A 121,896-nucleotide genomic window follows, 5' to 3' on the forward strand; every position below is an offset into this window, starting at 1 on the left:
GACGCAGGACTCCGGAAGTTTCGGACAAAACGCCGGGTGGGGGGATCGTTTCAATCGTCTGGTGTCAAGTAGGGGCTGTTCCCTTCTGCTCCTTTCCGTTTCAATTTTTTCCACTTTTTTCGTTTTTTTTTTTTTTTCTTTTTGGTTTTTTCGGTTTTCACACGAAACATTATTTAAATGCCCGCCTAGAAGGACGCGCGTTAAGGATGCGAGCCAAATGAAACGCGTTAATTGATTTTTATGTCGTTATGTTTGTCGCGTTCAATGGCATCGGTATTGGGTTTCCTTTTTCCGAAAAAAAAACAGTTGGCTAATAGTCATTTAAGTGGCTAACAGTTGGTATAACTGGGTGGGATGGGTCGATCGTGGTTATGGCTGATTGGTCGTGAAGGAATGTGAGAAGCATTATAAAAATGGCAGATGTAAGAGGAAAATGGACGTGACTTCAAAAAAAAAAAAAAGATACAACAAAAGTTTGGATCAATATCTATTTATATACAAAATACTGAATTTGTTCACGCCAGAAGGGCGCAAACAGTTGAGCGGCAGTGTAAGCGGCCAATGCTTGTACTCGAAGCTCCTCGCAAGCACCGCTGCTCGCGCTCTCCTTCTCTTCTCTCGCTCTCCTCCCTTCCCGCAAGGTATTCACCACTCCGCGGTCCCGCGGTATTTCTACTGTTAGTGTTAAGGTAGTCTTAATTTACAAGTGCGCGAATAAAGTACGGAATTTTCGTGAAGTCGATCCCGAGTGTTTCATTTCAGGGAGACTCAGCAGCAGCCGCAGCAACTACAACCACGGCAATTTTCCGCCCACTCCATTTCATGGTCCTTCGAGCCGGATGAGCTCTGATCCTGCCAGCGCTCCTTGCGGAAAATTCAAGATAAGTACGGCTTTAAATCCTATTCCGTCCGTGGTCGCCATTTTCGTTTTTCCAACGGCGTTTATTCTTTCCGTCCATCCGTATCAAGTGAAAAGTGAAAATATAAAAGTACATGCGCCCAGCCACCGTGATTACTTTTTTTTAAGTGCATAAACAAGCACTTTGCCAATACCGGCCCCCTAATTCGTCTCACGGTGCTCCGCTGATATCCAAGCGCATGTACATATATATATATATACACTGTCCAAAATTCACTGTTATCGTCCGCTGCTAAACTGCTGTTTTTTTTGTGCCTCAATAAAATATACAACCCAATACAAATACAACAATACAATACCATATACAAATTTAATTAAATTAAATACATATAATCACATACATATACATACATATAATCACATATATTATATATACATATATTTAAATACATATAATCACCAAAAATTTCACATACACACAAATATACATAGCCATATATATACATTACGACATATCCATTGTCATACATAGATTCCAACGATATTCACATACACACAGTCGCGACTTACACAGACTTGCCAAGTGCAAGTTCTTTCGTCTCCTCTTTGTTCGTTATTGCCCTGACAAAAAACCAGCGCATAGCGACGAGAGAATACCCTATTGTCGAGACATAAAAATAAAATAAATAAGTCCGACGATAAAATTTAAAAATAAATAATTTAATAAAAAAAAAAAAAAGGGAAAGAAACGATTGTTTTAATTATTATTATTATTGATTATTATTTAATAATTAATTAACCCAAATAATAATTTTTTTTTTTTTACACGCTATTTCTGGCTCCCACTTCTGGTTCCTAAATTAAAATAATAAAATTGTGGTCCTAAATCCGGTAGCTATTTTTATAAATTTAAACTTGAATTTTCTAGCTATTTTCCATATATTAGCTATTGTTTTTCGGGATTTCCAGTCGGTAGCGATTTTTTATAAATCCTTGGCTATTATCCAGACTCCAGCTGGTAGCTATTTTTTATAAATTCAAGTTTATAGCTATTTTCTATATTAGCTATTCTTTTTCGGAATTTCCAGTCGATAGCGATTTTTTATAAATCCTTGGCTATTATCCAGACTCCAGCTGGTAGCTATTTTTTTAGCTATTTTTCCAGAAATTGCAATTTATAGCTTTTTTTTATAAATTTGAGCTACTGTTTTTTCTAGACTCCAATATAGCTATATCTTCTTGTGGACTTCACTCTAGCTGTTGCTTTTTGTGAATCCTCCTAGCTATTTTTTTTCACACTGAGTTTTAGCTATATGAAATCCGGTAGCTATTTTTTATAAATTCAAGTTTATAGCTATTTTCTATATTAGCTATTCTTTTTCGGAATTTCTAGTCGATAGCGATTTTTTATAAATCCTTGGCTATTATCCAGACTCCAGCTGGTAGCTATTTTTTTTTAGCTATTTTTCCAGAAATTGCAATTTATAGCTTTTTTTATAAATTTGAGCTACTGTTTTTTCTAGACTCCAATATAGCTATATCTTCTTGTGGACTTCACTCTAGCTGTTGCTTTTTGTGAATCCTCCTAGCTATTTTTTTCACACTGAGTTTTAGCCATATGAAATCCGGTAGCTATTTTTTATAAATTCAAGTTTATAGCTATTTTCTATATTAGCTATTCTTTTTCGGAATTTCCAGTCGGTAGCGATTTTTATAAATCCTTGGCTATTATCCAGACTCCAGCTGGTAGCTATTTTTTTAGCTATTTTTTCAGAAATTGCAATAAACTGAATTTTAGCTATATTGTACTTCATTTAAGCCTTTTTCCAGTTGATTTAAGATCTATTGGGGCCTTATTTCACAAAAATTGGGATTTTTTTTCCTTCGTGCTCCAATCTCCAGATCCCAATTGCAACTTTCTCCCGAATTCCGACGGGATCCTTTGTCCATCCAGATTTGGACGCCCTCTGGGTCTGGTTCCTTTTCAATTCCACATTTTTTGCGGCGTGCAGGCCTTCTTGACTTCCTTCTCTTAGGGCATAGCTGAGCATGCCCCTAGAGGGAGACAAGAAAAAGACCACCGCACCTGGAAAAGAACAAAAGTTCAACCCGCAATCTCCGCTATCCACTTGCGGTAAGCCAGCACCCAAGTCCGTTAGTCCTAGGGTCAAACCCGCGACTCCCACTCCGAAAGCAAAGCTTTTGCCATCGACCAGTTCGAAGACAACTCCTAGGTTGGTCATTTCCCGACCAGTGACGCGAGCGTCTAGTGAGTCTTCTCTATCGAAAAAATCCGAGAGTCCCTCCGCTGTCGGGACTGATTTCCTCCGCGTCACACGCTCTAACACAAAGAAAATGGCATCCTCTGAGCAGCCAACGCCCGCAAACGCAGCGTTGCATAAATTCATCGCCGTCAGCGATCGCGTAAGCCTTTTCGAAGCGAAGATCAACACTCCTGATCAAGCCTCTCCGTCCCTACACACGTTACAAGTCCGTCTGCAACAGGTGCGAGCCTTATGGGACAAAGTGGAAAGAGAGTACGAAACATGCTCTGACCTAATGGCCCAAGAAGGATCCCTCGACACAATGCCTATTCTCCAGGCCAAATATGACTACTGCTACTCAGTATACGAGTCATGTGCAGCACAAATCGGCGAAACAATCGACAGAGCAACGCCTCAAGTCGCGCAAGCACCCTCTCAGCCGCTAATTGCGTCCGGCTGCCGCTTACCTCCATGCGACACGGAAGTCTTCGATGGCGACTACCTCCGATGGCCCACTTTCCGGGACCTATTCACGGCAATTTACGTAAACAACCCCAGGTTGACTCCGGTCGAGAAGCTATTCCACCTCCTTACCAAAACAAGTGGCGAAGCAAAAGCCATCGTGGCGAAATCTCCTCTCACGAATGATGGTTTTGCTTCGGCTTGGGAGGCGCTTCGAGATCGGTTCCAAAATAAGCGACTTTTAGTCAACAGCCAGCTCAAGCTTCTTTTTAACTTGAGTTCAATTTCGCAAGAATCTGGTCATGCTTTAAAAGAGCTACAATCCACGATTCAGGGGTGTTTAACAGCACTGGCGCATTCCCAGGTATCCACAGAAAACTGGGATTGTCTCTTGGTTTTCCTTTGCGCGAGCAAACTGCCCAAGCAGACCCTGTCCTTATGGGAACAGTCGCTAACGGCCAAATCCGAAATCCCAGCTTGGGAAGAAATGAATGCCTTCCTGAGCGAAAGGTATCGGACATTGGAAGCCATCGAAGATATGAAACCGACTCAGGCGGTTCCAAAAAGGCTTCAATCCTTCGAGACAAAGGTCAGCACCAAACAGAAAGGGTGTGACTTATGTTCTAAGGAGAACCATCCGGTACGATTGTGCCCGCGTTTTCTTCAAATGTCTGTTGACTCGCGCTCCGGGTATATCAAAAAGAAGCAGCTATGTCTGAATTGTTTTGCCAGAGGTCATCAGCTACGTGACTGCACAAGCACGCACAGCTGCTTTACATGTAAGGGCAGGCACCATACGCTGCTGCATCGCAGCCCCCCAAATTCCGAAAATGCGAGTTCCTCAACCTCGCCCCCTACACAGCAACTTCCGAGACACTCTAGCAGAAATGCATCGGCAAGCACCTCAGCGGTGCAAACTTTCTTCGCGTCCGGCACTTCAGCCGTCCTACTGAGCACAGCGATGATTGACGTGTGCCATTTGGGGACGAACTACCGAGCCCGAGCCTTAATCGACTCGGGATCCGAGGCGACGTTCATTTCAGAACGCCTGTTCAACCTCATCAAGTTGCCATTCCGCAACACCCAGACCCAAGTCTCCGGGTTAAATCATTCGGTCTCCGCGAAATCCTCGAAGCTGTGTCACTTCGGGATTCGCGTTCCTACTAAGCCAGGTCTACAGTTAGACACTGAAGCGTACGTCCTTCCGGAGCTCTCAGGCAAACTGCCCTCCTATCCGATCCCTCGGAATTCTTTGAAGGACCTGCCCGCACTCCGCTGGGCAGATCCTACCTTTTTTGAGAGCTCTCAAATTGATGTACTGATCGGGGCTGACATTCTACCATCCATAATGATGGATGGCACCCGACAAAATATTTGCGGCTCGCTCCTGGGCCAAGAAACTATTTTCGGGTGGGTGCTAACGGGGCCGATTTCCAAGGGTAAGCCGAAACGGGTCGCATCCTTCACGACCCAGGTGCACCAAACAGGCGACCCTGATTCGCTCGACACGCTTCTCAGCAAGTTCTGGGAGGTGGAGGATCTACCAGTAAAGATGGTAAAAGAGTCGGACTCCTATTGTGAAAGGAACTTCCTCCAAACAACAACAAAAGACGCAAGCGGGAGGTACGTGGTGACGCTCCCGTTCCGGGATCCCGAGAATACCGGATCCGATTTAGGATATTCAAGGTCCATTGCGCTAGCTCAGTTTCTGAGAAACGAAAATCGTTTAAAAAGAGACTTTCCATTAAAAGAGCAATATGACAGCGTGATCCAGGAGTACCTGGATCTGGGTCATATGAAAGAAGTTCCGCCGACTCACAATTCTCCCTCGTATCATCTTCCTCATCACGCGGTAGTTAAGCCCGAAAGCACCACTACAAAGCTTCGCGTTGTATTCAACGCTTCAAGTCCGTCGGCAAATGGGACCAGCTTAAATGATATTCTTCATGCTGGTCCAGTCCTACAATCCGATCTAACGATCCAGGTCCTGAAATGGCGTTATTTTCAATACGTCTTCAGTGCAGACATTACGAAAATGTATCGTCAGATCTGGGTCGATCCAAAACATACCCCGTTTCAAAGAATTCTGTTCCGAAACAAGGAAGGAGATATCCGAGACTTCGAATTAAAAACAGTTACCTTCGGGGTCAACTGCGCCCCCTTCCTCGCCATTCGAGTCTTGCAACAGCTGGCAGAGGATATCCAAGTGCCATTTCCAAATGCCAGCCGCATCATCCAGCAGCACATGTACGTCGACGACGTTCTGGCAGGGGCGAATTCCGTAATCGAAGCCCAAAGTTCAATTCGAGAGTTGCAAGCAGCCCTAAGTGCCTCCGGGTTTCCGCTAAGAAAGTGGACCTCGAACAACAAAAGCGTCCTTAAAGACGTCCCGGCCGAACACCTCCTTCATAGCGAGTTCCTCGACATCGATGCCGAAAGCACGGCCAAGACGCTCGGTATTCGGTGGAGGGCAAAGTCCGACGAATTCTATTTCGTTCCTCCAGACATAGTTGTGGAACCCTCCTATACAAAGCGAGAAGTTTTGTCCCAAATCGCTAGGTTGTTCGATCCTGCCGGGTGGCTCGCGCCGTTCATAATCCGTTCAAAAATGTTCATGCAGGAGATTTGGTTGCAAAACTTAGGCTGGGACGATAAGCTTCCCACTGAAATGTGTCAGCGGTGGCAATCGTTTTTAGACGAGTACTCCGACCTCAACCAGATCCGCGTTCCGAGATGGATCTGGTACCAGCCTGAGGTAATCATAGAGCACCACGGGTTCTGTGACGCGTCTCAGAGAGCCTATGGAGCGGCTATATACATCCGCGTCGAGATGGGGCAAAAGATCCTGACTCGCCTGCTTACAGCCAAAACACGAGTGGCCCCGGTAAAAACCGTCTCCCTTCCTCGGCTAGAGCTCTGTGGTGCCGTGCTGTTAACCGAAATGGTGACCACAATTCTTCCGCACATGCCCTCCGCCAGTTCAGATATCCGCTGCTGGACAGATTCCACAATCGTCTTAGCCTGGCTACGAAAGCCTGCGTGCAACTGGACCACATTTGTGGCCAACAGAGTTGCCAAGATCACGCAGGCGACGCCAGTCGACTGTTGGGCACACGTTCGCTCAGAACAAAACTCCGCCGATCTAGCCAGTCGAGGCGTATCCCTACATGAATTGGCAGAAAACCATCTCTGGTGGCACGGACCAGAGTGGCTGCAAGGGCCACGAGAGCTATGGCCAGCACAAAGCGACACTCTTCCAGTGACAGAGCTAGAGCAGCGCGCGGTCAAAGTGCATTTTGTCAAGGGCCCGTCCATCGACTTTCTTGAACGTTTCTCCAAATTGGACAAGGCCCTGCGAGTTCTGGTCTATGTTCAACGCTTCCTTAAACGCTGCCGCAAAGGTTCGTTCTTGCCCAGTTCACGACCTACCAGTAAAGAGATCCGAGAGGCAGAACGAACTCTGACCTCCATTGCGCAGCGCAGAGCATATGGCCAAGAGCTTCAGCATCTGACCGAGAAAAGGCCTCTTCCAGTGTCAAGTCCTTTGGTGAATTTGTTCCCGTTCATTGACCAACACGGCCTTTTAAGGGCGTGCGGCCGTCTCACTGCATCCCAAACCCTGCAATATGATGAACGTCATCCGATTCTTCTCCCCTATGACTGTAGACTGTCGCGCCTCATCGTCCAATTTACTCACCAAATTACTCTTCATGGCGGTAGTCAATTGATCGTACGCCTGATCCGAACAAAGTATTGGATTCCTAAAATCAAGAATCTGGTGAAGGCTGTGGTCAATCCGTGTAAGATTTGCACGATTTACAAGAAGAGGCTCCAAACACAGCTGATGGGCGACTTCCCGACAGATAGAGTCTCCTTTTCAAGGGCGTTCACCTACACGGGTATCGACTATGCCGGCCCTTTCGAAATAAAAAATTATACAGGGAGAGCGTGTCTCATAACGAAGGGATATGTTTGTGTGTTTGTGTGCTTTTCCACGAAGGCTATCCATTTGGAACCCACTTCCGATCTAACAACCAAGAAATTTCTAGCGGCCTTTGCTCGTTTCGTAGCGAGGCGCGGTTGTCCTCAGCGGGTCCATTCGGATAATGGTAAAACCTTTGTGGGGGCGGCAACTTTGATTTCCAGGGACTTTCTCCAAGCTATCAAAGAGTCCGTGACTGATGCATATAGCCATCAGGGACTCGTATGGCGGTTCATCCCACCAGGGGCTCCACATATGGGGGGTTTGTGGGAAGCAGGGGTGAAAAGCTTCAAAACCCTGTTCCTTAAATCGACGTCAGTCCGCAAATATACATTTGAGGAGCTGGCGACGCTTCTCGCTAAGATTGAGGCTTGCCTCAACTCTAGACCCCTCTCCCCTATGTCCGAAGATCCCTCAGATTTACTGGCCCTCACACCAGGCCATTTCCTTATTGGAGGGCCGTTGCTTTCCACGGCGGAACCCGAGATAAAGGGCGAAGCTAAGTCGATAATAAATCGATGGCAACACCTCAAGGCACAACATCAGCAGTTTAGTGCACGGTGGAAAGAGGAGTATCTCAAAGAACTCCATAAACGAAGCAAATGGCAATTTCCGACCAGGAATCTACAAGCCGACGATATGGTAGTTGTCAAGGAGGACAATCTACCACCGAACGAATGGCGGCTCGGCAGAATTGTTTCTGCCTTTCCAGGAGCCGACGATCGCATTCGAGTCGTTGAGATCCGTACGTCTCGCGGCACCATAAAACGCCCTGTCCACAAAGTAATTCTGCTACCGATGGAGGACAAAGAGTCCTCCGTTCCTAGGGATTAGGGCACTTCCCCCATTCCGGGGCCCAAATAGTAGTCGGCTCTCACTAAGTTTTTTCATTTCTTTATTGGCAGACTTACTCACTTCCTCCAATAATGGCTCCTCGTCCTCGTGCCACCCCGTCGTTGGAGAGCAGACGTACTCGAGGTATTAAATCCTACCGCTGCCGAGTCTGCTCTGGAATCCATCCTCTTCGAAAGTGCACGAGGTTCCACAAACTGAGCGCTGAAAAGCGCCTTCGGGCAGTACTTATTAATAAGTACTGCTCGAACTGCCTCGCCCATCAGCACTCAGGAGGAGACTGTCGCAGCCAAGAGGGATGCAAGAAGTGTGGAGGAGACCACCACACCCTACTCCACATGCACGAGGTCCTCCCCGCTCCGAACCCGGCAGCGCTACCAGCTCCGACGCGCAGAGAGCGCCATCCCGCTGCACCTCGTCCGGTCCGGATTTCCCGCACTCCGCCACCAGTCGCCAACAATCGCCCGCGTCAGCAGCAGCAGAAGGCTGTCCCCATACTGCCTACAGCCATCGTCGTGCTGGACACGGCCTCGAAGACCTTCGAGACCGGGGCCATGATCGACCCATGCATGCCGGTGAGCAGCATCGACCGGTCGTTAGCGGCTGCGTTCCAGCTGCCCATCACTCGGCTGGGAGGCAACGAGGTCTGCTCGGTGACACTCCGGTCCCGAACAAGCACCTTCCGACTCAACGTCGTCCTGAAGATCGAACCCAGCCTAAGGATCCGGACACCCATCCGAGCTCTGAGCGACGCCGCCAGGGCCCAGTTTGACGGTGTTCGTCTCGCGGACGAGCGCTTCCACCGGCCGGCCTCCATCTCCCTCGTGTTGGGATCAGATGTATATGCCAATTTGATCCAACCGGGGTTCCTAAAAATTGATGATGGGTTGCCCGTCGCGCAGAACACGGTGTTCGGATGGACCGTTTCTGGAACGTGCACGAAATGAAGAGGCCGATCCTGCTGTCTAGCCGGACAGGGATACCTTTGCCTACGCAAGGGGGGGGAGAATGTTCACGCCAGAAGGGCGCAAACAGTTGAGCGGCAGTGTAAGCGGCCAATGCTTGTACTCGAAGCTCCTCGCAAGCACCGCTGCTCGCGCTCTCCTTCTCTTCTCTCGCTCTCCTCCCTTCCCGCAAGGTATTCACCACTCCGCGGTCCCGCGGTATTTCTACTGTTAGTGTTAAGGTAGTCTTAATTTACAAGTGCGCGAATAAAGTACGGAATTTTCGTGAAGTCGATCCCGAGTGTTTCATTTCAGGGAGACTCAGCAGCAGCCGCAGCAACTACAACCACGGCAATTTTCCGCCCACTCCATTTCAGAATTGATTTCATTTTTTTTAATAAATAAAATAAATGAAAATATTAAGTATTTACATTTTTTATCTTGATGCTAATCATTTTCCCAAAAAAAATTCTAGAGTGTTACCTAATTTATGTTCATTAAATCCATTGGTCACATATCATTCCTCACACTTCAGGCTTATCGCTTCGATTGGCAATCGAAATCTATCTAATATTAATCTACATCGTGTGGCCATGTACACACCGCTATCTACCCATTGAGACAACACATTTATCTTTCATTTCCCCACCTTAGCGCCCTGAATTTCCGCTCATTTCCTCTGCCCACAAAAGCGATTGGCAAATTTGCAGTAAGCCACATTCGTTGCCATAGGCCTACTTAACGCTGCAATGGCCCAAGGGCATTGCCAATCACTTGTGGCCCCCTGAATTTTCCTGTATTCCCCCTGCATTTTCCGCACTCCCTTCCTTCTCATCTGCTGCCTCTATGGCAAAGATTTTCCAACGGAAGCGGATGCATTCGAGGAGTCAAAGCCAAAAGCTGTAGCTGAAGCTGTTTGTGTTTTAAATTGGCAACGCGCTTTTGCATATCCGTTAGCGAGATGCATGATTAGATGGGGCTGCAAAGGGGGTTACAGTGGGTGAAAACATGAACTGAACAAAATTGTTTACTATATATTTATACATTTAAGATTTTTATATTTAGTAAGCAATTTCTCTACCTACTAGAGCAATTTGTATTTGTAATTTGGATAGAAGTGAGTTTTAAATTAGATAAAGACTTTATTTATCTACCGATTATCGATATCGATCGCTTTTTTTTCGAGTGTACGTGGAAATGTCGGCGGCAGCCAATAATTGATTATCCAACCATTTGGCTGCAGCATCAGCGATTGCTCAAAATGCGCAAGCGACAGCAGGTGAAGCGGTGCAATAGCGACCGTTACCTGCGTCCACCTGCCACCCAATACGTTCCAATGCCACCCAAACGCCCACCCCCCCTTTCCAGCCACTTTGCCCAGATGAGATTTTCAATTTGGCTAGGGCTCGGCCCGAAATGTTTGCGTATTAAATTTGCATGGAAATCTGTCTATATTGACCGAGAATGGCCAATGCTAATGTTTGCCGGCCAAATGAATGGCCAGTGAACACCCGTACAGTGGACACTGGCCGCACGGACGGCGGACAGCTGAGATCGGCTATTGCACCCGGTGCAAATGGTGAACCAACATTGGAACATCGGACATGGGGCATTGGCATTTGCCTTCGCCAATGCTCTTTGGGCATTTATAATACCCCGCTAGCGTTTGGCTTGCCGTTGTTTTTGCCAAATGTTATCAGTTCGGGCGGCGACATCATCATCCATACACAGTAAGAAATAATGTGAGATTAGAAATAAATATTTGGAAATTTATTGCAAGCCAAACATGTTTTAATGTGTATACTTTATAATAATAGCAATAATATATAATTCTAGCATCATATTTCAAGAACGTAAATCCTGAAGCTCTACATTTTTACAGCCATTAATATATTTTTTTCAAGTTTCTTTGCAATTTTATTCAGGTTAGTGTTTTTTTTCAGTGCCGTATATCATCATCATGCGCTTTGTCAGTCAGTCCAATGGCCTCACTTGTTATCGATGAGGCCTACGTCCGCTATCAGCTGTCAGGGTACAGTTGCGCCACTGGTCCCCCCTGCAACGGCACACCCCATAACCCCCCCTTTTATTGCAATTGGCCACCCATGTGTAGTGCCTATCCCCCTTTTTGCCACACCCACACCTCCCATTTCACTTAGAACGGAGCAAAAGCAAACATTTTACTTGAGTAACATTTGTTACTTTGTTTCATTGCATACCCTTGCATGGGACATTATATTTCATACAAAGTTGCGAAGCTGTAAAGTTAAGCCTACATCATAATACTAGCTAATAGAATATGCTTATTTGCAATGTAAAGTAATCAAATTTTAAGTGCTTGAATTAGCCAGCACCTAATTAGTGACACATTCTTTGCTACAAACGTTTGCTGACTATTGTATTTATAATATAATTATATATATCGTAAGAATACGATGTTTGCATAATATTTATTTAACTAGGGTATGTGATGCTTCGTTTCAATTAGCGAGCCTTCTTGTCTTGTTTTTTTGCTTTCAACTGTCTGCAAATAGTCGGAAAAAGTCGGGACTTGGTCTCTGCGTTGATATGTGGACACATGTGGACTACTGGATGGATGTCCAGTCCACATCATGTCATGTCATCAAGCGTCAGACTTTGCACAAACAGTTTCAAATTGATTATTTATTTTTTTTTTATTATTATTTGCCGCTGCAAATTAAAATTAAGTCATTAAGTCTGTCAAATGGACAAGCGGAGTAAAGAAAACGTAGAGGATGCGATGGATGCATCAGCATCGCAAGAGGAATTGGAATGTGTTAATTAACTTTGCAAGTGGATTGGGTTGGGCTGCTTTTATTTCGAGTTATATCGTGTTTTATACACTTGACCGTGAATTGCTTGCAACTCACGGGCACTAAAAGTACAGCTATCATTAAAATTCAAAATATAAGTGTTATAAAAAAAGCATTAAGCTGCAATCAATTTTAATTAAGCAAAAAATCATTTAGCTCATTGCCTTATGCGTTATCAAAATTATTGCGTTGCATTTGCATATGCAGCTGCTGCATCGTTAGATGAAACAATAGAATTCGATGGCTGACTTCCTCATTGACCCCGCTATTTGAACCCGAAACACGTGCTTATCAATTTCGCTCGATGCCGCAGCTAAATGACACATTTTGCACAATAATGGGGCTCACAAACTATGAGAAAAAAGAACACAAAATTCATTGGCAATTTGCAATATTTATTCATTATAATTTCCTATTTATTTTAATTGATGACTTAATGGCAAAAAGCCAAAGTGCTTATATTGTTGTCAACTGCAATTGAAATCATAATGACAAAGTCAACAATGAGGTTCTGCACCCCCTCCCCCTTCCACCAAGCCCCACCAACAATTGTCATAATGCTGATAAGCATTTTCCATAATTGAGCCAACTAAAAACTAGCCAACACAACCATAAATCAATGAGTACATTTTGTGTGCAAAATGGCGAAACTTTTAATTATTTAATCAATGACTTTTCCACCTGGCTTTCTTTGTTGTATTTTCACAAAAATAAATTTTAGTTTACTGCAATAATATTTAAAGCGCTTTGAAAACTAATTATTAACCCCCTTTCTGTCCGAAAAATACTCTATATTTAGCATTATAACCGCACAAATTCGCGATGAGCAATTAAATTCAGCGTGTTGCGTGTGCCTGATATTTATAAAACCCACAGTCCAACACTCCAGCTTCCTGAATTAAGCCGCAAATGAAGGTGGATCCATTTCCAGCTGGCTTGGGAAAACGGGGAAAACAAGGAAAACAGGACCAATGGATATGAGTGATGAGGGGATAACAGGGACAGTGCGGTCTGCCTACAATGGACGGGTAAAGGGGGCAAAGGGTGAAATTCAATTACATGTTTGTGGCATGCCGCAATGCTCAATAATGCAGTTAATATTGACAGCAGCAGTGGAGAGGAAAATGGTTGGTGGAGAAGTCAGGTTGTCTCTATGTTTTCCCCAGCAAACATACGGTCTGCTGCATCTAATTCAATTTTCAAAACCCGAAAATTCTGTTGACCCAACTGCGTTGAAGGGTTGATCATACGACCCCAACCATCCACAACTTACCCCAATGAGAAGTACCGCCCACAGAGTGTTTATAAGTTTTTGGCTATTTGACTGCCTGTTTGTTGCCTGTTTGTTGCCTGTTTGCTGTGTGTGTCTGTGTGTGTTTGGCTTTGGTCCGAAATGGAATTTTGTTAGCTAATTGAATTTCAGTTGCAACTCATTTGCCATGCACAGTCTGAAGGAGCGGGGTAGAAAAGGGGGGCTTACGGTTTGGCTTTTGGCCATTTAATTGCTGTTTTAATTTTGCAAAACAACACCGGCACCCGTTTTTGGCACAAAAAAGGCAACGAATCGCTTTTGGGACAAAGAGTTTTTGGTGCGTTGTTGCTTTTGCTATCGATCAAGTTGGAGACAACAAATTAAAGCAAATAAAGCAACTACAACACACACATTATGTTGATTAATGAAATAAAAACGCCCACAAGGCAAATAAAGAAATCGACAAAAACTCGAAAAATGTTAAATACAAGGAACAGGAAGCATGTTGATATAGTGTATCAACTTAAGATACAACTTGTAAATTTAAAAATATATATATAATTGAACTTCTATTGATCTTATATTTAAGTTCTTTATTTAAAGAAAGACGTTACAATTCTATAAATACTTTTAAATATTTGCTTCTGAGCTATTTATTTCACCAAATATGATATTTTTTAATAATTCAAGAAAGCACTTTTATTATTTTATTTAAAAGCTCATTTATTGCCTTATTAAGAGTTATTTATTTTAGACTTAAAATGAGTGTCCAAATCGTTGAAAGGCACGAATAAATTTAGGTGAGCCTGTAAATTCAAAAACTTACTGTAGTAAAAAAATTGATTTAAATACGCGTGACATGCGCCTGACTTTTGCACTCTGCGCGCGCCACCACAGAAAAAATACAACCAAAGTAGGCAAGAAGTAAAAAATAAAAATAAAATAAAATAGGTCCCAATAAAGCCAACAAAACCGCAACTGCCCCGCCCTCCGCCTACCGAACCCCTATATTATCCCACAGCTTCCCCTCCACTCCCCTCCCTCTTTATAAAACCCAGTTGCCTCCTTATCCTCACAGACTTTCAGTCAGCACAGAGCTTAGCACAGTTTGCGTTTTGGGCACACACAACTCACTCGCATCGTGTGATTATTTTGGATTTTAGATTTTATACATATTCGTGCACTGAGAGGAAAGAATTGGATTTAAATCGTTAATTTAAACTTATTTAAATGATATTTAAAATATATTGCTAGATTTAAATTATAATTTAATAGCCTTATTGGAGATATTGGAATTTTAGACAGAGTATTGAAATAAAGTAAATTTCCGTTTGTTAGTACTTTTGAATGTCCGTATTTCCTTATGTCCGTATGTCCATATGTCCGTATTTCCGTATGTCCGTATGTCCTTTGGCCCATATATTCGTCTTTATCCTGTAACACGTAGTTAAGAAAATCATCTAAAAATATAAAAATTCGAATATGATATTATTTTCTCAATTAGAATCTATCTTCTCATTAGAACTTTATTTTTTGCTGGCACCTTCTCTTTATAAAAATCTGTTATATTTTTTATGGCAATAAAGCTCATTTCTCCTTGTGCATTTTGTATATTTATGCAGTGCGATTTTTTTTTTATTTTTTCCTCAGCTGAGCCTGCGCGCATGATTCATGCTGTGATTTCCTGAAAAAAAGAAAAGTACAAAAAGCGAAAATCTTGCCGCAGCTTTAGACGCGAAGTCAGCCTCAGCTTTGGCCAACAACAAACAAAATTGACGTGACTATGACATGACGCGATGGTTGTTGTAGTTTTTCGTTGTTTTTTTGTTGTTGCTGTTGTTGGTGTTGTGGTTGTTGATTCAGTTGTTGTTGTTGCTGCCCGCCTGGGCATTATTATTTGCAATTGCCGTTTGCTGGCTTTGCCCGTTCTAGTTGCTATTGCTGATTGCCATTGTCTGCCGAAAAAGCAGTAAGCTCCAGCGGAAAAAAAAGAAGGAAAATAAATGTATAAAAAATAAAGAGCTGGCACAGCTTCGTCCAGCAGCAACACAAACAACAATCGCTCCGTCTACGTCGCTTTTTGATTGTGTTGCTCGGTTTGATTGAAGCCTTTCACTCCATGCTCCATGCAAGGCAATTGTCGTTGATGTTGTTGCTTTTCGTTTTGTAGTTTTATTATTAAAATTACCAGCAGCACCAGCAACAACAACAACAATAACAACACCAGCATCAACTCTTTAGCTACTAAACATAACTTAACGTCTATGAAACAATTAACGAAATGCTGCAGCAAGAACAGCCACTGAAATTTATGTCAATATAATGGCAAAATAATGGCATAGCTTCACTATATCTTTCCGACTGCTGCGGACTGGTGATTGGTGGTAGGAAAACACTTGACAAAAAAGTTAATAGTTAGAAGTAATAGTAGCTGATCTTACACTTTAATCAGGATAATATATAAGATGTAAAATGTAAGTTCCTGTCTATATACCGATACAGATTCTTGGCTTGTTCAAATATTTCAGAAATTAAATTATAGAATAATAGTATTTGTAAAATATTTTCAACCTGCAGTATTACTTTTTCCTCAGTGTACCGACTAGTATTGATGACGCTGATTGCTGACTTGGCCGACACGTTGCTGGTCTTTGACGTTTTCTAAAATGATTGCAACGAATTACACACAACAGCCGCAACCGAGTGCCGAGCAAAACCTTTCATAAAAACAATGCCAATGCTGACATCGAATCAATGTAACTACCAGGCTAAGTTAAGACTCCACTCCACTCCAATCCAATCGGCAATCCACTCCAATCGACGACTCCGACTCCAACTTGGCCAAAAGGAAGCAAAGACAGTGCAGCAAGAAAAAAATACAAACTAAATAAAACAAAACAAAACAGACGGCACATTAAACATGCATCCTGTCTGTGCCAAGGTTGCCGCATTTGCCGCTCTGCAACTCTGCAACAACTCGGCTGAAAAAGCCAACCTCAGAAAGATATACTTTGCCACCAACGCCGACGCGAAGAAGCAGGTGTTACCAACAATTACTTTGCACACGGCTGGCTGACTGGCTGGTTGGCTGGATGGCTGGCTGACTGGCTGCTCCCTCGCAGATGAAGACAAAACTACAAAAAAAAAAATACTTGAAAAAAACTCCAACTGCAACACCGGCAACAACAGCATGTTGCTGCTGCGCCAGTTGTTGTTTACAACTAGACAGGCTCTAAAGCTAGACTCCGAGTTTCTACCCTGGCGGATGCTGGCGCATATTAAGCGCAAACTATTAAAAATAAATCATGGCACAGTATCAAGATCGGGCAACGACGAAGACCCGCTCTTGGATGTTGCATGTGCTGCATGTTGCCGCTTGTATGTCGCTGCATGTTGCTGCTGTTGTGGCCAAGCGCCGTGCGGCGCTTTTGCATGCCACTGCAGACTACACTGAGAGCAAACTTAAATTCGTTTGGGTTGCGCTTGAAGATTTTTAAGATTGTGGATAATATTAAAAGGAAGCGGAATTTGCAATTAAAAGGATGTATTCACCGTATTTACTTTCCGAGTGTACTGACCGCTGTCCGCCTTCAGGACAGGAGAATGCTGGTTGGTAAAACTCCTATATTGGAGTTGCCAATAATGTCATTGTGCTGCAACTGCCATGCCAAAAGACAGCCAGCGATGCCCCGGGTGGACTATGTGGAGCAGTTGTTAAAGGACAAACAAAGGGACAAATGATTGTTGCTGCCGTTGCATCGGCATTCACATGTAGCAGATCGTACACTTGAAGAAATGCAAATGGGCCATCGGAGAGGGAACACTGAGATTAGCCACTGAATGAAGAGTTATTGGCGTTGGCAAGAGGATTTTATTGACATTAATTTTGTTTAAATTTGCATTTCAATCTTTCTGTTGTAGATAAACATGTTACTTTTTGCCAGCGTATTTACAGATTGCCGGGGGCAGTTAAGAACCAAGCTAGTTAAAGCTTATGTAGCTGGAGAACCTTAGGTTGCTGTAGTAAAGGGGCAGATATTGATACAGAATACAGACTGATAAGTGAATCATTGCAATGTTCGCTACAGCAAAAAGGGTCGCAACTAGATTCGCGTTGCTTTTTACCATGATAAATAAACACAGAGCACATGTTGCACATGCTGCTGCTGCAGTTGCTGCAATAGCAATAATGGTAACCAGCTATCCGGAGAGGAAGCGATCGAATCTCTAGTTGGGTACTTATTATAGATAGATACACCAACTGTTGCTGCTCATTATGACTAGCCCGGATATTAGTGTCACATGCAACAGATTTGGCTGCGAGCAACATGTTGCTGCTCCTGCTGCTGCTGCTGCTGCTGCCGTTGCATATCCGGCTGCCCACAACAATTGCGCGGCATTTAACTGCCAAATCAGCGTTACTTATTGCAAATACGTAGCATGCTGCCATCAGCCGCACCAGCAGCAGCAGCAGCAGCAACAACAACAATTGCTAATGGCTTGCAGCGGTCGTCCATTGGTGCTGCACGGCAGCAACATGCAACAAGAGTTGCTGCTACCGTGCCTTAGACATTTCGCTGGACAGAACAACAAAAAATTTATGGTTTCCCTATTACGGCTTTGACATGTATTGGTGGAATTATTTTTAGATTTATTGATTACGCGTTCGTCGTAGCTCGTCGCGTAGTTGTTGCTGCTGCCATTCTTGTTGTTGTTGACTGTAATCGCTTGGCTCTATTAAGAACAACAAAACGTTTATGCCCCTGCCTTTTGGCACGGATGTGTGGGCAAATTCAACGGCCAGTCAAGAGCGAACAAAGTAGCAACAACGATTGCTGCGGCTGCTGCTGCTGTTGCTGCCACTAATGTTGCTGCTGCGTGGTCGCTACTGTGGGCCACTTAGTTTGCTGTTGCATCCAGCCGATCGTCTGACAGTCGTTTAATATTGAAAACGTTGATCGGGAGGCGCCCTAATGGGGCGAAAAGATTGGATTGGCATGCCAGCGCGAAAAAAAGAAGCGGAAAGCAAGAAATATATATATATATGTACATATATATAAATAAAACAGAATTCTCTGTACCGGTTCCAACGGCCAAAACCAGTCAAATTTGTTATTGTCGCTCGCTGATAAGCAGCAAAAGATCTCACATTAGCCGGGCACACTAACTGTCCGGGGAAAAGCTTTACAAAATTTTACGATCTCAATTAAATGTCAAATGAAATGCCAGAAAATTGCTATTTATGCGACGAACCCGAGCCAGTGGACAATCACAAGACAGCAACACTGACTGCAGGTCTGTCTACGACCATTTCTAGGGAAATAAAATCAAATAGAAAATCCAAACAAAATGCAGTAGTGCACTTGAAAAAAAAAAGAGATTTGGAATTTAAAGAAAACTCAAAGAGATACTAATAGATTGATATGTTTGATGTTTTTTGAGAAATTCTATTTATTTTTTAATTATCTTAATTGCTATCTAATTTCTTTGACAAATACACATTCATCTAGACCTAGGCTAATAGTTTTCTAATTACAAATTTCTATTTATTTAAGTGTAAAGACCGCCACTTTGGCTTTGGCTATGCGGCAAGCCGCCACGTTTAATATCACATTTTGATCATGACAATTTCTTTGCCATGTTTATGCAACTGGCTGCGTTCAATTGACAATCTCTGGATGTCGGTACGGCCGCTGTGAAATTCGATATTTATGCAGCAGGTTTTGCATTTTATGCTTATCAAAATTGTTTGAGTCCGTATTAAGTTTCACGCACCACTTGCATGCGGGCCATGCGATTTGGCATCCGAATTCGAGTCCCAAATCCCCCAGAATTCAATCGAAAACAGCCAGAAGAAATGCACCAAATGCATGACAATTAAGCGAGTTCGCCGGCAAAGTGAGTAAGAAGCGCAGGGACAATCCTTAAAATGTTTGCCCCAGCACGATGCGGTGGCATCTCGCAGGTTTTCCTTGTGTTCCCTCGGTCTATGAAGACAAAAGGCCACGGCTGCGATGATGGGGTGTGTCCGAGACACACAATGTTTACTTTACAATTCAATTGAAAGTTATTCAACTCACGAACTACTTAAGACCCGAGTGCCAAGCAAAGGCAAAAGTACAACAACAACAGCAAAAAAAAAGAAGCGACAATGCGACGCTGGGAAAGCGATTGCAACTGCAACTGCAACGGCAGCGGCAACAAACTGCAACGGCAGTAACGGGCACATTGCACACGTACTGCGATTGCTGTTGCTGTTGTGCCGCAACTGTTGCTGTGACTACTGCTGTGCCGCTGCAGTGTTGCTGCTGCAGTACCAACAGTTGTCGCTTGTAAGGTTGAGGCGGCCCCCAGGCTCAGTAGTTCGGCTTAGTTCCGTATCTGTGTTGATCATTTGTAAGGCGCAATGCGACAGATTGCAGGATCAAAAGGAATGCGAAATGCTCTTTAAACTAGAAAAGATCAAATATATTATGGTATATACGAAATCTTAAAATAAAATATGTTGACTTTTAGGCCCTAAATATATTTGTAAGCTTCCTAAAATCTATAATTTTTAGCTCGATAAAGAAAAGTAACCTAAAAAAGATCTTTTCAACAGTTTTCCTAAGATTGTTTTCCCTAAGAAAAACTACATACATAAATGCTTAATATTAATATACTTTTTAATTCATTGTATATGTATTTTCCATGTATAACTACACAAAATGCTTTATAGCCAGCTGCAATATAATAGAAGAATGCCGCCTGCAACATGACAATCGATTTGTGGCCCGATCTGTGGGCGATTGTGGCGGCTACTTACGTGCCACAGCAATGGGTTCAAAAGGGCCAAATCGAAGGCACCCGAAATCCAAAATCTATCGACACACATATGGTTAAACTTATATATATGCCCATTTTATATGCTGAAAAACCGCTGATCTTTCGCTTTGGCCCCGTTTGTTACGTTACCAATGTTGTGTTTGCTGTCCATCAGATGCATACGAAATTTTAGTTGCTCTGCCGGGGGAGAGGAGATACTTAAAAGCAGTCAAAACGAAACCAACTAGGAAACGAGTCGAAAAGGAATTTAGTTGCTGCAGCTAACAGCAGCAACAAATGGCAGTCTGAAGTTTACAGTTTGCCGGAGGAAAATGTCATTGTATGATAATGAGCTAGTCCGAGTCAGATGCAGCTGAATGAATGATAAAATATACTTTAAATGGTCGTTTCGACTCTTGTCCGTCTAGTCAAATGCACTGCAAGAAACAGTCGCCTAAGATAAGAGAGAAAGGTGTGTGCTTCAAAAGGATTAACAGTATGAAATAGCGAAGATAGCAATGGATGTAAAATAAGCTAAGTTATATGCATTTGGTGTATATAAAATGTAAATTTGTATAGATATATTTTCATTCAACGTATCTTTACATACTATAGATATCTTATCTATAACTTATTTTTGAGTTAATTTTCCTCTCAGTGCACTTAGCTGTTTAGTTTGTGTTTCTGTTTTTTGTTGGCCTTTTTTTCCTATATCTATTTCGTTGAGCAGATCCACTTTAACTGGTTCACATCATTTCAGCCAAAGTAGCTCGCAGCTCGGCGACTTCTTGTCAGCTGCAGATGCAAGCGATCTCGACTCGATGTTGCTGCTGCATCTACTGCTGCTGCTGCATCTACTACTGCTGCTGTGGCTGCTGCAGAGTTGTCAAAGGTTTTTTTTCGGTTTTGGGGTCAAAGCAAAGTTCATTTGGGTCGTCTTTTGATGTGCCTCCCGTTTCGGATTTAAAGACTTGGCCGCGACGCGTGTTGCGCATGGCCAAGTGGCTTGAACTGTGGCCCCAGATACTTTATCTACGAGATTGCAGTTGCAGTTGCACCGGGGAAACCACATAATTTAGCGAATCTTTTTGAGCTACAGCCTTCGGGCTGATCATAAATTAATTATTCGGCTTTTAGGGCCTTTAATGGGTTTTTGGCTAACGGTACGGCCCAATAAATGGTACATCAAAGCCCAACTTGCCGGCAGCATTTAATTGCAGTTATCCCACTGCGGCGGCATAAATTAACGAAAAATATTCTAATTTGCAGACGGTCGATAATGTCGGACCTTAAATGAATTTGGTAAGGAAAAGCCTTAAACTTTACCATTTTCCCACTTATGCTGGGTTTGCTTTTTCATGTTTCGTTATTTTTCTGTTATTAACCCAATGCGCGTTTATGTCGGAAAGACGACTGGCTACCTGCAATATATGTGTATAGTTAAAAGGTATATGGGAGTGGAAATGAGAATGGGAATGGGACAGGGGTTCGTTTGTATGAAAATTGAATTCTAAACAGGTCTCGACCGCCAACGCCCCACCCCAAAATGTGCGCTGAAGCACGCACAGCAACAACTCTATACATTTGGCGTTATAAAGTAGCAGCGTGACCAAATCAGATAAGAAAGTTGACACATTTTCACCATATATTTTGACATTTGACATTCCGCATTAGACGCGGCCCGTTGGTCAGCGGCAACAGCGGCAACAGCAGCAACACCAAACGGCAACAAACCAGCCACATTGCTCCCTAGTTTTTGTGCGGGATTTCGCATGTTTCGGTTGAAGGCATGATGGGGGTTGGCTTCTACTTTGGCCATAACAACTACACGCTCGCACTATGCCAACTGACCGACCAGCGACCCTAGGTCGCTAAAAGGTTACTGAACCTGCAATTAAAACAGCGGCAAACGCCCACCACAAGAAGCTGCTCAAGAAAGCGAGTTGCCCCGAAAATACAATCAAGAAAAACAATGCGGGTCCGTTTGGAATCCCGGCTGACAAATGAATTACGAGTACAAATTGTTTTTCCATTTTCGTTGCTCTCGTGTTGTCTATTTTAAACTGTGGCATTTTATGAGCTATTAAAAAATTATTGTAATGTTCACCCGGCTTCCACGGCCAATGACAATGTGTAAAAATATTTTATTAAAGTGTTGAAAGCATTTTACAGCAGCCCGTCACAAGCGGCGGCTGAACTTGCCTGTTATCTGTTGGCAACTCAAAATGTATTTTTCGAGTGTGTCATCGTTAAAACGCTCGACTCTGTTTTTACGACTGAGAACTTTCCGTGTTTGCCGCAAACAAACAGGAAAATACTCTTTATCTGAATACCCAACATATTCAATGTGATGTCATCCTAAGGCGAGTGATTCAGGAGCCACATTTGAGTATGATACAAAAATGTACTTCAAAATAAGAAAATATCTTTAAAGATTAATTTTAAAAAAAGTGCTTGTGTTGAGATATTTTTTCACATTCTTTACTCTGATTTTATTATTTTTAATACGATTTTTTATTGAATTAAATTAGTGATAACAAGTAGTTTTGCTTTTCAGTGCCGAGATTGTAATATATTTTGAAATAATATTCGAAGTGCATCCAAATGACACTTAATTCCAAAACTACCGCTTTTATTACCGAAACCATTTGAGTGTATTAACAGAGCTGATCCCTTGAGATACATATACCCTAACCCCGCTTCGATAGGGGCTCTAAAAGGGGTCATATTATTGAACAGCCAGAGGGGGAGGAAAGGTCAACGACAAGCATTTGAGTGGGAGCCTAATTGTTGGACCCTCAACCCCACCAGAAAAACTATTGCCCCATGTGGCACTAATTTGTAAATTGCCGCTGTAATCGCAAACATGCTCGACTTCCAAGCCATTAAGACTTATTAATTTGTGAATGAGGGTGGACCCGAATTTCATTGGTAGCTGTTGCTTCAATTACTCCGATGATTTATGGTATTGGGAGCTCCGAAAATTATTGTGAAATATTAAGGAGAGATTTATGCCTAGGGAATTGTGACTCGAAAGATGGGGGTGTAGAATAGTTGGTTAACACTCAACATACGGGGCAGATATACTATGTGTGCCTAGCCACGCATAACCAAGCCAAATGCAATTTTGTGGAGGGGCTCAGAAATTATGGTATTGCAAAATATATATGATGTAGTAAGGGCGAGGCTTGGATTGGGAATGAAAATGGAAATGGGACTACAAACGGGGCTGGGCTTCTCATCATTCATTGTGGCGAGCGGAAGTGCGTAGCATGTTCATTAGAAATGCAAACGCACCTTCGCCGCAGCAGCGACTACACTCAGTCGAACTCCTATTGTTGCCGGTTTACATTCGTGTAGTTCGCTGGGAGAATTCACTATGAAAAATAGTTGATATCACATTAAAACTTTACATGCAGTTTAAGGCAGTATAAGTATAAGATTTCTTACTTAAATGATTTTTTTCGTATTTTAAAATCTAAACGAAAATACTTATTAGATTTCTTTTGTAACAAACTAAGCTCAATTTTCATACCTTAAATTATTTTTAGATGTAGAAATAGTTATAGGATATAAGCTCATAGATTTAACATTTTAAATATTTAAAATATATGAAAATGAAGATGTGGTTCTAAAAACTAGTTCAATGATTTTAGAAATAACTAAGCTTGACCTTAGTTAAACAGAAATATTAAAACACATAAAGACGCCCATTTTAAAAATGTTCTCATTTTTTTTCTATATCAAACTTTTGGTTAACAAAACAATGGCAATGTTAAAATTCATAAAGTAATTTCCTAAGAGTGCAGGAGGGCTCCGTCCGTTCGTTGATCCAATGGGGGGTTCAGTGTACGCCCCACAAATTATATGGCTAAATATTTGCCCGGCACTTTTGGTAACCGGCAATCAAAGAGTGGCTCGCTCGAATGCCAAATACCAAATCAGTAAAGTGGCAAAGTGGCAGCCTGATTGCAGCAGCAAGTATGCTGGATTCTCGTTGCTATTGCTGTTGCTTTTCTATCATTTCCATCGATACAAAAAAGCTGAGGAAAAGCGAGTCGAAAACAAAGGCTGCTGAGTTACTGCTAATTGCATATTTGTCTAGAGTCGATGACCAAAAAGGGGCAAAAGGGGCCAAGAAGGGGGGCACTTGTGGCTTGCAGAGGGGGTCAACTGTTGCACTGACACTAAGTAGCGACAGGCGGTGGAACGCGTGGAAATTGCAAAAACTAATTAGAGCCTTTGCTACTGTGCTGCCACTGCTAGAAATTGCTGGTTTGGTACGCAGCAGCAACTGCAGTGCAACAGCAGCGGCAAGTTAGCAGTTGCCGCAAAATGTTGCACGTTGAATAATTGCACTTCCGCTTGATAATGCATTGTTGGATTTTATAAATATTTGCCTTGGCCAGAGACTCAGAGGGGCGAAAAGAGACAGGCGGACGACAGATAGACAGGTGAAAACGAAGGCTGAGCTTGATTTATGTTGGCAACTTGGGAAATATTTTCACAGATTTATTGAAAACTTTCTGGAGGCTTGGAGGCAATTAAAATATTTCGTGTGTTAAAGCCAAGCAAGAAATAGTAAATGAAAGGCGATAAATGAAACTAACAATCATAACAATATAACGGTTGAATATTTAAAGACGAAATTCATTTTGGATTTAAGGACTCGTAACTTGACTATAAAAAATTAAAAATTATTTCTAGAGATTTATGTTATGCTTGTTTTCCAAGTAATAAACTTGATATTTAAAGATTTTTACTGCCCCGTGCAACCTGTCTAGCTGTATTTAGCACCTATACGTCTGCTGCTGGCTTATCCTTCTCGATTCTAACGAGGATGCAACCTGAACTGTTATTTTCCCATTTGCCACACGACTCTTGCACACACCGCTGGCCATAATTATATGACTCCCCCTGCACTTGCTCCCCCACTTACTATAATTATAATGCCATTTGGCGTGCAGTGTTGCAACAGTTTGCACCGCTCATCGCTCATGCGTCTTTGATTGCTTTGGCTTTGGCTTTGCCGTTGGCTTTTCAGTGGCCATCGCTGCTCTATCGCCTTGCAACGTCGACAGTCGACGGCTAAATACGCAACACCATCGGTGAGGGCCACGCCCTCAAAAAAGCCCCCACTCACGCACTCTCAGCCGTATGTAAATGCATAATTACAGCACGCGTCTAATTATGCAGGGGCGTGGCACGAAGGGGGTAACAGCCCACGACCAAGTGCAAAGGTAAAAAAGTTAAAGCTGAAGTTGAGGGAAAAGTCAGCGTTTTACAACGAAATATATATAAACAGGAAACGTGTTTTATTGGTAGTAAAACGTTTTCAAGGGAATTTAGTTTTAGTTACTGTTAAGATAAAATCTTTCAAATACACTAGCAGATATAAGATAGAAATTAGCGAACTATTATATTTTTAAATAACTTGTAGGATCTTATGTGACGATGCCACCCCCACTGTCTTACATAGAATTAAGACTTTACTTAGCTAATTTTTCCGCGCGTTTTCTTTTCTCTTTTTAAGATCAAAACAGTGAGTGTCTAATGGCAAACGACACGTACGTGCCAATAACCATTTGTATCTATTTGTCAGGCTGCGTTTTGGCTTTGGCTTTGGTCAGCAGACTTTGATTTAATTAACGTTACATTGACCAATTTTGGGCGCAACACGGCGCGGCCAAAACGGTATTGGCCAGATGGAGGAGTTGGCAATATGTTACGGGGTATTGCGGCAAAAGGAGAGTGCGAGTCATTACCATCATTAAGGCAATATCATTTTCAGGCTACTCGTATGGGCCTGGCTCGTACATTTCCGAGAAACGCATTAGAGCCGCTCCAATATGGTCTAATAATTCATGCCACATAATATAATTATGGAGCGGACCCGGCCAGACAGTAAGGCACGGCCATGGCCACAGTTCCGACCCGACTCCATCCTGGTCTTCTGGTCTCCGCTCGCTAGTTGCATCTCAAATATGATTGATATCTGTGGATGTGGCTGCCGTTCGTCAGTTGGATGCTGGATGTTGTTGCAGGTTGCTACTGGGATATGTTGCTGCTTGCAGCTAGTTGCTCATGACTGCACTGAGAGAAATGCAGCTTGCAGCTTTGACATATCCTGTTTTGAATCATCTAAATGATATATGGATCACAATTTGAATTTGAATGATATATCTATCGGGTTAATATATAATACAATATATTTTTTAAATATTTGCCACAGATTGTGTTCTAGCTTTTTCCTAGTGCATCAGCTTTTCGCATTCATCTTCACTTAGTTATGTCAGTCAGTTAAGGCAACGCAAAAATGGAGCACATGTCTCAAAATGATGATGAAATGCGCACATTTTCTAGGAATTTACAGCGCCGTCGAATCGCAATAGCAATCGCAATTGGCAACTGGAGAAAGAGACTAAGACTGAAACTGAAGTTGCTGTTTGCAGTTGCGGATTGGGGCTCATTCCGTGTGCCCAAGTTGGTCATCTGGCCATAATGAGTGCGGCATCGTGGCCGGGCCACAACTGTCAGCTGTTGACAGCCGTGGCATGTCAACATGCTAAAATGCTAAAATGCTGGCCATCCAGCGTCCCGAGGCATTGATTAAAATGGCTTCTTTTTTTTCCCTCTCATCTGCGCTTTCCAGCGATTCCCCGATTCTTATTCGATTGCGTTCCGTGGCATAATTAGAGATCAATAGATATCTACCGTATACAGATTCCCTTCCTCATTTGTCAGGCTCAGCTAAGGAGCTTAAGCACTGAGAACAAATATAGTATGTATATATTCTATATATTAGAATATACTATGGAAATAAAAATTGGCAGGATTTTTCATCACTTCTTATTTTACTAAAATATCTCGTATCATGAAATGAATCTGAATACCTTCATGTAGCAACCTATATACCCAAGCTGTTAATCAATTTAGCAATGCACAGCCGTTCTTAACCTTCTAACCAATGGGTATTAGTGAAGTTTACATTTCCTTTCCGGCAGTGCACTTTAGCTGCCCAATGCTGATGAACTTTAAGTCGAACGAGCCACAGGGGGCCATATAACCATATGCAAAATGCGGGGCAAGTTGGAGGAAAAACTGATTGAATGCTTTTGGTCCGCCATCCGCCGTTCGATGGCCATTAATATGCGCTCTAAGTGATGGGAATTACTGTAATTTTAGTGCAGCTAGTCCAGCAGCTCCCTGGCCAACTCTTTTGGCTTTGGGCCTCAGCATTTTCTGGTATTTCCCCCCTGTTTTTCTTTTATTTTTTTTTTTGCTCGTTCCGTTCGGGGCGTTTGCAGTAGCCGTGTTCGTAATTGAAACCTCTTTAGTGTGGCTAAATGGCAGGGCCAAGAAGCTCAGGGGTATGGGGAAATGGTGTTCATCCTTCTGGCCAATATTCAAAGTGCTCTATGAGCCGAACGGAGCCATAATTTTTGCATAGTTCTTGCCACGTTTTTCCGTTCATCGGTTTATGCGGTTTGATCTTGCCACAAAGGAAAAAAAAATGGGAAAACAGAAAAGCGAGTGTTGTGTTGGTAGCCAGTTTTTGGCCCGAAGGCCGCCACATATTTGCCAAGCATTTTGTGTGGCCAAAGCTGCAGATATAGCAACAGCTTGATCTGCCATGAATTATGCATTTTCAGATACAAAACGAAACGGCAGTGGGAGGTGGATATTCCGATTTGGGTGCGATTTATGGCGCGGCAGATCTAGCAGGCAATGCATACCTAATCGCGATTACAATATATTATAACAGACAATGTGTATATTACATGATATGTATATATCTTTGGATATATATGTACACAAGATCCATCTGCATCGATCGCTGAGGGGGTGGCATGTTTGCACCGTTAGCTTCGCAATTACAATGCAATTACTCTGCAATCGGCCGAAAAGGAAGTGCAGCTGAGCGTGCGCGCCGCACAGGAGGTGAAAACTTTCCCTCAAACATCCGCTTGGAAACCTGGCCGCGTTTGTTGTTGTTGTTGTTCTTGTTGTCTGCCATTGCAATCGATGCGTTAATACGTTAATAAAGTGTGTAAATTGCGGCTGAGGCTTATCGCTGGGACACGCGGCCAGAATGCTGCCAAGCGAACAAAAAAAAAGAGTATTCAAAAGCTATACGAATGCAGCTAACTTTTCTTGTACACTGCGAGAAAACTAGGTGTCTATATGGCAACTTGCAAGGGTATATTAGAGGACAAATCACATATTTAAGGCTAACTTAATGAAATCATATATATTCCCTATCTACATTGTACATGTATGCTTTGAATATAAATCCTTATCCTTAAAGTTAAGTTAACAAACACGTTTTCCTTAAAATTATTTTTAATTTTGTTAAATATTTTATATTAACCAACAGAATTTTTCGCTGTGCTGCTTGAACTGCAAACGAAGAATTAATAGAGCGTGTTAACCGTTGTGCAAATTATAAACATAATTAATATGGTAGGCCATACTCGCACACCTGATCGGGAAAATGTGGGGAGAGGAGGGCTGGGATGGTTATGATTAATTTTAGCGATAGTGTTTGCTTATGGCTTGAGGTTACTTGCTTGGCCCGGCCGACAACTGCCTCTGGTTTGGCTTGTTAGCTGATTGATTTGCGTTTTGTTTGCACTCTGGACGTGGTCAAGTATGGGCATCAATTAGAAATGCCTGCCAGCCACAATTATGCAGATGAGCCTGAAAGTCTGTACGAAGGAGTCTGAAATCTCGATGGTTTCGGGATGAGCTGGCGATTGGCTTTTGCCATTCCATAGATAAATCATGAAAAATGTCTATATAACGGGTCGCGAATTGATTGCCATGAATTTGCAATTGCTCATTAGCCGATTGATGATGACAAAGAGGAATATATTGGATATAACTTGAATTATTATTATGAACAATTTTTAGCCTGCGGTAAATTATTTTAACTTATGAAATAGCTCCGTGAGCAATGTTTTTGCCATCAGTTTATGAAAAGTTCATCTGTTGAATATTCAAATTATTAAAGAACCTTCACAATCCAACGGTTACTCCCATTTTAACCCATTTAAATTCAATTAACCTTTTGAATAACCAACCCACAGCGTAAATCCCCTGCCATTTACCACACTGAAACTTCTCCCCACCCAAGAACAACCTTCAATCCACTAGATCCACACCCAAGCATCCGATGCACCCATCTATATGTATGTGTGTAGTATGTATGTATGTATAACCCATCCCAACCGAGGCAATTTTCCCACAATCATCACATTCAAACACGCCAACCATCAACGCCAACATATTGGCATTTGTCCATTTGAAATGTACAAAAACAGAGACGAGCCAACCAACCAGCCAGCCAGTCAGTCAGCCGTTGAAGGAAAAATGGCAAGAAATCTTTACAAATTAATGCCAATGGCAACACAGCATTCAAGCACTCGATGGCGGGGCAGAAAATGATATTTACACCACTTACATATAAAATTAGTTTGTACAAGTTGTCCGGGCTGCTTCTTTCGCAACGAGCCTGTCCGTCTGTCCGTGTCCAACTGCCATTGACTTATATAAATACATTAAGTCACAAATCACAATTTCCCGATGCTTGAAATGAGCAAACGGAAGGCATACATTTTAAATTCTCCAGCTCCAGCATCTCCTGGACTTTTAATTTTTTTTTCCTTTTTTTTTTGTAGTCTGGTTTACAGGAGACCAGTGTCCATTGCAGAATTGATCTGGCTAGCAAATAGCCCGCGGCGATTGCCGGCCAACCAACGGCACCAATCAATGCAATGTCGTCTGGTCCAGACGCGATGTCCCATCGTCCAAGGGGAACCAGTAGTCCATCTGCCAGGCACCGAGGCACCCAGGCACCCAGTCACCCCATCACCTGTAACCAACTGCCCACCTGTATCCATCCTCACGCCCCCTTGTGGAACCACCCAGACCCATACCCGACCGCCCACCTGCTGCATGGTGCCTTGCGTGAGATTGGATATCAATCTTTTTGCAATTTCGTATGCAATTTAAAATTCATGAAACACATTCCTTTTGACTCAAAAGATGCAGGCAAATGTGGTTGGCTGCACTTGGAAAAAATAGGAAATCAAACTAGATTTACACAGTAACTAGATTTTTTTGGCTTATGAGCATTAATTTTAAACAGTATATTATCTTAATACATTTTTTCAAATTTTTTTTAGATAAATAACTTAATAACCTAATAATAACTTAACTTAATATAAATAATATTTAACAAATTTTTAATTTTTTGGCAAAGTATAATGTAAGTAAAACAGTAAGCTAACTTTTTTCAGTGTGCTGCCTGAATCCTCCAGCAGGAATGGGATTGTGATCTTTCTCATCAGCGTGGTCCATCGTCGGATGTCCACTGTAGAGTGTCCACTGTCCGTTGGCTCGGGGAGCAGAGAGCTGGCTCAAATTGCCGTTTGCATTATTTATTTTGCCTCTATTGATGAGGCGGCTGGCGGCTGTTGACGGCTTTGCCCGCGCTGTTTTGGCCAGGCCTTTTGATTTGGCGGTTGTGGAGGAGGAGGGGACTTATGTTTCTGTGGCTGCCCCACGCAAACGAACACATTCTATGGGGAATCGCCTGCCACCACCGTTACTTGTTTAAAATATTACAGCAAAAAAGAAAAATGGGGAACATAATAATGGCAAACAACTGTCCCCTGCACTCATCCGCTATTAGTTTAATGTTTTGTTTATTGTCCAATGGGCCGGGTGCGTCTGAATGGCACTCCATGGCCCATTATGCTGAGTAGTTTCACAGTCGATTCCATCCGATATGTGAGTGTTTGTCCGCCCTATTGGTTAGCCTAATGGTCAGTTGGACACTGGGTGGTTTGTTGGAGGCTTTTTCGAAACTGGAGTGGCAGCGGATCTGCCCCTGAGTGTGGCAACAATTGAACGACACAGCCACACAGACGACTGGCTTCCATTTGGGTAGAAAATGTATGATTTTTGTCTAAAAAAGCTACTCAGATACTACTAATAATAACTTTAAACACTTATATTTACACTTTTAGTTGGCTCATGTGTTTTAATTTAATATACGTATCCTTGGTAATTACATCTTAACAAAGCCTGGTCTAAATATTCTAAAATATAGTAAACTTTCAAGATAAAAGCCACAGCCCTTTCTCATTTAAATTCCCCAAAGCATCATCAAGATACATTACTTTTGTTGATTTTGGCCAAGTTTAATTAGGACCCCTCATCCAGTTTCTGGCGCATTAGTCTCTCTGTTGTTTGCCTGGTTATTTATGCTATCTTCTAATGCAACTTTAACGTTAGTACAACTGCCATTCCCCACACCATCAGATATATACTTGGCCATCAACCCCTTTTTGGCCAGAGTTCACCTGCTTATTAGATTATATGCATTACACCCTCTGGCGTTTGAGCATTAATCCAGAGACCGAAACACGAAAGCCGGGAGCGGTACTATGTACGTCTACTCACAATCCACTGAACCCACCGAAACCAGCAACAATGATTACCTGTACTTTGGGGGCAGGTAACATGTTAACGTTGCATGTTGCACATACAAGAACTGCTTATCTCTGGTTAGCCAAAATCTTTTGTCGGGCGGAGTGGGAGGGCAACTCCATTCAACTAGCCAAGTTTTCGACGGATTAAGCTGATTAATTTGACGCGATAAGAGTGCGGTGATGGCCCCTAGTGGATCCAGGTTTCCCCCTTTTTTTAAGATGGGGCCAACAGAAGGCTAATCCAGGCAGTTCGAAGGGTAAACAAAAATATGTTTTGCCGTTAGTCGCTGGCCGGGCGGGATATCAGAAGTCAGTCAGGTAACAAAAAACTTTAGTTTCCTGTCTGCCAAGTTTTTAGGCACGACTTGCCTCTCTTTCTCGCAATTTTTAGGAGGCATCGTCTAGCGGTAAGACAAAAAAACACAAAACACGCAAAACAATATGGTATAGAAAAAAAAATAAAAAAATAATAAAAATTATAGAAGATATAGCACTTCTCATAACAAATTTATTTATTTTTTTAATTAGCTAAAAAAATTTCTGTCGATGTCAATATAAAAGTTAACTTGGTATAAGCTAGATATTAGATATTTTTTGATTTCTGTATACCAACATGTCAATTAGTATCTGTATTTCAAACGACAAGACCTAAATTTTGCTCAACATGTTGCCCATTTTCGAAAGTCCACTGTGAACGAAAAAATTAAGTTTCTTCAAAAAGAGAGAAACAAAAATTTCATATTTTTGTATAAAATTTCAAATTCATTTTAGCATCGAATTTCGTGCATGTTCCGAACCTTATAGAGTGGGCGGCTGGAGAGTAGGCGCCAATTAAAATCGTTTCGAATTTCGCAGAAAATATCATAATTCCATGGAACTAACATGCATATTTGCCAGCAACAATGTTCCATTGAAATGCGATACTTTTCCAGGTTAACAGGAAAAGGGCCGCGGGGAATGCAAATCAAGGGGCACTTTGGGGCACAACCGCAAAAATTCTGACATGGCCCCAACCTCAATTTCCTCAGAGCTCCGCCACTCAACTCATCCCCACATAAGGGAATCGATCGAGTGTATGAGCTTTGGGTATAAACAAAAAATTAAGAGTGGTATCGAATTGGAATTTGATGGGTCTCCGGCAAAACAATACAAAATTTTAAAACAACAACGCTGTGTAGCAGCATTGAAAACTGGTAAGGAGTTTTTAATTTTTAAAATTGTTCTACTAAATTTAATTAATCTAATATTTAATACTTCGTAGATTGGCTACAATTTGAAATCATATGAAAGAAAGAAAATAATAAATGACTTTCCGTATCGCTTGACCACTCAACGTGCCCAAATTGTTTTTCCTGCCACCGCCAATTGAGCTTCTCCCCAATAATCCAATCCGTTCATAGACACTGGCAAATTGGACGGATTCAGATTCACATTCAGATTTTCCGTTTGCCGGCGATCGTTAAAATGCCTACACTCAATTGGAACCCCTCAATCCGCACTGGTCACTCCCCTATTCGGAGGTTTTTTGGACCGAGTTTACGGGGTTTGGACCCAGTTTACATGCGGTTAACATGTTTGAGGCTGGTGCCGGGCGTCATTTACATGTCCGAGTGCCTCTACACCTCATCCACCTGCTCCTAATCCTCTCCTGCCTTAGACAACATGTTTACATTTTTGCACTAATTTAATTTTTTTCGCGTTTAGTCGTTGTTGTTGATGCTGTCCGGTTAGTTGAAATTTTTTGTGCCGGCTTAAATTGCTGTTGAGTTAATTTAAATTGGTATTTGATTATATTTGGACGACCGTTTATGGCCAACTCAATTAAGCGCAATCAATGGATTGGCGAGATTTTTGCATTCAACTTTATTGGCTTTACTTAAATTTTAAGCATTTTTCATTTTTTTGGTCTCTCGTTTAAAACGAAGATATGCCATCGTCTGCCGAAAAACTCCACCCAAGATGATGATGGGCAAAAAAGAAAAGATGGGAGGCCGAGGCCACATGACTTGGCCAAGCCCAGACGGAAAACATGTTTTCTGTGGCCCATTGCATGTCAAATGAAAATTAATTTTGGCACTTAAACAAAAGGATTTGACTTTTAATCCCTGGCTATAAATGGCATGTGTGCAGATATACGAGTACCTGGCACATAAATATCCCTAAGGAGTGTGTGTGTGTTTTTGTCGGCTTAAGCCAAAATAATGAAATTTTCTAACAAAAGCAACACCTTGTCCTCATCATCATCATCATCATCACGTAGTCGTAGTCATCGTCTGGCTATAGCAGCAATTTGTGCTGACTTAGGTAACCTCCATTGGGAGTGGGTTTTCCAAAGGAGTAGGAGTGCGGTGGACAGGTCGGACTTTGATAGCCCAAAATTTTAAACAGACAGCCAGCTCTGCGGGAGAATTTTAAATGCTCACTCGAAGATTTGCAATAGCTCAACAAGAAGCCGATTTATGCATTTATAATAACACCACAATGAGTTGTGTATTTGCATTTTAAAAATGTTGTGTGGGAGTTAATTTTCGGACATTAATTATGAGCAACCGATTCATTTGAATCGATATTATATATATATTATATATTATATCAGTATTATAAAAAAATAATATTATTTAAATCCCACATTAAGAGCGAATCAATAAATATATAAATGACCAATGCCGCATTGAATCTTCAATATATCATTTGTTCCTATGCCATAAATCAGTGATAATCTAATAACTTTAACTGAAATCATTCCGAAATCCTCCTCAAACATTAAAACGGTTTTGAAATTAAGAATATTTAATCCACCAGGCAATAAATGCGTACAATATTGTTAATAGATTATTAGTAATAAAAATGAATTTTAACTTAACTAAGTAATTTATATTTTTATGGGCTTTTTTAAAAATTTGCGCCAAATTTAAATGATGTATCTACACAGGTGTCGACACACATTTCTTTATATTTATATCTAGTAATAATTAAAAAAAAATAAATTAAAAAATTACATTATTCAATAAAAATATGATATTAATTTTTATAGACATATTTTACAAAATTTTAAAATTTGTATTTTAATGTTTTTTAAAATTAATGATTGTTAAATTTAAGATGCTTATAAAACTGCCGGGTTTAGAGAGACTTTTTATATTTTTACGTTGCCTGTTTATATGCCCATGTTATGAACCGATCCCAAAGTTAAAATAATACTTTTTTAAACCAAATTTTATGTTTTCTTGCATTTTTATTAAAAATTGATTTATAATTTAAAGTCGGCAAGCTACCATTAAAACTACAGGCTGAATAATAATTTATCTTAGTCGTTTATATTGCGTGGGCAGTCATTAAATTTGCGGGAAGTCAATTGCAATTAGTGAAAATATTTGAGTGCAATATGAGTAGATGAAAAACAAAAAGGGGTAAGGCGAGTTAGATGTTGGCCATATATATGCATACATATATATTAATTGCAAAGCTGGCGAAAAGTGAAAAGTGTCATAACAAGGCGAAGAATGATGGGACTGCCGCTGTGCTGCTGCGACTGCGACTGAGATGCGATGACGTTTGCAGCTGAGTTTTAATGACTCACTAAATTATTCATACGCCGTGGATGCCGACGAATGGCGTTTTGTTTTGAGCACGCCAAGCGCTAAATGTAAACAATTCAGCGCCAGGCAAAATGAAAAGTCAACAAACTTGTGCCGAGCATATGAATATGCAATGAATGCATAGCCTGGCTGGCTTGGCTTGGCCTGGCCAAGATGATGTTGATGTCCTGCCGTTGACAGGATTGTGGATTTGCGGAGTACGGGTCGTATACCTCATATATATATATGTACATGCTGCTGATATGAAGAGCATGTGTTGTAGTGAAGTCACTTTCTACCCTCTCGCTCAAATAGAGGGATCACATGACTTGATTGCTTACACAGTCGCCATAGAACCTGCTGGTATACGTATACGTATTAATATGAAACGCTTTTGAGCACGTAGCAACACTTATGGCCCCTCAGTCAGCCATCCTGGATGGGTTATATCACGACAATCATCAGAGGACCAGGACGAGTACGAGAGGACAACGCAAACGACAATGACGAGCACAATGAGGATGGAACACTGGAGTTCTGGTAGCTGGTGCGTACGATTCCATTACCAAAATGCCAGTGGAGTGATGACGAGATGACGATGTTGATGATGATGATGTATCATGCATGAAGCATAAATTCCATTTTCAAGTGCACCTCTCAGAATCCTGCCTGCCTGCCAGCCAGCCGAGTTATCCTTTTTGTTGGCTTTCCATCTATTTTCTTTATTTTGTGTTTTTTACCCCCGTTTGTACCTTCTTTGCTGCAATTTTTATTTTCATCTTACTTGAGCCTACACTTCATTTAGCCCCGTCTGCACAGAGCTCGCATGCATTTATTTGTTCAAGGGTTTTTTCTTCGCTTTTTTTTCGTCCTGGCTCTGTGGCTTTTTCGCTCAAGTGTTCATGCATTTTCTTCATTGATTGCATTTTTTGTATTCGTGCGAATGATGTTCGTTGCTAATTAGCCCAAGGGGTTGAAACAAAGGACTTCTGGGGGATATTGCATAATAATTATGCTCAAGTGGAGGCTGGAAATCCGTGAATATAATGCAATAAAGTTTAAGGACGCACATCTAAATTTAATTGCACGCAAATGAAGTGCAGTCTTTATCTGAATCCAAAATGGTTCATATTTGAGCATATACCCAATATATAATAACAATGCTACGGAACTGAAATCACACATCCAGCAACTGTATTCCACACCTTTGTGGCAGTCATTACAACTGTATCAGTTTCATTCACAATTGAGTTGTTGCCATTGTTACGACTTTATAAGTGCCTGTATCTAAGTATCTAAGCAATGGCATAGTTAACGTGTTTTTTTTTTTGTTTCTTGTTGCCAGCTGCCGACTGCTATATAAATATTTCTGATTGCGCTTTATAGAGTTATAAAAGAGTTAGCGCAAAAAAGAAAAAAAATATGGCAAAGTATGATAATAAATGCCATGGCATTTGAAAATGTTATTAAAAAATGCTGGTGAAAAAAATATACTGCACAGAGAGAGAAGTCAGGCCATGCATATAAATTGCATGGCCTGCATATAGAAATAAATAAGTAAAACAAAAAAATACAAATGGTATACCAATAAGTGGTACACAGGCTATGACGTCAGTTGGCCAAAATACCAAGCCAAGAGCCAAGTGGTGCCAGCCACAGAGATCACAGCTAAATCAGAACCATAAACCAGAAACAACTTCTAAAAACAACTTTCATTTTGTACTCGAGAACGCTGCGCTCAAGTACTGCAACAAAAACACAAAAAAAAAAAAAAAATAATAATAAAATAAAAAATAAAAATAATATTAAAATTGAATAAAAAGCTGGAACAGACAGAAACTTCAAATGATTGCGTTTCATTTCCCATTGAGAATGAAATGTGCCAAGGGGTGTGATTGGGAGGACCACGTTCGTAATTAAGTTGAAGTCGAATAATTCAATTAACGTCTTTGCCGTCTATGGGGAATGGGTGGTGCTGGCGGCTCTAGTGGATCTGGTGGTTCTGGCGGTTTTAGAGGTATTTCTCACTGCCGGTGGAGCACACGCAAACGCAGGCAGCAAAAGCACCCACTGCTGCATTGTATTTACTAAGTGGAACTGGTCACTGATCTGGATTAGCAGCAATAACAACAGCCGGCCAAGTAGACGTCAACACAATCACCACACAGAGACTCGAATGCTGCACTGGGCGAAGGATTGGCAATTAGAATATCGAAGAAATTACTCAAATAAAAGTTTAAAAAAATTATAAAGTAATAAATTCTTTCCTTCGAATATAATTTAGACATTAAATCAACCAATTTGTATAGATAAAATATCAAAAAATATAAAGAATGTAGTTAATATAAATACTTGTGTTGTTGTTGTAAGTGACAGTTACGATGCGCTCGAAATCGATTTGCGGTGACCCTACGATTTTCACAGTGCATTAGAGCCGGGCTAGGAAATATTGTGGGGACACCGCTGTACCAAAGCGTGACAGGCATGAATTAACAATTTGAATTAATGTCAGTTACTCATGGCATGGCTGCTGCTCCAAAGACTGAGTGCGATGGAAAGGTGATGGGGATTGGATTGGGGGGCGAAGGAGATTGAGTGGGCGCCCTCGTTTTAGTTCGCCTTAGTTGCACTTACTAATTTCTGACTACGACTGGCATTGATCTTTGCATTGTCCGTCCCGTCCGCCGGCGGCCACAAAATGAAAGGAAAAGTAAGTTACGATTACGTTGCCGAGCGAGCGCAGCGGAGTTAACGTTAACGTTAACCAGAGGGAAAGGTAATTGCGATTTGGCCAGAAAAGGGAAAGGAAATGTTTCCTGCGCTGTGATTTTTGCTTGGCCAAGTGTCAAAAAATGTGGCATTCCCCTTTGGCTTCTCTCAAATGGAAGGAGGGCCAAAAGGCGGGATTCGGATTGGGATTGGGCGATGGGGTACGAACGAGACTGGAACCCGGCTGAGCTGGCGCCAAATTAACCGGAAATGTCACAATGGCAATGGGCGACGTGCGGCCCGCTGCCCGTTTTGGAAATTATACAATTTTGTCACGTGACGTGCATTAGAAAACACAGTCACACAAAAACACCAAGATATTACCAAGACGTGCCAGACTGTCGCGGTCCAAGCAACACCAAAAAATGCGGAGAAAAAACAAAGAAAATCTGATAGGAGCGAATCAAACAATTAAAGGCCAACCAGATAATCTAAACATGATATGCGGTATGAAAGGATACTGGGGACATAATGGTGACCAGACAAAAATTATAATGAAATCAACTGTTTTAAAATAAAAGTGTAGGCGCGTATCGTCACTACGTGCATTGACGCTCACTGTGATAATTTGTCGCAAGTTTATTTAGTTTAAATCTTTATATTTGCTTACAATAAATTTCAATTTATTTCAAGTAAACTTTAATGCCCCAAAAACAGCACAAAGTAATACGCTTTAATTACAACCAATCCACCCCTGAGTTCCCATTAGAATGGTATAAAAACCAGTAACGCCCCCCACTTAGACGAGTGTGAACCCGTCAACTCCACTAAATGTCAACTGAACACGCGAAATTCCGCAGCAGGACTTTCACTGGCCAGAGAGTCCTTTTTCTGAATCATACATATACCTGCATATACAGCCGGCCGTCAAAAAAGTTTTTCAAAACCAAAGGCAACGTTCTCTATGTCACAAAGTGGATGGGGGCTTTTTTTCCACAAAAGAAGCCGCAAAAGCGCGAGAATATTGGCGGACGAAATGCAAAACCCGCTTTGAAGTCTGAGCCCAGTGATTTGCCTTCTTGGGGGCAAACTTACTAGCTAAACTGCCACTTTGAAGTGGCGTAGTTTTCCTTCTTAACGCACTTTCTTCGTTGGCGAAACATACCATACCGCCCAGAAAAGATGGCGGAAATGCTTCAATTTCAAAGGCGAAGTGCCGCCAAACGATGAAGAGAGACAGCAGCACGTACGAGTCCACACATGTGGTGAAAAAAAGTTTTTCCTCTGCTGACTTCTTTCACTTTTCGGGGGTTGAATGTGTAAAAGGGGGAGCACTTTCACTTTTCTTTGCACCCAAGTATTCTGTCACAGCGCTAAATTTTTTGTTGTTGTTCCTTTTTCGCAGACCCTTTTGATTGGAAGTATTTGCGCAAAATATGTGAGGGTGGGATTATGATAAGGATATGCCGCAGGGTTGCAGCGGAACACAATCGTTTTCAAAGCAAATTTTTTGGCAATGCTTTTGCTTTGAAGAAGAGTTAAAAGAACTGTCTGTGCAGTGACAGTTTCGAATGTCAAGTTAACACAAAAAATAAAAGGCTACAGAAATTATAAAATATAATAAAAAAATTGAATATTTATGATTCATCTTCACCAAGAATCTGTGATAAATGTGCTGTTCCCGTAACCCATTTTTCCAACCCACCACTTGATGAATGATCACCCGGATCGCACTTAAAACGAATTTAAAAGTCTAGACTGTAGACCAAAACGAAATTTCACATAAATCTCTGACACACTCGAAACTTGAAATTAATTTTTGATTTTAATTATATACGAATTCATCGCCGGGCAGCTACTGTTAAACCGCTACTCAAGGTCAATCAATGGCGCAGAGAAAACATAAATTCAGCTGTCCATGCCAACCGTTAATGTAATAACTCATGCCTCACCGCGACTTGATTATGAATCAAGAGCCCGGCTTTAAACAGAAATTCAAAAAAAAATCTAGCATTCTTTCCTATACTCGTACAAACTCGTACATATATCATTTCTCTTTTGGGGGCCCCCGTCGCATCAAAATCAAATTAGTTCCGAGCGTTGATTTTCTTCCAACAGTGTCGGCGCTTCATGCTCGTTGATTTCCAGCTAATTTTTGCTTTTCAAATCGACTACACAATACCAGACAAGAGGAGTAATTATAATGCGAGAAGCGGGCGAACGCATTTATCGCTGCGATCAGCATACATCCGTTTGCCGCTGATATAAAGCTTGTAATTACCTGGCTAATTTACATGAATTTCCAAGCGAACATCCTTTTGGCCAGAGAAACCGTTGGCCGAGCTGGAGAAATTTTTCCCAAGAATATTTCGCAGCAAATAGTTGCAGGAACATTAAGTACACGGTGGAAAATATACATAACTTAAATGTACAATATTGACAAAAAAAAAACAGCAACTTTTTATACCATATGTATTAAGCTTCGGTTTTTTGTTTTGATTGCTAAATTGTTAAAATGCATTAGATTGATTTTGTATCTTAGTTTTTCGTAGTGCAAAACTTTAAGTAGGCGCAGAAAAATGCCAGTTGGCCGGGATTGTTGGCTTTGCCTATCAGCTATTTGGCATCATCATCGGGCAGGCATGTGGTTCTTGGTCTTTTTGGCGTGGTCACGTCACAGGGCCATCGCTGTTGACCATCATCATTGCAGTTGGCCATTTCTTTCGGCCTCTCGCAACGCGATTGGCAACGATAAAGCGTCGTGGCCAACAAGTGGCGCATCTATGTTGCGATTGCATTTGCATCGGGGGTATGTAGGTGGGGAAAATTCTTCAAATTTTGCACATATGACACTGGCCACGCCCACTTGCTGGCAACCGCCTTCGTCCGCTCCTTTTCTTGTTATCCCTGCTTCTTTTGCACCAGCAAATGGTCAAATTATTTCCTTTTCCGCATTTTCCACCAAAGCATTCACGCACGAAAGGATTTCTTGTAATTTGGCTGTGACTTGAAAAGATGCTGGATGAATATATAAAAAAAAGGGGCGAGAATGTGGATCTCCAACCACACAAACTGATGAAAGGGATTTTGTGGCTGCCTTTGCTGTTTTGGCGACTTGGCATTTTTATTTGTAATGATTTTTGCCAGCTCTTTTCGCTTTACTTTTTTTTATGCATTCTGGAACGGGCTACTGTTTTTGGCGGGTTGTTGTGCGGCTTTGTTTTAAATAAAAAATATAACACAAAAAGGGAGGGGAGGGAAAGAAATAAAGGCATGACCACTATGTGTGCTTCTCCTCTGTAAATGCATATACACACGTAAACAAAATTCAGCACTTAAAAAATTGCAGAAAGAATGCAGCTTTCAATAAATATAGATTAACTGGATTTTATGAATAAATTAAATGTTTCTTTTAAGGCAAGTATTAGAGGATCAAAATATACAAACTATTTTAGTTTACAACATTTTGTTTTACAATATATACGCCTTTTTTACAAACTTACAAAGTTTCAAATACTTAGAAAATAATTATTTTAATTGTAAAAATATAATGTTACTCCTAATTTTCTTCCAGTGTACTCCTACCCAAGTGCATCTTGGCATGGCAGATTGAGCCCGCTTGTTCAATGAGTGCTGGAGATGGGATGGATTGGGCTGCTCCTGGTACCCTGGACCGGGATCCTGCATCTGCATCTGCATTATGCACACTCATTACCCTTACTCCATATCTCTCACTCATTTTGGCTTTCCGTCCCGCTCTGGTCGCCATTATCCTGCGCTCACTTCACTTTCATTTCGCATATCGTATATACATATGTGTGCATGGGGTTTTTTCCTGGATTTTATTCCTCGTTTTTATTTACGTGCCTTACCCTTGCCACTTGAGACATTGCTTTGTTCTGTTTTATGCCACGAAGGGGTTATGAAAAAACATATATCCCGAAAAGCTTTTAGTGTGCATGTGAGAACGCGTTAAAAGCGCAGGCCAAATGCATTTGGATGGTCTCTCAACTCGGAACTAAAAATGCTCGATGCCTAAAGCCGCATGGCAACTAAAATTCACACAAAATTATACTTTTAATGTTTTAGCTATAAGAGTGTTATAAAATTTTTAAACAATTTTTAATATGTTTTTAACTACCAACACAACACTGGTGAATCTCCTTTTCCAAATATTGCAGACATACTGTAGGTGGAAAGCAGTTGATGTGGTCGTTCTAATAGCGCTTGGTCCCAAGACTTAAAAATTTTACAGCACTGGTGCTTACATGGTTGTAGAAACTTCCCAGATAATTTCAATCGAAAACGACAATCCTAAAATGCTGCTATATCGTACAATTTATTTTATGATTTTGTCTTTTCGCAAAGGGAAATCTTGACAAGCACTAACTAAGTAGGTTTAGTCTTCAGTAGAAAAAAGGAGAAAAATAAAAGAAAAAATCAATTCTTTACATCGAGAGTGTTCCATATCCTCCAAAACGATTCGTGGTCTGTAAAACGTTGTTGCTGTCGTGTTGGTACCGTTTATATGTGTCTCTATTTCATCAGGCCCATAAAAGACATCAAATGTTTTAGATCCGGTGTTATAAATTCCAAAAAAATTCTAACCACATGCTGGTAATATGAATTCCGAAATGGAATTCTCGGATGAGGACCACGGTGACTCGCATCGATCGCTTCTCACTCACATGAGTTGCGAAAATGACAGCGGCAGCGAGGATACCTGCACAGAAATCCTTTTGCCGGAAAATTCCAACAGTCCCGAAACGGATGACTTTGTGTACAAGGTCCTTTCGGTTGACCAGATTGTTCAGCATCAGCGTAACATCATCGATGAGGTGAATAATGTCCTGAATTTGCCACCGCAAGTCACGCGTATTATCCTAAATCACTTCAAATGGGACAAAGAGAGCTTGTTCGAAAATTATTTCGAGAGCAATCCAAAGGACTTCTTCCAGCGTGCCCATGTGTTGAATCCCTTTGAGAAGAAGATGGAAATCGATTGTGCGGCGTCCACATCCTGTTCCTTACCTCAGCTCTGTGGCATTTGCTTTTGTTCTTGCGATGAGCTCATAGGTTTGGGTTGTGGTCACAACTTTTGTGCCGCCTGCTGGAAACAATATTTGGCCAATAAGACGTGTAGCGAGGGCTTGGCCAATACCATCAAATGTCCAGCTTCCAACTGTGAGATCCTGGTTGATTTTATATCTTTTCTGAAACTTGCCGATGATCCAGAGGTTGTCGAGCGATATCAGCAGCTCATCACCAACACCTTTGTGGAATGCAACACGCTGATGCGATGGTGCCCCGCCCCCAATTGCAGCCATGCCGTCAAGGCCGTTTGCGCTGAACCACGAGCAGTGCTTTGCAAATGTGGGCATGAGTTTTGCTTTGCTTGTGGCGAAAATTGGCATGAACCCGCCAGCTGCAGTTCGCTCAAGACATGGGTCAAAAAATGTCTTGAGGACTCGGAGACATCGAATTGGATTGCCCAGAACACGAAGGAGTGCCCCAAGTGCAATGTTACCATCGAGAAGGATGGTGGTTGCAATCATATGGTGTGCAAGAATCCATCCTGCCGTTATGATTTCTGCTGGGTGTGCCTGGGATCCTGGGAGCCACATGGTTCGTCCTGGTACAGCTGCAATCGCTTCGACGAGGAGGAGGCCAAACAGGCCAGATTGGCTCAGCAAAAATATCGTTCTTCAATGGCCCGATATCTGCACTATTACAATCGTTATAGCAACCACATGCAGAGCTTGAAAATGGAAAATAAATTGTATTCCAATATTCAGGCAAAAATGGAAGACATGCAGGAGGAGATGAGCTGGATTGAGGTTCAGTTCCTGCGTGATGCCGTCGATGTTTTATGCCAATGTCGCACCACTCTGATGTACAGCTATGTGTTCGCCTTTTATCTGATGAACAACAATCAGAAGATCATATTCGAGGATAATCAGAAGGACATGGAAATGGCCACCGAGAAGCTGTCCGAGTGCTTGGAGCGAGAGATCACTGTCAAGAATATCTACGAAGTTAAACAAAAGGTCCTCGACTTATCGCACTATTGCCAAAAACGACGACATGTCCTCCTTTGCCATGTGAGGGAGGGATACGAAAATGACTGGTGGGAATTCAAGGAGGAGACCACTACATAACTCGTATAATCCAAAGACATCTGTATTCGATGCACAACACAAGAAAAAAATGTAAATTAATACTGAAGACTTTATATGAAACGCACACAGTAAATCTTTCGGTTTTCACTCGGGTTGAACTGACTACAGTTCACTGGACAAAGATTTTTCAAAATTTACAGTTTTTATACAGGAATAGAAAAATATAAACAATAAGAAAACACCAACCTTTAGGCATTGTGGAGTACTTGCATTTATATTGGATGTGTTAGTAGTATTTTTGTTTAAATGTTACGCTCTTACAATGTAGCATTGTAGTGCATTAAAGAGCTCATTCTTTAAAAAAGGTGTATGATCATGTAATAAACTTAGTGTAGAATTTTGCAGAAATATTTTGCTTTTATCAGACCATTGAGACTTTTGTGAAATTTCCCGACAAGTGTAGATCCAATCTACTTATATAGCCAGCCCCACTGTTTGCTCTCCTTCTTGGCCCACTAATATGCGTCTGGCTTTTGTAATTATAACATAAATCAATCCCAATTTCATGTTATACTTTTCAGCGAAGCAAAGCGATTAATGTCGACAATGGACCAGAGAGATATGGCATGGCAAGAGGAAAATCATAAATAAGCCATATATTGCCATGGCCAATAACGGAATGGAACGAAATGAACACCCCACCGATCGACCGTATGAAAAATATTTCCTTATCGCGATGCTTCCCCAAGAGAAACGCCGCCAGGTGCAAAACGAAACGTGTGGATATATCGAAGTGTTTTGGTGGGGGGAGTTGTGGGGTCTAGGAACTGGCAACTGGAAAAGCCTTGGCCAATAGATTTACGGCAAACGGCAGCCGAGTCGTGCCTGCCTTGGCTTAGAGTGTGAATTTTCGCACCCGTGATGAAGTTTCCAATTAAATTTTATTGGATTTCAAATTGAGGCTGAGACTCAAGCTGCTGATCCGATGCCTTTGCCTTTTTCCAGCTTCGACTGGCTGGTAAATATTTGCGCACCATTGTTGTGGCAAGTGTTGAAAGTGGGCGGTGCAGTGCTAACCCCCTGCAACCTCCCAAATCCACCCACCAACTCCCCGCACATCACACAATCCTCTGTCTCTAGCAGAGTGATTTCTTATGGCAGTTCAATTGCGGGGTCATCAACGTGTCAGCATTCGAATTGCACCAATGCGGATGCCACAAAGTTGCACCCTGGAATTGACTAATTTATGAATGCATTGTGGGAACGCCTCGAGAATTTCGGTGATTGCCAGTAAATATTTGAGAACGAGGTGAAAGTTTATAAGTGGTTTTCTTTGCTCAACTCTGATCAGAATAGAATGGATAATTTAATTTAAATACATGAAAGTTATTAACAAAAAATTGAATGCTTGATAACATATAAAACAAAGCTTGCCTATATAACTTTCCAAAAATGTTGCATGATAAAACATCACTTTAAAAATTGAATTCATATCGCTTTCAATTACTCGAATTTTCTTTATCAACTTCCGCTTTTCTTCTCTCTTTTCTCGGCCCAACTTTAAGCTCTGGGCCTCATCTCTATTTACCTAGCATATCGGCTTGGCCATAAGGCAGCAAGTGGCAGTCAACAGTTGGCCTGTTCCTGGCCCTTGGACTTCGGCTCATTCAACAAGTCAACAAACAAAACACACACAGTGGAGAATGAAGAAAAGATGACGATGGGGAATAAAGTAAAATAAAATGAAAAAAAAAGAAAAAATCACTGTAGTCCTTCCGTTGGAGACCTGCTCCCTGGTCAAGTTGTGCTCAAGTGCGTTCGTATTAATTTTATTTATTGGCCACAAAATCCCAACCGCAGACACTCTGCCCCTTCTTCAGGCTTAACGGTCTCGGTTGGTCGGTCGGTCGGTTGGTCGGTTGGTTGCCTGGTTGGTTGGTTGGTGTGTCCTGCTCCTTGCCTCTTGGCCTGGCTTATTGAATTTTTATCTACAGTTTGCCTTTGCGCTTATGGCATCTCACTGAATCTTGAATCGCGGCCAGGGCGTTAGCTATTTTTATTATGGCAAATTCTCCTTCAGTTTTTTTTCGCTCTCTACTTCGAGCGGCAGACACTTGATGTCCTTACATCTGCTTTACAACTTGGTCGCGTACTTTCAATTACGCGCCTTCGTCCTGCCATTGTCCTTGGCCTCCGTTGAAGGTCGGTTAATAGGCAGCCGGGATGACAATGGACCAGGGCCAGAAAGTGTTGTAAGCCAACTGAGATTACCGGCAAAACTGTGTCAATGGCCGGAATAAATCAATCAGCTGAATGAGGAAGTAAGCGCTGGCTGACCTTTGTTTTAGAACAATAATGGAACTTGAATGGGATGTTTTATTGGTTCATTTAATATTATCTTTAATATACAATTAATTTATAAACAATAAACTCTACGCTTTCTTTATAAAGCCGATATTATTTTTAAAATTGATACTTCTATTAAAAAAACCTCATTTCCGTTCATAAGTTTTCCTTTTTTCATATTAGAAGCACCTGTCTCTGGTGAAAGACGTTTTATGTAATTCACGATTGCAGCCAATTTGTTTTTGCACTTTCTAATGGCTTCCCCTTTTATTTCCTATCTGCGGCACATTAGTTGGACCATTGAGCAACAATGTTGTTGCATTGTATCTTTTTGTACCGATTTTTGCGGCGAAGGCCTAGCTTTGCAATAAACAATCTGCAGGAGACACAGTAAACAAATATATACTACATCGTTGATATTTGTACAAATTTAGCTTTTTTTTTGTGAACTAACTTTGATTTTAGAATTATAAAAATTATTGTTTCCTTTTTTTTTTAATTTTTTAAATAAAATGATAAATGATTTTATTAATCGGATTCTGGCTTACTGCTTGGTTTATGACTTTTTTTGCTGTGTAACTTGGACTATAGTTGTATCTGAATCTAAGGCTGCCTCTGCGACTTCTTGGCCACTTTTTTTTTGACTAACTTGTACTCCTTGCACTATCACTTCATCAGCGACGTGAATTTATGAGGCACTTTGCGCAGCCGCCGAGCATCGTTGGCCATAATTTGCCGCCGTCTTGGCTTCGCGGTCTCGTCTATTGGCGAGTGCACAAATTGCGTTGATATGCTGACAGGCGGCACACAGCTCGTGCACGGCGAGAAAAAGCCCCCCCACTTTATTAGCACACTCATTTGCCTATCGCCCATCCAAAGAGGCGGCAAAATGCATTGAAAGTGCGCAGTCTTCGGACTTCCACTAAATTGAGGCACGCGCGCAGGCGTTAAAGAGTAAACAAATAAACAGTAGGCACCAGCAGCGGTCCGCAGAAACAAAAAAAAAAAAAAAAAAAAAAGGAAAAAAGAAAGAAAACTTCAATTGAATTTAATTGGCCAAGTTGTGAGGGGCAGACGTTGGTCTTTTCGACACTAACTAACTGTCACATTTCTGTGATGCGCGAGAATTGGAACTCAGATGCGTAAATAAGCGGGAACTTGGTGAAATAATGAGTTATTGAACTAAGGAATACTCTATTCACAGAAGAATTATTAATTTAATTAATTCTCAAATTAAGGAATGCTTAATATACATATAAAAACAAAGAATAACATATACAAAAGATAGTATTACTAAAATAAAATCGCATTTTAAATATATATACATATATAACATTATGAATCAGATTCAAGAGCTTTTGTTTTTTTTTTTGGAAATGATATAGCAGATATTTACATATTTTAAATATTTTTAAATTTCTTATATAAGCAATTATACCCCTTCATGTAGTGTAACTTTAACTTAACTCATCATACAAATTAAACGCATTCCTCGGGCTACAGCTGCCGTGGCTTCTGTTTTTTCTGCTTATCACTTGTATCATCATCATCATTCCGCGGCAAAAAAAAAATCGCCATCGAAAAAGGTCGTGCCAATTTAATTAAGCGACATTTTATTTAATTATTTCATATATTGATTGCAAAATGTGTAAAGCTTTTAATTGCGAAAAATGACCGCAATTCCCCAAACGACGTCGAGCCGCGCCAAAAAACCCAAGGCTCGTCTCACATTCCCTACCATTAATATGTGTGTACATATTGGGCAGCAATAATTTTAATAATTTCGCATGGAGAAATTGCTGGAATGAAATTGATTTGGCTCGACAGCAGATGCATTTAATGCATTTATATTGCATTTCATTATGCTTATTTCATTTCGTAATGATTGAATTGCAACGGCTCGAATGATGACTGCCAATAACAATGGACAATTGGACAAATCAAACAGATATGGGGCTTTTTGGTCTCGTCCTGGATATATCACTCTCCTGGATCGGGTTTGTACACTGAGAAAATAATATAATTTAGCATATTATATATATAGGTTAAATTCGCAAGCATAGATTATTTCTTTAATTAATACCATAATAACCATAACTTTTGATACTCGTATAATCAAATATATTTTAACTTACTCGAGGTTTATAATATAGTTGAAATAATATTATTTGAGCAACAAAAAATAATTTTAGCTTAACTTAGCGATTGCTATTACAACATAATTGTTTTGATCTCATTTATAAAGTTACTCATTTACTTATTATAAGTTAGCGAGCTCATTGAAAATGTATAGCCCCGCAGCTATTGTTTAGATTTATTTCGCTGTGTGAGCCGTTTGGGCAAACATATCAATTATGCGGCACATTTTTGCTGTTATAAATATTTACGCAGAAATTAATTATTTGATATTAAAATGACCGCCAACATTTTACACTCGACTGGGGCCCAGGATCTGCGAAATCCACTCGGGATATTGGCTTTATCCCCGGGCTTCCTGCGGTTGAGTTTTTTTTTTTTTTTTTTGTATTTGTATTTTGTTTTTTGAATTGTGGCCCGAGCGACTGGTTGACTGGTTGAATGGCCATGGCCTGGATGTGTGTACTGTGATTGACACGGTAAATGATATTCGCATTATGCACAGGATATGTTGCTGTCCAGTTCGGAGTGCCCGTGTGTGCGTGTGTGTGTGTGTGCTGGTTAAACAGGAAACGGAAATGGCAACAAGCATTGTGTGCAGTTCCATCGGGAGCCATCTGCATATTGCATATTTGTTGTTTATTCAGCCACTGTGATTGCTATAAAATCCATTGTTGTTTCAGTTGTTGTTGCTTGGAAAATGGCAAAATTTAAAGCCTGATGAGCCGATAAACGCTTTAAAATTGTAACCGATGTTGGGCAAATTTTTGCATACTGCCCCGTCCAATATAATTCGCTGTTTCAGCATTCAGAACCATCCGCATCATCGTTGCGAAACGCCCCAAACCCTGGATTTCTCATCAGGCCCATTCAGAATGTAGCTATACTCTCAAGCCCCTTGCCCGGATAAAGGCATCTACGTTGGCAGGAGCTGAAGAAATGCTCTTTAAGGATCCACTTGTGTGCCTGGGCTCTCGAGTGTCCTTTGCATGTTAGCGAAACCACTCGAAAATATGACGCGTTTGCTGAAGTATGCAAAAATTGCACATGGAACACGGAGCACAGGAGGCTGCAAAAAAATACCACCAAGCTCAACTGCTCAACCAAATCGCGGAACAATTCAATGTTTTCGCTGCTTAAAGTTTTTCTGCAAAGGCCTAAGATTTATCCAATTTTTTGGTTTTTTGTGTTCGACAACATTTCTATCAATCGATAGCCAGAAGGGCGGCAAATGTGATACGTTGACATAAGAGAGAAGGACACAAGGATAATATTGCTGATTTCATGGAAAATGTTAACCACAATAAGTATCTTTTTCCTGCTGTTATTGCTCTTTTAAAAAATGGCGATAAAACTAATAAGAATTAAGCTTTGAGGGTTATGGTTATAAAATATGACTTTAATGCGTTTCCAATCCGAAAAGCGCAGTTTTTCGCCCCCAGATTCGATCAATCAATACCCAGAACTTTGGCGTTGGCGGCGAACATGAAATATCACAGCCAAACCCTTTTTTTCCCGAGCCCGAAAACTTTTCGATTGGGAGTTGGGATTCGGTATCGCTTTGGGTTTGGGTTTTGGTTTCGGTTTAGGTTTCAGTTTCAGTTACAGTTTTTCCTTGGCTGGATTTCCTGCAGCCGCCGCCGCGAACGTGAGCGTAACCAAATTTTGCCAGAGGGCTTGGCCAAATCAATTCAATTGCCAAATTATGCCAAACCTAGGAAATACAAATGGAATCGAATCGGCATTAGAAATGGGAAATAGTCATGGCCAATATTCGGTGTGCTGCTACAATATTTGTGGCCGCAATTGTTTTGCATGACTCGACGGAGGCTTAAAAATAGAAAAAAGACTCAAAAGCTAAGAGACTGAGCGACTGCATTGGCCTAATCGATCATCTGGCCATGTTTTCTTTCTTTTTTTTTTCGGCTGCATTTTGGCTCTTTGGTGTTGTGTACTATTTTCTTTATTTTTTATATTTTTTGGACTATTTTTTTTCTGTGACGGCGGGTTTTGTCATTTGGCTTCGGTTCGTTTGTTGGCCTGCTGTCATTTTTAACTGTCTATCTCGGTGTCTGTGAGCCGCGGTAAGACTTCGGCTCTTAGCCTGGCCTGCAACTATTTTCCGTGCCACATTTTAACGTAATTATGCCGAAAAAGTAACACGAGCAACGACGCGACGCGCCGCGGCATTTGATTAATTGTCGAATCGTGCACACCACTGGGGCTATTTGTTATCTCAAGGCGTTGAAATTATAAATTGTTTTGAGTGCTAGCCCCACGCGAGTCTCCGAAAAATACAAAATACAAAATACGAAATAAAAAGCAAGAAGAGACTGTACCCGGACATCGCCTGCCGATCATCGTTAAAGTTGTGCCGAAAGTGTGAAAGGGTTCACCCAAGGGTTCACACGAAATATTACCCAAAGTTCGGGAACGAAAATACAATTTATTTTGACAGGGAATGTAGGATTGATAACGTAGTTTGACAAGAAGTGTGCCTAGAAGATATGTCTTCTAAAAATTTATTAAACTTTATGCTTTTTAAATAGAGAATTTACTTAAATATGAGTAAATATCTGAATTATTGGTGTGTATTTTAAAAGTATTCAATAGCCACAATGCCTAATGATTTCAATCAACTTAATGGGCTTATTACCCTTAAGATTACGGTGACTTTGCAGCTTTTAATTCCCCATATCAGCTTCCTTTGCCATTCATAATTTGGCATTTCCTCAAAGTTCAACCAATCCGGGGATGTTCTTTGTCACTCCCGCCACCCAATGACCTCCACCCATCGCCCAGAAAAAACACCACCCACTGAGTGCGCGCTGAAGTGCATAAATGCTGAGTATCCCGGTGAGAACGTGGAAATTTCCATGGCTCACATGAACCTGTCGCGAAGCTAGAAAATCAGAAGAGCACGTGACATTGTGTGACATCATTGAGCTGGAAAACTCCGAAAACCGAAACGACAAACAGAACTTTCGCTTTATGGAGTTATGGAGAAAGACAAAGCCAGACGACGCCTTCCAAGTTTAGGTGATTTCTGTTTTTCGTTGTTTGAATTTATTCAGATGATTTTTTTTTTAGAATTTCTACTCGCTGTTTTCCTTCTTTTTTTCGTCACTTGCAAGTGCACACTTGAGACGGCGATGATGATGACGACGATGGCTATGAGTGACGAAAACCCCACGGGAGGTGTAAACTTTGTGGGGTGTGGCAGTCAGGTGCCGAGAGATGCATTCAGCACGTAGAACATAGATCAACGCGTTTGCATACATGGAACAAGGCACGGGAAAAAATAAGGAAGGGGATGGGGTGAGGTGCCAACTGCAATCACGTTAATTAAAAAGGTGCAAATTGTGAAAGGCGCTTGGGGAATCCGAAAGCCAAATGTGCTGACAGCTGTTAATGAACGAGGTAAGTGCCAAAGGAATGGGCCATCATCATCTCACTTGTTCGCCAGTCACGTGCTCCACTTGGTAATTAAACGTATCATAATTTCTTATGGCAAACAATCTTACTCGTTTTCTTATTTTCCATATGTTCTGAGCTGCTGTTTCGGCACCCAACCGAAGGGAGCATTTTTAGCAAAATTCTCAGACCCAAAGGACTCGTGCATTTTTACATGCTTTTTAATATTAACGCGCCGCGCGAAATGAAAGGCGACGCGGCGCAGACAAAAAGGATTTTTCCCTCCAGGATCAGGCGCATCAGGCATCCTACCAAAAATGATGCGACAACAGCGACGACATTTGCTTTTGGCCATGGCTCAGTTTGGTCTGCAATTGCTAAATGCGGCTGTCTACGCCTTCGGGGGAGGGGGAGTTGGGCGGATAAATATGTGGACTGGGCTTACACTGGTTAGTACATTAAATGAAGTCTCATTCCTGCAGACAATTGATCACTACAAAAAACATATATTTACTTATAAATTTATATATGCCCTTATAGAAAAGTTCCTGTCAAGAACTTAGAATTTTTAAATATTATTTAAATTAATTATTATTAATAAGTATTTCAGTGATATACTATTTGGTTATGTTTTAAAAGGGTTTTCTTGAGTAGAAAATCAGCCTACTAAAATCCTTTTCCCAGTGTACAAAAATGTGAAAAAATGTTTTGGTTCTTTTTTGCGTTTGTAGTGCAATAGGAAAATATGAAATTTCATTTTGCCGACTGCCGCCGACGCGTTGCATGCAACAATGGCGTCAAAGCAGCGGCAAATATGCACGGACACCAGCGGCAAACGGCCAAGAGGAGTACAGATGGGACTTTAAATGGTCGCCCATATGGGACAGCTCTCGAAAAAAAGCAATTGCCATGAAATGGGATGAGCAGAGTGCATTAAAAAGTTTAAATTCGAATTATGATATTAAATTTTAGACAAGTGGACGCGGGAGAGCTTCCAATGAAAGCCAGATGCCAGCACGAAATGGAAACTTATAAAATCAAATGAGCGATCGTTAAATAGAAAACATCGTGATGGAGATCAGTGATCGAGAACTATACTCAAGTTTAATACAATGCTCTAGGAATTAATGACGATTGCGAACTTTATTGATCGTTATGTGATAATATGAGGTCAAATAGAAAACGTCTAGGAAATGTTGTAAGTTAGAAAGTACATAAAACATGCATTTACCTTCGGCGAATGTTTTAAATAGTGCATTTAATGATGTTCTAATAAAAAATCTACAGTATTGATTTGCAATTATTAAAAAACACCAGTCTCAGTATTTTTATGCCTGTGCAGGCTATATAAACTTTATTACCCATTTAAGATGGCCTATAATTATTAAGCCATCTCAGAAGGAGTTCTTTAATTGAATAACCAATGAGGCGCGGCTTGAAAGCAGGCTATTTCGAAAGCGTCATACTTTTGTATCCTTTTACGATGTGGAAATTTTTTATGCTATTAAAAAGTGGGTAGTGGAGTCTGTACAACTAAGTCAATTAATCTAAATCAATTGATCATGCCTAAGGCTATGCAAATTTGGTAATAACTCAAAACCAATTCCCCCACTTAAAATTGGTTTCTGTTTACGATCTCCGATTTTAATTGCAATTTTTGCACTTTTTACGTTCCCTGCTGCGATTATTTTCATTTATCGAGCCAATAATATCGAATCATATGAAACTTTTAAAAATCTTTGACAGTTTTCGCAACAATAAAATAAAAACTAAACAAAATACTTGCACTCAAATTACGTTGATCGTGTATTTTGTAATTAACATTTCATAAATTTGCCATCGAGATAAGAGAATTTTTCCATTAAGAATCAATTAAAATGTAAGAAAAAAAATATTGCAGTCTGAAACTATCTCGATTGAACCACTTTTCATACTAGATATAAGATTAAGCCACAAGGCGTACTCTTCGAAATGTGTGGCAATAAAAGAAAAATGTGTTTTTATGGAAATAGCATAATTCACATGAAAATGCCAATAAATTGTCAGCAGATTATGCGGTTGGCTCCATTAAAAATGAAATAAAAATAAATATATGTGTGCGCAAATAATATAGATATACATAGTATGGTCTGAGCGATTTAATCGCTGCCACAGCTCGCTTAATGAATTGAATTGAGCTGGCGAAAAAAAAAACCCCAAGTGGGCAGTCGCCAAGTGCGCCGGCGGCACTCGTTGCTCCGTAGGCTTTGCGCTTTTTGATCTACTCTAGATTGGCACTTTTAGCGTAGCGCCATGGATACCAAAGCGCCTGAGAAATAATAATAATAAAAATTATGCACTTGCCACTGCGCAAAAAAATTTGCATAGACATACGACTCTATTTCGGTTTCGGTTCAGCTTGCATATCTCCTACTCGCTGTCCGTTTAATCGCCATCTATGTGGGTTATTCATGGCATCTGGGGGAAATAAGGCAATCGAGCGTGCCAAATGGAATTTTTGTAAGTAATTGAAAAATGTATCTAATTGAAATGCATTCGGCAAGGAAATCACAAATTGGCGCCATCTGTAGGATATGTGCGGGACTGAGTTAAAATGTCCTTTAACGTAATGGTTGCTGTCTCTGCTAACTGTAAGGATAACAGTTATACAATTGAGCTTTGATGGTAGAATTATAAATATTCAAGGGAATTTTTATGCTTTTAGCTTTAGTGTTGTAAAGGATTTGCTCAGATCCTTAAAAGCTGAAACGTTTGGAATGAACTGCTTGACTCCGAAAAGTAAATCTTTCGGTCTTTAAGTTTCTTTAAGTTTTTTTTTTAAGTTTTCTTTAAGTTTCATTCCTCTAAGGGCTCTATTTCTAAGAAGATTTTAGAGAAGCATTCCTCCTTAAAACCATTTCCCAACACATGTGAGCAACTTTACAAAATGTTTTAGATTTTCTTGGGTAATCCCACAACTTAAGTTAACCCTGGGAAAATGATCGGAATTCGCCCGGCCGAAACTCCCATTGATTTATTGGCAGAGAAGGCGAGAGCTTAAGAAGAATTAACAACAAAAAGAAGCATTTTAATGTAATATGTTGTAAAGCCAGCACACGAAAATCACCCATACCGACCACATGCTGGTGTCCCAAATGCATTAGGGAAACCCACGGAAAAGCGGAGCCGCCTAAAAGAAAATAAACAAACATAGCAACGCCCGCATTCCGAGGAAAGCGCCAGCCGCAGCAGCTGCATGAAAAACAGCGACTAGTAACAGCCACTACACTGGAAAAAATATGGGAATATTTAATAAGGATGAACAACATTAGAGATGAAGCTTTACATATCACTTTTTGTTCGAATAACTTTTGAAGGGTTTATAGGTTTTAGCACAATTCAATTTGCCGCTCTTCTTGGTTGTTAGTTTAATTTTTTTTCGCGAATTTATATTTTTAGAAATATATTTATGCATTTTATTTTCCGTGTATCATCAGCAACAACTAGCAGCTTGCAGTCACACACAAGTCAAAGAAATTTGCTGTTAATTCACGTATTAACCTTTTGACATTTGGCAGCATCGCCAACGACGACGATGCCGAAGTGGAAAAAAAACAAGGAAAAACAAGTCGACAAAATTCCAATATGGGGAGACAGAATTGCCGCAGGGAAAATCTAGGGGCAAGCTGGTGGGCGGGCATGCAGACGGGGAGCAGGGCTTGGGCACATCTGCCGTGGAAAACTGTGTCAATGTGCCAGCAACAACAGCAAATACATGGAAAACTTTTGCCGGGGCGTCGGTTTTCCACATTTGCGTTCGCGAGTGTAGTTGTGCGAAGATGTTGGCATGTGGGAGAGCACAAGCTGCGATCGGCGGTCGGTTTGCTGCCACACCAAATGGAAAGCCGCAAAGGTTTTGATTCGGATAGGAATCGAACTATGAGATACCTGTATAAACTTAAGATACATATAGAGAATCTCAAGTAAGTTATTATTCTAAAAGAATATGGCTTGAAGTCATTTAGGAAAAAATTATGATTTTTGCGACTTACATTACATTTAAATTATATTCTATATTGCAACATTTCAGTATTTAAGAGTTACACTAAAAATGTATGAATAATCTAATTGTCATTATTATTTTATGAGATATTATTAATTACTATATAAATAAATGAAGATAATCATGCTAATATTACATATATGATATATTTTCGAAAATCAACAATTCGATCATACTTTTACACAGGGTAGCACGAAAACTCGTGTCTATGAAGTACGTGTGCTTCAATGACTTTCAATTAAATCAATATTCATCGTTTTGGCTGAGGCAGCCGCTTCGGGCTAAATGGCAATGGGGCGACCAAGGCATCGACTTCAAACTCCGCTCCTTGATTAGACGCGACAACAACAACAGCAACAACATGGCCAGGCAGCAACAGGCAACATCGGCCAAAAACAACAACAACAACAGCAACCGGCAACAGCAGCATGGGAAAATGTGCAATTTTGGCCAAAAATAAATAAGCCAAGCTGGACGGCAGAGGATGGCGGTGAATCGACCTGACCGTCCCTCGTCTCACATTCGTTGCGCAAAAATTGCTGCCTGTGTCTGATGATCTTACACATAAAACCATAATTTTTTGGAATTTATTCCATAAATATTTGTTAAAAATAAAAAATATGAAAAATGAAAAATGAAAAATTAATTCTCCTTCCGTTTATAAAAACATATTTTAGGATATGAGTTTCATTCAATAGATATTATTTAGTGTTTAACTTCATCGACTTGATCTTATTCTAAACTATTTTATAAACATAAAAATTTCATCAGGAAAATTGTTCCTTAACTGAATGTGGAAAGTTTTAATATGAGTTTGTATTAATTTCCTTTATAACCATTAACTTTTCCACGTGTAGTCAGTAATCAAAGATACACCAGGGAGCAGAAAAATAAACATTTGAACTACTAGCCCAGGCCTTTCACATAAAAAAAGGAGGCGGGCGCCAAATCGCGCGCAAATAATTAATGTTTGGCAATAATCGAAGACACCTTCGGAGGCAGTTGCAACTTTGGCCGGCTGCCAGTTGCCAATTGCCAGTTGCAGGTTGCCAGCTTGCCATTTGGTCATTTGGGCAGTGGATTTTGAGCCGCGACAAGTGCAGCCAGCGGGCATGCAAATGAGGCCGCAAGGGAGGCGTCACCTTGCCGGCAAAATATTTTAGCGTATTTTCGTTGTAATTACAGTTTTTGGGCGGAGAGTTATGGGTAGAAAACGGTTGTGATCAAAGTTTACTTTACAGCTCCGCTAAGCAACAATATTTGACACCATGTTAAGATATTACAAGCATCTGATATTATAGGATACCCACATGGTTAATATGCAGTTTTATTTCGAAAATAGTGCTTTACATTATATTTATTTTATAAGATATAGTTACTTTAATCCTAGCATATCCAATAATCAATTCAAGTAGGAAACAAACTGTGGCCAAAGTCAAACCACCAAACCACAATCCCGCAATCAGGTAATAATATTCCACATCATTTGATTTCACTTCCAAATGCCGATCACGAAATGCCAAATTCAGCAAACCACTTTGAATTCCATGGCGATAGGCATCGTCCTTCATTTTCAGATAAATTCCACTTTCAAATATTTTCCTCACAAACCAATTAAACAACTGCAAGTAGGGACGTCCAAATGCAGCGGATATCTGAAGAGGTTGCTGGTAGAGTATATGTGGAAATTTCCGAAAGATGGGAAATCGTAGGAATTTCTGCTGATAAAGAGCAAAATCAATGCGATCAAAGAATCCAGAATGAATACAACTTGTGTTTAGGTTTCTTCGATAAATATCTACGTCTGCCTCGGGAGTAGGTACAATTCTTTTGAGTAATTTTTTTCGATCTGGGATAAGTTTTTCCATAGTTTTAATATCAACATCTATCAAGGGCCAAATGCTATCGGATTTGTCCAAATCCTCCCAAGTATTTATTTGTTTTTCATACAGTCCTGCGGTCGAAGTACTCGATAGTTGGGCTACATAAAGATTAGTTAATATAAATCCTGAAGTTGTTAATAAGACAAAGAGAAAGAGGCGACGAGTTGTTGGTCGAGTTCCCATGTCTCTGCTACCCGAGAGATACATAACCAATCGAAGAACTCTTAAAAATGCGGCACATAGGCTTATTTGTCCACTTGAAAAAATCCTTAAAGCCAAGGAGCAATAAAATAGCATTATTAGCCAAGTTATCCAAGTGTTAAATGCATACGGCCTGATTAAGTAAACCCAGTTGGGTAAGGGCCTTGATGTGGGCACTATAAGACCACAATTTTCCAGATAAAGGATATTAGTCATTGAAAACCTTTCAAGCGGTCTGATTAGGAATGGGAAAAAGTCTATTGTACGATTTGCTAAAAGTTCAAGACCATCGATTACAGTTAGCACATCCATTAACCGAACGGATCCATTGAAATGGTTTGTAAAATCCACAATCATCCGAAGCATGTATCCAGATAGAATTAATCTATTTTCACGATCTCTAAAAGAGAACCAACGAGGAGCTCCTGCTGTTACAAGGCCGCTGGTGATATTATATCCATTGAAATCTATTTTGTTACGAGAATGATCATAAAACTCCTTAACACTCTTTAAGTTCAAAATTTTCAAATCTTGATATGGCATAAAGGTGTACAGTTCATCCGAGTCCGGCAGCATTACAAGTATATTCACAAAACCTTCATTAAAACATCGAGTGAATATTTGTTTTAGCTTGTCATAAGGTCCTCCGTTATAAAATATTAGCACTTCGAGATGATGATATTCCCACAACCAACTTGCAAGATAGTTAAGTCCACGATCCAGGTGTTCATCTTCCAGATACAAAATGGTAAGGGTGCAGCTACTGAAGTTTCCTTTCAGAACCTTTTGATTTTGCGGATTTTTAATCCAAAGAGTGGGCACAAAAGTTCCTTGGGCTGATTCCAAAATATCTGCGCCATTGCCAAACTCTAAGAACACGTTAAGTTCCGTTTGGTAAATATTATTTAGCTTCTGAACTGTTTCACCCAAGCGATTTCCATCAAATAGTGAAAGGCTTTGAAGCATATTCAGGTAAAGTAACTCCATTGAAATGTCTCTGAAATCCTCTGCTTCAACGTTCTTTTATAGGCCATGTTTGACAAGCCCCTAAATTGTTAGATTATTTGATTACAGTATTTTCTTTAATGCTTTGTGGAAATTCCAATTTGAATACGTAAAATAAATACACAGGGGTTAACTAACGATCGAAAGAAATACAAGTCATTTAGCTTATTTGCATAGCGGCATTATACATTATTTTATTTAGTACTTTGAATATTTGCGGCCTGCCTATAAGAGAAAGGAAATATGCGATGTATATTTAATTTAAGCAGTGCTCATTTATTATATTTACTTTGTTTTGCATTAGTGCATTCATTTCTACGATTACATACGTTTTCGTATAATTTACTGCTTAACCTTCATGTAAAACATTTGTTACCGAATATTTAAATCTCCATCTCTCTAAGGAAAAAGCTATAGTGCTCACACACCATCCCATTCCCAGTAAAATGTACGCAAAGAAATAAAAATCCTTGTCGAATATTTTGATTTCGCGGGATTGGGATTTGCGAAAACTAATTTCACCACTAGCAATTCCTTCGAGAAAAGAGTCTTCCTGCAGCTTAATCCAAATACCAGATTCATAGATTCGCCTTAGGTAATTGTTAAATAATTCCACATATGGTAATCCATGTCGAAGTGCCACAAATACAGGTCTCTGGTCGTACACCTCTTTTAAAATCTTGAAAATGGGCACTCGAAGATACCTTTGCTGAGACAGCTCGAATGCAATGCGATCCTCATAGGCTTCATAGGCATAACTGGTATTTAGGCTCTTGCGATGCTTGAAGACCTCCTCGATTGAGGTTATTAATATAATAGTCTCAAATTCTTTTTGTATAATTTTTTCTTTGGTCATATTGTGTAGTACCTCAGCGTCAAAGCTTTCCACTAGCAATGTACGCTTTTCACGGAACAAATCATCAAAGGTGTTGATTTGACTTTTAAACAAGCCGGTAGTTAAGTAACTTGATAACTGAGCGGTATAAAGATTGGTCAGCATAAATCCAACTACGAAGAGAACGATAAAACTCACAACCTGATGTGTTCCCATATTAAAGTGCCATATTTTGCTCAAAGGTAGCAGAAACAACAGCTGCAAGACATCCATAAAAGATTGTGATAATGAAGAACTCCCCTGCTGTCTAAACCGTATCCACCAGATAACGATTGAGGCGTAGACAAAGCTCACCATAATAGTAATCCAAACTGTGCTACGAAATGGTTGTATAAAGTACAGACTTTTTGGCAAGGGTTTGGCCCAAGGCACCATGATATAGGTCTTAATGTTGTATAAAATGTGACTGCGGTAGAAATAATTCCATTGCAAGGCATGTATTATACGGGGCATCATATCGATTTCGCCATTTTTCAGCGCTGCCAAGCCCTCTTTATAGGGTATGGTGTCCACATAACCAAAAACATGCTCCTCTGTGCCATTGTAGGTCTTGATGAACTCTTTAACCATCCTGTACATATAACCAGCGTATATCAATTGACCATAACGATTTCTATACCGAAAACATCGAGGTGTCATCGTCTCCACACTGGTGCGAACCACCTGTCCTTGGAGGTTTCTCAGTTTTGTCAATTCATAGAATTTTTGCATATCTTTAATTTGATGTACTTCGACTTTCGGATAGGGCTTATAGGTGTAAAGCGATCCATTCATCAAATTCAAAGCCAGCACATGAACAAAGCCGTAGCTTAAAGCTTCTTGAAAATAAAAATCAATGTTGGATTCTACGACAAATAACATTGGTAAGTACTGAAGTCCCCAGAGCAGTTCCTTTACTCCATTTAGAGTTCGATTTCTTGTAGAATCCTTAAAACACGCAATGATCAAAGAGTGTGAGCTGAATCTACCCAATATTTTTATTTTCTCTGCAGTACTATTCACTAATAAATTTGGCACTTCCTGACCGATTTGTAGTTCCACGTCGTTGCAATCCAGGTAAATATTCAGCTGTAGTCGGTGATCATGATTAAACTGATGTATTACTTCTCTGGCGGACCAACTTTCGGATCTGCCAGACAGCAGGATAATATATAAGAAAATTAGGCAGCGAGACATGATGCAGTCCTGCCCGAAAAAGGACACTGAGAGCCGCGTTACAAAGACTTGGCCGTTTTAAGGCCTGGCCAAGATCTCTATCGGAAACAATTACATTGCATTGTCAATAAGTTGAAGTTGAAGTGGAAGTCAGAGGCGATGTTGGAGTCGAAGTCCAAGAGCAAGTCGTGCGCGGGTGAGTGCACTGAAACAATTTTGTTACCAGCTCTGGGTAAAAAAAGGGTGACTAGACTTAAATAATTAAGCATGTCTTTAATTTGATTAATGAGTTTCACTAATGCTACTTAAAATTCAATTGTATAACTAAATAATGTGAGTCGTTAATCACTCTTTCTTTCAGTGTATTGCTTATCGCAGCATCTACCAAATTGCCCCTTTGACCACGACCACGTAAACGTAATTGTTTGCGGTCTGACTTCGGCAGTTCTAACGTGACCAAACAATTGCTAAATGTCATAGATATTGTTAATAAAATTACATGATTGCATAAATGGGCGCTAAACTGGGCGGTGATCTAAGAGAATTATGTCAGCCAGATGGTATGTGCCAGTGAGTGATTCCCAATCGATCTAAACGGTGATAAATGTAGTTTTTATAAGGTGCAAGATGATCAATACACCCAACAAAACCGGTGGTTTTTGTGTGTCTTTATAGAGGAGCAGTCGAAGCTACATTTAATAAAAGATTTTTTTTTTAAATAATAATTTAAAACGAAGTGTAATGTGGTTACTTCTTTTGAAAATCTTTAAAGTACACAAAAATTGCATTTAGTCGTTAAAATTATTGAGTGTTGACTGACCCGCTGCTCTGATTAGTCTCAAATGCTGTCAGTGACTTTGGCTTTGTTATTTAAGACGGTTGTCATTGTTATTCTTAAATTCGCCGCTGCAGTGGCTTTTGGCCAGAAACTCGTTAGCCCACAAGAGAGATCAGCCAAGGCAGGCAAAAGCAACAAACGAACCGCATTGAAATTGAAATCGCTCATAAATTCAGTTGCTAATTGTAAGGAATGGCAGACCTTGGAATTCAAAGAGGCAAAACTCATTTCCAATGGCTACTGCAGAATGCGAAAAGCACAATCCAAATGGGTAAAAATGCCTTGCAAAAAGGAAAAAAAAAAATTATGAAGCCGCAGAAACGCCAAATAACAATAAATAAATATAAATTTCAAGCGCAAACATAAAGAGCTATTGACTGTTGACTTTTATGAACAATTAGGCGGCAGCCACTTAAAATGGGCAACATACTTGTGCATATACAATATATTTGAATCCCCCAGATGCAGATACGCCAAACAAAAGATACAGATACTCGCACATATAAGGCCGACTCGCTAATCGCAATGGTATAATGGCTTCTCTATGGGCCCGGCCCAGTAATAAAATACAATTGATTAGATCGACAACTGCAGTCTCGGAAATTCTGGAGGGGGGGCGTTATCGAGGGGTGGCACTTGGGTTGGATGGAGCAAGAGGGAGTCAGGGCATTTGGACTTTAATTAATGCATTCAAAGCATTTATGTAAATGGCGGGAAATAATTTATCACCCATTCAAGACAGCGACAACGAACGGCAACAACGACCAATCAAATGTGGCATCCAAGCATTGCAATACAGTAAAGAAACCTATCGTTCAATGGATTGCCTAGTAGATATTCCAACTTTAAAACGCCTATAAGTAAAATTAATCATAATGAGTAATAAATATGCTAGCAGACTGAAAAACCTGTAGTCATTATTATCTTAAATGTAAATGGTAAAAAGTTGCATAAATTACAAGCTTTTAGGACTTGCCATTTTTTATATTTTTACATAAGCACCACTTTAGATTTTATGTTTACTACTGAGACAAATAAACCAAAACCTTTTAAACAGTTAGCCATATAACATTTTTATAGCTCAATAAAAAATAATTAAATTATAAAAATGTAATACTTAAGGCAATAACATCTATATTGTGATATGAATACATTTAATTACTATTTATATTTGTCAATAAAATCGTTTTCATATTGCGAGCTCTACTGTGCTTCACTTTTTTCCCATTTGCTACACAAATCTTTCGATATTTCCATTTTTTCTCCATTTCTGTGTTCATTAGTGCAACGCCCACACATTGGGCATTAGGTGGGCGTGGCCGCAGCGAACATTATAAGCGGCAAATCGTTTGATTTTCCCAAGATTTCTCGTTCACTGTTTATGGTTGTTGTAGTTGTCCATGTAATTAGTACTTAATTTATAATTTTTGTACCGCAAAAATCGCAAGCCAAATTGCTGGGCTATGTTCTGTGTGGTATGCACTAGTGTGCTGCTTGTTTGTTTGAGAAATCGGCGCAAGGTTATAGATACTAGATTCCAGATACGAGCTATAGGAAGGCGGTACTGTGGTGGGCCGGCCCAAGGCGTTTCTGTGTGGGTGGCTTGGAAATTTTCTAGCTGGGCTTCGATTTGTGGGATAAATTCCAATTGCCGGCGGAAATGCAAAAATTATTGAACTAAATATGCCACATATTTCTTCACCTTAACCTTCTCTTTCTGTATGATAGTGTTCTCTGTTTTGTGCCGGCACTTTGCCAACAATTTCCGCAAATTAAACAACAATTTCTATCTTCCTTGATACCAGATAGTCAAGCGCTTAGCTCACATTGGCCACAATCATTAACTAGAGCTATTATGGAGCGAAGGATACGATGGAGCACCAAGAATTTCCACACATTTTTGCCGAGTTGCAGAAGTGCACTGTTAAAAAAGCTTGCCTATAAACAATTACAAACTTACTTGTTGGTGGTATGTTTTATTCGTAGAAAATTAAGGGGCTGTTACACAATTTATTTTCATTAATTTTAAAAATAAATAATTTCTTATAGCTTGCTTTTAATCCAATATTATGAGGAAGATAGTAGTCTCTCTGCCACTGCAAATGGCCTAATGTTTTCATATTTTGATAGCTCAAAATGAATTTCGCTCAGTGCACATTAAATCAGGTGGCTGCTTCATGCTCATCCAATCGAGCCATACAATTAAATAACAGTCCGGCAAGATAATGCGACTAACTAGAAATAAATAAACAAGGCAGGCAGGCGCCCAGTGGCAACCACCACCACCTCGGATGCATTACTGCACCACCACCGTGCTGCCGACCCGACTGAGCCACCATCACATCGCGGGCTCCATCACTCAATCCTCATTGTGGTCGTCAATCAAGGTTGGCCTGTACTTTCAGCCGGACTACTGTGCGTACCCGATGGGAGGGACCGGCTTTGTCTGTCTGTCTTTTGCTTTTGGTCGCTCAGTTTGGAGACCGCATAATGATAGAGCGGACCCGCGGCCTGGCGTTAGCCGGGCTTTTCGGACGGGGCTTACTCAATTACCTTTGACTAAATTATGGCCAATTGTTGCATTGAACATGTGTTGCATAATTACGGGCTGTGGCAGCCACGTACGCTGCAAGTTGGTAGCTGCGAGCTGAAATTTGATTACTGCTTATAGATTAGAGACGCAAACGGAACGGCGATGGAGTTGCTGCGCGTTACGATGCACTGCAATCAATTCGAGAATCCAGAATAAATTCGGTAAATAGTTCAGTTAAAAGTGACAAAAAACTAGGCTTAAACTAGTATAAAATGTAAAGGCAAGTCACTTCTGGGAACAGAAACTTAAACTAGCTTACACATATATTTCAAAGCTAAGAAGTAATTTTTTAAGGTATGGAATTTTGTAGTTTATGCAGTGCAACTATATTCTTTTAAATTTTTATAATTATTTTTAAAGTGTTTGATATTTAAATTGAACAATATGTGTATTACTTTCTTTTTAAATTAATCTATTTTCCCACTTTTCCATCAGTGCAGATAGTGTCTAATTTTGAACTTGCGCCTTCGGGCCGGCCACTAAATGTGTTGCAAACTTGGCCACGTTGACAGGTTAATGTCCATGGCCAAAAGGGCCAGAAGAAGGAGGTGTTTTTTTCCGAAGGGGTGGATATGGTTTTTAGTGGGGAGTGGAAGTCTGCGGTTTAGGGCGTTAGTGTTCGGCCAACAAAATCAGTTTTAGGAGTCATGGAAAATGTGTGGAAAACTGTCGACCCACACGTGTTTGCAACATTGTTGTTGCTGCTGCTGTCGTTGTTACCATTGTTGTGGGACATATATATAGTTTTTTTCCTAAGATTTTGCCGGCAATTAGCGTCGCAGCATTTACGAGTGCCAGACAAATTACCGGGCAACCTGTTGCAATTAAAATAACGGCACGCCAACTTTCGCCGCAAATCGTTCGCAACAGCAAAAATGTTGCGAGCACGCGTGCGACAACACAAAACAACAAACAAACACGGGTTGTTGTTTGTTGCCCCGTTTTGTGCCGTGAGTTTATGGCGCAAAACACTTAGCCAAAAGAGCCAAACCTTTCGCACACAAATTCAATTTGTTTGCATTTTAATTGTCGTTTGTCGCCGCAACAGACCAAGAAAAAATAGGCCGAGAAAAATGGCCAACAACTCGTCGCCAGTTGTCGCAGCAGCAAATGCAACATATACACTCGATATGGGTGTTTTGAATTTTATTTTTTATTATTATTATTTTTTTTTTTTTGGTTTTGTTTTGAGTTTTATGGCCTTATCCTACGCATTTCCAATGCTGTTAACAGCTTTGTCCGAGGGTGTGTTAAATATTTTTTATGGCTTACTTTGTGCGCCCAACAATCATTTCGGTTTTCCTCCTCGCGCGACTGGCATTTTTGGCTTTAAGCTGCATTGACTGCCATTTTTATGGTTATTAAAGCCGCGAGCCGTCTTTTCTTGGCCCTCATGTGTTAGCTGTTGGTTGTTCGTTGTTAGTTGTTCTCGTTGTTGTCGGTGTGGGCGCAAACTTCAAGATAATTACGTGCTAAAAGTCAAGACAACACAAAGCGCTCAAAGATAAGTCCGCATTTTTATGCCGCGAATTTATGAAACTTTCAATAATAGACATGAAATTCGAAGTATCTTTGATAAATTGTTGGCACGCTTTTTTTAATGGATAAAGCGTTTCAAATTTTTGTGATAAGACATTGTGGGAACTGTCGAGGAATAGGAATGTGGGTGCTATCTGACGAAAATAAACCACATGAAATAAAGGATTGGGATTGAACATTTTTAGAATATTTTTGCATAATTTTATTAGTCTTGTAAATTTTTATAAATTTGCCAAAAAAAAAACTTTTTGCCACGCGCACTCTAAAAAAAAATACTTCCACACTCTTAAGTTCTGCAATCTCTACGAAATCTGAGACCCCTGAAACCGTATCCAACAAATAAAAATCTTTACAAGATTATCATTTCACAGATGCGATTTCAATTGAGAAAAATATCGTATAACTGAAATACCCTGTGTGTGGTCCTAAGTCCGTGTAAGTTGTGCCTAAGCCCCTGGACGCAGACTGCTAAGCCCCACTGTGACCTGAGACCGAACGGCCAAAAGGTATGCAGACACAAAAAAAAGGCGATTACGGAAGGGGACAGGAAAATAAAAAATTAAAACAAAAAACAAATCAATAACCAGGCAAACACCTGCAGTCCGACACATATGGCTGTCAAAAAAGCAACAAATACGAAGTCAGGCTGCCAATTGTCGACAATCAATCAACTATTGTTGTTAAGTGCCCGTTTATGTGGCTGATTTTTTATTGCAAACGCATTTCCCCACCATAAACTAGAAAATGTGAGGAAAAAAGCAGCCATGGGCGAGTTTTTGACTTGAATCCATGGAGTAGAGATAGTCACTTTGCGGAGCAAACAAACCCATTTAAGTAAATAACTTTCGTTTGGCCAATAAACAGTTGGAACTCCATAACTGTGACTTCCCAGCCTGGGAAGTCTTGAATTCTAGGATCTAAAGCGATAAACATTTTTTCAAAATGATGATACTTAATACGAAATCAACTTCAATTGAATGTTTGTTTAAGTACGGCATAAAAATGGGATAAATTCATGTGCATACTTAAAGCCAACAAACAGTAAATCGTTTGGGTATTTACTGCCTTCGAGGCTTCACTGTACAACTACAACATGTTGCCGCATTATGTTACCAGCGACATTTGCATGCCGTTTGCAACTCGTTGCGCTCTTGTCGCCTCCATCGATTGGCAACAAGTGCAATCAGGTGATGTACTGCATTTGATTTTCACTGCCCGTTGCAGTTGCCAATGTTTCGGCCGTGTTATGCAAACGCAAAATGTCAGGCACCTGGGCAACATGCGGCTGGAATCGCCAAATGAATGTCAAACATATTGGAGCGACCGTTGCAAATGTCACCGTTTGACAGTAGACAACACAAGCAATTGAACACAATTGCACTTGGAAAATATTAGAACAAATTGTTTGAAGTGCGCACTTTTATACACATTAAAATTTAAACCAAACTAAAGTCATTTATAACACATTTGTCTGGGAATCTGTATGGCATTTAATGTTCTATCTAATTTATTACATAAACTTCTTTTATTTAATGGTTGTAAATAGGTTTCTCTAAGTGCCCTAACTGTGTTGCACTTGTTTCCCGCAACATGTTGCGCCTGATTGGCCTGGCAAGCGACAAATTAGGCAGGCAATCGCTTGACTCCGGCTGTGTTTATGGCCCATTAACTTTGTATCGGCAAAGGCAACGCCTTGATTAAGCAATTTTCTTTGCCAATAAGTTGGATTTTCGGCCACTCTTATGATGGCCAATTAAGGTGGAGGCATGCGTGGCTGATATATAGATACACTCGGTTGCTGTAAGTTCCCCTTGGGGGTCAGCAATTTTTGATTAACCCCGCCACGGCAATGAAACCATTTGCGGGCTGACCACTGACCCACAAGTAACATATAACAAGTGCATATAACAATCGCTACAATATCGTCTGGCTTTCCAACTTTTCCGGCTCTTTCGCTTTTTTGGCCCACCCATTTGCCTAATCTCTGACATTAGTTGAAAGCGTTTGATGCGAAAATTGCAGTTATCCGCTTGGCCGAGACTGAATTATTATAGTTGGCACTCTTTTTTTTTTGTAGCGAGGATTGTAATTTATGTTTGGCCCGAAAAGTCAATTGATATGGCCCAGGCGATAACAGGAACTTAAGTGTTTTTTTGGGCATTTTCGTTTGTGATTCCTTGCGGCTATGAAATGCACTCCAAGATTGATGCCAAGCAGATGGAGTTGTCTGGGCCAAGATGCGGGTTCAAATAGCCAATAGAGATTCACCTGACGTGACACGAATAATTGGGTTTCGCAAAAAGTCATGCCATCTAACCAAAAACACACTTAAATCTAAAAAAAAATTGTATAATAGGGGCGAAATATTAAAACAGAATAGTTTCATGTTTTAAATGTTAAATAATATATATAAGAAAGAAGTAATACAGCATTTATGAATGGAATTTGCTTCCTAAACCTCCAAGAAATCGTGACTGACCTGAAATAAATTCCCAACACGATCGCATCCCTAGTACTTGAACCCCCATTCTGCCCCCTCTGATAAAGTTGTAGATGTTTTGGCAAATTGATTTTACGGATTTTCGAGTAGAGTTGTGAGGGGCGAATAACTCAAGTGTCGCCAGGGGGCATATTTAGACTTTAAACAGATCGTTGGCTGGAGATTGGAAGAGGCGTTCCCAGAAGTGGAGGGATAAGTAAGTGGTAGACGATTGTTATTTTAATGTTATAGTCATGCCGGTATTTCGCTACGAATTGGGTGACGAATTGTGTGGGCGTTGGTAACGGATTGACAACAGAACGATGCCCTCCCTCTAAAAAGGAAAAGAAGCAAACATAAAAGGAACAAACAGCTAGGACTTTCCCATACCGCTCACGTCACCTTTTGACCCCGCCGACAACTGATCCAATCAGAGACAATCGCCCCAGCCATATTTGTTGCACACTTCACTTATTTTGTGCCACATTGTACACCTACAAATGTCACTCAAAGCAAAAAACATGTTAATTTAACTCGCGAAATTCGAAAAAGAAAAAAAAAATCAAAAATTCAAACACAACTTTAAATACCCCCAAGACAACAATGGACGGCCAAAAAAGGTTTAAACGAAACGGAGATCACAAGTCACGATAATGATAAATCGCAGCACAAACATTTAGCCAGAGCTACTGCCACAAAAGGTCGAGGGTGGGTACAGTAGCACTGAATTTATTTACTCATTGTACAATCAAGAAATAAATAATAGGAAAAACTAAAAAAAAATGCTTAGCAAACACGAAGAAAATGAACCGGGCAAAAAAACTTATGGCAAACATCAAAAAAAGGCAACGTGTCACAGTTCGTGAAATAACAATAGTTCAGTATCGGCCACGGCGGCTGGAAGATCAGACTCCAAGTCTGTCGTGGCCGAAAAAAAAACAAAAAAAAAATCAAATTGTATATATATTTGTATATAGAAATCGGGGGACCTGAGGATCGAGGAGGGTGGCAGATCAATATCTCAATGAGTTGACGATTGAGTCGAGGCTGCCGAATAAGTTTCGAGGGGTTAGGCGGCTTGTCATTCGTTCGGCTTCTGTGGTAAATGTAGTTTATTTTCATAGCTTATGACAACAACGTTGGCTTACTCGCTTTGCCTCCAGCAAATGGTAGCTCTATAGTTTTTCTAGCTTATTTGATTATGGCAAATATTTGGGTTTTTTTTTGGTCGCCTTTTCTGCACCATGCATAAATTATGGCATATTTATTTAAATGCATTTGCCGCTAAAGGTCAACAACAAAATGGAAACATTTGCTGATTGTATTATATTATTATTTTTTACTTTTTTTGGGAAAATTTGGAGCAATGTTGTTGGCGTCACGAATAATTGCGACCCAAATTGAAGTTGCTAGTTTTCGCTTTTCGGTTTTGCCAATTTGTTTTGGCATAAAGCACGAGCAGCATATGATTAAGTTTTAAAGATGATGTTTCTATTGACATTTAGTTATTGAATAAGGTTAGCCAAATCTGGGCTTTATTGAACATAAATAACACATGTGGCGCCGGATTGCTTGACCTTTAATTATTTATGGTGCATTATTTTCGTCAGCTTTAACATTTTGTAGTCTCATACTGACAATATTACTGATTATAACTTCCAAATTAAGATCTTTTTGCAAACCGTTGGAAAAAACTTTATTTAGGCGTGCTTTATTTTCAATCACTATTTATCGTAATTATCTTTATTGTTGCACCTGATTCGTTCACCTGCTGTGAGATCCTTTTGTGTTTCCATATGCAATAATTGCTATTATCTGATTTTTTTAATGCACTATAATAAACGCTTATGTTGTCGTCATCATTGCTGTTGTTGTTGGCATAAATAAGCCCAGCTCGTATTCAAATGAACGATGCTTATCTGCGGCACAACTCAGCAGAAATATCAAAAAATGGACGGGGGTTTTCATGCTGGATTGGCAGATTGTTGCAAGGGGGTAATGTGGCCAATAAACTTTAACTACGACAAAAGACGCATTTTGCTGCTACTTAAGACCAATAAATCTAAGCAGCTGCACTAAGATGCTGATGTTGCCGCTGCCGCAGATATCGCTAGTTGGCCTGTTGCTGCTGCACTTTTCAACTCATCGGCGCGGCCAAGCAAAAAAAAAAAAAAAATTAAAGGAAAAAAGACCACGTCGAATCCCAGGCCAAGTCCATGTCTCCAGGTCTATGCGATTGTCATCAGCAACGGCTTTATCATTGTTGTTGCTGCCGCTGACTTGGCATGTAATAAGTTTCAAGATGATGCTGCAATTACCGCAAACAGCAACAACATCAACGCATTGATAAAATAGCCTTGAGTGTTGATGCAGCTACACTGCGATTAATTCTTTATCCCTATAAGCACAAATAAACATTTAGAAATTAAAAAAAAAAAAATAGAAGCCCTGCAAAGCATTCTTATTAGTTATAAATCCTTTGTTTTTTTGTTATTAATTTTCCTATTTTCCAATTGACCCGCAAATATAGCTGCTGATTTCTTCCAGCGTAGCTGATTAATAGATACTTTCCAACATTTTTCGCCCAGTGTAGAATGGGCTCGGCTTTGGTCGCATCGTTGATGTTTCTGCCTCATCTGTTGCCGGCTGGCTGCGTGTGGGGCAACTCATTAGTGGCATTTGACCTGCCTTGCACTCTTGCCTGATTGAATTTGCCATAACAAACAGCAACAACAACAGCGACGGCAATAGCAACGATTTCCGCCTGTCAAAAAGCGTTTTTCTCCAACACTTGAATGTGGCCAAGTCGAGAGGCGACATGTTTGCCACCCAGTTGAAAAGAAAAATCGGGGAGGGGCTTGCGATTGGCATTTTGTAATCAACGCTATGCAAATGCCTTGGCATAGTCACAGCATAAATTAAGCATCTAAAATCGCTGATGCTGCCGATGTGTTGCAGATATGTTGCTGATGTGCCAGCGTGTTAAAAAAAAATACACGAAAAATACCTGAATAGCGATTGGATCGGTGAAAATTGTTTCGATTTGACACGTATCTAGTGCAATGTTTATGTTATCGCAATTAATTTTTTCACACATGGAAAAAGCTATACTAAATATTTTTCTTCGGTAGATATTAGCTTTATGTAATAACTTGTTTAAAAGTCACTATTTAATAGACTTTTTAAATTTTGTTTAATATGTTAAATATCTAAAAATCCTACTTAATAAATTACCTTTCAAGTTTTTGCAATTGCAGTTTCCTTTGCCCTGTCATATGTGTGAATTTGCGTCATTTATATCTAGCGTAATTTATCGCCTCACTGACTCCACTTTATTTTTCACACCACATTTTGAGATTGGTGTCAACAGATTTTCCTCGACAAATGTTTGCTGATCGATTTTGTTGACTGATTTGTACAAATGTCGATTAAACGAAGCGATAGCTATGCAAACAGGTGCAAAACAGTGTGAGAAAAGTTATAGATGAGTAAAATTCCACACATCGATGTGGATTTTTGATATATATTTCACCCAGCCGCCAACCGTTAGACAATAACTAATTGAAACATTCTCTCACCTTGCCACCAGTCATCTCTTCGGCAAGTGAACTTTGTGAACTCCTTTTCCGCAGAAAATATCTTCTGCCGCATACGGTGGTCATGGTGGTTATGGCGGTTATGGCCATGGCGGCTACGATTATGGCCCACATGTGCAACCTGACTCCTCGCCGCGGTGGAAAAACAATTTCCATCTGCACGGCCATAACTCAGCTCATTGTCAGCCCCACGACCCACACACTGACCCCCCGCAAAAAGGCCGTAAAAAGAGACGAGTCTGAGCTGAGAAGTGAAACCAACTTCGTTAGGCGGCGTCAGGGTCAGCAGCGTGCAGCTAGCAACTTACAACATGCAGCAGCCAGTGTGCAACATGCAGCATGCAGAGTTCAAAAGGTCAAGCGGCTGCTGCGGCAATTTGTCAATTTTATAACTCATGTGGCAAATGGAAATTCTTTGTTCTTAGCAGGAAATATGAAAGTTGGAAATTCTTTTGTAGATATGCCATTATTCGATAACGTTATACATAGTTGTAAGTAAATATATATATTAAAGTATATTTTATAATTTGCTTTTAATATTTTTGTTTGTGCTTCAGCTTTTAGTGCCTCCTGCAATATTGCATTGGGCTGAATGAGATGGTGGAAAAAGGGGAGCTTGAAGGGTGTCGCGCATTAGAATAGGGCAACAAATCATCTCCATTAACCCAAAACAAAACTGCGCACACAATCGCGGAACGTGCATCTGCAGCACGCTCTAACTTCGGCCCTGATGGTGGTCCCCATAAAAACAACATGGAACATAACAGAAACAGATACATAACAAAAAAATACAACAACTACAAAAAAAAGACAGGCTGCGCTGCACTGAACTAAAGGTGGTAAAATTGGTGTCACTTGTCACGTAGAACGTTAATTGTGAAACGGAAATGCTGGCAGCGTGGTTGTTGCTGGTGTTTCTGGCGCGCCTCGCCATCATGTTGCAAGCTCACAAGATCGCCATATAATTTGCGTTTGCAGCTTCTGCTCCTCCTTCAGCTTTTCAGCTTGTTGTGGAAATTGAAAAATGAAATCAAGATACACGGCCGAATATGTCACGAGTGCAATTCCCTAGCATACAGAGGAAAAAATGCTGCCAGGGTAATCGTGGTTGTACAGCCCTTGACGTCTATTAAACAATTTAATATTAACTTTTGGGTAAACAAAAGTGTTTCTTAACAACTTTGAAGTTGTTTTTTCGTCTTTTTTTCCAGAATTTAGTTACAAATAATTGCCATGTAATAATAAGTATCTTGAAGATACGAGTGCGTGCTTTTACTTCCTATTTCTGACGTATTTACTTATTCTTATTCTTTTAAGTTATCCTTTATTTTCCATGTGCACCAGACTACTCCTTCCCTTTATTTCTCAACAGGTTGCGGTGCATTCTTTCGAGACACCATTTGACATTTGCATTTTCTGATAATTGAATTGTTTTTCAGTTGGCTTGAATGCAACATTTATGTGGCATGAGTGGCCAATCCCGCACCCGTGCAGGCCAAAAATGACAATTCCCCAACAATCAGCAATAAAAATAAAAGGAACGCAAAGTGTCCCCAGTTCGGTTAGTTCGTTATGTGTGGTGTGTGTGTGTGTATGTGATGGGGTCTTGAGTGGGTTATGCGGGGCAGTTAGCCAACATGCAAAGCACATCCAGAGAGAGATGCCAAAATATTTAAAGGAAAAACCGGGCAGCTGGTTGGCATGTGAGGGCGTCGTAGGCAGATCAGAAAAAGGTGTAAGAATGCCTATGGACTTTGAGATACCTTAGGTTTAGCTGGTACATACCTTTAAGTGGTATAGAAAACTAAAAGTAAATGTTAAAAATATTGAAACTAATCAATATAAGTGAGAAGTCCTTTCGTCTATTCTTGTTTTAAATCGTTTTAAATTGTATGTGAAATATTAAATAAAAATGTAAATTTTCTTAACTATTTGGCATACCCCAAACCTTACCCTGGCCATCATTTCGCCTAGAAAAGCAATCAAAACACGCCGAAGAGTACAAATAAAAAAAATAAGAAAAACGGCAGCCAAGAGACAAGACAACGCAACAGACGTAACAGCAGTTGGCGTTGCACAGTTGCGCGATTAGTCGCGTGGGCAGACTGGGAGTCAGGCGTCTATATAGTCTCCGATTCAGATTCAGACCGTTCAGACTATGCGACTCGCATTCAGATGCAGATGCAGTTGCAGTTGCAGGCGCAGGCGCAACATGACGGCCAACACACAGCGACACATGCCGTTCGAGATTCAGATTTCATAGAGCAACCAAGGCGGACAGGCAGACAGATGCGATCCGTTCCGTTTCGTTCCGTTTTGCCATCCGACCAGATCCGATCCGATCCGACCCGAAAGCAAACCAAAGCAAACCGATCCTAACCCAAAACGATCCGCACTCTTTTCTCCTGGCCAACTAACTGCCGGCGGGCTAAACGATCGCCGTCCTACGGCTGGCAACTTGCGCGGGCTTTTGTGATTGGATTTATGTTAATTTCTGACGAGATTTGTGCAATGCAGTTGCTGTTGCTGTTGCCGTTGTCACTGTCAGTTGACAGCTGCTGCAAGTTGCAACTTTAAACTGTTTTGTGTGCGTAATTAAATGGTGACATTTTTCGATTGTAAAGTGTTTTCTTGCATAATGCCATTGAGTACGGCTGCCCAAGAGGAGTTGTCCATTAATAAGTTAATACCTTATGAGTTCAAGTTGTACACCATTTTAGGGTAATTATATATATTAAAGTAGGGTTTATACATACGAATTTAAGGCATTTTACTATTGCAATTGTACAACGTCTTATCCTTTTCCAGTGCCAACGAAGGAATTGAATTGCAATAATCAATATCTCAACCACAAGTATGCAATTCAATTTCCATTGGCAGCATTTATTTTGATATAAAATTTATAAATAGCCCGCAAGCTGACAACGGCAATTAACAAGCCTGAGAATTTTTTGTGCGGCATTGGCATGTCAGTGTCGGATCTAGTTTTGAATTTTTTTGTTGTATATTTTATTACTGGCCAGGGCACAGCTGCCATTGTGGAAATGGAACTGCTCCAATTTGCCAAAAAATCTCAGGCCACCGCAATAAAATTCCTTGGTCGGCCGAGACATAATTGAACCGGATCGGATATATACATATATGTACGAGTATATATATGATTGTGCTCCGAATTAATTATCGTCTCAGCTGCAGCAACTTAAGTGACTGCCGAAAGCCCAAAACAAAAACGAAAAAAATCAAAATTAAACATAAAACGGCGAGAAAAGTCAAAGACTCAAGGCATTTTCCAGCTTGCACCTGGTAACGGTCGCGACAGGTCAGGCTATGAAAACCCCCCGAAAATAGGTAAAAAGAAAAATCAAACAGCAGAAAACCCGCTTCGCAATATTGCACAAAACTTGCAGTCACTTGTGAAAAATTAACTACAAGTGATCATTGTTGCTGTTGCTTTTGTTTGCAGCTGCAAGTGTTTGGCGGCACTTGCATTGCTACAGACACAAAAAACTCTCAAAAATGGAGAAAAAATGAAAAAAAAATGAAAACCAAAAACTATGCTGCGGTTTCTCCTGCTCGCAAAGACATGGCTGGAAAATTATATGAAAATTTATGATACATTTGCCTGCACTTGGTTGTCAACGTTTTGGCCTGTGGGCTGAAGATTGTCATGGTTTCCAACATTTTTTCGTACTTTGTAGTTTCCACTGCTCCACTGCCTAATGATCGCAGTGGGGCCTGGGCTTTGTGCCACTTTGACCCAGTTGGCTCCCTAAGCGGGCTAATGGGGAAAGGTGTAGCCAAACAAGCTGCCTGGTAGCCCCAGCCATTTTATTTTTTTTTCAATGCCGTAGTTGATGCTGAAGTTTCGGTAGTTGAGTAGCAGTAGCACTAAGCTGGAGGCAAAACCAAAAAAAAAAACACTATTTGTTTGCTCTGACATTTTGGAGCTGCCTTATTAAGATCGGTGTGTGCAGATGGAAAAGAACCTGAAGGTAAGGTAACTAATTAGATTATGGGTAGTAAGCTAGTAAGTAGTAAGTAAGGAACATGAGGTAGCAACTCAACTTAAGCCATAAACTATAAAAGGTAATTATACATTTTTAAATTATATAGATCACGCTTACTTTAAACTAAGTTCTTTACACCTATATATGAAGTATCCACACCTATAGTTTTTATGATGTGGCACAAGTATCAATGTCTTTTGGCATAATACCTCACAGTCTTGATACAAAAATAGTAACAAATACAAGCAGTAAAAACTAATCCCTATTAAAACTTGGCAATGCAGCCCCCACAAAGTCACAGCCTTCGCAGCATTATTTATGCATTTCCCTTCTCAATACTTTTTGTTTTGATTAACCAAATCGGAAATCAGCGGGCCATGCGTAAGTGCCGCAACTTTGTAGATGCCGTGTGGCCCAAATTTTGCTGGGCCAATTCACACCGCAAACAGCACACTCAGCAAACAACGAACAAATAACAAAACAGCTGGCAAGTCGGCCAAGCCCGCACCTACGCCCACATCCGCCACCCGCTTGCCACTTTGCATAACAAACGACTTTATTAATTTTCAAATTACCGAAAGTCAGAGGCCGGCTAAGCATTTTGTGGCCTTTTTGTGGCACTCCGCGGTTAACAAAAAAAAATAAAATTGAAATAAAAAAGATCTAGCTTATGAGCGGTGGGCGTTGTGAGAAAAATCTTTGCGCCAAATGCCAAAAAATGCTGCAACGAATCGCCGAAGGGGGCCCGCAATGGAGATAAGAAATAAATTCCGTCTTATGCTAATATTGGCTAAAAGCAAAATGTCGCTTCGTGCTGCGGCTGGCTAATAAATTAGCGAATTATCAAATGCCCAGATTGATGAGCATTAACGATCTGACAAGTTGTCTCGGCGATCGAGGAGCGGGCAAGTACATAAAATGTTAATTTCTCAATTAACATTACCATAACGCGAAACGCTTTTTTGCAATGCCATAAATCATACAATTAAAAACTAATCAAGCGGTGACACAAGGCATACAAAAAACAACGTCCAAATACACAATTGCATTGCCAACTGCAACACTTGGCACAACCATTATTATTATTTTTTATTTTTTTTTGTCGGAACCACTTCAAAGGTAAATTTATGTATTGTCAAACCAGCGAAACACAAAGAAAATCAAACGAAGCGAAGGAAAGTCTACAAACTGCATAATTCACAAATTATTATACCCATTAAAGGGTACTAGAGAAAAACAACAGAAAACCAAGCCCTCGAGAAAAGTGTGCATTTCCCTTCGACCAGACCCATGCTTCGAAAATTATCCTGAGCAATTTTTTGATTATCTCGAAAAGGTTTATTTGCACGGCTTTGTTGTTAAGTCATTTTAATAAATTACTTATATTAATTCAATAACATCCAGACAACTAATATGTTAATATATCAAAAACATCTCGACTCTTACCTTATTTTTAGCTAACACAGAGTTATATCATAAATCTTGCCATTTGACGAGTACATGAGTTTAAGGACTATATAAATCATGTAAAACACAAAATATAAATCTCGCTGGAATTTGAGAAATAAATCGCTGCTGTGGCATTTGTTTGTTCTTGCATTCAACACCTTATGCTTGTGGTGGGTGGCAACTTGGCTGTTGGATTGTTAGATTGTTGGATTGCCTGCGCGTTGCAAGTTGGCAGTATCGTTTGGCCAAATTAAAAGCCGCCAACAGAAAATTGCTGGCTAATTAATGCCAATTGGCCGATGGCAAACACAAACGCTTGGTCACTCCAAAACAACGGCAGTAAATGTGGGCGCAACGTTAACTTTTATGCACGGTATTTATTATTAACTATTATTATTATTACAGGCGGCGGCATTTGCATGTGACATAAAAGTGATTGGAGTAATTGATAATTGTGCAAAGACACGAAAACGATGCAATTCACAGTAGAGCTCGGAAGACTTTTTGCCTCTTGATTCTCGGAAATGATTGCTGTTTGCTGCCTTTCGGTTGGGATACTAAAATAATAACTTAAATACGAGTGAAATACAAAACTAGGTCTTTAAAAAACTGCCTTTTAAATCCATTAAAAAATTAAACTTCTAATCTATATAAGCCATTAGGCATAATAATTTTTAAACACGTTCAATTAATTTATACCATAAACGTGAGCGAAAATGAAATGGTTTACTTTTATTAGAATAATATCTTTTTTATTAATCAACCGATAGAGATTTATTATTCTGAATGAACATTAAAAATCATGATTTAAAAAACCAATTAAAGATGCAAATTGAATTAGCCAACAGCAATGGATTTCAAACAGAAATCGCCCAAACATTATTCATTAAAAAAACAGCCAGAAAGTATATTTACGAAAACACACTTTTGTTTAGGGGGGGAAAATGCATTTGAAAAATGTATCTACAATTGCCGAGGCTAGTTGCTGTTTTTGCCGGCCAATGGCCAATCTCTTGCCATAAATCAAGCGGTAGAAATGACCGCAGGCGCCTTGTAAGCGAGTCCCAGTCACCGACTCTTTTATTTTCAGTCACAGTCACAGTGACTGACAGCCGTACGAGCCGAGATCTTGACCAGCCGAAATGGCCAGCAAGACAGCCGGACAGACGGATCGATGTTGGCCCACGCCAGGCCTTAGCAAATCAAATACAAATTCAAAATCTAGCTAATTTCCAAAAGTCATTTAACTGGCCCCGAGTGGGACAACGAAAAATAAATACAATAAAAAAAGAAGTAAAAAAGTATATCTAACCGCAAAGTTAATTTTATTTTCCACCTACTGGCAAAATCAATTTGCTTCGTGTGGCACGTGCGCCAAATAGAATGAAAATTTTCGGGATTTCTGTGGGCTTCGGGGGGTGGTTGCGGGGGCGTTGGTGGTCCGTCAGTCGGCCATGTCGTGTGCGTCACTCCAAGAGAGAGATCTCGGACATCGGTCGTGCCAAGATTGGGCCACAACGGTAGCCAAGAGCCAAAGTGACCGAATTCGACTTCTTGGCCAACAAACAACCGTCGAGCCATTTAAAAAGCAACATTTTGCAATGCCAACAATTACAATTACGAATTTTCGGTTCGATTGCCCTGGGCCAAAAAGAAATTCTACACTGTCAAATAAAGTAATTCAGTTAAAGAAGAAAATATAAGATGTGTGGTGTTTTATTTTCATGTTATGAATAATTCCAAGCAATATTGTTTAAATGATAAATATTTTTGTCAGTTTTTTTTGTGATTTTAGATAGCAAAACTATTATACCAAATTATTGTTTTAAATTGCTTAAACTTTTTAAAAGCCACAAATACAATACTTTCAAAAAAAATTTAAATATTATTGGATCAAAATAGATCTTTATGTAAAACCTAGTAAAGCTGCCACATAGGTAGCAGTAAACTTGTTTAGTTCCAATTAATAAAATTTACAAAAAAAAGTCCTATTTTTACGCTTTGCCAAGTTTGTTGCCTAAGTCTTTTGTTTTGCTTTTGCTTAGCAGCATTTCTGGTATTATCTGAAACCCTTTTAAGTAGTGAGTTAAGAATAAGTTAATTTTCCCTTAGTGTAGCAAAACTAAAAAACAGGCCAGCCCAACTAAATAAAAAATTACTCAATTGAATAATGGACAAGGCTACGCCCGCTCTCAGTTCGTTTTTAGCTCTCTGTTAAGTTATTCATTCCAGCTTGCGACACATAACAAATGCGTATTTAATGTGTCGAGAAGGGGGGTAAAGCCAGTGGACGACCCCCGAGGGGGTGTAATTGCAAAGGAGGCAGGGAGCAAGTTCCCCACTTCGATTTCCATTTAACGCGCCCCAAGTAATTCGCTTAGTTTATGGGTGGTCAGCGAGCGTCGAGCGTTGAGCGTTGAAAGCCCTCCGGGGCCTTTTGCTTGCATTTTTAATTCGTTTTTAATCAATGTAGCCGCCGCCGACGCCGCAGCAACGGTTCACATTGATATATGTAACCAGATTATAGAGCAGCGATGCCTCGGCCTGGGTAATTTGGAATTCAACACTTCGGACCCAAACCCCCAGAAAGCCACGGAAAATGGCCAATTGCAAAATGTTGGGTTGTCATTCGCCGGCAGTTTATCGCTGCCAGAGATGGTCACTGGAAAATTGCCAATGACAAATTCTGGCCGGCAGCTAAATTGTATCAGAAATAAATTGGGATTTTCCCAAGATTTGAGCTAAGCTTAAGTCATGGCCGAACAGTGGTAAATATTTCCAAAAGTCGTGTAACAGTATAAAGAAATAATTATACAACTGTTATCGTATTGCAACGAAAACCCATATATATGCAAATAACTTATATTAAACTAAATCGATCATATTATATGTACTTTTTATCTTTGTCTTCAACTTGATAACTGGTTCAAATAAATACGTTTTAAAAAAATCGTGAAACTTTATGGACCTACGCAATTTATGGTTCAATGCTAATGATTTTATTAAATAATTATTAAACAAATAATTCTTTTATAAATACTACGAGCCGTTAGAATAAAATCCATGGCAATTTTTATTGCACTAATAGCAGACCACTGTTCTTTGAAATTCCTAAACACGTTAAATCGTGATATTTCTGAAATCAGGGTCGAATATTTCTGGTACTTCAGATGGAATTGTAAATTGCAACTTAATGAGCAATTTTTGTGCAGGAAAATCAACTTCAATTATATAATTTAAGCGTGAATTAGCAGCGGCGGCAATAGAGCAATAGAGGACGGGGAATTGAACAACAGCAGGCAACTGGATTGTGTAAGAACAATAAAACATGTTAAGTGCAGTCGCATTATGTTGCAAAATGTCACTTTTAATTGGGCAACCTTGAAACATCAATGTGAGAAACGAGCGAAAGAACAGCTAACAGCATTAGTAACAACACCAAAAGCAGCAACAACAACAAGCCAATCTTACTGAAGGCCAAACACCAACGGGCCAACAACAATGACAAAACGCTTAGCGATTCGAACGGGCATCAAAAGGCCAGAACACGAATGCAGGAAAAGGACAGAAAGTCGCACAGACGGGGTCAAAAGAATAAAGGTGTCACTATACATATTGGGGCAATGTTCGACATGCTTTTTAAGACCTAATTTGCCTCTAAGCTATCAACCAGTATTAACAACAAACATAATTAAAAACTGAAATATATTTTCGCATAAAGAAACCAACAACTGAATCCGTTCAGCAAACCCCCTGTTTAGTTTTATAACCATTGGCAAAAGCAATAAAGACATTATTTTGACCGCAAGTGTCGGCAGCTAGAGAACTGGTAGAAAAGATATCGAGAGGGAGGTCGGCCGACCGTTATGTGCTACAATTAGCAAATTGCACATTTATGCTCACACATGTGACCAAAACCGCCCTGCCATCCACTGCAAGCCCCTCTTTCGTTCAGCTGACAATATAAATCAATCATTGGGCATTTGGCTCAAAGCCGGCGTTCTTATTGGAAAGGCAACCTTGAAAGTTGACTGCAAGCAGAGCTTTTCGACTGGCTAGCGATTGGTTCAAAAAAAAAAAAATATAAATAAATGAAAAGCTTAGCTTGCTGGTAAATTGCAAAATATTACTTGCATACGGCTAGACGTTAGCATTATATCTTAACCATAATATATGGCACATCATTTATAATTTCCGCTGAAAATCAACTTCAACTTCCAATTCAAATTCGAAATTCAATTATTGTCCGTTTCCTGTTGCCGTCATCGCTGATCACCAGTTATACAGGAAATCCACGGCACTTGTTGTGCAATTTTTGATGCGTTTCGCTTCAGGCATCTCGAATTGCATTTAGCACTCTTTTCTACTGCAAATATTGTAATTGCTGATAAAGCAAATAGCCTGGGCAGTTGGTTTTATTCGTTATATATATCATTCACGTGAGTAACTATTTTCTTTAGAGTTTGTTCAACATTCAATTTAAACTAATTTTGTTTTTATGGCCCTGTAAACTCTTCATCTGTAGGAAAGTTCAAGATAAAGCCAGTTTTTATGGGCTCGTATAGTAATTTTTTTATTCACCCAAGTTTTCCGCTGATTAGGAATAGTGCTTTATAGCACTATAAAGCTTTTTATAAAGCAATGCGATGCTTGAAATAGTTTCTTAATTGGCTAAAATAAAGTATTTTAATGATATGTTGTGATATTAAAATGGAAAAACTCATGTTATATGTATATGCTTAAAATTGAAGATATTGCTATTCCATTATAATATTATATTTTGCTATTGTTAAAACAAGTAGAGCGTTAAAAATGCTAGCTAGTATAGGAATATGGAGATATTTTCCTTTTAATTTTCCCTTCAACACCAATTAATTCCAGAACTCATTAAGATTCCTGTGGGTACACTTTCCAGTTCATTCAACCACATACCTCTTGAGTCCCCACAACAATCACTGCCGAAATACCTTAGCATCTGCAACTATTTAGTGTGATTTGCAATATGTATGTATTTCATTTATGGGCCACATGTGTGCGGCAAAGTGCACCAGAAGGTAACTGGATGGAGGAACTTGGATGAAGTGTTGTCCACCTGGAGGTAATGGTGGTCTCGCTGTGGCTAAGTAATACACCGAGAAAAACTGTTTGAGTTCGAAATTCATACTATGTTAAATCCAATTTAAATGTACGTTTATTTGGATTACAAATTTGTTTCCATTCCAATTTAATTGAAAGAAATACTTTCATTTGACTGTTTAGATATCTATCATACGTCGGATAATAACAACATTATTTTTATTCATCAATCTATTTTATCAATTGGATATTAGAAAAGGGACAAATTTGGTTACTAGACACGAAGAATTAAAAATAATTTTCGCTGTGCTGGCCAACCGTCAGCATCAAAGTCTCGCTCTTGTCATAAAAAATGCGCGAAATGCAACAATTTAAAAATGCTAAATATGCGCGTATGTGCGGAATGATTACTGCCGGGGCTTGAGACTCTGAATCTGGTACTGGATCTGGGACTATGGCTGAGATCGGCATACAGTAAAGGCTGTGCAACTTTGGGGGGCCCCCCAAAAGGGGGGATTAAAAAGCCGCAGTTACTCACCGACTGACTGCGTTTAGTAATTATGCGCGCAACACGTTCAAGGCGGCAAGACCATTGCAACATGTTGCCATTGTTGCTGCAGCGGCAACGGCTGCTGCAGTTGCAGTTGCAGTTACCGCTGCAGTTGCTGCGGCTGATGTGGTGACTGTTGCCGGGCATTGCGTAAGCTCCTTTGGAAAATTGCATTAGAAAATCCACTTGGCGGCAGCGGCAACAATTAAAGCCGCAGCTCGCATGTTTCGCTCCAAGTCGCCTGGGAACCACAAAAGCCAAAAAGTCTCGCTGCCAATTGGGCACCACCGTAAAGGCACTTCAACGGTCTCTTCGACGTTCTAAAAGAGGTTTTATGATTGGGCATTGAATGGGGGGCCAAAGTAAGCGGAATTCTGGGAACACTAGAGGGTCAGAAAATAGTTGAATGAAATATGAATCAAATTTAAAGTTAAAGTTGTTTAAAATAAAAATAAAATATAAAACTGAATACCTCTTCTTAATTAAGCTTTACTCAATATTATTGTTAGTAATCAAATGAGCATTGGTTATTAAAACTTAGCTACTCATACAGTGCCTCGTAAAAGTATGCATTGCATGGTAGTTTTGCCCCCTGATCCCGGTAACTTCTGGCCAACCTCTTGGCCAACGGCTCACCCCGCCATAATGTGCACAATTTATTGGCATTGCGAATCTGTGGGGCGATGTGAATCGCACTCGAGTCGCTGGTAACAAAAAAAAAATGGAAAAAATATAGAAGTCCAACTTAGGCATGGTCAAAAGGCAGTCAAGGTGGCTACTTGGCAAACCCTTTGGGGCAAAGCGCAGCACCGACACCGAAAGCGTGGAAAATCTGTGCTATTTTTCACCAATTAAAAACGGATTCTGCGCAATTTTCCATGCCATATGCAACTTGTAGTTGAAGTGAAAAATGCCAGCGGAAATATTTCTTGCGTAGGACTCTATGTGGCCCAAAAAAAAAAAGAAATAAGAAAAGAAAATGTAAATGAAAAAACATAACCCAGAACTTTATTTATCACATTTAAAATGCGATAAAACAGCATTTCAGTGGGGCACTGCATAAATTACGTTTATGCATTTAAGTTATGCATTTGCACAGGCCCTAAGTGTCAAAATAATTCATTATAATTGCCCACAGATCATTTTTGTCAACGGTTTTTTCTGCTTTGTTTGCCCGGCGCGTATTGCGTGCGTTTTCCTATCGTTTCTTTTTTGGCTTATTTATTTTATTTATTTTGCTTCCTTTGGTTTCTTACGCTTTTAGTTTTTATTTATTTATTCATGTTGTCTTTTTTGTTGTTGCCATGTCGTCGCGTTTTGGGCCGAAAGAGCAACAAGCGAGTGAATGAGTGAGTGAATAATTGCAGGCATGCCATGTTGTTTATACTAAATTTAATTAATGATGACTTTTATTTATGAATGCGTGGCCGGGCGTTGTGCATTCGGTCACATAAATCGGAGCTGGGCCACACCCCCAAGGGGCCGATAAGGGGGCGGCTGGGGGGGATAATGTCTTCAGCTGCTGAAATCTTGGGTTAGCCAAGGGCTAGGATTAAGTTAAATTGATTAGCGCGTTGGCTATCTTAATTGAGATCTCTACTTCGTTTATCATCATTTCATAAGCAATAAATTCTAATTAGCAGTTGGGCGACTAATGGATTTTTGCATCTTAACATGCCTCATTTATTTGGTTTTCAGATCAGCAAAGATAGCGTCTTATCTGTTTATTGGTAATCAATAATCTTAGTTTTGTATAAAGCCCATATCTTAATTTTAATTATTACGCTTACAGCTTAAAAATAATTGTTGTAATATCCTACCCCCATGTGATATACTTTACTTAATTTTCGACTAATTTCGCTATAATTATTTTCAAGACGTTCAGCAATTTTAATTAGTTTTGTGCGGCCCGGTGTATCTGAATCAGTGTATCTGCAAATTGCCCATGGCCCCTGGAGCGTTCCACTTGGCCCCCAGATGGAAAACACAGAAAACGCGGCGGCAATTGGCTGGTGTGCACCCATATATGGACGACGAGACCGTAAAAATATTATTGCGCTGAACAAATCTTTAGTTTATTTTGTTGTGTGCCATAAAAATGTTAACATCATTATAAGACTTTAACACCTGCACCAGCTGGCCGAGCATTTTTCGCATCTCGCATTTATCGCTAATCGAATTGAGTTTGCTGCCACTGCGGCAGCGACAAAATGCAGCGCTATGCATGTCTCTAGGATCTATAAAATGTTGTCGCTTCCAGCTCGCTTTGAATTTGCGTTTTCTCACGCTCCTTATTGGACTTGCAACGAAGGGGGCACTGGGGGCACTGCAGATCGCCGACCAATGAGCAGTACCATCCAGATGCCGGCTTTTTGCGTGCTCGACCGCAGGGCGAATGTTTTGACTATGCCACCGACGCGGCATGCCGCCTGTGGACCGTCTCTTTCGCTTAACCCACTGAAAAGCACTCGCAAATGGGGACATACAACTCGTAAAAGGAAACTTAAAAATTTTAACTGAATTTAATCAATTTAAAAATAAATTAAAAATTAGATACAGCAGTGGTTTATAAAAATAAAATAGTAGAACTCATTTATTTGCTGAGCATAATGGTATTTGTTGCATAAATAATTTACAAAATGCATTAAATTTTAAGTGGTTATAAAATGTTCATAATAAAAAATAATAAATATATGTCATATTTTTGTACACTCCATTCTGATTTTCGAGTGGCTTCCAAAATCGAGTGAACGACTTTTGACAAGAGCTAATTAATGGGTTAACACCTCTGAAGCCAGTTGCAGTCGATGCAAAGTGAGCGGCGGCCGTGCAACAATGTTGTCTGCCACACAGCTGATGCCCGTTGCCCGATGGTCGATGGACGATGCCGATCCCGATCCCAATCCCACTGACTATATGATTTATGTCCCGGCAGTCGGTTGGCGCCGCTTCTTTACCTTCATCCATCCGGCTGGCCGAAACCAAGGAAAATGTTTGTTTTCCCATCTCTTAGATAAATCATTGCGAGTGATTAAAGGGATTTAACTTTCACATTGTGGATTAATTTGTTTGATGCGATTATGTAGCGTATTAACATGAAAAACAATCAATTTTGAAACCAAAGAAGTTGAGCAATGAATATATTCAAAATGTAGTTTTCTGCTTTAATTCATTTATTTTTTGGTAACAAATTCTGCAATTTATTGTTTGCATACAAAACATTCATGGTATTCAACATGCTATTAGCTATTTCGAAATTGAGTATTTAAATTAAGAAAACGATTTAACTGGCTACGATATAAAAATGTTAGGAAAGAGACTGATGCAGCCTCTCTTGGAACTGATGCGTTTTGTTTCCGAGTGAAGTGATATTAGTTAAGTTTAATTTTAATGCCTGAGTTTTCACTAGTTATTCATTCATAACCATTTAGTAATGGTTCTGTAGATTATTGGCCACATGTGAGGCAATGAATTGGTACTGCATCTTGAAAGTCTGCACCCACAATAATTGGGCGTTCTGCAATGTAATGCCATTGGCTACAGTTACGGATTCATCATCCGAATATTCATCGCTGCTGCTCACTACTGTAGAGCGCGGAGAGCTTGATCCTGCCGTGCTGACATTGCTCCCATCTTCCGAATATGTTAAGGATTCAACATCTGATTCATCATCCGAGATAAAGAATGCACTAGAACTATTTCCAGATGCGCCCGTAGACTCCGTTTCGTAAACGGAAGTGTCAATTCCAGACGAAACACTCTCCTGACTCTCTACAAAACCACTCGATGAATTTGGTTCGCCATCGCTGCCATCGTCCTCATCGTCCGCAATGATCTCTTCGCCTACGCCGTACTCCTGCGAGTCCTCCGTATCCGATTCACTTCCTGAGCCCATTTCATCAGCGGCCTGTGGCATTGGTGGTATGTCCATCTGATTCGTCACATGAACACTAAGCTTGTTCTTTAGATCATCCTCCTCCTCTGATGCCGAAGACTCTTGACTCTCGTAGTTATCAATGGATTTTAGGGCCTCCTTCATGGCATCCTTAACATGCTTCTTCCTCTCCTTAGCACTGTTATAGTACAGTTCCAGCATGGATTTATAGAGCTTATCCAGCAAAATGCTAACCGTCGCATTATCCATGAGTTGCTTCTTTGCATACTTGCGGATCCGTTTCAGAAATCTCTCTTGATTTGTAAATTTATCAAGCAGATGACACAAATTCATGTGCGGCAAATGTGATATTCTTTTGTATACATCCATCTGCAAGTCGCTGTTATAAAATAAGTGTGCTTTTTTGGATCTGCAGGACGAGCTCATCCGTTTTTTAAACTTGCGTTTAACTTTTGTGTTTAGTTTAGGAAATACTTTCTTGTATAGTATCAGACGACGTTTTCCATGGCCTCTCTTCGGCTGACGCCTTTGTTTAGACATCAATCTATTCCATATCTCCTCCTCATCACTGGTTGCATAGAAGGTGTCGTAGGACCTATCGCTATGGTAGCCACACACCATGCTATCCGAACTGATGCTACTGGCGTCGTCCACCGTGTTCGATATTACCATGTTCTGTATGGTCATCGAACTGGTTTGCGTTGGAGCAGCTAGGCAATAGGTCTTGTTGTTAATGGAGTTGGCTGGCGGTGCAGGTGGTGTCACTGTGGTTGCAGACGGCTCCTGGGTCAGCTCCAACGGTGTTAGGGTTGGTGTCAATTCGGGAGATTTTGACGGAACCTGGGTTCCCGCTCCATTAACAGGATGATACTCTTTGTCGTCTGCTGTTGGTTGTATGTCTTCCATATAGCATTTATTTACGGTGATCTCTGGTGTTTGCTGTACTTCAGTTGGTTGCTGTATGTGTATCTGGGATAAAGCACTTGTATTTAACTTTGATGGAGTGTTCAATTTTTTCCTTCTTTCCGTCTTGTTCGTTTTAGAACCTTCAGCTTTGGAGTTACTTTCCTTAAGCTTTCCTTGCTTTGCAATTTCTTTCTCGACTTGTTTCAGTTCTTTGACCCTAAGATTCTTATTATTATGTGAAGTTTCTGGTAAGTTTTCGAGCTCCAACTCTTTTTGGGATACAACATTTTCTAAGGCCACTAGTACTTTGTCTGCAACAACTTTTGATTTTTCTGGATCTCTCTTTTTGCCATCCTGATCCTGTCGAAGATTTTCTAAGTCAACTAAAGGTTTCATCGTTAAAGCATCCGGATTTGCAGGGTCTTTGCTTGGATTTTCTTTAATAGGAACCTTGTTTTCCATAGGCATTTCCTGTAGCGGATTCTCTTCCTTGATGTAATATCCAAAGTTGTACTTTTCGAAATCCCAAAAATTGAATTCATTGGGCATCGGCTCCTTGGGAAACTCCAGAACCGACCAAGCCGTAGCGATTTTTTTCGACATTTCCCTAAATCTCTGGCTCTCCTTTTTGGAGGATATAAACGTGATGGCTATGCCTTTGGAGCCAAACCGACCAGCTCGTCCAATGCGGTGCAGATAGGTGACATGATCCTGCGGTGGATCAATGTTGATAACCAGGTTGGCATGCGGGGAGTCCACTCCGCGTGCCATCAAATCAGTGGCCACCAAGATGCGCATAGTAAAGTTTCTATAGCCCTCGAACACATGCAAACGCTCCGATTGTTCCATGGCTCCCGAGATCAAATGACAATCGACACCACTGGCTGTTAGATAGTTCTTGTAGGAATCCGCTCGCATTTGTGAGCTGGCAAAGATGATGGCCTGTTCGTAAGGCAACTGGCTAAAGATCTGGCCAAGAATCTGCAGCTTAAGACGCATCTCCTCCACACTGTTGTTCTGCTGTGGCAATTCGTAGACAAACTGGCGAATGCCCAGTAGCACGGTAGCCCTTTCCGAATTCGATATAAGCATGGGTTTGTCCATGACCTTGGCCAGACGCTCATCCAAATCCTGATCGTATGTGGCACTGCAGGCAATTATCTGCCGGTTCTTGGGCATTGCCTCTATGAGCTTACTGACCGTATGCTGCAGGCTCTTCGTCTGATAAAGTTGATCGGCCTCGTCGAGCACCAGCAGTCGCAGCTTGGACACATCCAATACCCTATTCTCATACAGATGCAGTAGACGTCCCGGTGTACCGATAATGACTCGACTTTCATTCATTCGGCTGCGATCCTTGGCCACTTCTGTGCCACCGATGAAAGCAGAGCATTTGAAGTCCCGAAACGATTTGCAGAGTTGGACAAACGTGTCCTGCACCTGAATGGCCAGCTCTCGAGTTGGAACGACGACCATGGCATGTGGTCGGTTCATGTTGGGTTGAAAGCTCTGAACGACGGCTATAACGTAGATCAGAGTTTTGCCAGTTCCACTCTTCGACTGTATGATTAGATCTGCAGGTATATATAGCAGCTGTTATTGATAATCTTCCGTTGCATTTGAGATATTTACCCATATTGGCCAGTGCCATGGGTATGGCAGCCGCCTGAATCTTCGTTGGCGTCACAAAATTGTTGCGCTTCAATCCGTTCAACAGATTTCGATATAGACGCAGTTCCTCGAAGGTCTTAACCTGGCCAGGTGCCACATCGCTGCTACGCTCCTCGCCGCTAGCTAAACTGTGCGCTATTTCGCGCTCCATTTCGCGTAATTTTCCGTTTTTTGGACAAAATTTTGAAACGATTCGGTTGCCTTGCCACAATGCACACTTTTTCATTGCCGGCCAAAAAATCCAACACACGCGAATAATTATATACTAAAATATACTACAAACCAATTATTTGTGAACTTATACACGTAGAACGAAATGTTATTTGTTTTCAGAGCATTTTTATCTGGAAAACATTTTTCTTAATTGCATACAGAAATAAAATATAATTGTCAGAATTAAATTATATTTTTTGTATTTAAACCTTATGGCAAAGTGTGAACACACTATTAGCTAAGGCTCTCACCAAGGTTTCTATCCGTGCTAACTATTTACTAAGCACTCCCTCCAACCAATTGAACTAAAAATTAAAAACGAATTCCTTTTTAAATCTTAGCAATATATTGTTTTACAACAAGAAATATGTGTATCAAAACGTTGATTGTTTTAATATTTGAATATTAAATTAATATTTATAATAGTTTGGAATAAGTGAATATTGTCAAGCATTTATGTGCAGGTTTTTAGCACAGGCAATAGTTGCTCTCAAACTGTACCAGCTGGCGGGAATTTTAAATAATTTGTGTCGCTAAATTAAGTTAATGCAGTCAAGAAGCAAAAAGTTAAGTAGTTTCGGCATGCTGCATTTTACATTCCTCAATTTAATAAATAAATTTATAACAAACATAAAGATAAAATCTTTTATTATTTACCTATATGTTTGCTGTGAAAGATCCCGTATAATTTAAAATAAAAATCAAAAAATGATTGTGATATTATTTTTTTTTTTAAGCAACCAGACCAGGAATGTCAGAGCACGTTGACGTCACACAATATTAGATATAAAATTTAAAAATCGTGCTTAAAATTTTATTTTTGAACTCCAAATTCGAAAACCATGTTCATACCGAAAATACAAGACATTGGATACTTTGCGCTGCTGACATCCCTGCACTTGGGCTCAAATCTTCAGCCGGTCATCGAGGCGAATGCCCATTTAAAAACGGTCTATCCCTCCGTGGATCGTAATCTAACGCTCCAATTGGGCTACAAATACAATCACTGGATGCTGGTCAAGGCCATAATGTATTCCCTACTATCAATGATCGGAGTTTGGTACTGCCGACACTTGCAAAGTTGCAAAAGTGAGGTATCGATGGAAAGGAAAGGAATCCTTAAAACTACGGCCGCAACAGCTGCCGAGCAAGTCAAAAACAATTGGATAAAAAAACAGAATTCCGCATTGAATAAGGGACCCTTTCCGCGGAATATATTCCTGTTATTTGCCTTGCCCTGGATATTGACCTTTGTGGCCAGCGGATTGATCAACTATATTCAATTTTATATGGTGATTCAGCATTTCTGCATATCTAACTGGAGGGCGATTCAGCTATATGGAGAACTACAAGGGCTTTTTTGGCATCGTTCTGCATCAGTGGCTTTGATACCTTATTGGTCGCAAATTATCGGCGGAGGAGTATCCTTGGAGAAGGCATCTCATCTTTCCGGAAATCGTATTTCCATTGAAACGCATCTTTTGGACTGAACATGGCAATCTTGATTTAAAATTTTTATTTTATGTTCACTGCCAAAATTAGAAATATTGAAAATAAATCGATTTTGTTGACTAGTTCTATGGTTTTATAGTGATATTGATTGTTTTCTTCGCACAAATCAGTAAACTTAAATTATTGTAGCATAATTTGAACAATTAAATTCGTGATTGGTTTATTGTTGATTTTAATTTCTCAACTATATATTTTTTTATTGTTCATTTCTTCTGTTGTTTTGCCTGCGACAATAAGCGACATTTTCAATCAACAGAAGAGAAAACTTTTCTATGAACTTTATGCACCGCTTGGCATTTTATTGTTGGAAAAACTTTTCCACCACGTGGGAAATATGCGGCAATCACTTTTTCTTACTCACTTTTATTCAGTGGAAACTCACGGCAAATGAATGTGAAAGGAGTACATAAATACACAAGTGCCATTTATTGCTTTAAAAAATGTTTGTATCCCTATATAATTATTTCAAGAGTTTTTCATTTGACGGGGAATTATATTCAGAAAACTCTTAATAGTAGTACTCCTACATTATTGACCTTTTAAATATCTATTTGCTTATTATAGAAATCTCAACATCACCGACATGACACTCAACCGATCGAAGTTCACGTAAAAACGAGAATTCTCCGAGCACATTTCAAAATTATACCCAAATAAACATTTTATGTAAATTGCTTTAGTGCCGAAAGTTATTCGCGCTTTGGACACTCTAAGTATTGAACTGAATCATATCGACAGGATCTGTGTCGGTCAGCAAACGAGGAAAAACGACAGTGGCAAGGATCGTTTCTTGAGTTCTCCATTGGCAAACCACACAATTCGGGTCAACTCTCGATTCCCCATTTCGGTCCACTGTTTCGACTTGCTGGTAAGTAATAAAACTAAGAACTAAACTTAAGGAAAGGATGTATCTTTTCGGGGTGCCAGTTTTAATGCTTTATAGGTTTTCTATTAACTGCTTAAAAGGTTCTTATAAAGTTTCTCTTGGTAACTCACCAGATTTGTAGTAATGGTTTCGTCTTTGAAGAAATAGAACACTGCAAATAGCACAATAAAAATTTATATTATAATTTCTTTCTACTTTTAAATTAAATGCAATGTCTTGGGGACTTAAATCAAAGAATATGTATACTACTTGTAAGAGTGAAGGGATATACTAGATTAGCAGAAAAGTATAAGAGAGGTGAAAGCATTTCCGACCTTATAAATATACAAGTTTTTGATCAGCGACCGAAATAACCGATCGAAATCAGCCGAAATAATAATAAGCTTAGATCTTGAATAACTCAAGAACATTATTTCCAAAAAACCAGAAGCATATATACCCTTGCAGTAATTGATTTTATAATTATATTATAGATTTTTTATAAATTTTATATAAAAATATATATATTATATATATTTATTTATATTTATTTAATTTATATAGCAGCTATATATAACACATTTGTCCTATTTTCATCGAACTAAGCCCAATAAGTTAAAAAATGTTGTGCATAAAGCGAATTAATTTTAAAAACATTGAGCTTAGGTTTATTTTCCATTAATTAGGATTATTGCCAGAATGGCTGCTATATAATAGGAAAATGCATTACAAATATTTAATGACTTCATAAGAACGCTGTTTTGTTGAAACAAGAAGGTCTTTAGATCAAGCACATGTAAAAAACCCATGGAATCAAATTTCGCTTATAAATTTCCCATACATATTTTATTTGTTTTTCATATTGTCTATGAAGACAATTTTACCAACTCTACATGCATCACAGCCGCAAGTTACAAATGTTCTTCAAATCGCAACTGTGAAGAATAGACACTAAGTAAACCTTTAGATTCTATACCTATGCATACACATATATTTCCTTGTTTGACTCTTCATTTGAATTTCCGTATTTTTTCTGATCTAGTATTCCGTTTCTTTGCAGTTATCAAAAAATTTGTTCGGTTTGGTTTAGTCTTACCGATTTTAGCAACGAAAGCACACAACGCATTTCGTTCGTTCCTTTTTTAAATATACATTTTACGTTCGCACATGAAACATTTTTGAAACTTTTTTTTTTTGGACACTTGACAAAACCTTTGAACGTGGCAGGTCAAAATTATTAGAGACAGTTCGAGAGACCAACATACATTACACTTCGAGAGTTGCCATAAATTGTGAAAAACACACACCAGTCGTCAAAATTGTGCAGATCATAGCTCGCGTATATAGTGCGGTACACATAATACTATATACTATGCGTGGACAACTGTTGCTGAAGGGACCCGCCTTGGCGAGGAGCTTGAGCCGGTGCCGCGTAAACGCCGTGCCCCAAATTGGATCTGTTCGCCATGTGACCGCCGGCTGTGGAGCTGGCGATGCCGTCAAGGGCGGCAAAGGAATCGTTTTGGGCCTTTACGAAAAGGAGTCGGGCAAGGGACCTCGACTGACGCCTGCTGGCGAGAAGTTTGACGATCGTGTGCAGGGCAAGCTATCGGAGTTGGTTTGCGAAACCAAGTTGACTGGACGATTGGGTCGCGGCAAGGTCTTCAACAATGTGGACAGCGAGTTTCGATCCATTTGCGTGGTGGGCGTTGGTCTCGAAGGCATAGCCTTCAATGAACTGGAAATGCTGGACGAGGGCATGGAGAATGTGCGCATAGCAGCCGGAATCGGTGCCCGATCATTACAAAGCATTGGCTGCTCGGAAGTGCATGTGGATAATATGGACTATGCCGAACAGGCAGCCGAAGGTGCCGCACTGGCCATTTGGCGATATGAGGAGAACCTGGCCAAGAAGTACCGCAGCACTATACCGAAACTGGAGCTGCATGGTTCACCGGATGTCGAGTCCTGGACAAGGGGCCTCTTCAAGGCGGAGGCACAGAATTTGGCCAGAAGACTGTGTGATGCCCCAGCCAATTGCATGACGCCGACAATTGTGGCGCAGGCTGCCGTGGATTCACTGTGCCCATGCGGCATCACCGTGGAGGTTCGCACCATGGAGTGGATTGAGCAGCAACATCTGAACTCCTTCCTGATGATTGCCAAAGGCAGTTGCGAACCACCCGTTCTCCTCGAGGTGGCCTATTGCGGCACCGCACCGGAAGATAAGCCCATTCTGCTGGTGGGTCAAGGCATTACCTTCAATTCCGGTGGCATCAACCTGCGTCCTTGCAAGGGCATGGATGAGTTCCGCGGAGATCTCACTGGAGCGGCAAGCATCTTGGCCGCCATGCGCGCAGCAGCAGCGCTATCCTTGCCCATCAATATAACTGCTGTGATACCGCTGTGCGAGAATCTGCCCTCTGGAATGTCCTGCAAGCCTGGCGATGTGGTGACCTTACTCAATTCCAAATCTCTGGCGGTGCGTAACATAAGTCGAACAGGAGTGGTGGTCATCTCGGATCCCATGCTCTATGGTCAGATAACATACAAGCCCAGACTCGTCGTGGATGTGGGCTCGATGTGCAAGGGCGTGAAAAAGGCAGTTGGCGGCGGAGCCACAGGAATCTGGTCGAATTCTCACTACATATGGAAACAGTTCCAGCGTGCCGGTTCCTTGACCGGTGATCGCTTGTGGCGATTCCCCTTATGGCGCTACTACAAGGATCGTGTGGCAGAACACCTCAGCTTCGACCTCCTGAACGATGGCGAGGGATATGCCTCGTCTTGTCTGGCAGCTGCTGTTCTCCACGAGCTCGTGCCCTGCAGCGATTGGGCCCATCTGGATACCTATGGCACTGGACTACTGAGCACCTATGGATTGATACCCTACTTGACAGCTGGCAGGATGACTGGCAGACCGACCAGGACATTGGTGCAGTTCCTCTACCAAATCGCCTGCCCCGAACAGCCCAAATAATTGATGTTCAATGTCTGCGGATGACTTCGATTACGTTTTGATTGGTTCTTTGACTGGCGACTCCTAAAAGCTCTCGAAAAATGGATGTTCGGCTCCAACTGTGTATATTTATGATATGGGATGGCGATGTTCACCCAACGTTTTAATCTGTTGACCAAAGTCCCAGGACAAGGGACCAGAGCTCGTTCAATGTTTGTATTTTATGTTTATGACTCGGCCGCATCCCGGGGCTGAGTTGGCTGGCAGAGATTGTCTAGCGTCCAAAAAAATTCTAATTCACACAGAAAAATCATTGTAACAATCAATTATAAACGTTCGGCAGACAATCAAATGTAATAAATTGTAGGGTCATCTAAAAAGAACGATAACGAGTTTTGAAATTAATTAAAGGTAGAGGTAATGATCCAAAGACATATCATATTCAGAGTTGATCAAATAAGTGCTTTAATCCTGCTTTGGGTCGATTGTCTTCAACGATGAACTATTAGCCACAGCTTTGACCAATTTAATGCATTTTTGGGTAGAAAATAAACCCACTAAACTACCGTCCAAGGTCCTCAGACGGGCCATCGTCAATGTCAGGCGAACACAAATAGCCGAATTCCACCCAATCTGCAGACCACGTCTACTTTTGGCATATCAATGAGGCCACAGAGAAAAGGATGAGGATGATGGGGAATGTCTGGAGAACTGGAGTGACAGGATATCCAAGAGTTTATGGCAAAGTTTTCCGCACGTTATTGATGTCCGGCTCAGCTTGGCTTAAATTTCAAACTTTCCCGGCACCCAAGACGTCGTGCTGTTTTGGCTCGGAACAATTGAAAGGCTCCTTTGTTGTAATTTATTTGTAGACTAATTCAATTGGTCGATGTAAAAAATTCTTTAGAAAAATACTTGATGATATTGCAAGAAAAAGCGAGAAAACTGGACTCGCATGCATTTTAAAACCATTTCTCAGGAACTTGCTGCAGCCGACATTAGCAGTCATTTATCTCCATCAGTAGTTTCAATTGAGGTCTCGATTTCGATTTTTTCGTTGAAAGTACTAATTGAGTTGGTTCATATTAAGTGTGTGAGTGCTCGAGTCAGCTAATCTATCAATGTCAATATTATGTATGCCCCATGTTTGGCTTTAAAAATATTTTGCAAATATTTTTCATGGACCTGGGAAAATGTGTGGCCATGCACTGAAATAATCAAAATTGATTGGGCCACACAAATGACTAGGGAAAGAACATCAAAAAGGCTAACATTAAAGAGCTAAAAATTATGTTATGACTTATAAGTAGTTTTTTGTATTTATTAAATTTTTTACAAGATTTTATAAAACGCTGGTAAATCAATTTTTAATCTTAAAAAATACTATATTTCTTTGTGCCTTGTGCATGCACATAAAGTAGCAAGAGAAAATTAAGGATTTTGATTTATTTTCTAATGCAATAATGTTTCATTCGGAAATGTTCTTTATTACCGTCCTGGCACAAAATCAGCGTTTTGAATAATTATTCCATGAGGTTGCTTTACAGCAGTGTAGCTCATTCCCCGCCCTGTCAACTTCGGTAATGATAAAGTGTTTCATTATGAGCCTGGCAACCCGCTTGTATGGAAATCGTGCAAACTGCTGACAGCAAAGTGCCCCAAAAAAAAAAGTAGGGGAACTGCAGAAATGGGGAAAAGTAGGAGGAGAGGCAGCCAACCTGTTCTGTTGGAGAGGTGTAAAAACTTTTATGGCTTAATTCCGCACTACACTCCATCCTCTTTTGGCAGTGTTGTCAGCAAGTTGGTGGCCTGCCAAGTAAGCTTCCACTTTTCCAGGCTTGAAACTATTAAAGTGTCAAAGTAACATAGTTGCCTCACATTTGCTAGGATTAATTTCTGGAGCTCATCTAATTAAGGTAAGAGGACAGGCTGTCACTTCAAAGTGATCTGTAGAAAGCGTATTTCATTTAAAATCAAAGTATGAATAAGTGCCTTTTAAACTTGTAAGTATTTCTTGATTATTCGTGTGAGTATTTTCTTATTAAAAACAACTACTTTAGTCAGTATGTCGCCATTTGCATGTTATGGGTATATGATCTACGTCTGTCCATCTTGCAGCTATCTTGATTTCCTCCTTCCGACTGCCTCTGTGGATTGTTATTTATGACGGCCATTGGCAGGAAACGGATATGCGTGCTCGGACGTCAACGTGTCACAGTCAGCTGAGGATATCCTAGTGGCCCGAATGCATTGGCATGCAATGCCATTTGGCCGGACGAGTGAGTTGGCCGGCAGACAAATCGTTTCGACCATGTCTGCAGCCCACTCACCAATCGAAGTGCCACCCACATTTTGATGGATGCAGTTGGCCCGTTGTGATAGGTGACTGTCCGAAAGGTCAGTTGGCGAACAGCGATGCTGTCGATAAGGCTCCAAGGTTGAAGGCCGTACAGAAAGGATATTTCAAAAAGCTTACGACAATTTAAATGAAAGGGAATATTAAATTAAAGAATTAAATAAATGTACAATATAAAGACTATTGCATTTTATCATAGTATTTACCGTTTAATGATTAAATATAAGCATGCTTCGCTTAAAATTTTCATTTAGAATAAAGAGCTCTTAAACAAAATTTAGCTAAGAAAATTAATTAAGCATGTCCCAAAATATTTTCGACGAACATTAGGGGTAATTTTGTGGCTGTTGCTGTGGCACAGTCTGTGTCAAAAGTAAGCAACCTTTACAAGTCCATTTAAAGGGCATATTAAGCACACCGGTTGTACTGTGTGTTATGTGTGGTTGCTCCTCCAGTTGTTTGCGTTCCGATGCTGCAGCATGCGTAATGCCCATAAATGTTGTGGTCAGTGTAACTACACCCACATTTCCGACCCCACTTTCACCTAGAAAACCACAGAATAGTAGAGCGACGGAATGAAGTCGCTTTTAATTAATGCCAGACCATATTCAGGGTGCATAATTTTGCGTTTACTATCCAAAAATGGTTGCCGGACCATACGGCCACCCGGCGAGGGGCTAAAATGAAATGTTCCCCCCTTTTCTATTCAATTTTCGGTGGCCATTTTGGCCGCTATTTATGAGCAGTTTAATGCATTAAATGCAATTTCCCTCAATCAGTCGACCCTTGAAAAGTTTGCTTCTACTAACTAGGAGTTTTTAGCAAAATGCTCTTTTAATTGAATTGCCCTTGATCCACTTGTTTGTATTTAATTACATTCATGCCATACATGTTGTTGTATGCCACTAAAATGAGTGTAAATATTTTGCAGGTGATTTAATTAAAATACACTTTAGTAATGAGGTAAAAAGAAATGTGAAATGGTAAAACAAATAAGGTTTCGAAATTAAATTTGTTTTCAAGAGCACAAGAAAAATATTTGTAAATCGCAGAATAACAAGATGAGCTGTCATTTGGTGACCATATTACATTCCGTCACTCGCAAGCACATTCGAATTCATGGCGCACTTTTCACCACTGACTTACACTCAAAAAAAAAAAAAAGCTCGCTTAGCTGTCACCGAAAATCCACTTAAAGTGACTGCCAGCTGTCAAAGTGTCACCTGTTCGAGCCTCGCGGGCAAAATGGCGTAGCCAGCGATCCGAGAAAACCGTGAAAATGGAGCAACAATCGTGCAAATGGCTGAGATAGAACGCAATTGTCACTTCCTTTTTTTCTGATTTTTTCCTCGACCACTTCTAGCATTTCTCTCTTCTTTTTTTTTTTGTATTTTTGTGCTGCTTTTGCCTTTGTGCTGAATTTTCGCGCACAATTGAGAATTTATAAAAAGCGGATGTTGTGTTTTCCGGCGGAAAAAACTTGGCTGCATCCATGGCAAGGAAACTTTTGCAAAAAAAAAAAGGAAATTACAAAAAGAGAAATTATTCGCGTTCACCGGAAGCGAGGCAAACTTGATTCAATTCACAGACGTAAATAAAAAACAGAACGAAGGCGACGGTGGCCAAAAGTCAAGGCAACAACACTGCATCCTTGGTAATCAAAGCGCAATGAAAAGCCGGCTTAAATGCATTTGGGCCAAGGGTAAAAGGAGCCGAGGGAGGGAATGAAAAAGAAACAGCAGAGTAACTCCTCGAATTTAGGGACCTAATCTAATTATATTTTAGTTGCTTCATATTCTTACAATTTTCTTAATATACTAGCTATCAAAAAATAGATAAACATGGATAAATATTTACATCACCATAATATATTTTAATTAAATTATGTGATTTAACCAATATTTTATTTAAATCGCAGTGGTCAGCAACTTAAATTCATTATCAGTCCACTTACATGAATCTAAACATTTAAAAACAATATAATTTATATATATATTAAAATTATGAGTGCAACGCACAACAAAATCATTGAAGTATTTCTAGTGCATATTGGTTTTGCATATAAATAAAAATAGGTTTATGTTACACGCATAAATATTTTCCCACAATTTCCCGCCAAATAACAGTACATGCCATTCTCTATTTATTGGAAATGTATTAAAATCAAGCTTTTGGTTGGCAGAAATTAAATTTTCAATTATGCGCAATGGATTATGTAATTCTGTGCCAAACACTGATTGCATTTAATATTGAATTTCTATGGTATGCAGAATTTTCGTATTATTTTCTATTTTTGCTTGATTTATTTGACATGGCACCCGCAAATTCCCATTTGTTTTTATGGACACCGGTTTTTGAGTCTAGCTCATTTGGAAAATTCGCTGCGATATTAAAATATTTTGCACAGCAATTTGATATTTTGACATGGCGAATGGGGAAATAGCCAAAATGTGTCAGTCTGTGACATAATTGGTTTTGATAAAGCCCATAATGAGGCTCTCTTAAGCAATAACATTTCCTCAATAAATAAACAAAAATAAATATACACGCTTGAAATGCTTTTTTTTGGTGTAACAAACAACACAAGGCTTATCACGTTGATAAGCCGGTTTCTTATCCCCCGGAAAACCCAAATCAAAAGCACCGACAACTTGATCCCATTTACCCGAGAAAAATATCCCCAAAAGAAAGAGAAAAAAGGCAAAAAAAAAAATGGAAACTTCTAAGCCCACACATTGGCTATCAAAATATGCCAAGTTTTCTGGCAATCCAATTGAATTATGTTGCCAAGAATTGTGAGCCGGTCCGAAGGCTGTCAGCCAATTGAAGCAGGTAAATCCAGGTTTTTCTCTCTTTTTTCAACATATTTCATTTCTAGCATCGTCGTTAAATATTCAATATTTCTATGCCTTAACTTTATCAATAAATCAGTTTAATTAGGCGGGACCAAAGAGTTCTTGCTTAATGAATTTTCAATCCGAAAGTTCAGCTCAATATTGGGTCAAACAGTATTTTCATCGTTTTCATTCAAACTTTTGCTACCTTTTCTCTCTCTTGCCGATTTTCCACTTCTGGCCAACTGTTATACGGATTGAACACATTTGGGCCATTATAGTCAGCCTCCTTTTTCGGTGTTACTTGCGTAAAATTTTATGGCCATTTTTGGGCTTTTACGAACCCAGCCAAGTGACTTGCCAAAATAATTATTTTATTTTTATTTTTTGTGTGCCAAGAAATGCCAAAGGAAAATTAAAATTGATTTTACACGGTTGAATGGATAGGATTGTGAGATTGGGTTTACATTTAAGGGGTTATTTGCTAAAGCAGTCAAGCACAGAGTGTATGTGGTAAAGCCCTTAACAATGTAGTCACTCACCCTTAAAGATTAGTAACAATTAGCTAATGCTATCCATAGCATTCTTCAGTAATATGTACAACAAAGTGAATAAACTTTCTTAAATGTGTGCTTTAATAAGCACAATGGACCCTATCCAAGCATTATTATGCAGCTTCAAGTTTCCTTTTGTGAAGCCAAAACATTTAGCCATTATCTGTGCGAATAAACTGTAATCATTGGTGAGTTTTGCAACCGAAGTTTTCATTTGAATAAGTTTCGCAAATGTTGGCCATCAACCTAAAGACACACAAAAGTCCCGCAAGATAAGCCAAAAATCTGCAGTGCATAAATTTGCCAAAAAAAAGAATGAAAGGAAACTTTGGCAGAGACACTCGCTCGCTCACACACGGAGTCATGGAACTGAAATTTCTATTTAATAACGCCAAAAGAGAAATTACACTGCAGCACTTCGGTGTCGAGACGGATGTGACTGTGAGTATCTGTGTTGGCTTTCTCCTTTTTATGTGTATATATGTGTGTGTCTGTGTGCATTTGAGTGGAGTTTCAATGGGCATTGTATCACGACTGCATTAATTTATGTACGAAATGGCATGGCAATGGCATTACACTGCGATGCACAGCACGTACCGAATAAAACGATCTCCATGGGGCTGAATCTGCGGCCAAAAGTCAGACAGGCAGAAGGCTCAGACGAGCACACTGCAAGATGCAAAACCAGTCGGAACCGGAAACGAAAACTACGGATGGAGCTGGGACAATGTGGCTTATAAAAGGGTACTGCTAAAAATATTGTGCAACTTGTTTAACAAAAGGAAAAATAATGTATAAGGTGTCTAAAAGTATGCTGCAATAAGTTCGTTGTTCGCAAAGATTTCTCTCAAAATGTAACTTTAAGGCACCATTGAATTTAAGGCATTTTTATATTTTTAATTATTTAGCACTTTAATGATTCATTCCTGATCTAAAATTCCCATATTTCATTTTCTAGTGTTTAAGTGTGCAGCATTTGTGGGCAATACTGATTGCAGGCTCATTATCTCCGTATCCACTTTTGCATACCCACAGGATTTGTATCTGCATCCCTGCACTCAGATTGCACTGGTCGAAATCAGATTTTGCCAGCTTTAAGCTCGGCCAAAACATTTGGCCAAATGTATGCAAACTTTTTCGGTTTCTACGCTTTGCTAATATGGGTTAAAGTGTCCCGTCTGCGTCCTAAACAAACGTCCAAAGGACCTCCACTCAAACAATGGTGATAAAGGGAAGAACCGAGTTCTCTTTGTTTGCTTGTTGCCTATTTCCTTTTATTTCCTGTTTTCAGTTCGCGTTGCCCGCTTCGTAATTTACATCTAAATGGAATGATGGGCGTCGGAGCGGTTGCTCTTTAAACACACATGACTGTTGGTTTTTTAGGGCGAAGTGGGTGTTAGTTTGGATGACGATGGTTTCTCTGATGCCCAGCTTCCTTTTAGCTTTCTGTGGTCTATATTTATTCGAAAGCAAAAAGGGCCAAAGCAAAAGCGTGTGAAAATGGGTAAAGAGCGTGCATTTACCAACTTTAAATATCTCACAGTGGAGGAATTAAAGAGTAATCTTGTTTTAATAGCTGGTAAAATTAAATATGTTTTACTAAACTCTAAAATAAATGTAAGCAAAATAAGGCACTAAAATATTATTATAATTTTATGTAAGTTAAAATTTTGCAAGAAATAACAAGCATTTTGTTTAGTTTCCCAATACTTGAAACTATTTCATTCGTTTTGCAACATTCCTGAACAAACAGAATTCCAAAATCGTTTGCATAATCATAATCCCGCAGACAGATTTGCAGCTTCCTGTCTGAAATTTATGATCAGTGGCTATTATTGTTAATTATTCGGCAGTACAAAGGACCCTAATTCGCAGGGTCACGCCCCCACCTCGATGCAAAAGACGACTGTGCCTGACATTTTCCAGTGTCAAACGCAAATGGAATTTACATTTGAATGACTCTACTCACCTCAATGCAAGTTATGCAACTCAATTTGAATGTTGCACGTCGAGTGGCGAGTCCTTGGCAAAATGGGGGATGGTGGGGGACAGAGTTGTGGGTGAAATCCCATAGTGTGCCACATCCTAGATTACGGGCTAACTGTTTATAATGCACTGGCAGCGAGAGTCTATGCTAATTACGTGTGGAAAAAAAAGAAAAAAAAATGGAGACGCTGCATAATTGAAAAATTAAATATGCCAATGGAAAATTCATTTTGTTTACTCCTACTGCAACTCTTTCCATTGTCAATCGTACAATCGAAATACGCCAATGCAGTTGTATTCATTAATTATTAGCCATAAACTTTTGTCAAATGAAAACCAATTGCTGAATGACATTTATCTCAGGGAAAACTTTTAAAGAGAAATTATTGTATTTATCGCACGCACACGCACACAGATTGTCGCTATCTCTGGATGGCAGTTTATTGTCCCCATAATTTAAAGCGATTTAATCTGCCCGACTTCTCCTGCCTCCGCCGCCTCGTTCACAATGGAAACCAATTAAGTTCTGTCACATCATTTTAATGAAATTAAAATAAAATCAGTACGAATAAATAGGCTCAGGATGGATGGTTGGAAACCGCAGGCTTTGCTTTTTGTCTCAAGGCTGACTTTTTTTTTTTTCAACGACGACAGTTTTAAAATTCAGGGCATGTCCGCCGGCGTCTGACAGGCCCACTCAACCACACTGAGCCACCCACAACCACCCATAGCCACCCACTCACCCACTCACCCACTGACTGACTGACTGACTACATGAACAAGGTGCTGCCGGTTTTGGCTTGCGGCGCCTCAGCTGCTGCATGAATCCTTAAGTGACTATGAACCAAAATAAAAAAAGTAAGAAAAATGTTGAAAAAAGAGATAAATAAAATGAACAACAATATAAAACGGCTAACAGATAACCGATGCCGGCTGAAACTAGACAAAACGCTTAGTCTGCTCAATCCTCTGGAAAATTGCAGAGCAGGGGCGTGCCACCGCCCATATCTTGTTTGCTTTCAACACTGTGTGAAGGTCGTGGGCGTGGTGACGTCGAGCTGCTAGAAAGAATTGCCAACTAAGTGTTGAGCATAATAATGAGAATGGCAAATGGAAAACAGACGCATCAACACACGGGGCTAGTAAAATAGATCATCAATCAAATAAAACTCTTTAAGATCATTTTTTTCACAATGTCCTTGATCCTTGAACCATTTTCTTGAACGGATTCTGAATTAACCTTTTAATGGAATAAATTAAATTAAATTCTTAACCCATTACTTATATACCCTCAACTGTGTTTAAGAAATCGCATGTATGAACGCCCGCTGGCATTCTGTTTGCCCAGTTTATCCTCGTCCAACTTTTACTTTTCGCCAGCCGTCTGTTTGTTTTAAATAAATTATGCCTGACTACGAGCTTTATTTAACTTCATCATGTTAACGAGTCGGCTTACTATGGGAAGCCACTCTTCTTTATGCGACACACATTCGAATTGCATATTCTAGTGCGTTAACCGAAATGCAAATGCATTTCCTGTACTTCGTCCCCAGGCAATTAGTCGGCCACTTTGGTGCAATTGGCTAAATTACAAGCGGCTCAATTTAATTTTTCCAGCTTGATACTCTCTTATTTGCGTGTGTGCAAAACTCTCGGCCACAGGAAGTCATTGTCATTTTAGTTTTTTTTTTTTTTTTTTGTGTCTGCATGGCAGTCAAGCGAATTAGCATAAATTATTGCCCTTGCCATTGGGGAATTTTGCTCGCTTTGAGGCCCAAAAGTAAATTTAACATTGTCAAAGGACTTTAAAAATGTGTACGGAAGTCGATTTAAATTAAGAAAAACTTATTGAAATTAATGGTTTTAAGTTTTTAAGGTAATAAATTACATAAAAGTTATTTCAATGCATTTCAAGTAATTTAAGCTTATTATTACTTTAAATTTTAGCTTTAGTAGTTGAAATTAATGTGACATGACAATGCCAAAGTCGTAAATTCCTGTCGTTAACTTAAGCTTAGCGATTATCCCTGATCTGCGCTAATTTCGCAGCAATAATCGCGGCAATTAAATTTACGACCATTTTCGCAGACGGACAAAACGCTCATGAAAACTCGTAAATTGTTTTAGCCCATTTCTAACCCCCATCACGAAGCCATAAAATAGGGCGTGGCACACTTTTTCATATGCTTAAATCACAATATATGCATAAACTAAAGGAGGCAGAAGAAAGTCAGCCATCTGCACAGCTGCCATTAAATATTACGCATACGCAGTGTTAACACTTTATAAACGCATTAGCGTCCTTCCAACATCTTGAATACGGCCAAATATTGTGTATTTTAGTGTGTGTCCCATTTCCCACATTAAAATACAATTTTCAAGCTGTGGGACACGAAAAATTGGAAACAAAAATATGAACGAAAATGGAAGAAAACAAATTCAGACTGGCAAAATATTTATGAGCCAAGAAGGAAAAGAACTGCCCTGACCATTGTTAGCCATAAATCATGCGATTATTGGGCGAAAACACGTGGCCAGATAAAGATAATATACAGAGTGGTTCGCAAATATAAGGTTGGCTAAAAATATATTCAAAGATTTATCATATTGAATTAATTTAGTTCCATTGAAGTATGTATATATATCCTAGCAATCGATTGCCTTTCAAATTCCTTTAAGTTTGCTTAAATGAGCTTAAATGAGGAATCTGTTTTAAGGCTTATAAGTTAGAATAAGTAATTAAATAGTTTAATATTATAATAACTCATTTCTTAATATATTTATTTACGAAACGGACTGTATTGAAGTGGCACAGAGACCTTATAAATGGCTGTGCCACGCCCATACGGCGCAGGACATTAAACTCAATGAGTTGAAATTATTTGCAGCTCTGAAGGTCAACTTAATGCGGACTGAATAAATGGCTGGGGAGTTTGGGGGTAAAAAACAGCCTGAAGTTGGGGATCCATGGTTCAATGGGCTTGTGGGTGTGGCTGCGCGTTCGCCATTAAAGACAACTTCCGCTAACAATAAATTTTCCTTACCCAAGAAGCCTGCTGCCTGAAATGGTTTGGAGGATGCGAAAAGCTTAAGCGCTATTTTTTAGACCGAAAATTATATATTTTAGCAGTTGCTTTCTTTTTTTTAAACCACCCAGCGAGTTGGTGTCGATTAAAATGTTGTATATTTTGCTGCTCTTGTTAGAGAGCTCAGTGGTTTTTGGGTTTTATTTTATTTTAGTCTTATTTTAGGTGCGGCTAAGTGTGCACGGCTGCGTTAATTTGTATGGATTATTTATGGTGGCCGCTGGCAGCAAATGAGGCCACAAAGGAAGTGAAGCTGGCAAAACTCTGGTACGCGGGAAAACCCGGATGAGCTGCAAGTTTTGCGAAAGTTTGCAACCTCACAAGTGCCAAATAAAATTTATGGCTCTATTTTGAAAGTTGGCAGAGCATCGCCCAATGTTTCAGCTCGTACACATTTAATATGCCCAACTGTACAAAATCAATTAACAAGAAATGGAGCCACCAGTTCGACAAGTTCGAATTGATATCAGTTTGATTTTCATCATTGACAGACGATGTTGCTAGTTCTTGTCGTGTTGCAATTTATAAGTTTTACTTATGGCAGTGAGATGAATAACAAAACCTACTCAGGATGTGAGGCTATGACTGCGAAAGATGAGCCAAATTTGGCCATTGTTTTCCAATGTCTTGTTGCAAACTATAATTTAAGTGCAACTCTATCGGATATTATGATAAAGATGGATCAATTTCAACAAGTTTTAGAGCAAATTTCCAACGAAGAGAAATATATACAATCACCTTTTAAAAAAATTGATGACATTTTAGAAATACCTAGTGATCTAACCGGTAAAGATTGCCAATCCAGACGACAAATAATACAAGCCATACGCAGAAAACTGGAATGGTATAATGTTATGGACGATACGGAGTCTACTCTTTTTGATTACGATGATGCCATAAAGCCAGAGATTTCTGAATCTGCCCCGGAGAATGGTGTTTCAAAAATCGAACTAAGAACCGATTTTAATAAAGTTTTAAAAGAGATCCGTTGCCTGCTGGCAAAATCCATACGAAAATCAGGTAAAAAATTAAGCTTTTAATTTATTACCTCTTGTTGGCCCAATCGATTGCGACAATTAAGAAGGCACAAAAGGGAGACAGGTGCGAAAACTGTTCAGAAGGGCGGGGCTACTGACCGACTGAATTTAAATTGTAAATAAATATGTGAGCATCTCTCGCCACAATAGCACGCAATCAACAAGGCTCAAACGAAACTATAAAGCAAAGGTGATTGGTACACCGCAAAAAAAGAAGTTTTTATACTAAGTGCATTTATTTGTAAGAGTTAAAAACTATTTTTGTTTCTTACAGAACCGACCGCTAATGCAACAGAAAGCAATTAATTTGAAAACATGGAATAAATTTTGCCTTTGAATGTATGACTTTTTTCATATGTATTTGCAAGTTACATATTAAATAAATTAATGAATGAATAAATATATAGAAATATATATAAATATAAGAGTATTATGCCGAAAAAGAGAGTTTAAAAATATAATTTATAACAGTGCTTGAAGAACCTGCTGTGCTGGCATAAAAAAGAATGGTCACACGTGTGTGGAGCCCCCTTCGCTTTTCGCCCAGCAGTTTGGCCTCGTTTTTAAATTGAAATCTCTGCAGCCAACACTGGACATTGCCTTCATTTCCCCGCGGACAGAGAAAGGGAGAGTTGTCCCCGCATTTCTCCCGTCCTTGTGGTGCTTTAAATAATTGCTTAGAAGCCGACGAGCAGACTCAGTGGTAACAATAATAACCGCCCAAGCACTCCGACTATGATAATAATAGCAAATAGAACCTGCCGCAGATGGAAATGCCACTCGGACAGACGCCGCTCCCCTTTCTCCTACTTTCCCACATAAGCCTTTGGCTTATGACCCCCACTGCAAATGCATTTCACTTACTACACACACACACATACTCGTATAGTAGAGAAAGTAAGGGCCAGTGGGAGTTTGTGTGTTTATGCTCACTTTTAATGTGCCATATAAAATAATTTAATGACCGGCCAGAGACGAGGGTGTCTCCTGGTAATGAGAAAAACGATTGGAGCCCCACAAAAGCGGGTGGCTGTAAATGATAATAGTGGCATATTATGATGCAGATAGTCATGACAAATGCCCTCGTCGAACTTTAATTGGTAAGCGGACTTGGTCTGAAGCGCCACATAGAAAAGCAATTATATGTGTAATTATAAACTTATCTATTAGCCATTACGAATGGAGTACAATGTATGAATGCCATTTATAAAGTCATAATATCTACAAAGTATAAGTAAACAAATTTACAAAAATTACTAAAAAAAAATCCTACTTAAAAAGTACTGAATACAGTTTTCATTTAAATTAACTCTTTTCCGTTTTTGCTTTCTCTCCTTCTGAATTTTAAATTGTTATTTTTGAATATTTTTCGAGCTTAATCTGCGGAAAATTTTCCATCGTTTCCCTTAAGTCAACCCTAATTAGGTTATTCTTGGCAATCCCTTGCTCAATCCCCTTTTAAAGAGGCCTTAAAAAAAGGAATTAATTTTGCGAAATTTGTAATTTTCTTTTGATTTTCTTAGATTTTTGGTTTTGCTTTCGTTCGTCGTTCCGACTTTTCGTCCTTCCTTACATTTTACTGTCCCGGTCATTTTCTACAAAATAGTTGCGCTTTATTTCCAGGCAACTTCGTCGCTCAAGTGACAGCTGTCCTCACCTCCACTTCCGCTAGAATGTCAATAAAAATTCAATTACGTTTTCCGCCAAAGAAAAGTTACTGCTGAAAATACGTTTTCCTTATAGCCTTCTGTTTCCATTTAAAATTGCCTCTCTTTGTCGAGCGGAATTTGTTTGCCAGCCTGATCGATTTGTGATGCTGGGCCGTGGAAATGTGGAAATCAGAGACTCAGGCACTTATACTTAATGGCCTAATTATGTAACCAAACGCCCACACACAAATAGGCTGAGTAAATAATCATAATAATCAGCATTTCGGCGGAGGGAAAGAAGAAACCATAAACTTCTCGGGGTTCAAATAAAAATAAATTGTGCGACTTGGCTTGGGCAATTTGTCGGAAATGGTTTTATGCTTTGAACACACATGTTTATACTATTTATTTTGTTTTTCTGTTTTTTTTTTTGTGTCTAAATAGTTGGCCAAGTTTATGCTGATGATGCCGAAGGTCGTTGTGCGTTAAACCAAATTTTATGTTACCTTTTATCAGGTGGCATTAAAGAGCTCTTTCACTAAAAATATACATTTTTCCCATCCCTCCAGTAAGCATCAAACTGTTATACTGACTGTAGTGTTATACGGCAAAGGCTGCTGCATACTTACAGGCTCTTTTGCGCAAAATTTCAGTCTCCCTTTGCAAGTGCTCACGTGAGGACGGAAAAACTTTTGCTCATCGCATTCGCCTCGCCATTGGCAAGTCGCGTAAAATTCTCGTGTAAACAGAAAAACCTCACAAATTTTTCAGAAACCACCCCATGTTCTCCACCCCCGCAGAGGGAAAAACCTCAAATTCCTTGGGCTATCCGTATCAATCAACGACTAAAGGCTTAGTGTCCCTTTTGTGATTGTTGTGTGTGCTTTTTGTGTGTGCACTGTGTATTTAGTTGTGCCGGCTTCAATTAGCAGCTTTTCCTCATTCTGCCCGCTGCTCTTGTGTGCGTTAGATTAATGAGGCAAAAGTGTTTTGTCGTGTCGTGCGTTAAATATTTAATACAATATCAAATAAATATTGCATAAGCCGCCTGTCATTTAGCATCTTGTGCCAAAAGCAAAAAAAACGTGTGTTTGTTTCGTGTGTTTACCACAAGTTATTCGGACAGCAAACGGATTCTTTTTTTCACGATTCGCAAGCACGTCGATCAAGTAAGCCTTAGCTATTAAATATCACAGAAATAAAAATGTATCCCATTTGTACATATTTTATTGGACCATTCTTCCGCTTAGATATCTTGAAAATTTTCCCATTTCCCAAACGCATTTAAAACATTTTTATTGCCCATTTTTGGGCTTTACATCCGGCATTAAAACATCTCCTGCGCCAGGTAAAGATAATTTTGATTTGATATTCGTGTAATTTTCCCATTTCTATTGTTGATGGTCTGGCAGGCAATTTCGATTTGCGTTTACCCTTCATTTATTTCCAGCTGGAGATGCAAATAATGGTAGAAATTCCATACTTTTACAGCAACAGGACTCCGGGCCGGTTTTCATTTCAAATTGCTCACATTAAGGGGCCACCCCGGGCATCAGAATCCCCCCTTTTATGGCACCCACATACCCTGTATCTGGGCAAATGTACATACATATATATATCCCCTTATTACCCAGCGCAGAGTACGAAATTAATTGTAACCAAACGTTTTGCTGCTTGCCGCAAACTTACTTTTATACTAGTTCATTTGCCACGCCCCTATCCCCAACGGAATGGACGCACAAAGACAATTAAAAGGGTATACACGCACAGCAACACTGAGAGAAATGGGTTCTGCAGTGATAGTATGTTTAAAAATTAACAATTGCCTTATTTAAGACCTATTTTCAGTGGCATTAAGCCTCTAGAAATTTTCTAGTAAATCATATAATACTTTTTAATTTGAATAACAAAGTTGTTACAACAGTTTTTCCTGTGTGAGCTTATACAAACACGTGCATGTACATGTGGAGCATGAGGTAGCATCCCAACTAAGTAAATAATGCGTAAAACAAGTCAAGCGTTTTACAAACCCACCCATTTCGCCACCCCGTTTCCCGTTAAACAGAGGGGGTTTCCACTGCAAAACGGGGAGTTTTCCCATTTAGCAGCAGAAACAGTCAATTGTAAAATTGCTGCAGCCAACAAAGCGTGGCAAGGAAGCTAAGCGAGTGCTCAGAACGGTTTCCATAGGTAGTTGTTGCCCGATGTTGATGACGGCTAGGATTGCCGGATTCCCGGCACAAGGATCTCCTCCGCATGTAATTCATTATAATGCTGACTGAGGCTGGAAGGCACTGACGGAAGAAGCCAGAAGCAGGAAAAAATATTTGCGCACATGTGGCTAGAGTTTCCATCACTTCAGCGTGCTGCTGTTATTCTTGTTAAGGCTAAAATTGTCTGTCACTTTGAGACTTCCGTCATCTGCAGGATAAAAGCTGTGGGCGAAAATATGCGAGCGAAAAATGAGAACCCACTTTTTTGTTGTTTACTAAATACTTCACGGTCCTCTGTTTATGCAACAAGGATGTCTTTGAAAGTAACAGCGTTGGTTCCCAAAAAGGATACCTATATATTGGGATTGAGAAAATTGGGGATTTTGAAACTAAAAAGTTTCTAAAATTTAAAATTTCGTGACGTGTGAAGATGAAACTTAAAACAAGTTAAAAACTTAACAACGATTGGGAACAATAAACAAATGGCACAAAAAATCAAACTTTTTGTCGCTTATCTTTGTTTGACTTCTTTTCACTTTGACCCACCAAAAAGTTTATTTTTTATTTTTTTATAATGTCCTCGAAAAATGAGCGCCATAAATCATGGGGCGTAAACATGCCACCCCCATTTATCTCGCCTTACAAAGGAAAAACTTGCACCGTAAATTGGTATAAGCAGCAATTACTTAAAAAACTCCGAACTTGACTTGTTTAGCCAACCAATGAAAAACTTTATTGTCAACTATTTTTCCACAGCTCCATTTGCAGTTATTTACATGAGAAGAGACACATTTTTGTTGTGTCTGATATGTATTTTTGTTTTTTATATTTTCTGCATACTTGCGACATCGCATTTTTGCACAAGACTTCTAAACTATATTTCGGACAATATGCAGCATGATATTTTTCATGCTTATTCAACAAAAAAAAATGAGAAGAGATTGCACATACGTTCCTCACAGAATTTCAATAAAATAGAGTAGGAATTTATGTGCACGATATGTTTCCGAGATTCTATGAGCATGTAATTTGTGGATATTTCTGTCACAGTTTATTTGTTCAAAAATGTGCATTGCAGTATGCAGAGATCTAATGGTTTTTTTTATTACTCAACTTATTTTGAAACTAGCTTTTTTAAATTGAATTGCCAAGTAGTATATACTAATATTATTGAATATTGATTTATTTAATTATTATTTTAAATGAGAAGTATTTTATTTCTTCCATTTTATAACTCCTTTTCATATCCTTGCAAATAATTTGTCTTATTATGCTCCCCACTTTCGGGCATCATCCATCTTAATCGCTTTGACTTCTTTGGGTGGTTTTCCTCTCATTTTTCTTCTTTTCCCTTTTCTAATAAGCCTAATGGCAACGCTGTAGCCATTATTTCAAAGAAAAGCGTCTAAATATAATTTATTCCACATAAACTTGATTAAATGCTTCTCTCTACCACTTTCCCCGTTGCATTAGCATACGAAAAGTGGAAATGGAAAAATCCTACTTAAGTTCTTTCCTTCTGAAAAACAGTAAACTTTCCGCACACGCAGACCACATGGAAAAAAAAAAAAAAAACAGCCAAAACAGAAAAGAAATAAACTCCTTTTGTGATGATAATGGCCTGGTTGAAATCCGCTTAGCGAAGGATACTTACATCCTGGCAGCTGCCACCTGCTGCTAGTCCTTCCATTTTGAACCATCTATCTATCAGGCAGTTCGTCGAAAGCCCCATTCAATCAGATATATCATCAATCATGCCCAGCATATTTCCAGCGATGCCGAAACGAATGACTACAAACATTTTTGAACCAGCGCACATCGTAAATGTCGCATTCAAATTACACAGAGAAAATCAGCAAATCGATGCGAAAATTCCGCAAAATTTCAATCATTTGGTTGAATACGATTTCCACGAGAGATGAATTGCTTTTCATTTTGCTCGACATTTGGGTTAACAAACTCATTAGATCTCTTGGCAGAGATACAGGTTCATTAGGACATATAGTAGATACAAAAAAAGTAGCTACAATTCCAACTAAAGGCAGAAAATAATAAGTTATTGTATGATGGAAAACAAAAAGAAAAAACTTAATAAAATTCAGCTACCAATTTGTAATATAATTTTAAGATGTTAGAATTTTTCAACAATTTGTTCAATTTGCGTGATACACTATATATAGATTGCTATCTTTGCTAAATTATCTAATTTTTACCAACTAATGAATATTATATTTTTTGGATTTATTTTGTCGAGTGCATAGTTACGCACCCATTAAGTATGCGCCGTGTGGTTCCACTTCCGCGTATCAATGCCGCCACAATGACGCTGTAGCTGCTGCTGCTGCTGCTGCTCCATTTAGCGTGAAAACATTTAAGCCAACAAAAGCAGATCTCAAACGCACCCACACAAGCGCGCCTCAAAGTGGCATACACCATGTATAAGATATTTTTACTGAAAAAAGAACTGCGGTGATGATGAAGGTCAGGCCGTTGTTACGTTTTTTGGCCTAAACCCCGTGGCCTTTTGCTGTTGTTCTTGTTGCTTCGCATGTAGTTAAATTGTTTTTGCCACTGCTATTGCCCATTGCATCCGCCCTTTCATCTTACATCTCTTTGGCTCTCTTCGGTCATGCGCACTTTGACCTTGCGCGTAGCACAGTTTTTGCTGATGCTGTCTTGGACCTTAGTTGGCCGTATAACAGTTTAACAATTGCAGACTTTTGGGCGCTATTGGACTGATTTTCTGCATTTGCTTTGCTTCCTTTTGTTTTCATAACATGTGTGGCCACAGGACACAGTAAAAATAAATTTTGTTCGAATTTTTTTCCTTTTTTTTTGATTTAGGTATTTGCGCGTCAAATCGCCAATGGCGCCAAATGTTGAAAATGCAGCGCAAAAACCACAAATAATATTGTACGTATGAGTTATGTTCGCAGGATCAACATGCATGGGATTAGGCATTGGTTCGGTGTGAAAAATTCAACTTTTGTAATTTTTTGTGTGAAAAACAAGAAACGGAAAACTAACATACAGTTTGAATTATTATTCTGCCTTATATATGGAACTCTAAAGCAAAAGATGTGCCACTAAATTATAATATAAATAATTATTAACTTTTAAATAAACGAAAATTTTAATTATAACAAAAAAGGTAGATAATTTTGAGATATATCCCAGATGACATGGTTCAGACTCGTAATTTTTCCATTACCACCCTTAAGATGCCATCCAACCCCCAAGAACAGGAATATGTACCCCACTTATTTACTTATGCTGAGTACTGCTTAACCAGCAAATTGTTTCAGTTCTATGCAGTTTCAAACTCGGAAATAATTGGCATTTTGTTGAAATTGGGCTTTTGCAGTGAGAGCAGTGAGTAAATCGCCGTGATTGCCTCTTCAATCCACTTTAATCATTTGAGACTCTCTCTCTAACGTTTTTTATATTATCTTACTTCTGATGATCCTTTTGCCATTTTAATGTCATTTTCATAATACGGCCCGGCACCTTCACATTTTTATTATGTTCAGAGTGGCCTGGGTAAATCTCTTTATCCACCCACCCGACCCTTTTACAAACTTTTATGACGCGCTCTTCAAAGTCACTTTTGCTCACTGTGAAGCTGACATCGCAAATGCGTATTTAATTCCACTTGTGTAGCTTATGCCACGCCCACTCCATTGGGCGTAGCGATTGTTGTTGATGCGTTAACATTAATAAATGTCAGCGCTTTTTCCGCTGCACTGTCAAAAACTTAGACTGCCTCATCTGGATTACATTTTACATAATACACACTTTTGGGCTTTAATACGGATTGTGACGAAAGCTTACGTGTAAATACATTTTTTGAAAATAAGCTACATCTTAAATTGGGTACAAAGCCAATTTATTATCTTAATTTATTTATTTTACGCTTAAATTTAAATTACATTATCATTACCATTAAATAGTTATGATTAAGTACATTACATTTTGACTAATTGTTTTTACTTCCATATCCTATGCCTATTTTTAGTTCCAAATATAAATTTTTCCCAAGTGCGATAACAAACAGATGCTGATTGTCAAAGCTTCTTAAATTAATTAGTGTAATTCTTTATCTCACTCAATCTTGCCGTCTCTTTTACAGACTCTCTGTTTGAAAAGTGGCTGACAAGTAGATTTTCGTCATGGGCCATTTTTCTTGGGGGCTATCGTGACCGAATGGAATTCCTCAGGCATATTGCATGCTTTCGTTTGGACCTTCGCCATAATCGGCTTAAATGCCAGGGAAATGAAAGGAAAATATAGGACGGTCGTCTCCTCAATCAATCACACTAATGATCAATTTCAATTAACTTTAATCTTCAATTAAAAAATCAAATAAATGCACATACACCCAGGGCAGGATGACTTTTTGATTGCCTGCCAATGAGGGGATGGTTGGTAAATTATCCCTTTTGGCCAAACTAAGCTGCAACTTTCTGTGACTAACACACACCCATGAGTTAGCCAGGATTTTCCCTTGGCTTCTCCTCTTTTGCTCGTTCATTTTTTTTCTTTTTCCGCAAACCTCTTGCAAATTTTCGTTCGAGACTAGCAACTTTTCAATTTGCCTCTGATGGGAAATCGGAATGGGGGAAATCCAACTACATATTTGCCTTCAATTTAAGTGATGAGAACATCTCGTTTCAGCCAATTTCCTGGCTCCTCGTCGTCCTTCCTCAAATAACTCAATTATTTATATATTTGCTCGGAATTTGTCGAACTTTAGTCAAGCGAGATAAAAAGAGAGAGGACTCAGCAAACTCGGACTAAGCAGCTCAGCAGAAAGTTTGTTTAACCGATTTATTAAGCAATTAGAAGGGAACTGAAAGGAAATGAATGGGACTACATATTTGCAGTGCTATTTGGAAACTAACCAGACCATTTTCTTCTCTCTAAAACATTTGTTAATTTATGATTTAAACCTAAAAGTCATTCTTTATTTAGTTTGTCAATTGTACGAATGCTTTTTTAGTTAAGCGTATAACTGGCCAAGAATATTAGAAACATAACAAATTGAATAATAATAAATTTAACATGAATAAAAAAAAAACAGAGAAATTCAATTCAAATGACCTTATATAACAAGCAATTGTAGGCACACTTATAGTATGAAAACCAAGTAAAAAAAACGCTGACCTGTTTTTGTCAGCTGCCTAAAAAACCACCAACTTGGGAAAAAAACCAACCAAAATAGAGATGCAAAAAAGCCGCAAAATTGGGACACAAAAACTAAACAAGAAATAAATAAAATACGGGTCGATGGCACTGACATATTCTGCAATCATTTGATTGCAACTTTCAATAAAATGGCAAACAAGACTTGCTCCACATTCAATGGCAAACAAATGAATGCAAATGGCCAGAAGGGCAGCAAAAAAAGCAAAAAAAAAAAAAAGTAGAAAATACCAGCGCTCAAATGGCAGATGATGCGTCCTTCAGTGACTTTCGATATCCTCAGTATCCCACTCATGCGGATACCTACTAAAGGGAAGTAGAAATTAAAAACACTCAAACTGTGTGTTATCCAGTCAGCCACTAGAGGACGAGATTGAAGATTGCCAAAGGACCGGAATCGGACCAAGGATAAGAGCATAAGTCCTGTTGGAAATCATGCAAAAAAAAAAGAGAAGCGCCCAGCTGGGGAAATCAATATTATGCAGACTGACAGACAAGTAGATATCATTCTACCGCTCCATGCGATGAGTGGAATGTGAGTTCAACTGTTGCACAGACACTTGCCACCGGTTGAAATTGCCACTTGACAAATTTCCACGCCCCTTGCACCTCTTCGTACCTCGTGAAACTTTTCCGGGAACTTGGTCCTGCAGGAAAATAACCCAAATATATAAGACCAGAAAAGTTTTCGCTGCCACGGAACCAAGGAACTTGACCAACCATTTCACATGGCTAATCGTCAAATACCATGGACATGCGATCTCGATTCCCCGACATGTCTCTCTCATTAAAAAGTAAAATAAACAAGCGCAAAAAACTTTTTCGAATCAAATGTGAACTGCAAAACTGAAAGCAACAGCCAAAAACAGTGCGGAAAAATAGGGGGGCGAAAAAAAATAGTAGAGCAAAACCACTTGAGAAAGCAGCCAAAGTTTTCCATTTATAACGAGCTCTCTGGTGGAGCTCTCCAGTGGACTTCAGAGGGCGGAGTTCAGGGGGCAAAAGGCTGGATGGATGGCCTGACTGCTGTACAAATAGAAACAGCACCGACCGGCTGGCTTAGTCATAAGCGAGAGTTGAACGCGAGTTTTTGCAAGGACATACACACATGTGCACTGCGAGAATATTTCCCGAGCTAAATAATTGGTGGCCCTCAGTTTTAGGAAAATATTTTGACCCTAAAGATAAGCACAATCTATTTTATCTCCAAATTACTCACATAAATGGTGCTCTAGATTAAACTTCCCCATTAGCAATAGGTATTTTTTTGCAGTGCCACCATTTAGGAGGCCATGTATCTTCTGCTGTCTCATTTTCAATGTGTGCTTGGCAAAACTTTAAATGTGGCGGTAATGAAATTGTTGGCAGCAAATGTTGTCAACACTAATACCTAAATACCACCATACTATATATATACGGGCTGCACATAAGGACCCACACTCAGACAGACATCATCAACACCATTTTATGACATGGTTCCGGTGGAGCGGTATCCTGCAGATTCACCAAAGCCGAAAAGTTCTGCAAAATGCTAACCCAACTGAAACAACATATATTGCCAGCAACTTTAAGTGAAAACTGCTTTGGGCTTAGAGTTACAGATACACTTTGCTGTTGTTTCTTGTTTTTGGCTTACACAGTATGTTAGTCACTTAAGATACCAAGGAAGCATCAAAAGTGTTTTGGAAATGTGATTTTCAATTCGATTATAGGAAAAGTTTTAATGCTATATTAAGGGAACTATAAAAGCGTGTTCTTTAATGGGCTTATAAAAATATCATTAAATCATTAGTTTTATTCAAAGTTATGCAGTAAATTAAAAGGGTTTCAAGCGCAATATCCAGTATTCCTTAAATTATAAAAACAAATGAAACAATATATGCTAGCAATATAAAAGTTAAAGCAAAACTTTTATTTTTCATGACACTCATTCAACCGTGTAATATGAACAAAAAAACAGTTATAAACCGACTGAAAATAATCGATTGCACTTTGAAACCAAACCTATTAGTTAGTTAGTTAGTTAGATGGTTATCTGCGTAAACCAATTACGGAAATAATGTGCGCATGTGTTACCACTAAACGCATTACTAGTTAGAGTTTATTAATTTGGCAGCCATTCTGTCGATGTAAATCAAACGAATTCCATTTCATTCCGTTAATCATCCAGATAATCAATGCAGCTCATTTGCATGAATTAACGAGCTGGTTAAGTTTTGCGTTCAATTAGCCGCTTAAATCATTAGTTTTACCTTGAATTATACAGTCGATAATTGGTTGGACTCAATCTCATCACTTGAATGGCAAGTAGACTATTATCATATTGGGAATGAAATGAATATTCAGTTTGGGTTATGTATACTTTTATACAAATTAAATCTGAAGATTAAAGGGTTTAACAACTAAAATAAAAGTGTATAAAATTTTATTTGAAATACCCTTGCAAAGCAGCCCTTGAAATCAACTTCTGGCTGATAATTTTTTTTGCCTGATGTATTTGGAACACAAGCCTCAGTCAAACTCATACTTCGAAAGTGTCGTGTACCTAGTCCCGTTTTGGAAAACATAGAAAAAAATCAGTAAAGTTTTCATCAAAATTTTTTGTCGTATTTCGTGTCTTGTGTTTCATGTTTCGTGAAAAAAGTTGTTTGCTTGCCACATAAACGGTTGAATCGCGAATACGCCGCATAACGAAAGTGAATACGAAATTTACAGTAGTAGTAACTAAATTTGGTCCGAGCAGACAAGTTAATAGGAATTCAAAATGAACAAATTACAAAGCGTTCTGAAGTCAGTACTCCAGCGTCGTCTGCCCGTGTCCCATTTGATCCAAATACGTACAGCCTGCGGAGGTGAACCCAAGCCCTCCAAGGGTCTTGTGGTCGGTGTTTATCAGAAGGAGAACGACAATGACCCAAAGCTGACGCCAGCTGGCGAAAAGATCAATGATCGGCTGCATGGCAAGTTGCAGGAGATGATTTGCGAGAGCAAAATCACGGGCCACTTGGGCAAGGGCAAGATATTCAACAACATAGATCCAGAGTTTCGCAGTATGGCAGTGGTTGGTGTTGGCCTCGAGGGCATCGGCTTCAACGAACTGGAAATGCTCGATGAGGGCATGGAGAATGTACGTGTGGCGGCTGGAATTGGAGCACGATCCTTGCAAGAGATTGGCGTTTCGGAGGTCTTTGTAGATGGCATGGACTATGCCGAACAGGCCGCTGAGGGTGCCGTTCTGGCCGTTTGGCGGTATTGCGACATGAACTCTAAGAGGAAGGCACCACACATCCCTAAACTGGAGTTGTACGAATCTCCGGACTATGAAGGTTGGACCCGGGGTGTCTTCAAGGCGGAGGCTCAGAATTTAGCTCGCAGGATGTGTGATACACCTGCCTGCTGCATGACACCAACGCTTTTTGCCCAGGCCACAGTAGATGCACTGTGTCCCTGTGGCATCACCGTGGAAATCCGCACCATGGAGTGGATTGAACAGCAGCGTCTTCATTCGTTCCTCATGATTGCCAAGGGCAGCTGTGAGCCACCGGTTCTGATGGAGATCACCTATTGCGGCACCAATCCCGAGGACAAGCCCATATTGTTCCTGGGCAAGGGCATTACCTTCAACTCGGGCGCCATGAATCTGAGGAAATGCAGGGGAATGGAGGAGTACAGGGCTTGCATGTCGGGAGCTGCATCCTGTGTGGCCATGATGCGTTGCGTTGCGGCCTTGTCCCTGCCCATCAATATCTGCTGCATCCTCCCGCTGTGCGAGAACATGCCATCGGGAATGGCCTGTAAGCCAGGCGATGTGGTCACCCTGATGAATCACAAATCAATGGCTGTACGAGATATGGACAAGGCCGGAGTCGTCGTAATGGCAGATCCCTTGCTCTACGGACAGAGCACCTACAAGCCTCGCTTGGTAGTCGATGTGGCCACCTTGGGTTCAGGTGTGAAGAAGGCTTTCGGCGGCGGAGCCACCGGTATATTCTCCAATTCCCATTACATCTGGAAGCAGTTCCAGTCCGCAGGAGCTCTAACTGGCGATCGAGTTTGGCGTTTGCCATTGTGGAATTATTATAGGAAGCAAATCACCGATGAAATGGGCTACGATTTGAGCAATGATGGTCGTGGATTGGCGAATTCCTGTCTGGCGGCAGCGGTACTCCACGAACTGGTACCCTGTGTGGATTGGGCTCATCTGGACACCCGGGGCACTGGACTGCTAACCAAGTATGGACTGGTACCCTATCTCACCGCAAAGTACATGACAGGCAGGCCAACTCGCACTCTGGCGCAGTTCCTCTACCAAATGGCCTGTCCCGCCAACCAAAAGTGAAATGGGATTGAAAATGCAGTCGGCGTAATCCGATCGGAATCAAAGCCGAATTGCTTAGAAGTGCACAGCAGATAATCTTTTGTGTAAAAGAGTCCAATGTCAGAACGTTTTGTTAAGATAACCTGTGGAGTGTCCAAAGTTGTCAAATTTCTTGTGAGATGTATAATATATATAGCTTTTAAACAAAAATTCAATTCTTTACTTTCGACTAAAGTCTAAAAGGCACACCTGCCCTTGGCCAAATTAAAGACCTGAAGGACGAATAATGGCTATCCGAGCACACGTTGCCCTCCCAATTAGACAAACAAATTTACCCAATTTTCACACATTTGACACGTTTCACCCATTTCGAAGACCTCCTTCGCCACAAATGCTGTAATGAAATGGTGGCCAGGTTTATGGGGAGGGGGTGATTTGAGGGCATCCTGGGCTGGCAAAAGGATATTTGCATATCCACAGCTCACCTCGCTCCCAGCCGTGTATCTTTGTTGATGAAATTGCTCCGGGATATTACTTTGAATTATCATAAATAACCGAGGAAAGGCGATGGCAATGTCGATATGTGTGCCAGTTCGTGTGTATCCTGCGGTTGGTAAAAGGATCAGGTGGTCCTTGCAGCACATTCATGGGTTGGATATTAAACCTGAATGCTTTCTTTCTATCTGCAATATATATTTGAATGTATGTAACAATTTTAAGCTTAATCTTGCTCCTTTGTACTTCTCCCTTAAAATTTCAAAGCCACAAGCCGCGAAAAAGTTTCCAAGTTGCCGGAAAGTTTATTAAAAGCTGTGTAAACAAATCGGCAATCGGTTAATATGCGTTTCGGATTGCCAATTAAAATTATTTGTACTCGTCGAAGTATTAAAAGCAACGCGGAAGTTCCGGCTTCCTTTCTTACGGCTTATAAGGATTTTCCATTGATTGGCATTTAAAATTTCATTAAAATACTTTTCCGATGACACAAGAATACTTTCGCGCAATAAACGAACGACACTCTCCTCGCGATGGTTTTGTGTGTATATTTATTTCAGTTTTATGTGCATCTCGCATTTTTCCAAGCGAACGGATATTAACCATTTTCGTCATTATCCAGTGGACAGCAGTTACTGCTTCACACGTGACCGTTGGACATTTATCTACAGATATTCGCTTATGGAAAAGCCTTGGTCTTTGGTCCCTTGGTCCTTTGGTCCCTTGGTCCTTTGCTCCTGGCCACACGTTCAGGCCGCAACGTTTTCAATTTATTTCGTTTTCC

The 121,896-nt window shown here is 40.0% G+C and overlaps 9 protein-coding genes across 9 annotated transcripts; 6 read left to right on the forward strand and 3 right to left on the reverse strand.

Annotated features, from left to right (window-relative positions):
• Positions 1-3,247: 3,247 nt before the first annotated feature.
• On the forward strand, positions 3,248-7,857 carry LOC117140024 (the record flags this gene model as incomplete). Its single annotated transcript, XM_033302754.1, is given in 5 exon segments — positions 3,248-3,280; positions 3,282-3,396; positions 3,429-5,959; positions 6,119-7,804; positions 7,807-7,857. Coding segments are annotated over 5 exon segments (4,416 nt in total), but the record flags the coding sequence as incomplete, so codon positions are not given.
• A 34,570-nt stretch (positions 7,858-42,427) lies between these two features.
• Positions 42,428-44,256, forward strand: LOC117141615 (potential E3 ubiquitin-protein ligase ariadne-1). Its single transcript, XM_033305135.1, has 2 exons — positions 42,428-42,526; positions 42,587-44,256. Exon 2 carries the CDS (start codon positions 42,661-42,663, stop codon positions 44,194-44,196), a length of 1,536 nt encoding a protein of 511 aa, XP_033161026.1. The 5' UTR covers positions 42,428-42,526; positions 42,587-42,660; the 3' UTR covers positions 44,197-44,256.
• Positions 44,257-57,441: 13,185 nt separating this feature from the next.
• On the reverse strand, positions 57,442-59,166 carry LOC117141747. The gene has a single exon (XM_033305370.1). The coding sequence runs from the start codon at positions 59,164-59,166 to the stop codon at positions 57,442-57,444; it is 1,725 nt and encodes a 574-aa protein (XP_033161261.1).
• Positions 59,167-59,533: 367 nt separating this feature from the next.
• LOC117141952 lies at positions 59,534-61,255 on the reverse strand. The gene has a single exon (XM_033305708.1). It carries the CDS (start codon positions 61,253-61,255, stop codon positions 59,534-59,536), a length of 1,722 nt encoding a protein of 573 aa, XP_033161599.1.
• A 25,252-nt stretch (positions 61,256-86,507) lies between these two features.
• On the reverse strand, positions 86,508-90,059 carry LOC117140427 (ATP-dependent RNA helicase DBP4). Its single transcript, XM_033303341.1, has 2 exons — positions 89,795-90,059; positions 86,508-89,736 (listed from the first exon to the last, which is right to left on the reverse strand). The coding sequence occupies exons 1-2, from the start codon at positions 90,057-90,059 to the stop codon at positions 86,789-86,791; spliced, it is 3,213 nt and encodes a 1,070-aa protein (XP_033159232.1). The 3' UTR covers positions 86,508-86,788.
• A 738-nt stretch (positions 90,060-90,797) lies between these two features.
• LOC117140559 lies at positions 90,798-91,599 on the forward strand. Its single transcript, XM_033303556.1, has one exon. It carries the CDS (start codon positions 90,889-90,891, stop codon positions 91,534-91,536), a length of 648 nt encoding a protein of 215 aa, XP_033159447.1. The 5' UTR covers positions 90,798-90,888; the 3' UTR covers positions 91,537-91,599.
• Positions 91,600-92,176: 577 nt separating this feature from the next.
• On the forward strand, positions 92,177-95,765 carry LOC117141645 (cytosol aminopeptidase). Its single transcript, XM_033305218.1, has 2 exons — positions 92,177-92,426; positions 93,484-95,765. Exon 2 carries the CDS (start codon positions 93,796-93,798, stop codon positions 95,401-95,403), a length of 1,608 nt encoding a protein of 535 aa, XP_033161109.1. The 5' UTR covers positions 92,177-92,426; positions 93,484-93,795; the 3' UTR covers positions 95,404-95,765.
• An 11,053-nt stretch (positions 95,766-106,818) lies between these two features.
• On the forward strand, positions 106,819-107,601 carry LOC117141648. Its single transcript, XM_033305221.1, has 2 exons — positions 106,819-107,218; positions 107,510-107,601. The coding sequence occupies exons 1-2, from the start codon at positions 106,867-106,869 to the stop codon at positions 107,539-107,541; spliced, it is 384 nt and encodes a 127-aa protein (XP_033161112.1). The 5' UTR covers positions 106,819-106,866; the 3' UTR covers positions 107,542-107,601.
• Positions 107,602-118,811: 11,210 nt separating this feature from the next.
• LOC117141646 (cytosol aminopeptidase) lies at positions 118,812-120,821 on the forward strand. Its single transcript, XM_033305219.1, has one exon. It carries the CDS (start codon positions 119,064-119,066, stop codon positions 120,636-120,638), a length of 1,575 nt encoding a protein of 524 aa, XP_033161110.1. The 5' UTR covers positions 118,812-119,063; the 3' UTR covers positions 120,639-120,821.
• The last annotated feature ends 1,075 nt before the right edge of the window (positions 120,822-121,896 follow it).

This window comes from Drosophila mauritiana, chromosome 3L (genome assembly GCF_004382145.1).
Source record: "Drosophila mauritiana strain mau12 chromosome 3L, ASM438214v1, whole genome shotgun sequence".
Taxonomy (NCBI): Eukaryota; Metazoa; Arthropoda; class Insecta; order Diptera; family Drosophilidae; genus Drosophila; species Drosophila mauritiana.

Excerpts from the sequence above, each read along its gene's own strand:
- LOC117141615 (XM_033305135.1), top strand. The coding sequence starts at position 42,661 with ATGAATTCCGAAATGGAATTCTCGGATGAGGACCACGGTGACTCGCAT.
- LOC117141747 (XM_033305370.1), bottom strand. The coding sequence starts at position 59,166 with ATGGAGTTACTTTACCTGAATATGCTTCAAAGCCTTTCACTATTTGAT.
- LOC117141952 (XM_033305708.1), bottom strand. The coding sequence starts at position 61,255 with ATGTCTCGCTGCCTAATTTTCTTATATATTATCCTGCTGTCTGGCAGA.
- LOC117140427 (XM_033303341.1), bottom strand. The coding sequence starts at position 90,059 with ATGAAAAAGTGTGCATTGTGGCAAGGCAACCGAATCGTTTCAAAATTT. Across the intron at positions 89,737-89,794 it reads CATGGCACTGGCCAATATGG|ATCTAATCATACAGTCGAAG; the intron begins GTAAATATCTCA and ends ATATACCTGCAG.
- LOC117140559 (XM_033303556.1), top strand. The coding sequence starts at position 90,889 with ATGTTCATACCGAAAATACAAGACATTGGATACTTTGCGCTGCTGACA.
- LOC117141645 (XM_033305218.1), top strand. The coding sequence starts at position 93,796 with ATGCGTGGACAACTGTTGCTGAAGGGACCCGCCTTGGCGAGGAGCTTG.
- LOC117141648 (XM_033305221.1), top strand. The coding sequence starts at position 106,867 with ATGATAAAGATGGATCAATTTCAACAAGTTTTAGAGCAAATTTCCAAC. Across the intron at positions 107,219-107,509 it reads AAAATCCATACGAAAATCAG|AACCGACCGCTAATGCAACA; the intron begins GTAAAAAATTAA and ends TGTTTCTTACAG.
- LOC117141646 (XM_033305219.1), top strand. The coding sequence starts at position 119,064 with ATGAACAAATTACAAAGCGTTCTGAAGTCAGTACTCCAGCGTCGTCTG.